This window comes from Ranitomeya imitator, chromosome 3, assembly GCF_032444005.1.
Source record: "Ranitomeya imitator isolate aRanImi1 chromosome 3, aRanImi1.pri, whole genome shotgun sequence".
Lineage (NCBI taxonomy): Eukaryota > Metazoa > Chordata > Amphibia > Anura > Dendrobatidae > Ranitomeya > Ranitomeya imitator.
Genome location: NC_091284.1, coordinates 248353904 through 248475661, shown reverse-complemented (window position 1 = coordinate 248475661; position 121758 = coordinate 248353904). Strand labels below are relative to the sequence as shown.

Below are 121758 nucleotides of genomic sequence, written 5' to 3'. Positions count from 1 at the left end.
TTTGCTTGATTTGGGTTCCAAAATCTACCAAAAAAAATAACTAAATCAATCGGTGGGAGATTAATATTGGCCTCTGGGCTTGTGTGCCACTCCTGACTCCTGTGTGCGTCCTCTCTCACTCAGTGGGCCCTACAAAGCCTTTAATTTTTTTTTTTTTTCCTAAATTCTCCCTGAAACAATCATTTCATTTTTTTGTTTTATAAATTCTTCTGTAAAAAATAATTTTTATTTTATTTTTTTTTTTTTCTGAAGTCTCCCTTTTAAAAAAAACAAACACAAATCAGTGGGAGATAAATATTTACATTTGCGCTTCAGTGACAGTCCTGCGTGTGTGCCATCTCATTTGTTGCCAACAACAACAGAGTGTGTAACATTGTGGCTGATTTTCGTTGTGGTCTCACCCACCTGTAAAGGGGTAGCTAAATCATACTGAAGTTATAGCTCACCGTGTAAGTTGTGTGACAGCAACAAATACCATTCGTTTGGTAACATTTTTAAAACAATGAGGAAGTCTGGTGGAAGAGGTCGTGGCCGGGGGCGTTCATTGTCAGCTGGTAATGAGGGTAGTGGTAGTGGTGGAGCATCAGGTGGTCGTGGGAAAAAAAATATTGCACCTAAGTCTGGAGCTGTGGAGCCAGGTTCGTCGTCTGGCTACACAAGGCCTCGAACCCTCCCTTTTCTGGGAGTAGGAAAACCGCTTTTAAAGCCGGAGCATCAAGAGCAAGTTTTGGCTTATCTTGCTGACTCAGCCTCTAGCTCTTTTGCCTCCTCTCGTGAAACTGGTAAAAGTAAAAGCAGCGCGTCGTTAGTGGATGTTCACGGTCAGGGACAAGTCGCTTCCTTGTCCTCTTCAGCAAAAACAACAACAGAGAAGAATGCAGCAGGCGACACAACGGGTTACTCCATGGAGCTCTTTACACATACCGTCCCTGGCTTAGAAAGTGAAGCAGTTAACAGTCCATGCCCATTACAAGTTGAATCTGACATGGAGTGCACTGATGCACAGCCACAGCCAGACTACTATGCTGGTCCTTTGACTCAGACCACAACATTGCCCTCGCAGGGTGCTGATCAAGAATCAGACCCTGATGAGACTATGTTGCCCCATCACGAACGCTATACCACCGACCGACACGGTGACACAGACGAAGTTGCACACGAGCTACAAGAAGAGGTAATAGATGACCCAGTTCTTGACCCCGATTGGCAGCCATTGGGGGAACAGGGTGCAGGCGGCAGCAGTTCTGAAGCGGAGGAGGAGGGGCCGCAGCAGGCATCAACATCGCAACAGGTTCCATCTGCCGGGCCCGTATCTTGGCCAAAACGCGTGGCAAAGTCAAAACCTGTTGGAGGACAGCGTGGCCATCCGGTTAAAGCTCAGTCTGCAATGCCTGAAAAGGTATCCGATGCTAGAAAGAGTGCAGTCTGGCATTTTTTTAAACAACATCCAATTGATCAGCACAAAGTAATCTGTCAAAAATGTTCAACTACCTTAAGCAGAGGGCAGAATCTGAAAAGTCTCAATACAAGTTGCATGCATAGACATTTAACCACCATGCATTTGCAAGCTTGGACTAACTACCAAACGTCCCTTAAGGTTGTAGCACCCTCGGCTATGAAGTGTTTGGGCGACAACAGACACACCGCGGAAGTTCTGTCCGAGTTCTTGCAGCAAGAAACGCAGTCGTGGCTGGGCACTGTAGATCTTGAGGCAGGCAAGGTAGTGAGTGATAACGGAAGGAATTTCATGGCTGCCATCTCCCTTTCCCAACTGAAACACATTCCTTGCCTGGCTCACACCTTAAACCTGGTGGTGCAGTGCTTCCTGAAAAGTTATCCGGGGTTATCCGACCTGCTCCTCAAAGTGCGTGGACTTTGCGCACATATCCGCCGTTCGCCTGTACACTCCAGCCGTATGCAGACCTATCAGCGTTCTTTGAACCTTCCCCAGCATCGCCTAATCATAGACGTTGTTACAAGGTGGAACTCAACACTGCACATGCTTCAGAGACTGTGCGAACAGAGGCGGGCTGTTATGTTTTTGTGGGAGGATACACATACACGGGCAGGCAGTAGGATGGCAGACATGGAGTTGTCAGGTGTGCAGTGGTCGAAGATTCAAGACATGTGTCAAGTCCTTCAGTGTTTTGAGGAATGCACACGGCTGGTTAGTGCAGACAACGCCATAATAAGCATGAGCATCCCCCTAATGTGTCTGCTGATGCAAAGTTTGACGCACATAAAGGATCAGGCGTCTGCACCAGAGGAAGAGGAAAGCCTTGATGACAGTCAGCCATTGTCTGGTCAGGGCAGTGTACAGGACGAGGTAGCGGGCGAAGAGGAGGTGGAGGATGAGGAGGATGATGGGGATGAGTATATTTTTAATGAGGAAGCTTTCCCGGGGTCATTGGAAATTGGTGGCGTGGCAAGGGCGGGTTCTGGTTTTTTGAGGGACACAAGTGATGTAGATTTGCCTGCAACTGCCCCTCAACCAAGCACAACCGCAGATTTGACAACTGGAACTTTGGCCCACATGGCGGATTATGCCTTGCGTATCCTCAAAAGGGACACACGCATTACAAAAATGATGAACGATGACGATTACTGGTTGGCCTGCCTCCTTGATCCTCGCTATAAAGGCAAATTGCAAAATATTATGCCACATGAGAACTTGGAACTAATATTAGCAACAAAACAATCAACTCTTGTTGACCGTTTGCTTCTGGCATTCCCTGCACACAGCGCCCGTGATCGTTCTCACACGAGCTCCAGGGACCAGCAGACCAGAGGTGTTAGAGGGGCAGAAATCAGAAGTGGCGTTGGCCAGAGGGGTTTTCTGACCAGGTTGTGGAGTGATTTTGCTATGACCGCAGACAGGACAGGTACTGCAGCATCAATTCAAAGTGACAGGAGACAACATTTGTCCAGTATGGTTACAAACTATTTTTCATCCCTTATCGATGTTCTCCCTCAACCGTCATTCCCATTTGATTACTGGGCATCAAAATTAGACACCTGGCCAGAATTGGCAGAATATGCATTGCAGGAGCTTGCTTGCCCGGCAGCTAGTGTCCTATCAGAAAGAGTATTCAGTGCTGCAGGTTCAATACTAACAGAAAAAAGGACTCGTCTGGCTACCCAAAATGTAGATGATCTAACCTTCATTAAAATGAACCACAACTGGATTTCGAAATCTTTTGCCCCACCTTGCCCGGCTGACACCTAACTTTCCTATGAAAAGGTCTTGCCTGTGGACTCTTCTGAATGACTTTTCCAATCTCGTAATTTTCTGCACCTGATTGTCCAGCATACGACATGTTTACTCCTAACAAAATGGCCAAACTCCCCACACGGGGCCGTGGTATTGCCACTTTGCGCCAGCACCCGTGAGAGTGCTGTTTGTCTGAAGAGGTGGGTGTGCCCGCTTTTGGTCGACGGCACTGCCACTGGGTCCCTCCTAGTACAATAAAGTGTCTCTGGCGGTGGTGGTGCGCACCCAACGTCAGACACACCATTGTAATATGAGGGGCCCTGGGCCTGTACCGCCGGCCACAAGACAGTTCCCCCCCCCAGCTCAAACAGTGCTCTACCACTAGCAAAATTATCTCTCACAGCTTCACCAATGTTTAGTCTATGCGCTGACATCCTTCAATGCCTGGCACTGACAATACCATTGTTTTGACATTTTTGTTATGTTAGGCCTTCGAAGCCTGTCTGCGGTCCGTTCTTTCTACAACTACTACACTGACCAGGCCACTGCTGGCCGTGTTCCCCTGGAACCAATTTAAACTTGCCTACAGCCAGCCCAATTTTGTTATGTTAGGCCTTCTTAGCCTGTCTGCCGTCACTCCTTCCACTAGACTTCCACTGACCAGACCACTGTTGCCCGTGTACCCCTGGAACCAATTTTAAATTGCCAACAGCCAAATGTTATTATGTTAGGCCTTTGATGCCTGTCTGCCGTCACTCCTTCCACTAGACTTCCACTGACCAGACCACTGTTGCCCGTGTACCCCTGGAACCAATTTTAAATTGCCAACAGCCCAATGTTATGATGTTAGGCCTTTGATGCCTGTCTGCCGTCACTCCTTCCACTAGGCCTCCACTGACCTGTCTACTGCTGCCCGTGTTCCCATGGAACCAATTTTAAATTGCCTACAGGCAGCCCAATTTATTATGTTAGGCCTTCGAAGCCTGTCTGCGGTCCCTCCTTCCACTAGGCCTCCACTTACCTGTCTACTGCTGCCCGTGTTCCCCTGGAACCAATTTTAAATTGCCTACAGCCAGCCCATTTTATTATGTTAGGCCTTCGAAGCCTGTCTGCGGTCCCTCCTTCCACTAGGCCTCCACTGACCTGTCTACTGCTGCCTGTGTTCCCCTGGAACCAATTTTAAATTGCCTACAGCCAGCCCATTTTATTATGTTAGGCCTTCGAAGCCTGTCTGCGGTCCCTCCTTCCACTAGGCCTCCACTTACCTGTCTACTGCTGCCCGTGTTCCCCTGGAACCAATTTTAAATTGCCTACAGGCAGCCCAATTTATTATGTTAGGGCTTCGAAGCCTGTCTGCGGTCCCTCCTTCCACTAGGCCTCCACTGACCTGTCTACTGCTGCCCGTGTTCCCCTGGAACCAATTTTAAACTGCCTACAGGCAGCCCAATTTATTATGTTAGGGCTTCGAAGCCTGTCTGCGGTCCCTCCTTCCACTAGGCCTCCACTGACCTGTCTACTGCTGCCCGTGTACCCCTTGAACCAACATCATAAAATAAAAAAAAAAGTATTTTGCTTATAAAAAAGAAAATACTGGTGAGATATCAAATGCAGACATTTTAACATTAAAAACAAACACACAACTAAAATCTGGTACAGTACTAAAAATGGCCACCAGCTACAATTACTTTATCCTGCAAGTATTTAACTGAAAGGTTTTTTAAATTGAAAACACAGATATGGCATCCACCGAGTGTTGTCCTGTCGCGTCTTCTTTATATTATTGCCGAGAAGATGCAAAACAATGAAAATAATAAAATCATTAATTACCAAAATAATAGAGAAAGTCAACACCACATTGCAAATAAACATTCATTCCAAATAAAGAAGCAGGGCGCGTCCGAGGGTGAGTATATACCTAATAAGAATATAATCACCCTCGGACGCGCAATGCTTATTTCCAACAGCCTTCCTTCCTAAGAATCAGCCCTTCCGTGGTGTAGAGAGACGTTGTGTTACACTCCAAGGTGTTCCCCAGGTTGCCTTTCCTGAGCTTCGATCTTCCGGCTCTCGTTTAGTAGTTGTTGGAAACTACGCTGCATTAGGCCTTCAAATTGGGTATGGGGTGTAGAGAGATGGTGTGTTCCACTCCAAGGTGTTCCCCAGGTTGCCTTTCCTGAGCTTCGATCTTCCGGCTCTCGTTTAGTAGTTCTTGGAAACTACACTGCATTAGGCCTTCAAATTGGGTATGGGGTGTAGAGAGAGGGTGTGTTACACTCCAAGGTGTTCCCCAGGTTGCCTTTCCTGAGCTTCGATCTTCATGCTCTCGTTTAGTAGTTGTCGGAAACTACGCTGCATTAGGCCTTCAAATTGGGTATGGGGTGTAGAGAGAGGGTGTGTTACACTCCAAGGTGTTCCCCAGGTTGCCTTTCCTGAGCTTCGATCTTCCGGCTCTCGTTTAGTAGTTCTTGGAAACTACACTGCATTAGGCCTTCAAATTGGGTATGGGGTGTAGAGAGAGGGTGTGTTACACTCCAAGGTGTTCCCCAGGTTGCCTTTCCTGAGCTTCGATCTTCCGGCTCTCGTTTAGTAGTTCTTGGAAACTACACTGCATTAGGCCTACAAATTGGGTATGGGGTGGAGAGAGATGGTGTGTTACACTCCAAGGTGTTCCCCAGGTTTCCTTGCCATTGCTTCGGTCTTCCGACTCTCGTTTAGTAGTTGTAGAAAAGTACACTGCATTAGGCCTACAAAATGGGTATGGGGTGGAGAGAGATGGTGTGTTACACTCCAAGGTGTTCCCCAGGTTGCCTTTCCTGAGCTTCTATCTTCAGGCTCTCATTAAATTGTGGTTAAATGGAACAACTGCATTTAGCGTACTAGTTGGTTTGGGGCCTACTATCGGTGTCTGCCACTCCTTGCTGTTCTCCTGGTTTCCTGTCCTGAAATTCCATTTTCAGGCTCTCGTTAAGTAGTTGTTAATGTTAGACTGCATTTGGCCTACTAGTTGGGTTGGGGCCTACTATCGGTGTCTGCCACTCCTTGCTGTTCTCCTCCACTGAACAAAGCTGTGCCGCCTGTTTACTACGGTTGCCAATTTTGAACTGCATTTCGACTACTTACTGATTTGGCCCTACTCTCTGTGTCAGCCTCTCATTCCAGTTGTCCTCCACTGCAATGCCCCCTGGTTATTCCTGTGTTACCAATTTTGAACTGCATTTAGTCCACTTTATTCTTTGGGCCTATATCTGTGTTTCCACTTCATCGTGCCCATTGCCCAGCCAGTGATAGATGAGTCTGCTGGTACATTGACCCATAACGCAACATTCCCCGTGCATGCTACACAACAACATTGTGACCCTGCTGAAAGTCAGGTTGCTCTTCCCGCATACCATACCACCTTACACAGGGACAAAGAGGAAGGTGCAGATGAAAGTGCAGGTTCCTTCATCAGGTGGGGGGAGGAATACTAGTTGGCGACGTCACTGGCACAGGGCCTCTCATAGTACGCAAAAGTGTTGCTGCCGGTGGGAGGCGCCCCCGCCGTGCAAACACCGCTGTACTTTGAGGGGCCCTGTGCCAGTGCCAATGCCAACAAGTGGGCCCCCCCTGCTTGCTCAGGATCACAGCACTTGCAAAGTTGAAATACTTACCTCTCCCTGCTCCACTGCCGTGACGTGGTCCAGATTTCCTGGGCCCACTAATTACTTGAACCAGCCCTACCCCACACAACTTTAGCCAAATGACCCCCAATTTCAAATGCCTTCCAATTATTATAAGGTAAATTACGCTTGACAAGCTTCATTAAGAAGAATGGATGGTTTTGACATTAAAATGGGCACTCTAGGTGTTTTCCTGGCCCCCACTCACTGCCGACTATGCTGCCCCATTGACTTGCATTGGGTTTCGTGTTTCGGTCGATCCCGACTTTTCGCCATAATCGGCCGATTTCACTCGACCCGACTTTTGAGATAGTCGGGTTTCGCGAAACCCGGCTCGACTCTAAAAAGGTCAAGGTCGCTCAACTCTACTTACAATTATTTTTGAAATTAAGAAACTTAGTTCTATCACCAAAAAACAAATCAGGAATAGGAATTCTTGGTTCTAACATAGATTTCTGATCAATAGTATCTTGAATCCTTTGTACATGTGTAACGAGATTATCCATTGAAGAGCACAGACCCTGAATATCCATGTCCACACCTGTGTCCTGAAACACCCAAATGTCTAGGGGAAAAAAAAGACTGAACACAGAGCTGAGAAAAAAAAATGATGTCAGAACTTCTTTTTTCCCTCTATTGAGAATCATTAGGTAGGCTCCTTGTACTGTTATGTAGGCAATCCAGTGACACAGTGTGCCAGCAATCAGAGCACATACAGTGATCTGACAATAACCCAAAAACAATAGAACGAGCTCTGAGACGTGGAATCTCTGTAGACCGCAATACCTGAACCTAACCTAAACACAACTAAAAGCAGCTGTGGATTGCGCCTGACACTACCTATGCAACTCGGCACAGCCTGAGGAGCTGACTAGCCTGAAGATAGAAAAACAAGCCTGACTTGCCTCAGAGAAATACCCCAAAGGAAAAGGCAGCCCCCCACATATAATGACTGTTAGCAAGATGAAAAGACAAAACGTAGGGATGAAATAGATTCAGCAAAGTGAGGCCCGATATTCTAGATAGAGCGAGGATAGCAAAGAGAACTTTGCAGTCTACAAAAAACCCTAAAGCAAAAAACCACGCAAAGGGGGCAAAAAGACCCACCGTGCCGAACTAACGGCACGGCGGTACACCCTTTGCGTCTCAGAGCTTCCAGCAAAACGAAATGACAAGCTGGACAAAAAAAGTAGCAACAAAAGCAAAGAAGCACTTATCTAAGCAGAGCAGCAGGCCACAGGAAAGATCCAGAAGCTCAGATCCAACACTGGAACATTGACAAGGAGCAAGGAAGACAGAATCAGGTGGAGTTAAATAACAAAGCAGCCAACGAGCTCACCAGAACACCTGAGGGAGGAAGCTCAGAAGCTGCAGTACCACTTGTGACCACAGGAGTGAATTCAGCCACAGAATTCACAACAGGGGGGTGAGTCGGCGCTGGCATTTGCCAGAAGTGCCCGATGGCCAGTCTGGCCCTTCAGTCATCATACGATAGAACAGTGTGCCTTACAGTTGCTCATTTTCTTTTCTTCACAGCTAATTCTTTACTTTAGATCTACGATATCATGTGATTTAAAACAGACAAGCAAAATCCTTCTAAGTCAGGCCCATATACATTTGTATCTCATGAACCTGTATGTCAGGACTCTGGATTCCCTGTTTCATCTGTGGTGCTTTTTGCCCTTTTCCAAGATGGTGTCTGCTGCCTCACTTCTGCTCATGTGATCCGCCTTCTCTGTCTTTATAACCCTGGATCCCCTCCTAGTCCTTGCTTGGGTATTCTGCTAAGAATTCCTGGCTCTGTTGTTCCTAAAGACTGATCCTCTCCAGTGAATCCGGCTCGGCCTTTCCAGCGTACCTTCACAGCTTGCAGTGGTGCTTCTGCTACGAACTGTGTGTCTGTGATTCTCTGCAACTGCTTCAGCCTACCTACTAGGACATGTAAGCTTGGCTCGCTTCTGCTAAACTTCGTTGGTATTCAGTGCCGGTATATTTGACTGTTCTGGACTCTCGACTCTGCACTGTTTCCAGACCCTGAGGGTATGTGCACACGCTGCGGATCTGCAGCGGATTGGCCGTTTATTCGCATTGCCTGCAACAGTGCAGCTCATGAGCTTCTTCTGACTTCACAGTTTGCGGTGTTTATTTGAACTGTGTTCACACGCTGCACCTACGTTTTTTGTGTGTTATAATACAGACTTGACACTGAACTCTGGTTCTGCTGCCTTATTTGTCTCAAGCCAAGGGGTTCCAGTGCGTACCGCTATAGTTATTACACTGCAACTCCCAGTATCTCCTTACCATTGTTATGAGTCATTATGAGACTGCGGACCATACAGGAACCACAGTACTGATGAGACGTAGTCAATGTCAACAAGTAAACATTTACATCCAGGTACCTTATGGGTGACCTCTTTTCTGAGTCTTTTCTTTCTTTCTGTCTCCATCTTATCCAGACACCATGATGACATTTCACAACTACATCTAGTATCTCCATATTCCCTCTTCTCCTCCGGTCTTCTGCAGTATATCCCAACACGTTGCCGTTTAAAAGTAACAGGGTTATTAACATGTCCTCTACTTGAAAATATCTGTCCATATTACGACATAAATAAGCCTCCTATGGTATATGGCCTCCATGCTGTCTGCTATTATCACCTATAACCGCCTCACTGGATGCCATTATCAGCTATAACCGCCACACCATCCGTCCTTATGAACCACACTTATACCATGACTGTCCCCTCTCTAGTTTTTTTTTTCCCTTACACTTTATATCTCCACAGTATCCCATGCCATGCTAACCTCTCTACATACTATGCCACCATTTCATGCTGACCCCTCTCCACATCCATTCTGTGCTCTCATACTGCCCACCATATTGTCCTCTCCAAACTGTATCCCCCTCACACTGTTCCCATAAACGGTATTATGGTAATCACAGGCGTCCATACCGTGTGATATCCACAACGTCCTCCCAATATACAGTATTTCCCCCACAGTCCCCAATACAATGATACCCCCCACATATCATTGTATGATGTCCCCACAGTCCAGGTAAAATATACCCCACAGTCTCTGATATTTGATGTCCCCAACAGCCTCTCCTTTGATAGGTCGCGCAACCAACTCAACTTAGGTCACTCACAGCCAGCCCGTCGGTTGAAGTGAAGGACAGCATCCAGTCAGGGTGAAAAGATTCTTCTTTATTAAGCCATAAATGCAACGTTTCAACCTCAAGGGTCTTTATCAAACATACACAACAATCAAACAGGCAGCCTTAAATAGGAAGTGGGTCATCACCCACCAATCCCCTCATCATAGACTGCCCACAACATATACATAATAAAGTTCAATTATCTAGAATGACAATACAAAAGATACATTCTCTAAAACCAAATATGGTTAAATTGTGACACCATATCATATACAACACACTTGACACATAACCTGGCTTGTAGTAAAGTTAACTAGCACATGTAACGAATCGGACATATGTAAACAGAGCTGCCTGTCATGTCAGAACCAATCATCAGGTCTATAACGACCAGCCTGTGTTGCTCAACCAGTGGTGCAGACTGTTTCTTACTACTACATCGCCAGCGAATCATTCACCATATAGAAAGCCCAATCCTAAAAAGCAAGATACGCCGACCTACCTGCCCAAAACGAATCCAGGTTTCTCGCACAGTGCTAAAGCGTACGCCCACATGTAACTCCACCTATCTGAGGTCATGTGATCTAAGGCTTGAAAATAGTATAATATGGCTACTTACTGTTAGGGGTTGAGTTCCTACCTCTGCACAGGGGGAATCTGGGGCCATCTCCGCTGCAGTCTCCCATTCTTCTCCTGCCGCAGTGGAGCCTGCTCAGCGGAGACGTCGGTCCCAGCATCTTGCTCAGTCCCACTCTGTACAAAGAGTTACTGCTGCTTCTCCGGCTTCTGCCATTGAAGTTAGTGCTGGGCAGCGGCGAGCAGACGCTTCTGGGACTAAGTCCTGCTTTTCTCATTCTGAGCATGCCCTGAGTAAGATCTCTCAGTGGAGATCGAGGGTCACATGGTCAGATACTGCAGCTAAGTCCATTGGTCCTTTCAGGAAGGTCCTTTAAGTGCTAGGACTGTTGTGAATTCCGCTATTGGGCTCCCTCCGGTGGTTGTAAGTGGCACTTTTGTGAGTTCTGCTCTTGGGCTCCCTCTTGTGGTTTCTAGTGGTATGGCTGCTCCTTGGAGTTAGCTGTCATCAGCTGCCTCCACTTATCGTCCGCTATTTAAGTCTGGCTTTTTCTTCAGCCTGTGCCACTTGTCAATGTTTCCTGGCTGGATTCACATCTCTGCTTGGATTCTCCTGGTTTCCTGACCAGTTCTGCAAAGTTAAGTTCTGGCTTTGCTCTTTTCAGTCCACATGTTGTGGACTTATTGTTCTGTGCATTCTATATTTGTCCAGCTTGTCATTATGGATTTTTTCTGTTTTCTGGAAGCTCTGGGAAGCAGATTTACCCTCCACACCTTTAGTCAGGTGTGGAGATTTTGTAAACTCTGTGTGGATTGTTTCGTAGTTTTTATACTGACCGCACAGTATCCTTTCCTGTCCTATCTATCAAGCTAGACTGGCCTCCTATGCTAAAATCTGATTTCATTTCTGCGTATGTTATTTTCCCCTCCTCTCACCGTCAATATTTGTGGGGGACTATCTTTCCTTTGGGGATTTTCTCTGAGGCAAGATAGGTTTCCTGTTTCCATCTTTAGGGGAAGTTAGATCTTAGGCTGTGCCGAGGGGTCTAGGGAGCGTCAGGTACCCCCACGGCTATTTTAAGTTGCGCTGCTAGGTTCAGAGTTTGCGGTCAGTACAGATACCACCTCCTTCAGAGCTTGTCTCATGTTGTTCCTAAACCACCAGATCATAACATAGGACTGAGTCCTGCTTTGCACACTGAGCATGCCCAGGGCAAGATCTCTCAGTGGAGATTTAGGGTCACATGCTCAGGTATGGCAGTCTCTCATTGGTCCTTCTAGGAAGGTCTTTTACTTGCTGCAGCTATATAAGGCTCGCATGGCCGTGCGGCCATGCGCTAGTGTCAATTCATATATGTGCTTTGTGCCAGTGTGGTTATGCATGAGTGTGTTCAGGGACCCGTCTGAAATAAGCTCCTAGAATACCGGCACATCCAGTGAGGAGATTGTATGAGTGTGTTCAGGGACCCGGCTGAAATAAGCCCCTAGAATACCGGCACCACCGGTGAGGAGATTGTATGAGTGTGTTCAGGGACCCGGCTGAAATAAGCCCCTAGAATACCGGCTTCTCCGGTGAGGTGATTGCATGTTGCATAACCACTGACTGCTATCAGCTTGGCAGTAAGCTTGTGCTCCTGTGAGGCTAAGAGAAAAAAACAAAAAAGAACTAATGAAGACCTAAAAAATATGTTTTAATGTAATAATTAAAACCAAGAACAAAAATACCAAATACCATAGACCAATAGTAGAGAAACCCTGCAGGATCACTGGTCTCCGATGTATGATACCGGACAAAAAATATATAGATGTCAGAAATGGCTAGGGAAGATAGATGTGCCTATCCCTAAAGGATGCCCTTCCTGACAGCGGAGGTTGGCACCCTGGGATACGATATGGCGCCCCCGCTCACATTAAAACATATTTTTTAGGTCTTCGTTAGTTCTTTTTTGTTTTTTTCTCTTTAATATTAGACCTCAGCTAATTGTACATTGGTTTTTCGCTCCTATGAGGCTAACAGGGCACAGTGCTTCCCTTTCACGGCTAATCTGTTGAGTAACAAAGCTAGTCTATACCGACAATCAGTGCCGCCATTCGCTAACAGCAGGTTCCTCCTGCACGGTGGACCCCGGGCTGCGAACGCACCATTTATAATAAACATCTCTATTTTCTCGGTGTGTTCCGCTAGCCCTAACACTTACTTCCCAGTGCGCATGTCCACGAGCTTCAGGGTCACCGCCGCAAAGCCAAGCTTGCGGCGCTGCCATGGTCACCACGAAACCACGCCCACCGGTCAAGGGAAGCCATCTCACACCGGGCTATCAAAGAGGGGGCCGCCTCCTCCAGCAAGAGAGAGCCTATGCTTACCATCCGGGGTTAGCATCTTCCGCGCACACTGCGCATGTCCACAACTGCCGCACGGCTCATATTATTCCCATATAAGCAGCGGCTCCCTCGCTGAGGGCGCGCATGTCCACAGGAACCATGGCAACGCGTCACACCACTGCTATCTTATAAGAGAGGACGTAATCTGAAAGATAGATTAGTTAAATCGTATGTGGGTCCCACTAACATGGACATACAGAGTACCTTTTGTCCCCCGAAAATGGGGAATTTTCCCTGTTTAGGATGCGCATGCTGCGGTAATTTGGTTAAAGGGGAATTTTTTTAATCACCCCCCATACGGGTAAGAAAATATACATTAAGGGGAGGTACACATCTACATCGAGTTTTGTGATATACTTGATTGTATGTCCTTGTGGACTGACGTATGTGGGTGAGACCACAATGCAAATTAAAGCACGCATCAGTAAACATAAAAGCACCATCAGGACTAAAATGATGGATTTACCAATCCCTAAGCATTTTATCGAAAGTGGGCATTCTATTAGTCAATTAAGATTTAGAGTTATTGATAGTGTACCCCCCCTACGTAGGGGTGGGGATAGGGTCAAGTTACTCAAACAGAAGGAACTCAAATGGATTTCTAAACTAGGCTCCCGGCATCCCGGGGGGTTAAATGTTGACTACAATTTGCAGTTATGTGTATCGTGAAAGATCATTATGATTCCACGAGGGGCTCTTCGTGTAGCTTGTTTTTAATAATTGTTTGGTGTTCTTTTTTCCCTATAATGGGTACATGGGACGTTGTGGTTTTTTTAATATTTGTACAATAGTGTCTGTGACACTTATGCTAATCAATCTTTCTATACATTCCACCTGGCAGTTTTTGTTGAGAGATTAATGATGGTAGCAACAAGTGGCCATTGATGTGGCATGTTGTGCATTATGGTCTCTCTGGTGTCTATATATGATATTGCCACGTTAAAGAATCAACTTTGGCATGGCAGCTGTATGTGCCCTTCAGCCCCCTTGGGGGCGCTGCATATATTTGTGGCGTCCCTGTGGAGGTGATGGGCATGTACATGTTAATTATGTAGTATAGTCTGTTTATATGCGCAGTGTGCCTGTTTGACAGGCTGCGGTCCTTTGTCTGTGGGCGTGCCTTCATGGACCATGTCTGCATCATGTGACGCCTTGCCATGGTTCCTGTGGACGTGCGCGCCCTCAGCGAGGGAGCCGCTGCTTATATGGGAATAATATGAGCCGTGCGGCAGTTGTGAACATGCGCATTGTGCGCGGAAGATGCTAACCCCGGATGGTAAGCATAGGCTCTCTCTTGCTGGAGGAGGCGGCCCCCTCTTTGATAGCCCGGTGTGAGATGGCTTCCCTTGACCGGTGGGCGTGGTTTCGCGGTGACCATGGCAGCGTCGCAAGCTTGGCTTTGCGGCGGTGACCCTGGAGCTCGTGGACATGTGCACTGGGAAGTAAGTAGCCATATTATACTATTTTCAAGCCTTAGATCGCATGACCTCAGATAGGTGGAGTTACATGTGGGCGTACGCTTTAGCACTGTGCGAGAAACCTGGATTGGTTTTTGGCAGGTAGGTCGGCCTATCTTGTTTTTTAGGATTGGGCTTTCTATATGGTGAATGATTCGCTGGCGATGGGGTAGTAAGAAACAGTCTGCACCATTGGTTGAGCAACACAGGCTGGTCGTTATAGATCTGATGATTGGTTCTGACATGACAGGCAGCTCTGTTTACATATGTCCGATTCGTTACATGTGCTAGTTAACTTTACTACAAGCCAGGTTATGTGTCAAGTGTGTTGTATATGATATGGTGTCACATTTTAACTATATTTGGTTTTATAGAATGTATCTTTTGTATTGTCATTGTAGATCATTGAACTTTATTATGTAAATGTTGTGGGCGGTCTATGATGAGGGGATTGGTGGGTGATGACCCACTTCCTATTTAAGGCTGCCTGTTTGATTGTTGTGTATGCTTGATAAAGACCCTTGAGGTTGAAACGTTGCTTTTATGGCTTAATAAAGAAGAATCTTTTCACCCTGACTGGATGCTGTCCTTCACTTCAACCGACGGTATGTACTCTTCCACCTGGCTCCAGTGGAAATAGGACGGTCATCCGCCTTTACCTGTTTTATGGTCAGATGTGCTGCCAGCCGCCAAAACCTTTATTTTGGACTCACAGCCACCCCGTCTTGCGTTCCCCCACAGCCAGCTACTTATATGTCCCCCACAGACAACCCCCCAAATGCTTGTATGTCTCCCATAGCCAGCCCCTATTATGTCCCTCATAGCTCCTCATCTCCCTATAGTCAGCCCAACATAGGTCCCTCACAGCCAACCCATCTTATGTCCCACATGTCCAGCACCTCTGTCCCCATAGCAAGCTCCTCTCTTCTCTCACATAGCCAGCCTCTCATTTGTCCCCCATATAACCATCCCCTCTTATCTCCCCCATAACTAGCCCCTTTTATCTCCCCCATTGCCAGCCCCTCAGATCTTCCACATAGGCAGCTCATCTCCTCTATAGCCATCTCCTCTTATCCCCGCCATAGCCAGCCCTTCTTATCGCCTCCATTAATTGACAGAATATCGGAAAAACAAATTATACTCACCTAATCCTGGTTCCTTGTGCACTGCAACTGCTGTCTTCTCTTGCTTCCTGTACTGCAGTGGACGCTGGAAGGCACGAGGTCGCAGTATCGCGCTATCCAATGGCCCCTGCGTGTGCTTTCTCCAGCAGAACGCAGGCCGAAAGTTGCCTGCATTCTGTTAGAGTTCTCAGAAGGGCAGGATGCTGATTACAGCTCCTCTGCTCCTGTCCCAGGTGGCACAGCTCTGACTTCAATTTTATTCACGAAACAAAAAAGGAACAGCATCCAGTCCAGGTGATAAAGAAAATAGAACAATCTTTATTCCGCCTTGATGCGACGTTTCGACCAATACTGGTATTTATCAAGCATACAGAATACATGAAATGGCAGCCTTATATAGTTTGGTGGCACATGAACACCAATCACCAACAAGGTACTGCCCACTCAGAATAAATACAAAAAACATGTAATTTTTACATAATATACAATGAAATTCATAATCATCACATGTAATATAGATATCCTATATAATCAATAGAAAATATCAAGAAAATAGAAATGCATTGATAGGACATCAACCCCCTACATAATGGCAGACCAATCATGGAAAAGCAACCTATTTAGTATAAAAACCACAATCCAATCAGGACTCCCGGGCCTCTCTGACCTTTCCCGGCGCAGACAACAGGGCAGACAAAGTACACCTGCGCGGAGCCGCCGTATGAAGACAAGAAGAGGACGTCATCGTAAGAAGATGGGAGGCCCCGGACAGCAGCGGGACCCCTCCTGGGTGAGTATAATATAACCACTTTTTCTCATCATTCAGTATACATCTGGGGCTTATCTACAGCATTACAGAATACTGTAGATAAGCCCCTGATGCCGGTGGGCTTAGCTCATCTTCGATTTTGGGGGTGACAGGTTCCCTTGAAATATATATTTCACAGCATATCAACTAAACAGAGACCCTATACCTTTAAAGATCCAAAATGCACAGGGAAATACAATCTCAAAGGGTATTCATCCCTTTACACCATATATATCATAGATCAGTATAGGCTGTTATTCATATGTTAGAGGTGGTATCATTATTGCAAACTTCTTATCAGATAACATACAGCCCGGGACCTGTTAATTAATTTGTCCCATTCTTAAATACCATATATTCACTCACTCCTAGAGGCCTTGAAACAAAAACATGCCAAGTCTTTCAATTAAAGCATACATTCAGTTTGTCCTCATAGTGAGTTCCATACATGTACAACTCTTAGTTATACTCATCTTAGTTATACTCATTCCTGCATTCGAGTTAAAGGGTCCAAACCTCAGCAGAGTATATGGCTCATTGCTTCGCTAAGTGGCTTCTATATTGAATAGTGTCTCCCAATGCGCTTCATTGTATATTGAATCATCAGGGGAACCGTGACATCTATCCTGCTGTATGCAAGTCGCATGCTAACTATCATATTGCTTGCCTTAAATCAACTAGCTCGCCTTTACTTACCATGTGTTTCTGGCCGCCGGGAGTATCATTTCCGGCTATTGGAATGCAAGCGTTATGCCATGGAATGCTCACGTCACCTCCTGTATCTGGCACGCAGTCGGTCTATCGTGGACCGCTCGTGTCACGTCCGGTGCTGTCGTTGCATATTAATCGGTGACGTGCATTAAAGCAGCTCTCCCTCCATAATCGGAGCAGACATAATTTAATTAGTTCCTCAGGAGATTGCTAGATAGATTCCTCAGTATAATCCATCCAACAAAAGCATAAACTCAAAAAGTTATGTCAAAACTTTAAAGTGCCCTTACAAGACATTTACTGAAACCCAAATTAATTTCTTTTTTACACTCAAAGGATTTAGACCTTACAATAATGAATTATCAGAGCATCCAAACCTACTAAATATGGTCGTCTATTACAGGGAACTGATTAGAATTAGTCATATTGGAGACATTCATTGAGAGGGACTTTCTGATGACCAAAAAAGGATTAATTTGCAAAAATATATAATAAAGGGGTGGTAAAAATCGGGACAAGAAATCTCCCAATTGGATCAGGTGTAGGAAAAGATAGAAAAGGGGTGTACTACCATCTATCATTACCCTACCCATCGCGGAGGTTGGCACCCTATAACCTGAGCAGTGGCGCCCCCACTCAACAGCGGCTATCCCTGTTGTACCAAACCCTTTTAAGTAGCTCAATCTACAAGAAGGAAGAGAAAGTCAATTGTTTAAGTCCCTTAAGGTTCATGGTTTGTAAACGGAATATCCATATAGTTTCTCTTTGAAATATACGTTTACCAGTCCCAAAGAGGAGGAGACTGGCACAAATTCTGTTAATCTTCATAAAATTAGTGGCTTTCTAATTTCTGTTATGCACCGTATTAAAGTGATTGGCCACTGGGGTATCCCTCTTGTTGATTGTATCTCTATGGTGTTCACCCACCCTGTTTCTAACTTCTCTGCTGGTCTTGCCTATGTATTCTGGGCTACATTCACATGTCATTTTATAAATAACCCCTCTAATCCTACATTTAATAAATTGATTTATGGGGTATGTTTTTCCTGTAACTATACTTTTGAATTCCTTTCCTTGAAGAATGGACCGGCGGTATTTACAGCTCCAGCATTTATAGCACCCTTTGGTCCAGTTATCCAACCATGTCAAATTCAAAGAGGTATGAGGGGTAAAATGGCTGCGGACAACTCTATCCTTGATTGAGCAGTCTTTTCTATATGTTATCTGAGGAGTGGTAGGGATGAGAACCTGATATCACTGAAAAGGTGCAGGTCATTTTGAGTAGAGTATTTTGATATAGAATAGAAGGCAGTATACTGCTTTGTTTGTTGATCTTATTTGCACCTGCCATTTCCGCACTTTTTATATGGGAGGTTTTGATGTTTACATGAAAAGTTAAGTTTTAAATATCCCAATTTGCTTTGAAATCTAATTTAATCTTGATTGGGTAATGAAAGCCCCTGCTGATAAATATTGTTAAATTGACATGTCAGGATTCTTATCCCCATTAAAGCTCATTTGCCATTTATCAGCTCAAGCTTCTAGTTTACATAAATCATCCTGTAATATAAAATTGTCCTCCTCTGTATTGATTACCCTGCAGAGTTTAGTGTCATCTGCAAATATTGAAATTCTACTCTGTATGCCCCCTACAAGGTCATTAATAAATGTTAAAAAGAAGAGGGCCCAATACTGACCCCTGTGGTACCCCACTGCTAACCGCGACCCAGTCTGAGTGTGCTCTATTAATAACCACCCTTTGTTTCCTATCCTTGAGCCAGCTCTTAACCCACTTACACATATTTTCATGTACTTATGCTGGCTAACAGATGTAAATCATTCAGCTGCGGCGATGAAAATTAAATTACCGAGCACTAAAAAATACTCGGAGGTCACCCGAGCATGCTCGGGAAATCTCGAGTAACGAGTATATTCGCTCATCACTAATAAAGAAGTAATATATAAATTGTCTCCACGACCAGTGGACAAATTTGGAATATTTTGAGGAAGCATTGGAGTTTACTCCATGAGGGTTTACCACATATATCTGAATTTGAATTGTATCCTATTTTATCATACAGACGTGGTCAAAATATAAGAAACAAACTTGTTAAATCTGATGTGGGATCTCTCGTGCCAAATCAAGTCCTGTCAGTGTAGTTAAACACAGCTGGACTCCAATGAAGGAGTAGAACCATCTCAAGGAGTATCACAATGAAATGGACAGCATGTAACTTAAATGAGTGTCTGAGCAAAGGGTCTGAATACTTTTCACCATGTGATATTTGAGTTTTTTTTTTTAAATAAATTTGCAAATATTACTACATTTGTTTTTTTAGTCAAGATGGGGTGAACTGCAGACTGTATATTAATGAGAAAAAAATGAACTTTTTTGAATTTACCAAATGGCTGCAATGAAACAGAGTGAAAAATTTAAAGGGGTCTGAATACTTTCCGTACCCACTGTAAGTTGGTATTTTTTCTTTATAACTTAATGGGAACCTGTCAGCAGGATTATGCACAGTAACCTACACACAGCGCCGTAGGTACTGTGTAAAATGATACCTTGACTGATGATATCCATCTTGTGATTGTTGTTTGATCTTTATTTTCTGTTTTTTTGTTAATGATATGCTCAGGCTTCGGCATGGGCCTGGAAGGGGAGTCTTTATGTGGTGCTATCTCCAACAGATGTTACTGCGCAGCGCAGGCAGCTCCAGCTTGGAGGAGGACATTTTTTATTTCTTCTCCAGCAAGACGACGCATGCGCAGTAGCAGTTATCGGATCATCTATATACACCAATAGCTGCTACTGCGTAGGCACGGCGAGTGCCATTTTAAAATTGATTTTTTTTTTTTATATCTGAACAACATCTTTTATATCTGAACAACATCAACCACATTTATTATTTGGACATTACACATGCATTTATGCTGCAGCGCAGGTGCCACGGCCAGAGGGAACAGTGACCTGTCAGCAGTCTGCATTATGAATAACTAATCATACCACCACATGAAGACCCCCCACAGGCTGCCCTGAAGCACGAGCGTATAATTAACTCAAAACTGAAAATAAAGATTAAACAACAACCACAAGAAGTATTTCATCAACCCAGGTATCATTTTAATCAGTATAACGGTGCCGACCTGACACTGTCTGTAGGTTACTGTGCACAATCTTGCTGACAGGTTCCCTTTAAATTGTACTTTGACTATAAAGCCAAGTCACTGTGACATAAATAGCCTATAAGCTTATATGTATTTTCTTATTTATGAGTTCTCTGAGTTGTTCTGCCCTTACATTCTGAATTTTGTTTATTATGCTTTGAATGTTTGCATATGTAAAAATCCTACTTTACTATTTGGTTTGATAACACATTGTCTCTTGACTTTTTAATTGCTTTCTTTTTCTACTTCAATAAAAATTATGTTTTAAATACTGGAAACTCTTTGTGACAGCTCCTATATTTACTGTAACGGATACAGGTTGTGAATTAATTGATAATTATAATTGACTAGCTGAAGAGCCCGGCGTTGCCTGGGCATAGTAAATATCTGTGGTTAGTTATAGCACGTCACTTCTCTTATTTTCCCATCACGCCTCTCATTTTCCCAATCACATCTTTAATTTTCCCCCTCACATCTCTCATTTTCTCCCTCACACCTCTCATTTTCTCCCTCACTCCTCTCATTTCCCCCTAACACGTCATTTCGACCTCACATCTGTCATTTTCCGATCACTACACTATTTTCCCTCACTCCTCTCATTTTGCACTCACACCTTTTCATTTTCACCTCACACCTCTCATTTTCACCTCAGTATATACATGTTTGTCATCTCCCTTATATATAGTATACACCTGTATGTCATCTCCTGTATATAGTATATACCTGTATGTCATCTCCCCTGTATAAAGTATATACCTGCTGTGTGTCATCTCCCCTGTATATAGTATATACCTGTATGTCATCTCCTCCTATTATAGTATATACCTGTATGTCATCTCCTCCTATATATAGTATATACCTGTATGTCATCTCCTTCTATATATAGTATATACCTGTATGTCATCTCCTCCTGTATATAGTATATACCTGTGTGTCATCTCCCCTGCATATAGTATATATCTGTGTGTCATCTCCTCCTGTATATAGTATATACCTGTATGTCATCTTCTATATATAGCATATACCTGTATGTCATCTCCTCCTGTATATAGTATATACCTGTAGGTAATCTGCTCCTGTATATAGTATATACCTGTGTGTCATCTCCTCCTGTATATAGTATATACCTGTATGTCATCTCCTCCTGTATATAGTATGTACCTGTATGTCATCTCCTCCTCTATATAGTATATATCTGTGTGTCATCTCCCCTGTATATAGTATATACCTGTGTGATCTCCTGTATTAGACCTCGTTAACACGTTATTTGCTCAGTATTTTTACCTCAGTATTTGTAAGATAAATTGGCAGCCTGATAAATCCCCAGCCAACAGGAAGCCCTCCCCCTGGCAGTATATATTAGCTCACACATACACATAATAGACAGGTCATGTGACTGACAGCTGCCGTATTTCCTATATGGTACATTTGTTGCTCTTGTAGTTTGTCTGCTTATTAATCAGATTTTTATTTTTGAAGGCTAATACCAGACTTGTGTGTGTTTTAGGGCGAGTTTCGTTTGTCAAGTTGTGTGTGTTGAGTTGTGTGTGGCGACATGCATGTAGCGACTTTTGTGAGCTGAGTTTTGTGTGGCAACATGCGTGTAGCAACTTTTTGTGTGTCGAGTTGCATGTGACAGGTTAGTGTAGCAAGTTGTGTGCAGCAAGTTTTGCGCATGGCGAGTTTTGCGCGTGGTGAGTTTTATATCTGGTGCCTTTTGAGTATGTGCAAGTTTTGTGTGAGGCAACTTTTGCATGTGTTGCAAATTTTGTGCATGTTGCAATTTTTCCGCGTGTGCAAGTTTTGCGTGTGGTGAGTTTCCCATGAGGTGAGTTTTGCACTTGTGGCGAGTTTTGCGTGAGCCTAGTTTTTGCATGTGGCGAGTTTTGCGCGTGGCGAGTTTTGAGCGGCGACTTTTGTGTTTCGACTTTTATGTGGCGAGGTTGGTGTATGTGTGGTGAAATGTGTGCTGAGGGTGGTCTATGTGTTCAAGCACGTGGTAGTGTGTGGCGCATTTTGTGTGTGTGTTCATATCCCCGTGTGTGCTGAGTATCCCATGTCGGGGCCCCACCTTAGCAACTGATCGGTATATACTCTTTTGCGCCATCGCTCTCATTCTTTAAGTCCCCCTTGTTCACATCTGGCAGCTGTCAATTTGCCTCCAACACTTTTCCTTTCACTTTTCCCCATTATGTAGATAGGGGAAAAATAGTTTGGTGGATTGGAAAGCGCGGGGTTAAAATTTCACCTCACAACATAGCCTATGACGCTCTCAGGGTCCAGACGTGTGACTGTGCAAAATTTTGTTTCTGTAGCTGCGACGCCTCCAACACTTTTCCTTTCACTTTTTTCCCCATTATGTAGATAGGGGAAAAATAGTTTGGTGAATTGGAAAGCGTGGGGTTAAAATTTCACCTCACAACGTAGCCTATGACGCTCTCAGGGTCCAGACGTGTGACTGTGCAAAATTTTATTTCTGTAGCTGCGACGCCTCCAACACTTTTCCTTTCACTTTTTTCCCCATTATGTAGATAGGGGCAAAATTGTTTGGTGAATTGGAACGCGCGGGGTTAAAATTTCGCATCACAACATAGCCTATGACGCTCTCGGGGTCCAGACGTGTGACTGTGCAAAATTTTGTGGCTGTAGCTGCGACGGTGCAGATGCCAATCCCGGACACACACACACACACACACACACACACACACACACACACACACACACACACACACACACACACACACACACACACACACACATTCAGCTTTATATAGTAGATAAAGTGTTTACTAAAGTGTTTAGCATTATTTATTTTGTTTAGGACATGTATGATTTATTAGGTTTAGAGTAGTTGCTTGCAGGATGCGTTTTTTCTCCATAGACTAACATTAGCGACGCATTGTGACGCTTTGCCACACGTCGCAACCGTCGTGTGACTGTTGCGTCGGACCGTCGAAACCAAAAAACGTTCAATTAAAGCAAAAATGGGGGCGCACCAATATCCTATATGAGCTAATAAGTTGCATGTAACGTTTTTTGGTGTGTCGTGTCTGCCATTTCCGACCGCACATGCGCGGCCGGAACTCCGCCCCCTCCTCCCCGCAGCTCAGAATGGGGCAGCAGATGCGTTGAAAAACTGCATCCGCTGCCCCCATTGTGCGGCGCATTCACAGTATGCGTCGGTACGTCGTACGACGCTAGTGTGAAAGTAGCCTTAGACCGTGCCAAAAGAGTCTACCTCGTCGGTGGGACTGTGGGAAGTTCGAGGTGTGGAGACATAGCTGTGGTGGTGTAAGGGACACAAGGAGCTGTCCGTAAATATTACTTGTAATGTCTTTTTAAGCTTGGGCAGCACGATGGCGCAGTGGTTAGCTGGAGTCATGGGTTCTAATCCCACCCAGGACAACATCTGAAAAGAGTTTGTATGTTCTCTCCGTGTTTGCGTGGGGGTACTCCGGTTTCCTCTCACATTCCAAAGACATACTGATAGGGAGTTTAGATTGTGAGCCCCATTGGGGACAGCGATGATGATGTGTGCAAACTGTAAAGCGCTGCGGAATATGTTAACGCTATATATAAATAAAGATTTTTTTATTTATTTATTTACATGTCCATGTTGTGCATTTCCCTGTAATATAAATGTACTGTTATGTAGATAGTTAAAGAGTAGTTCCCTAGTTTGTCCACTAGGTGGGGTTAGAGAGTTTCAGCAAGTAGATGGTTAATGTGGGAGGAGCTAGTATCAGTTAGGGTTCAGAACAGCTGAGAATTTGAATCAGTTGGGCGGGAGCGCCCTGTCAGGGCAGTCAGCTCTGCAGAAGTCCAAGGTCCAGTCAGGCAGCATTAGGGCCAGGAAGGCCACGAGAGAGAAGGCCATTCATAGTCACTGACAGTGCAGTATAAGTGGGACTGGCTGACAGGGAGAAAAGAACTAAGCAGTACGGACAGGTCACTCACAATGTGGGGGCTTGATAAGTGGATGGATGTACTCGGGACCAGGGCAAAATGATTTAGAGGAATCCCTGCTAAAGTAAGACTGGGCACAGAGGATGCTGGAGGACCAATAGGAACGGTCCGTTCCGGAAGTGAGCTTAGTAAAAATGAAGGAAAGGCAGAGAAAGAGAAGAAGCTGTGTAAAGCAAAGCCAGATATAAATGCTGTCAAGGTTAGAGAAGAGACAGGGACCGCAATGAAATTGTTTAGTGTAAATGCTAAAGAGAGCGGTTTTGTGCCCGTCTTCAGTAAAGTTTATTGTTCAAGCGTTCAATGGGACTGTGACTCTGTTTATTCTACTAAAGGAAGCCCCAGAAGTAAAGGAGCAGCAGGTATTCTGACTGAAAGTCGTGGAGTGTATGTGAGGGGAGGTCAGGGTGTGCAAGAGAATTTTACCTCTGCCACGGCTACCACCCTGTCTGACCCTTAGACTGGAGCCTGGGCGGAGTCTCAAGGGGGCCAGAAAATGTTGCCAGCATAAGGCCCTAAAATTCTTGGTGGAAGTCCTGGATGCGCTAATTGAAATGAGGATCCTTAATCCAATAATATAAAGAAGCCTTTTTTTAATATATATATATATATATATATATAGGGACAGCAAGGAAATTGTTTAATGTAAAGCCTGAGGTAAATGCTGAAGGGAACGGTTATGTGCCCGTCTTTAGTAAAGTTTATTGCTTAAGCGTTCAATGGGACTGTGATTCTGTTTATTCTACTTAGGCTGAGGAGAACGTGCAGTGCATTAAAGGAAGCCCCAGAAGTAAAGGAGCAGCAGGTATTCTGACTGAAAGGTATATACTCACCCTCGGACGCACCCTGCTTCTTTCCCGCAGCCTTCCTTCCTAAGAATCAGCGCTTGAAGGACGTTCGGTGACGTCGCGGCTTGTGATTGGTCGCGTGACTGCCGGTTAGTACCAGGGCGCGTCAGAGGGTGAGTATAGCAATATTTTTTATTTTAATTCTTTCTTTTACACTTACATATGGATCCCAGGTGTTGTGATAGGCAATTCAGTATCACAATGGACATAGCGGTCAGAGCACATACAGTGATCTGACAATAACCCAAAATAATAGAACGAGCTCTGAGACGTGGGAACTCTGCAGACCGCAATCCCTAATCCTCTCCAAACAACACTAGAGGCAGCCGTGGATTGCGCCTAACTCTGCCTATGCAACTCGGCACAGCCTGAGAAACTAACTAGCCTGAAGATAGAAAATAAGCCTACCTTGCCTCAGAGAAATACCCCAAAGGAAAAGGCAGCCCCCCACATATAATGACTGTGAGTTAAGATGAAAAGACAAACGTAGGGATGAAATAGATTCAGCAAAGTGAGGCCCGACTTTCTTAACAGAGCGAGGATAGGAAAGATAACTTTGCGGTCTACACAAAACCCTAAGGAAAACCACGCAAAGGGGGCAAAAAGACCCTCCGTACCGAACTAACGGCACGGAGGTACACCCTTTGCGTCCCAGAGCTTCCAGCAAAACAATTAGACAAGCTGGACAGAAAAAATAGCAAACAAATAGCAAAGAAGAACTTAGCTATGCAGAGCAGCAGGCCACAGGAATGATCCAGGGAAAAACAAGTCCAACACTGGAACATTGACAGGAAGCATGGATCAAAGCATTAGGTGGAGTTAAGTAGAGAAGCACCTAACGACCTCACCAGATCACCTGAGGGAGGAAACTCAGAAGCCGCAGTACCACTTTCCTCCACAAACGGAAGCTCCCAGATAGAATCAGCCGAAGTACCACTTGTGACCACAGGAGGGAGCTCTGCCACAGAATTCACAACACCCAGGGCCTGAAGGAGAGTTTCCTCTCCTTCAGACCCTGGGAACCATAGTAACCCATTGCAATGCATTGGGTTTCGGGTTTCGGCCGACCCCGACTTTTTTATAGGATCGGCCGATTTCACTCAACCCAACTTTTGAGAAAGTCGGGTTTCGTGAAACCCGACCCGATCCTATAAAAGTAAAGGTCGCTCAACCCTAAATGTGGAGATTCCCTAGCAACCAGGCAACCCCCACATGTACTTATGCTGGCTAACAGATGTAAATCATTCAGCTGCAGCAATAAAAACTAAATTTCTGAGCACTAAAAAATACTCGGAAGACACTTGAGCGTGCTCGGGAAATCTCGAGTAAAGAGTATATTTGCTCATCACTATTCATAACCCAGCCAGAGGGCAACAGCAACCGTTATTGAGCTTCCACAGGAGTTTTGCATACACAACTCACTTAGGTGACATTACTTGGATTTAATATATCTTTTATTTAAAGGTATCATCCTATGGTCTGGTGTGCTCTTTTTCCCTACAGCATTAGCCAGCATAAGTAAATGTGGAGATTCCCTAGCAACCAGGCAACCCCCACATGTACTTATGCTGGCTAACAGATGTAAATCATTCAGCTGCGGCAATAAAAACTAAATTTCTGAGCACTAAAAAATACTCGGAGGACACTCGAGCGTGCTTGGGAAATCCCGAGTAAGAGTATATTCGCTCATCACTAATCATAACCCAGCCACAGGGCAACAGCAACCATTATTGAGTTTCCACAGGAGTTTTGCATACACAACTCGCTTAGGTGACATTACCTGGATTTAATATATGTTTTATTTAAAGGTATCATCCTATGGTCTGGTCTGCTATTTTTCCCTACAGCATTTATCTATTCTATTCTCTTGTCCTTGGCTTTTACGCTGACTCTTTTCTAGGTTTTTATCCAGGAACTGCAATCTTCCTGGAGTACCAAGAAGTACAAGGTGTTCGGTACTCAGACACATGGTCAAGGTAAGGAAGGCTGAAACCTGGCCACATCTGAACAAAAGACAAGCTTAAAAGTTAAGACTGGGAAATAGCTATCTAAAGCTGGTTTTACATTTGGAGGGTTGCGTACGTCCTCCACCGCCACACCTCCTCCGATCAGCTCCGGCTACAACGGCATGCAGCGTGCGTACCCTATCTTTACCATTAGGTACACAGGCCATGCCGATGTATGTGGATGCCTCCACAAGCGTCATTTTGATGGTGCGGCGACCGCACCAAATTGCAACTCATTGCGTTTGGCACAGGTCGCCGCACCGTCAAAACAACGCATGCGGAGGCATCCGCATACATCGGCATGGCCTACGTAACTAATGGTAAAGATATGGTAGGGGGAGCTTCACGGAGGACGTACGCAGCCCTCCATCCGCAAATGTGAAACCAGCCTAAGAAGTGGACTACTTTGATGCATACAATGAGCATTGTCCTAAATAAAAATCTTAGTTTTCCTGTACCACTGCGTGAAAAAAAAAGAATCTTCTAAAAACTGGTCCTACTAGATCATTTTTAGGCTATGTGCACACGTTGCAGATTTAGATGTGGATCAGCAACATTTTTGGACATGCGGAATTGCATCAAATCCGCAGTGTAGTGCACAAGCAATGTTAGTCAATGGGAAATTGAGAATTTCTGTGCACATGCTGCGGAAAAAAAAAGCCCGGATTTGCAGCGTTTTAATTTCCGCAGTATGTCCACTCTTTTTGCGGATCTGCAGCGTTTCTGCACTCATTGACTTCCATTGTGTCAGGCCAATCCGCAGCAAAACCGCAGGTTTAAAAAAATCTGCGGTTTTGCTGTGGATGTGCCTGCGAGAAACGCTGCAGATCGGGAGGCTGAAAGTGTGTGGGCGGAGACGATGTGCGGGTGTTTGTGTGTCTGCGGGGCTATGTGTGTGTGTGTGTGTGGGGCTGTGTGCAGGAAGGCATCATCCGATGGGACTACTAGTCCCATCCAGCTATGCCTTCTACAGTGACAGCTAGCTGGATGATGGGACAGTAATAATCCCATCATCCAGCTACTGTGTTCAAGTGTAAAAAAAAACAAACAAAAAAACAACACATATACAGTACATACATATAGCCATACAGTACATACTCACCATACAGCTTATCCCCGAAGCCCTCGCTCACCTGTAAAAAAAAAAAAAAAAAAAATGATTAAAAATAATAAACCAACATTATACTCCTTGATCTGATGTCATCCATTTAATAACGAGTGTCCCGTGACGATCTCCCGTGGAGAGCTGTCACATCGGCAGATGTGACCGCTCTCCAGGGGCTCTGGTGATACAATGACGGAAGGTATACTTCCATACTGTATCCCTCCGCCGCTGTGAATGCAGAGTTCATACTGTCACTTGCGGCACTGCTGCGTGGGAAAATTCTCACGCAGTAGTCCCATAGATTGAGAGGCCATTGAACCCTCAGTGATAACACTGCAGGAAGCATTGTCTCCTGTCAGTGTGTCACTGGAGGCCTGTAGGCCTCTATAGGGAAAATCATCGTTGGACACTTATTAAATGGACTGTCGGACCAGGGAGTATTTGTGTTGGTTTATTTTTTTAAATTTTTTTGCAGGAGATCAAGGACGTCGCATAGATTGGCTGAACAATAAAGATGGCAAAACTGTGTTTTATTTCATTAAAATACTTTATTCTGGCTGTGTCTTTGTTTAACCCTTTCACAACTATAGATTTAGCAATGGTGAGGTATCTTATTGACGCCTCTCCATTACCAAGTCGGCTTGATGCCACCTTACAATTCAAAGTGGCATCAACCGCCAACTCTTACCTCATATGCCACCACTACAGCGCAGAGGGAAGAGAGAGACTAAGTGCCAGAATTGGTGCATCTTACAGATGCACCATTTCTGGGGCGGCTGGGTGCTGGTGTTTGTAGCGGGGGGGGGGGCAATATCCATAATCCCTTCCTAGGCTATGAATATCAGCCTGCAGCTATCTGGATAGCCTTTTCTGGCTATAAATTAAATTATAGGGGGACCCCACGTCGTTTTTTTTTTTGGGGGGGGGTCCCACTATTTTAATAGCGAGTAAAGTCTAAATATACAGCTGCGGGCTGAGATTTATAGCCTGGGAAGATCCATGGGTACTAACCCCTTCCCAGGCTATAAACATCGGCCTCCAGTCGCTGGCTTTCCCTCTCTAGAGCAGAAAATTGCGCAGGAGCCCACGCCATTTTTTTTGTTAAATTAAACAATTAAACAGATATTGTGTTTAAAGCTGGGGTCACACTTACGAGAAACTCGTATGAGTCTCTCGCATCAATACCTGGCACTGCAGCTGGCACTCAGGGGCCGGAGTGTGCTGCTGCATGTATTTCTATGCAGCTGAACGCTTCGGTCCCGAGTGCCTGCGGCAGTGCCAGATATTGAGGTGCGAGACTTGTGTGATTTTCTCGCAAGTATGACCCCGGCCTAACGCAAATTTTGTGTGTGTCTTTAAATCTTTATGTACCTTTTTTATGTTTATTACTAAACATTGGGCTTGGTATTATCTATCCATCTATCGATAGATCTATCTTTCTGTGTGTGTAAACATTATTCTTCAATGGAGTATGTAAATTAAGAGGTTGGACAAGAAATGACATTACAAGCCTTTTTTTTTTGTTAAATGATAGATCTTTATTTAGCTTAAAAATAACGCATCAAATCTGTGTGGAGTTTTACCTGCGTTTTCTGCCAAGAGATGCAGAATCTGCACAGAAAATTCCACAGGTAAATCTGCAACATGTGCACATACCCTTAATAATACCCGCTCATAGCCAAACTCTTTGTTTGCATTTGAGACAAACTGAGGGTCTGTGCCCATTATTGATTGAACCATGGGCCTGCCCATCTGGTTTGTCAAGAGTCACTCTCATCTCATAATTCCATTAAACCTTTTAAAAATCTGTCTTCAGATATTTCTTGGATCCAGTTGGATAAAACATGTCAGGTGGGCTGCGGTGCTGGAGTAAACCGATTCTTCAACAATGATGAAACTCATTGTGAATGGAAAACCTTATTAATATCATTGTTGAAGAATTGGTTTACTCCAGCAGTGCAACCCACCTAACATGTTTTATCCAACTGGATCCAAGAAATATCTGGAGAAGCTGTAAGTGTTGACACTGACGCCAGTACTGTTAAAACTCATAGTGAGTAGAAAACCTTATTATCAACACTATCGGAGTCATCAAGTGAAAAAAGCCAAATGTGAAATATTTGACATAATGTCAGATGTTTCTTGGCCTAGTCTTGGCATTTGGTAAGGATTTAATACTAGAGGTTAGGGCCATCCTGAATAGGGTCACCTTGACGATGTTGGATGGCTTTTGCGCTTTTTAAAAATCAAAATTATGTTAACTAAATACCCTATGTTATGTTCATGCACTATTGCTATTTATTTACTGCAGGGTATTCTCTCATTTTGCTTTTATTTTAGGTTTTGTCAGTCTTGACATCTCTAACTAGCGTGTCTTGTTCAGCGGTGTCCGGGTTTCATCGCCGTTAAATTCATGACGACAAGTAGCGTTCCCTATGCCAAAAACCTTACTTGAGTTGCTCAGTACAGAAAGATTAAAGAGGTTGTCCATTAATTTGACTTTGATGCCCTATCCCCAGGATAGTAGATAGTGATCAGCCACACTCCCAGAGACTTTGCGAAAGTAGTGTATTTTATTGTACACTGCTCAAAAAAAATAAAGGGAACACTAAAATCCCACATCTTAGATATCAGTGAATTAAATATTCCTGTTGTAAATCTTTATTCATTACATAGTGGAATGTGTTGAGACCAATAAAACATAAAAATGATCAATGTAAATCAAAATTAATATCTTATGGAGATCTGGATTTGGAATGATACTCAAAATCAAAGTGGAAAATCAACGCCTGGGCATGCTCCTGATGAGGCGGCGGATGGTCTACTGAGGGATCTCCTCCCAGACCTGGACTAAAGCATCCACCAACTACTGGACTGTCTGCGGTGCAACGTGACATTGGTGGATGAAGTGAGACATGATGTCCCAGATGTGTTCAGTCGGATTCAGGTCTGGGGAACGGGCAGGACAGTCCACAGCTTCAATGCCTTCATCTTGCAGGAACTGCTGACACATTCCAGCCACATAAGGTCTGGCATTGTCCTGCATTAGAAGGAACCCAGGGCCAACCGCACCAGTATATGGTCTCACAAGGGGTCTGAGGATCTCATCTCGGTACCTAATGGCAGTCAGGCTACCTCTGGTGAGCACATGGAGGGCTGTGCGACCCTCCAAAGAAATGCCACCCAACACCATTACTGACCCACTGCCAAACCGGTCATGCTGAATGATGTTGCAGGCAGCAGATCGCTCTCCATGGCATCTCCAGACTCTGTCACATGTGCTCAGTGTGAACCTGCTTTCATTTGTGAAGATCACAGGACGCCAGTGGCGAATTTGCCAATCCTGGTGTTCTGTGGCAAATGCCAAACGTCCTGCACAGTGTTGGGCTGTGAACACAACCCCCATCTGTGGACGTCGGGCACTCAGACCATCCACATGGAGTCTGTTTCTAAGGCTGGTTTCACATTTGCTGTTGTGTCCACAGCGTTTCTGACTCATACATCCGCATGCATCTTGATTTCCTATCTTTAACACTGTAGACGCAGGTGCATGCGTTTGCCCGCATTTGCTTATGTATGCGTCTTTTCGCGATGTTTGGCTGGGCGCGGCTAACGCACCATGTTGCATCTTTTGTGGTGGCAAATTACTGCCTCCACACGCATGCGGATGCTTGCGGAAGGACTGTGTCAAATAAATGCATTACAGTCTATGGGAATGCATGTGTACGAAAATACATGCGTACGATTGCATTTGCGTACGCATGCGTTCTAATGAGTAAACATGTCTAGGAACTTGTTTTAAGCCACCCCCAAACAAACCTTATAAAAGAAGGTGTGGGCAGTAGAAGTCCATTACTCTCAAGACTCTACTAGGATTGCAGCATCTTTTGTGGAAGCATAGGAAGACTCTGACTAATGTGAGTATACAAGTTATGTCTGCCTGTCTGTTTTCTCCCTGCAGTCTAATCATTTTTGTCTCTCTTGCAGCATTCCTCATCGTGTCCTCCACTGAAGACCAGACCTCACAGAGTGGACAGGAGACTGAAGTGAGTACATTTGCTACTGATTGGTAAGTATTCACTGTCACTATTACATATGTGGCAAAATATTTTTTATTTTAACAGAACCATTCCAGTGCAGATGAACAGGAGCAGCAGGATCAGGCCCAAGTTCCGGTGGCAAGAAGGCGTGTAAGTATTCTTGACTGTTTTTGGTACTCTTGCCTTTTTTTTTTTACTATTTTTGCCTTTTTTTGCTGTAAGTGTTTTATCTTTCCAACATTAATGTCTTTGTTTCATTTCTAGGTTCCACAACGGGAGGAGGAATTCATTGACCACGACCTCCTCATCACCCTGGTGCAGGAACAAGTTGCGTTGTGGGACACCCGGGAGCAGCAGCACTCGGAGACTGTGGTGATTCGGCGGCTGTGGAATGAGATGGCCCAAACACGGATGGATGACTGGGACAACGCTACGTCACGAGTCAGAAAGGCTTTTCGTAAGTATTGAAGTGTGGTCTGATGCGACAGTGAACCTGCGAGGTTCTCGCATCACACATGGTTGTATGATCCCTGCCTAAAGAGCATTGTTTAACTTCTTTTTTCCCTATTCACAGTGAACAAAGTCAAAACCCGTTGACGTTCGATGAAGGATTGCTTCAACAAGGACCTGAGACAGGAGATCCAAGTTTGCAGTGGTGCTGCAGCAAGGATCGGAAAATCCAAATGCCACCATGTGCTGCCTTTCCTGAGGCCTGTCCTTGCTCAGAGAACGTAAGTATTTTTGTGTTATATTTCATTGTGTTGTATTCACTAATCTGAATTTTTCTATTCCACAGGAGTTGGCGCTTTTATAATTGTTATTTCTTGGTAGTAATGTTTTACTTTTCTTTTCACAGAACCTGTAGCAGCACCCTCGAACCTGGATCGTCCTCTGGAGCGGCCCCTCATCGAACAGCCATGGAACAGTCCCAGCCATCCACCAGCGAAGCAGCAAGTGGGCTGGCGTCACAGTCTGGAGAACAAGCAGCTGGTCCTTCAGGTGTTCCCCTGTCCCAGTCCTCTGCCATTTTTTTTTTTTTTGGGGGGGAGGGGGGGAATCTTCCCACCAGCAGCAGCAGGCCTTGGACAGGTCACTCATGCCAGAATTTATTCACTTGAGCTCGGTCTTCCAGAATGGCTTGAAGGCGCTGGTAGATAGAGTGGAAAGTGGTCTGACCCATATTAATACACTTTTCCAGGATGTCAACCAACGCCTTAACCGTCTGGAAGCTGACCTCCAGAGACCAGCACACCATTCTTTTAATAAGATAGAGCAGGGCATGTCGGAACACCTTACGCCTGAACTCCAGCTTAACGTGATGCAGGCCTGCAATGCTGCTTACGTTCAGGCTATGCAGCAGACTCGATACTTCCAGCAGCCACAAATTACACACTTAACCTCAATACCGAGGTCTGCTGCTACCACTGAACTCCAACCTCTCCACCATTTCCAAGACAGCTAAGGACTCCAGGGACAAAATTGTAGATCAGCACAAGGCTTGGATGGGCTACAGTACAATAGGCAAGCAGCTTGTTGAGAAGATAAAAATTGTTGGCTCAATATGTTGGCTGTCAATATTCCTTGGTCTGGTGCTCCATGCAAGAGCTCGCCTCGTGAGTAAGGATTATTCAGAGGAAAGTCAGGAATCAGCCCAGAACTACACTGGAGGATATGGTCAATGACCTGAAGAGATGTGGGACCACAGTGTCTCAGATTACCATTAGTTACACACTATGCAGTCATGGCTTAAATTCCTGCAGGGTACGCAAGGTCCTCCTGCTCATGCCAGCACATGTCCAGGCCCGTGTGATGTTTAGCAATGGCAATCTGGAAGATCCAAAGGAGGCATGGGAGAAGGTCATGTGGTCAGATGAGACAAAAATAAACCATTTTGGTATCAACTCCACTCTTCATGTTTTGAGGAAGGAGGATGAACACATCTGTAAGAACACCATCTCCACCATGAAGCATGGTGGGGTAAACGTCATATTTTGGGGGTGCTTTTCTGCAAAGGGGACAGGACAAATGCTCCATGTTAAAGGGAGGATGGATGGGGTCATATGTCCCGCACTTTTGTCAAACAAGCTCCTTCCCTCAGCAAGATCATTGAAGGTGAGTCGTGGCTGGGTCTTCCAGCATGACAAAACACACCACCCTGGCAACTAAGGAGTGGCTCCGTAAGAACCATTTCAAGGTCCTGGAGTGGAATAGCCAGTCTCCATACCTGAACCCAATAGAAAATATTTTGAGAGAGCTGCAACTCAATGTTTCCCGGCAACAGATGTAACAGTGTGTGCCTCCCCCGCCCTGTGTTCCTGGACTGTAATGTAATCAGGCATAGGTCCATGTCCCTTGTACTGCATCTAGTGGGGGATTCTGTCTGTGTTCTTCTCAGCATGGGACTCATCCAATACATGAACCTGTAAGACAGAATGGAGACGATAGCTTCTGTAAATTTCTCAATGTAAGCACATGTTAAAAGTTGGTGTGAACCTCATCCATCGATGGGCTGATCCGAAGACACAGGACAATAGACTCATGTTTTGGACGAGTTAGTTGTGTGGTGACTTGCAAAGGGCTGGGATCTTATGCTGAGGCGAGATCCTAATGACTGTGCCTATTTTTAGAAGCTGCCATGTAGGACTGTGTTGTGTCCCTCATCTGCTGGATTCATTGAATTTATCCAAGCACTATTTGTATTTTCCTGGTGTCGGATTGCCAGATGGCGCCCCCGGATCTGCTCCCTTTGTGTGGAGTCATTGTGGGCGCATTGTAGACTCATTGTGGGCGCACTGTGGACTCTGGACGCTGGAGAATTACCTTCATTTGTGCTGCCCAGTTCCCTGTTCCAATAAATCTCATTAGATTGTTTATCGGCCTAGTGTCTTTTCCTGCTCTGTCGTATACCCCGTTGCACAGCCACGAAACCTCAAAGATCTGGAGAAGATCTGTATGGCGAATTGGCCCAAAATCACTGCTGCCTTGGGAGCAAACTTTGTCAAGAAGTACAGGAAACATCTGACATCTGTAATTGCAAAAAAAGGTTTCTACCAAATATTATTTTCTATTTTTCTATTGTATCAAATGCTTGTTTCATGCAATAAAATGCTAATTATTTACAAATCATACTGTACTATGGCATTTTCTGGATTTTTTGGGCACCAAATACTTAAAGAGAACCTTTAATTTCCTTTTAATCATCTAAACTGGCCCCAGTGCATTCTTAATTAGCATCACTAACAGGGTGCTTTCAATAAAAGCGGAGCAGTCTTCATTTTAAAGCATAAATTATATGTAGTTATATTCTACCAGCTCTTTTAGTCATATGGGTGGTCTTCAGTTGTATTCAGTCATGTTATTGTCATTTTGTCGATGCTCACATACTTATATTGATGTGCTTCACCAAAATCTTCTCATAAATCCCACACTGAATCTGCGCCTCATTAACAACACACTAAGGACATTTCAGAAAATAAAAAGATGTGTAACTTTTTCTTTAATGTATGTGCACTTTATACCATCAAGCGACAAAAAGTCACATGACAAGCACCCTGTGACATAATCAATCATTACTGTGTGACTTCTAAATGCTAAGATTGATATACACAGTTTTTATAAATAAACCAACAACCAAACGTGCCGAAAACATTTATTTTAACTAATTACTATTTCTTCATAGTTATCCATTGTATCATCATTTTGCCTCACAAAAATATGTCCGGGTTTAACTCCAGGTTTTAAAACCATTTTCAATAATTCTGGAGTCACATGTTTTACACCGTCACCTGGGCTTAAGTGTTCAGCCATTCCATCATAAAACTTCCACTCTCGATTAATATCCATGCGGTGGAAACACACAAAATGATCTCCTGTGTGTTAGGGGTCAAGTTCCCGCCTCTGCACAGGGGGAATCTCGAGCCATCTCCGCTGCGGTCTCCCATTCTTCTCCAGCTGCAGTGGAGCCTGCTCAGTGGAGACGTCGGTCCCAGTGTCTGGCTCAGCCTGATACGGTGTGGATCGTTACTGCTGCCTTTCCAGGCTCAGCCATTGTAGCCAGTACTGGTCAGCAGCAAGCAGACGTCTACAGACGATTACGAGGTGAACGCTATTTTGGGGTTGAAGGTGGTACGTGGCAAGAAGTTTTATTTGGTGGACTGGAAGGGTTATGGCCCAGAGGACAGGTCTTGGGAACCTGCTGAGCACATTCGAGCTCCGCAACTCATTGTGGCCTTCAAGCGTAGCGAGGTCCAAGGAGGAGGGGCCCTGGGGGGGGGGTAATGTTAGGGGGTAGAGTTCCCGCCTCTGCACAGGGGGAATCTCGAGCCATCTCTGCTGCAGTCTCCCATTCTTCTCCAGCCACAGTGGAGCCTGCTCAGCAGAGACGTCGGTCCCAGCGTCTGGCTCAGCCTTATACGGTGAGGATCGTTACTGCTGCCCTTCCAGGCTCAGCCATTGTAGCCAGTACTGGTCAGAGGCGAGCAGATGTCCCTAGGACTAAGTCGACGAACCCGATTAGGAGTAGACTGAAAATATTCAGAAAAGTTCCCAGGCTCGAGTTCATATGAGGACATCCAGCAGTGGGTGCATCACAACAACTTAAGGTAACTACAGGTCATTGACCTACATTCCATTAATTCCTCGGGGTTTTACAGGCAGGGGCGGCTGCATTAGCAGGCTTCTGCTTGTAAAATTAGTTAACCTTTTCAGATGGATTTACATCGTGGGATGTGACAGATCATCGGAAGGTATGGGATATTGTTGTTTTTTTATTTTACCTTTTTTACAGAACGAGGGTCTTCAGGTGGATTACCAGGATAATAAAATATTACAAAAACCTGTGTCTTTATTTCATTACAATACTTTGTAATAATGTGTGTGTTTTTTAACCTTTTCATATAATTGGATTAATAATGGATAGGTGTCATAACGCCTCTCCATTATTAATCTGGCTTAATGTCACCTTACAATAGCAAGGTGACATTAACCATAAACCTGAACGTGTGCACATACAATAACTTTCCCTGTTAATCAGCTGTTGCTGTGTAGACTACAATACTGTCACTACCAAACACATGTCACAATAAACATTACACATTTTAATATTACAGTTGTCTTCAAAGGGGAACGTGGGCAGTATGTCAATCTCCTTCCAGCACCATATTAAACTTTTTCTGGGCTCAGCTCTGTACAATTATTTGTTATCAAATAAAGTCCAGCTAACCATGGTCGACATCCTTGGAGTCTCGGAGCACGGAACCGCTGTGTCAGGGCGTGGAAGAATCAAGAAAATGATGAGGAATCGTTGAGCTGGATTCATCATTTTCACAATTATTTGTTGCTCTATAAGTTAATAAAAATCTGAGCAACCAAATATATAGCACTGTGCTTGGTAAACAATGAATGGGATGCTGTAGTTTGAACACAATCAGATATTAATTGATTATACTTTGGATACGCTACATGTTACTGTTACTCAGTTTAAATCTGTGAAAATGGGCTGTTTGCTTACTTTGATGCCAAAACTCATTTGGGCCTGGCTAGAGGGACCAGGGTTTGTTGCAGGGCATCACTATCTGTGTATTTTAAGTGTCAGATCAGTGGCCCAAAGGCATTTAACCCCTTAAAAACATCAGCTACTTATTCAAATGTGTGAAAATGGGCTGTTTGCCCACTTTAATGACAGTTCTGGTGCCCAGAACCCATTTGGGCAAGGCTGGAGGAACCTGGGATTGATGCAGGGCATCACTATCTGTGTATTTTAAGTGTCATATCAGTGGCCCAAATCAAATGTGTGAAAATGGGTTGTTTGCCCATTTTGATGCCAGTTCTGATGCCCAGAACCCATTTTGGCTAGGCTGGAGGGACCTGTTTTTGATGTGGGGCTCGCTCTTCTATATGTATGCACTGTGGTATCAGTGGCCCAAAGGCATTTAACCCCTTAAAAACATCACTTATTCAAATGTGTGAAAATGGGCTGTTTGCCCACTTTGATGCCAGTTCTGATGCACAGAACCCATTTGGGCCAGGCTAGATGGACCTGTTTTTGATGTGGGGCTCCCTGTTATATATGTATGCACTGTGGTATCAGTGGCCCAAAGGCATTTAACCCCTTAAAAACATCAGTTACTCATTCAAATCTGTGAAAATGGGCTGTTTGCCCACTTTGATGCCAGTTCTGGTGCCCAGAACCCATTTGGACCAGGCTGGAGAGACCTGGGTTTAATGCAGGGCATTACTATCTGTGTATGGCTACTTTCACACATCCGTCGGTACGGGGCCGACGGTTTGCGACGGCCCCGTACCGACAGACGTTGTGCTAAATTTAGGTGTGAAGTGTGAAAGTAGCCTATTTTAAGTGTCAGATCAGTGGCCCAAAGGCATTTAATCCCTTAAAAACATCAGTTACTTATTCAAATGTGTGAAGATGGGCTGTTTGCCCACTTTGATGCCAATTCTGGTGCCTAGAACCCATTTGGGCCAGGCTGGAGGGACCTGGGTTTGATGCAGGGCATCACTATCTGTGTATTTTAAGTGTTAGATCAGTGGCCCAAAGGCATTTAACCCCTTAAAAACATCAGTTACTTATTCAAATATGTGAAAATGGGCTGTTTGCCCACTTTAACCCCTTTCTGCCAGCTGACGGAATAGTACGTCAGCTGGCAGATCCCCTGCTTTGAGGTGGGCTCCGGCGGTGAGCCCACCTCAAAGCCGCGACATGTCAGCTGTTTTGTACAGCTGACATGTACGCGCAATGAGCGCGAGCGGAATCGCGATTTGCCCGCGCCAATTAACTAGTTAAATGCCGCCGTCAAGCGCTGACAGCGGCATTTAACTAGCGCTCCCGGCCGCAGGTGCTCGCACTGCTGACCCCCGTCACATGATCGGGGGTCAGCAGTGCATCGCCATAACAACCAGAGGTCTCCTTGAGACCTCTATGGTTGTTGATGGCCGATTGCTTTGAGCGCCACCCTGTGGTCGGCGTTCAAAGCAACCCTGCATTTCTGCTACATAGAGGTGATCTGTACTTCACCTCTATGTAGCAGAGCCGATCGAGTTATGCATGCTTCTAGCCTCCCATGGAGGCTATTGAAGCATGCCAAAATTAAAAAAAAAAGTGATTAAAAATATAAAAAAAATAAAAAATATATCACCCCCCTTTCGCCCCAATCAAAATAAAACAATTAAAAAAAAATCAAACATACACATATTTGGTATCGCCGCGTTCAGAATCGCCCGATCTATCAATAAAAACAAAGGATTAACCTGACCGCTAAATGACGTAGCGAGAAAAAAATCAAAACGCCAAAATTACGTTTTTTTGGTTGCCGCGACATTGCATTAAAATGCAATAACGGGCGATCAAAAGAACGTATCTACACCAAAATGGTATCATTAAAAACGCCAGCTCGGCATGCAAAAAATAAGCCCTCACCTGACCCCAGATCACGAAAATTGGAGACGCTACGGGTATCGGAAAATCGCGCATTTTTTTTTTTTTTTTTTATAGCAAAATTTGGAATTTTTTTTTCACCACTTAGATAAAAAATAACCTAGACATGTTTGGTGTCTATGAACTCGTAATAGAGAATCAAAAGACGTGGGCACAGCTACTTAGGTGCACGGGTAGGTTCCCAAGCCGTATACATATAGATAAATAGAACCCGGCACTCAACTTGAGTCAAACTGGTGGTATTTTATTTCGTAGTATGAAAAACGTTTCGGCCTGGTCTGGCCTTCGTCAGTTACTACAATATTATAAAGAAAAGGAATGATACATACATCCGTGACTACATCTGTAAATACATCCGTAAGTACATGCAGTGTGAAATAAATCAATTAACCAAACAGAAAAAAGAAAAAACAGAATAAACAACAAAAGTATATACAATGTGTCAATTGGTCATGATATGGCGATGTGAAAAACCAATATTGGTAAGAGCCATCTAGTATATCCCAGCCCTCCCAGATGGTGAGTAGAATGTGAAGAGCAAGATAACACCAACCGTACCGTACTAAGAAGAGTTTAGAAGAACCGCTGAGGAAATGCTACTGTAAGCGAGGTAAATCGCAGGGAATTCCCTGCAGGCAAAAGAAAAAGGGCCTATAATATGGGTTACCAGCGAAAATCTGCTGTAGTAAAACAGTGCCAAAGGTGTAAGGGGCCCCACTAAGTGTTAATACCTTAGGAGATGTCTGTCTCCGATCAATGCCGCGGCTGCGGGCTGTGGAGGAAGAGGGGGTGATGTCAGCGTACATGCAGAATGGCATACTGGCCAGGCAATGTGTGATGCTTAGCGACGACATCGCTCCTAAGAGCGGGGGCTGAGAGGAGGGTAAGGCGGTTACCTGTAGTAGAGGCGGGTCAGGACGCGGTGTCCACCGCTGTCAAGGAGGATGCCCGAGTGAAGGGACGCCAGTGCGGCGTTCCTTATGTGCGCGCCCGCCGAACCGGATGTGACGTACCCGGAAGTGACCGCTTGTTGTGGCCTGTGATGGACAGGAGAGAGCCGGCCAATCGTATGACTCCCCTGAGGGGGGGGCAGGACAAAACGAGGTGTGCACTGTGTTTACAAAACAGATGAGCGACCTCAGCTAGTATGGACACGGTGATGGTGGTGCTGAAAAGGTGGGGGTGATGGTAGTTCATATCCTAAGAGCTGTGACCCCGTGGATTGGCAGGAGAGTCCCGGTGGTTCAATATAGACGGCTCTAGGAAGACAGATAAATATATTAGAGACATAGACATGATTAGAATACAATGATGATTGTACAATTGACACATTGTATATACTTTTGTTGTTTATTCTGTTTTTTCTTTTTTCTGTTTGGTTAATTGATTTATTTCACACTGCATGTACTTACGGATGTATTTACAGATGTAGTCACGGATGTATGTATCATTCCTTTTCTTTATAATATTGTAGTAACTGACGAAGGCCAGACCAGGCCGAAACGTTTTTCATACTACGAAATAAAATACCACCAGTTTGACTCAAGTTGAGTGCCGGGTTCTATTTATCTATATGTATACGGCTTGGGAACCTACCCGTGCACCTAAGTAGCTGTGCCCACGTCTTTTGATTCTCTGTAACTATTCCCATACGTGTTGGCACGCACACCTGGTCATGTCCACCAATACCTTCTCCTACAATGTAGAGGAGACCACTAGTATCCTATCCCACTCTGTATATCCTTGTGACTTTCTCAAAACTGCACCCCGTGAGACGAGGGGACGAGATCTGGAACGAGAAGTAAGGCACCATATTAACATTGAACTCCACTGCGCCACGCTGTCCGAGTACCTACGGGTACAACGTATTCCGAGGGGCCTGAGGGTTCCACTACGCCCCACACTTTTCCGGGATTCTCCGGAATACTGCACTAAATTTGAACACATTTTAAATAAGTGCTCCCTAGATCTAATCACTCTCACCATAGAACACTTACAAAAAGAGATCGAGGCCAGCTCAGAACGGGTCAAGGCTATTGAGATCCAGCTTTCATCCACAGGTACCCCAGAGGAGCTGAACCAACTGAAATCGGAAATCAAGACGAAGACTGAACAACACCGTAGAGATATCGAGAACAGGAAGCGATTGAAATTCGCCCGAGACACCGAGGACTACGAGGCCAAAAGGGTGTACAGATGGCAGGACAACTATTCCTCCTCTCGCTCCAACGTAAGAACTGGACACCGCTCCTCCACGGACTACTCCACTTCAGGATCGGAGCAAGACAGGAGCTCTTCCATTCCCAGCACGTCCCGTTTTTTAGGTCCACGCACCCAACGAGGCAGAAAAAGAGGACGCGGAGGAGTCAGAGATTTCGGCAGAGACACAGACCTCACACGGATCACACGTTCTCAGGTACTGAGTCTCTAATTGTGAACATTTCCTCCAGAACCCTGGGCCCATCGGACTGCAGCGTCCTACAGAAAGGACTCTCCTTCTGTCCCACCTATCGCTATCGGACCTTCGACCTGGACATGGACCTACAAAGGTTCTTCAGGTCCTTACGGTTAAAAGTCTATTTTTCTGATCCACAGAACAACATGGCACACACTCTACGACCCCCCGTAGCGCCTCAACTTCTATCAGCAGAAAGTTTAGGTTTACGTAATAAGAGCCCATTCAGACCCCCACGGGGCTCTCACGCCCTAGAGATATTTATAATGTTCATCCAGAATTCTTTCCAGTCACTTCGGGGGGAGGTTGAAATGGGACACCTTTACTATCCCCCCAATTTAACGGTAAGTGAACGCCAGTCGCTACAATCACTTCAATCTGACTCCAGCATAATAATTAAACCAGCAGACAAGGGGGGCGCCATTGTGATCATGGATAAGAGTGATTACTTAAAAGAAATCAGGAGACAGCTGGACAATACCACCATATACCAGAAATTGGATTCCAACCCCATCCATACCATTAGAAGTAGAATCTCGGGCATATTACAGGAATACACGACGCTAGGGGTCCTAGACCTTAAAACTTGCAATTACCTCACCAATGAACATCCGGTTACCCCAGTTTTTTACACACTTCCTAAAATCCATAAGAACCTTGAACATCCCCCCGGACGACCAATAGTGGCAGCCACTAACTCTATATTGTCCCCAATAGCTATTTTCCTAGAAAAAATTCTAACCCCACATATCCAGTCCACCAGATCATTCTTGCTGGATACAGGGGCCTTCCTGGGCATAATACGGGACCTGGATAGAGTACCAGCTGACGCCATATTGGCATCACTGGACGTAAAAGATTTATACACTTCCATCCCACATGGGGAAGGTATCAATTCCATTACGAAATTCCTATCAACCACAGGGACACACAAGTTACAAATCGACTTGGTGGTGGAATTACTCACACTGGTTCTGGATTCAAATCACTTCTTGTTCCAGGACCAATATTACTTACAGATACGGGGGACCGCTATGGGCTCCAACGTGGCGCCCCCCTACGCCAATTGCTATATGGCGGATTTCGAAGAGAGTGCCATCTACCCTGACTTGCGTTTCAGAGAGAACGTTTTACTCTGGAAACGCTACATAGACGATATTTTCTGCATCTGGGGCGGCACGTTGGAGTCCTTCCGGTCCTTTGTGGATTTTCTTAACACTGCTTGGCCTGGTATCTCCTTTACCATGACTCATGACCTACACAGAATGAATTTTCTGGACACTATGGTCATTAAAGACCACACTGGCAGATTAAGCACCGATATCCACATAAAGAACACCGACCGGAACAGCCTATTGCATTTTGACAGTTTACACCCCCACGCCATCAAAAAAGCAATTCCTAAATCCCAAATACAACGGGTAACCCGCATAGTCTCGGATAATGAGTTACGATCACAGAGAGTATCAGAAATGGAAGCCAAGTTTCAGGCACGAGGTTACCCTAGCTCGTTCCTTCAAGAATCTCGGACATCCGGCCCAAACAACAGATCGAAGTCAAAGAATCGTATTCCATTCGTCCATTCCTTCCACCCTTTTGCATATATCCTCCATAAAAATATACGCCAACACTGGCATCTACTCAGTACTGCCCATCCAGACGTACCAGAGTTCAGGGAACCTTTTCTACCGTGCTTTAGGAGACCACGTAACTTAAGAGATACACTGGTAAGAGCTGATATAGGACCAGACAAAAGGGCACCCCTCCAACGGTTCCTTCAGAATCCCCGTCTCGGCACCTTCCCCTGTCTCCACTGCACCCAATGCAATAATGTTCTCAAGGGCAGCTCATTTCACCATCCACATTCTGGTAGGGCTTTTTCTATTAAGAACTACTTTAACTGCGACTCGGCCTATGTGGTTTACCTCATCAAATGCCCCTGCGGCATGCTCTATGTGGGAGAGACAACCCGATCCATTCGGGAACGGATCTCTAAGCATAAGTCCACGATTAGGTGTGGCAACACGCTCCTACCCATTCCACAACATTTTATATCTAAAGGCCACAACATTTCCCAGCTCATGTTTCAAGTAATTGAGCAGGTCTCAGCGCCCAGACGGGGGGGTGATAGATTAGCCTCCCTAAAACGTAGGGAGGCTTTCTGGATCCATACTTTGGATACCTTACACCCCAAAGGTCTAAATAGGGACTACGACCTTGTCTCCTTTACTTAAATCCCACGGGTCCGTTTCTATCTTATGGGCTCTCACCTCAGAATATTTCTAGTGGGTATTTATGCATTTATATGTACTCTCTATCTAGGGTGCTAATTGCAATAACTGTATACTTATCATGACTTCATTTAATCATCATTGTATTCTAATCATGTCTATGTCTCTAATATATTTATCTGTCTTCCTAGAGCCGTCTATATTGAACCACCGGGACTCTCCTGCCAATCCACGGGGTCACAGCTCTTAGGATATGAACTACCATCACCCCCACCTTTTCAGCACCACCATCACCGTGTCCATACTAGCTGAGGTCGCTCATCTGTTTTGTAAACACAGTGCACACCTCGTTTTGTCCCGCCCCCCCCTCAGGGGAGTCATACGATTGGCCGGCTCTCTCCTGTCCATCACAGGCCACAACAAGCGGTCACTTCCGGGTACGTCACATCCGGTTCGGCGGGCGCGCACATAAGGAACGCCGCACTGGCGTCCCTTCACTCGGGCATCCTCCTTGACAGCGGTGGACACCGCGTCCTGACCCGCCTCTACTACAGGTAACCGCCTTACCCTCCTCTCAGCCCCCGCTCTTAGGAGCGATGTCGTCGCTAAGCATCACACATTGCCTGGCCAGTATGCCATTCTGCATGTACGCTGACATCACCCCCTCTTCCTCCACAGCCCGCAGCCGCGGCATTGATCGGAGACAGACATCTCCTAAGGTATTAACACTTAGTGGGGCCCCTTACACCTTTGGCACTGTTTTACTACAGCAGATTTTCGCTGGTAACCCATATTATAGGCCCTTTTTCTTTTGCCTGCAGGGAATTCCCTGCGATTTACCTCGCTTACAGTAGCATTTCCTCAGCGGTTCTTCTAAACTCTTCTTAGTACGGTACGGTTGGTGTTATCTTGCTCTTCACATTCTACTCACCATCTGGGAGGGCTGGGATATACTAGATGGCTCTTACCAATATTGGTTTTTCACATCGCCATATCATGACCAATTGACACATTGTATATACTTTTGTTGTTTATTCTGTTTTTTCTTTTTTCTGTTTGGTTAATTGATTTATTTCACACTGCATGTACTTACGGATGTATTTACAGATGTAGTCACGGATGTATGTATCATTCCTTTTCTTTATAATATTGTAGTAACTGACGAAGGCCAGACCAGGCCGAAACGTTTTTCATACTACGAAATAAAATACCACCAGTTTGACTCAAGTTGAGTGCCGGGTTCTATTTATCTATATGAACTCGTAATGACCTGGAGAATCATAATGGCAGGTTAGTTTTAGCATTTAGTGAACCTAGCAAAAAAGCCAAACAAAAAACAAGTGTGAGATTGCACTTTTTTTGCAATTTCATCACACTTGGAATTTTTTTCCCGTTTTCTGTTACATGGCATGGTAAAATCAATGGTATCGTTCAAAAGTACATCTCGTCCCGCAAAAAATAAGCCCTCACATGGCCATATTGATGGAAAAACAAAAAAGGTATGGCTCTGGGAAGGAGGGGAGCAAAAAACGAAAATGAAAAAGCGGAAAAAGCTCCGGGGTTGAAGGGGTTAATGACAGTTCTGGTGCCCAGAACCCATTTGGGCCAGGCTGGAGGGACCTGAGATTGATGCAGGGCATCGCTATCTGTGTATTTTAACCCCTTCATGACCCAGCCTATTTTGACCTTAATGACCTGGCCGTTTTTTGCAATTCTGACCAGTGTCCCTTTATGAGGTGATAACTCAGGAACGCTTCAACGGATGCTAGCGATTCTGAGATCGTTTTTTCGTGACATATTGGGCTTCATGTTAGTGGTAAATTTAGGTCGATAATTTTTGCGTTTATTTGTGAAAAAAATGAAAATTTGGCTAAAATTCTGAAAATTTCGCAATTTTCAAAACCATTTTTTTTAGGGACAATCTCACATTTGAAGTCAGTTTGAGGGGTCTATATGGCTGAAAATACCCAAAAGTGACACCATTGTAAAAACTGCACCCCTCAAGGTACTCAAAACCACATTCAAGAAGTTTATTAACCCTTCAGGTGCTTCACAGCAGCAGAAGCAACATGGAAGGAAAAAATGAACATTTAACTTTTTAGTCACAAACAAGATTTTAGCAACAATGTTTTTTATTTTCCCAAGGGTAAAAAGAGACCCATATGTGGGGGGGGAAACACTGTTTGGGCACATGACAGGGCTCGGAAAAGAACGAGCGCCATTTGACTTTTTCAATGAAAAATTGGCTCCAATCTTTAGCGGACACCATGTCGCGTTTGGAGAGCCCCTGTGTGCCTAAACATTGGAGCGCCCCCACAAGTGACCCCATTTTGGAAACTAGACCCCCAAGGAGATTATCTAGATGCATAGTGAGCACTTTGAACCCCCAGGTGCTTCACAAATTGATCCGTAAAAATGAAAAAGTACTTTTTTTTTCCACAGAAAATTTCTTTTAGCCTCAATTTTTTCATTTCCACATGGGAAACAGGATAAAATGGATCCTAAAATGTATTGGGCAATTTCTCCTGAGTACACCGATACCTCATATGTGGTCACAAACCACTGTTTGTGCACACGGCAAGGCTCGGAAGGGAAGGAGCGCCATTTGACTTTGGAATGAAAAATTAGCTCTTATCGTTAGCGGACACCATGTCGCGTTTGGAGAGCCCCTGTGTACCTAAACGTTGGAGCTCCCCCACATGTGACCCCATTTTGGAAACTAGACCCCCCGAGGAACTTATCTAGATGCATAGTGAGCACTTTGAACCCCCAGGTGCTTTACAAATTGATCCGTAAATATGGAAAATTATTTTTTTTTTTCACAAAAAATTTCTTTTAGCCTCAATTTGTTCATTTCCACATGGGTAACAGGATAAAATGGATTCTAAAATGTATTGGACAATTTCTCCTGAGTACACTGATACCTCACATGTGGGGGTAAACCACTGTTTGGGCACACGGCAGGGCTCGGAAGGGAAGGAGCGCCATTTGACTTCTTGAATGAAAAATTAGCTCCAATCGTTAGCGGACACCATGTCGCGTTTGGAGAGCCCCTGTGTGCCTAAACATTGGAGATCCCCCACATGTGTCCCCATTTTGGAAATTAGACCGCCCATGGAACTAATCTAGATGTGCGGTGACCACTTTAAGCCGCCAAGTGCTTCACAGAAGTTTATAACGCAGAGCCGTGAAAATAAAAAATCATTTTTCTTTCCTCAAAAATTTTTTAGCCCGCAATTTTTTTTATTTTCACAAGTGTAACAGGAGAAATTGGACCCCAAAAGTTGTTTTCCAGTTTGTCCTGATGCCAGTTCTGGTGCCCAGAACCCATTTGGGCCAGGCTGGAGGGACCTGGGTTTGATGCAGGGCATCAATATCTGTGCATTTCAAGTGTCAGATCAGTGGCCCAAAAGGTATTTAACCCCTTAAAAACATCACTTATTCAAATCTGTGAAAATGGGCTGTTTGCCCACTTTGATGCCAGTTCTAGTGCCCAGAACCCATTTGGGCCTGGCTGGAGGGACCTGGATTTGATGCAGGGCATCAATATCTGTGTATTTTAAGTGTCAGATCAGTGGCTCAAAGGCATTTAACCCCTTAAAAACATCAGTTACTTATTCAAATGGCCAAAATTGACTGTCTACCCACTTCAATACCAGTTCTGATGCCCAGAACCCATTTGGGCCAGGCTGGAGATAATTGGTTTTGATGTGGGTCGCCCTGTTCAATATGTCTGCAGTTTGAGATCAGTGGCTTAAAGGCATTCAACCCTTTCTTCGGCGCTCTTTGGGGCCCATTTTTGTGCCAGTTTTATTGTTTTTGTAGCCATTTTTAAGTGTATTCACATCAGAGCACCTCGCTGCATTGTCTTTTATTATTGTGATGCTTACTTTTTGTTGTTAAACCTGTAAAAAAACAGAAAAGAAAAAATTGCCGAATAGCCTAGGGTTCACATTGCATTAGTGCAGTCCGTTCAACGCATATGTTGAACGGACTGCGCTAACGCAAGTGCCGACTTTTGCACAGCGCTAGCGCAGATGGAGCTTCTGCTAGCTCCATCTGCGCTAGCAGTGACGGACCCGGAAACGCTGCAGCCTGCGTCTCGGGTCCGTCACTCAAATGACGGCACATCGCTAGTGCACGCCCATTAAGGGCGTGCGCTAGCGATGCGTCCGACATTGCAGTCTATGGCGGCGTTAACGGACTACGTTACACCGCATTATGCTGTGGTGTAACGTAGTCTGTTAAATGTAGTGCCATAGCGCAATGTGAACCCTTAACTGACGAATAAGAAACCAACTTCAGCCTCGCAGATAAAAGTACATTTCCGACTTTTCACAAAATTCATTAATTACATGTACTTGGTGCAAAAAAACAAACTGGAAGTGAAAACAACTAGTCAAAAAAAAAAAAATTGACTTAAAAATCTCCACATATGACGGGGCCCTCGGGATGCACCTTACCTAATAATATATAGGGTCTCCCATCCTATCACTTTCCTTTCGCATGAATGAATTTTACATGAGGATTGAATAAAAGACACAACCGGTGCCATGTGTGGGGTCTTATAACCACCCTGAGCGCCCCTCCCGCACTATGCCGCTCTCTGTCATCTGAGGTAACGAACACTACAGCTCGTGACCAGCAGCGGTTACCGCCAAAACCTTCTGCTGAGAATCACAGGGCGGTGTGTATATCTGCAATGTGATTGGCTGGAATTCCAGCTACAGTCACGTGAACAGCTGAGCCTGATCGCTCCAAAGTCTGTGAACTGTGAAGCGCAGGGTCTACTCGGTCAGAGTTCAGTGAGCGGCTCAGGTGACGGTCTACTGGGAAGATGATGATTCTCGGCTACTGGGACATACGCGGGGTGAGAGGCCACTACAAGCAATGGCTGCTGCCCTGTGCTAGGACGCCGCTCACACTACTGACTTTTATCCACTTTTTCTTGTAGCTCTGCCATGCGATCCGCCTGCTGCTGGAATACACGGAGGCGCCTTATGAGGAGAAGGTCTATGTGACCGGGGATGGTGAGTTGGGCTCGGAGGGTGGAGGCATACCTCCCAACTTTTGAAGCTGGGGTACTACGGCTACGTTCACATTTGCGTTGCGTCGGGCGCAACCGCGGCGACGCATGCGTCATGCGCCCCTATATTTAACAAGGGGGGTGCATGGACATGCGTTGTGCTGCGTTTTGCGACGCATGCGTTTTTTTTGCCGCAAGCGTACGGCGCAGAGGACGCAGCAAGTTGCATTTTTTTTGCGTCCAAAATTCGGCAAAAAAGAACGCATGCATGCAAAACGCTGCGTTTTAGCGTGCGTTTTGCGTTTGTTTGCGTTGTGCGTTGCGTATCCGATGCAACATCGCACAACGCAAATGTGAACGTAGCCAAAGAGGGACAAAGTTTGCCGCGCGGCCATGCCTCTGGCCACACCCATTCACTAGCCACACCCATATTCACGTCCCAACCACACCCATTTAGCACTGCTGATCACACTGTTCATAAAGAATAATTATAAACAAATAATATGGCCACACAGTGCTCCATACTGTATAATGGCCACACATGATGCTCCATACTGTATAATGGCCACACATGATGCTCCATACTGTATAATGACCGCATATGATGCTCCATACTGTATAATAGCCACACATGATGCTCCATACTGTATAATGGCCACACATGATGCTCCATACTGTATAATGGCCACACATGATGCTCCATACTGTATAATGACCGCACATGATGCTCCATACTGTATAATGACCGCACATGATGCTCCATACTGTATAATAGCCGCACATGATGCCCCATACTGTATAATGGCCACACATGATGCCCCATACTGTATAATGGCCGCACATGATGCTCCATACTGTATAATGGCCGCACATGATGCTCCATACTGTATAATGACCGCACATGATGCTCCATACTGTATAATGGCCGCACATGATGCTCCATACTGTATAATGGCCGCACATGATGCTCCATACTGTATAATGGCCGCACATGATGCTCCATACTGTATAATGGCCGCACATGATGCTCCATACTGTATAATGGCCGCACATGATGCTCCATACTGTATAATGGCCACACATGATGCTCCATACTGTATAATGGCCACACATGATGCTCCATACTGTATAATGGCCACACATGATGCTCCATACTGTATAATGGCCACACATGATGCTCCATACTGTATAATGGCCACACATGATGCTCCATACTGTATAATGGCCACACATGATGCTCCATACTGTATAATGGCCACACATGATGCTCCATACTGTATAATGGCCGCACATGATGCTCCATACTGTATAATGGCCGCACATGATGCTCCATAATATATAATAGCCACACATGATGCTCCATACTGTATAATGACCGCACATGATGCTCCATATTGTATATTGGCAGCACATGATACTTCATACCGTATAATGGCCACACATAGCTACTCCTACACACGCTGCGCTCTGTAAACTTTGCACACACGGCTCCGCTCCGTACACACGGTTCCACTCCATACATCTCATACACACACGGCTCCGCTCTGTACACCTCGTACACATTCAGCTCCGCTCCATACACCTCATACACACACGGCTCCTCTCCATACATCTCGTACACACGGCACTACTCCGTACACCTCGTACACACACGGCTCCGCTCTATACACATTGCACACGCTGCTCCGCTCCGTATACCTTGTACACGCATGGCTCTGCTCCGCACACGTGGCTCTGCTCCGTACACCTCGTACCCACGCGGCTCTGCTCCGTACACCTCGTACACACGCGTCTCTGCTCCGTACACCTCGTACACACGTGGCTCCGCTCCGTACACCTGTCACATGCTGCTTCGCTCCGTCCGCCTCGTACACACGCGGCTGCTCTCCGTCCGCCTCGTACACACGCGGCTGCGCTCCGTCCGCCTCGTACACACGCGGCTGCGCTCCGTCCGCCTCGTACACACGCGGCTGCGCTCCGTCCGCCTCGTACACACGCGGCTGCGCTCCGTCCGCCTCGTACACACGCGGCTGCGCTCCGTCCGCCTCGTACACACGCGGCTGCGCTCCGTCCGCCTCGTACACACGCGGCTGCGCTCCGTCCGCCTCGTACACACGCGGCTGCGCTCCGTCCGCCTCGTACACACGCGGCTGACCTCACACCACACACACTTACCCTACTCCGGCGCCCATGGCAACTAGCAGAGTCCTGTACAAGGATGTCCTCCCGATCATGTGACCCCTGACTCCTCCCATCCTGTGACCTCATCACAGGTCCTGTGCGCACAGAGCAGCCATCATGTGGTTTGCTGCTGTGCGGGCCGGGTGCAGGGACTCGGAGCTCTCAGCTGACCGGATAATATCACATGCCTCCCAACCAGTGCGGGACAATTAATGTTCCGCCCGGGATCGCGGGGCTGACTGTCAAAATCAGGACAGTTCCACTGGATCCGGGACGGTTGGGAGGTATGGTGGAGGGCTCAGCCGGGGAGGCAGCCTGTTCATTGTCAGCACTGTTCACACAGGATTACTTGTGGCTCACACGGATTTCCGCTGTAGATCTGTACACGGATTATCTTCATTGTAATCTGAGGCGCAGCGTGGGATAACAGACCATAACAGACCATTGTTATGACCTGGTGGTCAGGACAATAATGGACCTGGTGGTTAAGAGCACACGGAATGACCTGATAGTTACTGATAATAAGGACGAGCTCTGGGACGTGGGAACTCTGCTGACCGCAATCCCTAAACCTATCAAACACACTAGAAATAGCCGTGGATTGCGCCTAACGCTCCCTATGCAACTCGGCACAGCCAGAGAAAATAGCTAGCCCTGAAGATAGAAAAATAAAGCCTACCTTGCCTCAGAGAAATTCCCCAAAGGAAAAGCAAGCCCCCCACATATAATGACTGTGAGTAAAGATGAAATAGATTTAGCAAAGTGAGGCCCGACTTACTGAACAGACCGAGGATAGGAAAGGTTACTTTGCGGTCAGCACAAAAACCTACAAAAAGACCACGCAGAGGGCGCAAAAAGACCCTCCGCACCGACTCACGGTGCGGAGGCGCTCCCTCTGCGTCCCAGAGCTTCCAGCAAGCAAGACAACAAATTAAATAGCAAGCTGGACAGAAAAATTGAAAACCAAAGAAATACAAGCTGGAACTTAGCTTCTGATGGGAAGACAGGTCACAAGAACGATCCAGGAGTGAACTAGACCAATACTGGAACATTGACAGGTGGCCTGGAGCAAAGATCTAAGTGGAGTTAAATAGAGCAGCAGCTAACGAATTAACCTCGTCACCTGTGGAAGGAAACTCAGAAACACCCACCAGAGGAAGTCCATGGACAGAACCAGCCGATATACCATTCATGACCACAGGAGGGAGCCCGACAACAGAATTCACAACAGTACCCCCCCCTTGAGGAGGGGTCACTGAACCCTTACCAGAGCCCCCAGGCCGACCAGGATGAGCCAAATGAAAGGCACGAACCAGATCGGCAGCATGAACATCAGAGGCAAAAACCCAGGAATTATCTTCCTGACCATAACCCTTCCACTTGACCAGGTACTGGAGTTTCCGTCTCGAAACACGAGAATCCAAAATCTTCTCCACCACATACTCCAACTCCCCCTCAACTAACATCGGGGCAGGAGGATCAACGGATGGAACCACAGGCGCCACGTATCTCCGCAATAACGACCTATGGAACACATTATGGATGGCAAAAGAAGCAGGAAGGGCCAAACGAAATGGCACAGGATTGATAACCTCAGAAATCTTATACGGACCAATGAAACGAGGCTTAAACTTAGGAGAGGAAACCTTCATAGGAACATAACGAGACGACAACCAAACCAAATCCCCAACACGAAGTCGTGGACCCACACAGCGCCGGCGGTTAGCGAAACATTGAGCCTTCTCCTGGGACAATGTCAAATTGTCCACCACATGAGTCCAAATCTGCTGCAACCTATCCACCACAGTATCTACACCAGGACAGTTTGAAGACTCAACCTGCCCTGAAGAGAAACGAGGATGGAAACCAGAATTGCAGAAAAACGGCGAAACCAAAGTAGCCGAGCTGGCCCGATTATTAAGGGCAAACTCAGCCAACGGCAAAAAGGACACCCAATCATCCTGATCAGCAGAAACAAAGCATCTCAGATATGTTTCCAAAGTTTGATTAGTTCGTTCGGTTTGGCCATTTGTCTGAGGATGGAAAGCCGAGGAAAACGACAAATCAATGCCCATCCTAGCACAAAAGGATCGCCAAAACCTTGAAACAAACTGGGAACCTCTGTCAGAAACGATGTTCTCCGGGATACCATGTAAACGAACCACATGCTGGAAAAATAATGGCACCAAATCAGAGGAGAAAGGCAATTTAGACAAAGGTACCAAATGGACCATCTTAGAAAAGCGATCACAAACCACCCAAATGACAGACATCTTTTGAGAGACGGGGAGATCCGAAATAAAATCCATAGAAATATGCGTCCAGGGCCTCTTCGGGACCGGCAAGGGCAAAAGCAACCCACTGGCACGAGAACAGCAGGGCTTAGCCCGAGCACAAGTCCCACAGGACTGCACAAAAGAACGCACATCCCGCGACAAAGACGGCCACCAGAAGGATCTAGCCACCAAATCTCTGGTACCAAAGATTCCAGGATGCCCAGCCAACACTGAACAATGAATCTCAGAGATAACTCTACTAGTCCATCAGGGACAAACAGTTTCTCCGCTGGGCAACGGTCAGGTCTATCAGCCCTCACATTCTTAGAGCCCGGAAGGTACGAAACCACAAAATCAAAACGGGAGAAAAATAACGACCATCGAGCCTGTCTCGGATTCAACCGTTTAGCAGACTCAAGATAAGTCAAATTCTTGTGATCTGTCAAGACCACCACGCGATGCTTGGCTCCTTCCAGCCAATGACGCCACTCCTCGAATGCCCACTTCATGGCCAACAATTCACGATTGCCAACATCATAGTTACGCTCAGCAGGCGAAAACTTTCTAGAAAAGAAAGCACATGGCTTCATCACCGAGCCATCAGAACTTCTTTGTGACAGAACAGCCCCTGCTCCAATCTCAGAAGCATCAACCTCAACCTGAAACGGGAGTGAAACATCTGGCTGGCACAACACAGGGGCAGAAGAAAAACGACGCTTCAACTCCTGAAAAGCCTCTACAGCCGCAGAAGACCAATTGACCACATCAGCACCCTTCTTGGTCAAATCAGTCAACGGTTTAGCAACAGTAGAAAAATTAGCAATGAAGCGCCGATAAAAATTAGCAAAGCCCAGGAACTTTTGCAGGCTCTTCACAGATGTCGGCTGAGTCCAATCGTAAATGGCCTGGACTTTAACAGGGTCCATCTCGATAGTAGAAGGGGAAAAAATGAACCCCAAAAATGAAACCTTCTGAACTCCAAAGAGACACTTTGACCCCTTCACAAACAAGGAATTCGCACGAAGGACCTGGAACACCATTCTGACCTGCTTCACATGAGACTCCTAATCATCCGAAAAGACCAAAATATCATCCAAATACACAATCAGGAATTTATCCAGGTACTCTCGGAAGATGTCATGCATAAAGGACTGAAATACTGATGGAGCATTGGAAAGCCCGAATGGCATAACCAGGTACTCAAAATGGCCCTCGGGCGTATTAAATGCTGTTTTCCATTCATCACCCTGTTTAATACGCACAAGATTATACACCCCTCGAAGATCTATCTTGGTGAACCAACTAGCCCCCTTAATCCGAGCAAACAAATCAGACAGCAGCGGCAAAGGATACTGAAATTTGACAGTAATTTTATTAAGAAGGCGGTAATCAATACAAGGTCTCAAAGAACCATCCTTCTTGGCCACAAAAAAAAAACCTGCTCCTAACGGTGATGACGACGGGCGAATATGGCCTTTCTCCAAGGATTCCTTTATATAACTCCACATAGCGGCGTGTTCTGGCACAGATAAGTTGAACAATCGGCCCTTAGGAAACTTACTACGAGGAATCAAATTAATTGCACAATCGCAATCCCTATGAGGAGGTAGGGCACTGGCTTTGGGCTCATCAAATACATCCCGATAATCCGACAAAAACTCTGGAACTTCAGAAGGAGTGGAAGACGAAATAGGCAAAAATGGAACATCACCATGTACCCCCTGGCAACCCCAGCTGGACACAGACATAGATTTCCAGTCCAATACTGGATTATGAACCTGTAGCCATGGCAACCCCAAAACGACCACATCATGCAGATTATGCAACACCAGAAAGCGGATATCCTCCTGATGTGCAGGAGCCATGCACATGGTCAATTGGGTCCAATACTGAGGCTTATTCTTGGCCAAAGGCGTAGCATCAATTCCTCTCAATGGAATAGGATACTGCAAGGGCTCCAAGAAAAAACCACAGCGCCTAGCATACTCCAAGTCCATCAAATTCAGGGCAGCGCCTGAATCCACAAATGCCATAACATAATAGGATGACAAAGAGCAAATCAGAGTAACAGACAATAGAAATTTAGACCGTACCGTACCAATGGTAGCAGACCTAGCGAACCGCTTAGTGCGCTTATGACAATCGGAGATAGCATGAGTGGAATCACCACAGTAAAAATAGCCCATTCCGACGTCTGTGTTCTTGCCGTTCAGCTCTGGTCAAAGTCCTATCACATTGCATAGGCTCAGGCCCATGCTCAGATAGTACCGCCAAATGGTGCACCGCTTTACGCTCACGCAAGCGTCGATCGATCTGAATGGCCAAGGACATAGACTCATTCAGACCAGAAGGCATGGGAAACCCCACCATGACATCCTTAAGGGCTTCAGAGAGACCCTTTCTGAAGATTGATAATGAACCTGCTCATTAACCCCTTCATGACCTTGGGATTTTTCGTTTTTCCGTGTTCGTTTTTCACTCCCCTCCTTCCCAGAGCCATAACTTTTTTATTTTTCCGTCAATTTGGCCATGTGAGGGCTTATTTTTTGCGGGACGAGTTGTACTTTTGAACGACATCATTGGTTTTAGCATGTCGTGTAATAGAAAACGGGAAAAAAATTCCAAGTGCGGTGAAATTGCAAAAAAAGTGCAATCCCACACTTGTTTTTTGTTTGGCTTTTTTGCTAGGTTCACTAAATGCTAAAACTGACCTGCCATTATGATTCTCCAGGTCAGTACGAGTTCATAGACACCTAACATGACTAGGTTATTTTTTACCTAAGTGGTGAAAAAAAATTCCAAACTTTGCTAAAAAAAAAATAAAAAAAATTGCGCCATTTTCCGATACTTGTAGCGTCTCCATTTTTCATGATCTGGGGTCGGTTGAGGGCTTATTTTATGCGTGCCGAGATGACGTTTTAATGATAGCATTTTGGTGCAGATACGTTCTTTTGATCGCCCGTTATTGCATTTTAATGCATTGTCGCGGCAACTAAAAAAACGTAATTCTGGCGTTTCGCATTTTTTTTCTCGCTACGCCGTTTAGTGATCAGGTTAATGCTTTTTTTTTAATTGATAGATCGGGCGATTCTGAGCGCGGCGATACCAAATGTGTAGATTTTGATTTTTTTTTTTTTTTTATTCATTTATTTTGATTGGGGCGAGAGGGGGGTGATTTAAACTTTTATATTTTTTTTTATTTTTTTCACTTTTTTTTTTTACTTTTACTTTTGCCATGCTTCAATAGCCTCCATGGGAGGCTAGAAGGAGGCACAACGTGATCGGCTCTGCTACATAGCAGCGATCATCAGATCGCTGCTATGTAGCAGAATTGCAGGTGTGCTGTGAGTGCCGACCACAGGGTGGCGCTCACAGCTGCCGGGGATCTCAAGGACCTCTATGGTTACTATTCTGAAGCATCGCCGACCCCCGATCATGTGACGGGGGTCGGCGATGCGATCATTTCCGGCCGCCCGGCCGGAAGCGGTAGTTAAATGCCGCTGTCTGCGTTTGACAGCGGCATTTAACTAGTTAATAGGTGCGGGCAGATCGCGATTCTGCCCGCGCCTATTACGGGCACATGTCAGCTGTTCAAAACAGCTGACATGTCCCGGCTTTGATGCGGGCTCACCGCGGAGCCCTGCATCAAAGCAGGGGATCTGACCTCGGACGTACTATCCCGTCCGAGGTCAGAAGGGGGTTAATTTTGCATTTTTTTTTTTCGCGGTTTTCCCACTGTCTAATGCATTGGGAAATGTCTGGAAAAAAACGCGCAAAAACCGCGTCAAAACCGCGCAAAAAAAACGCATGCGGAAATCTGGCAGAAATGTCCGGATTTTCACAGGAATTTTCTGCATGAATTCCTGAACGTGTGCACATAGCTTAACAGTGTATCTTAAACCAGTGTGAGGTATCCAAAGCAAGGCCGATTTCTTACCTAATTGGCGTTAGTAAGATGTACGGTCCATACGCTTACTTCCATAAGCACGGGTGGTGGGCGAATACTAATGCTTGGTGCTCCGGTCCAAGTATAACCGGTGTCTGCCGTGCAGAGCCAGAAGACGCCCCGGCCGGCGGCGTGACTGGATGCGGGAAAAAACTGGAGAATAAGGCGGCCACTAGTGGCAAAATATATAATATACAATACAAGTATAAGGGGTATACACATAATATACGGTAGTTATGAATGTTATTTTGTGTGTTCACACATCTGCGGAGTTCCTCTTGTGCTCTTGTGCTCTGAAAACAACTGATGTGGAGAGAGGAGCCGCCCTTTTTATCTTGAAGGTTTCCGGTCCTTGCAGGTCGGATCCCCTCTCTTGTGGTGCCGTCATGGTTACGAAAAAACACATTACCGATAAGTAATATCCGTGTTTCTTCCATATTCCTGTAAAGCACCTGAAGTGTTAATAAACTTAAATGTGGTTTTGAGGGGGTGCAGTTTTTAGAATGGTATCACTTTTTTGGTATTTTCTGTCATAGGACCTTCAAAGTCACTTCATATGTAATGTGGTCCCTTTCTTAAAAACAAAAAATCCGGTTTTGTAGATTTTGTTGGAAAAATGAGAAATTGCTGATTTTAAACTTTGAACCCTTATGACTTCATAACAAAAAATTGTTTAAAAAATGATGGAGATGTAGACATGTGGCAAATGTTTCTTATTTTGTGTGGTATAATTTTATTTAAGGGCGTAAAAATGTAAAGTTTGAAAATTGCAACATTTTCAAATAGTCATATTCATTGTTTTTTTTGTTGTTGTTGTTTTTTTCCATAAATAAATATACGCAAATGCTATCCACCAAAATTTACCACTAGCATGTAGTACAGTGTTACAAAAATACAATCTCAGAATCACTGGGATCTGTGGAAGCGTTCCAGAGTTAAGGTACCGTCACATTTAGCGACGCTGCAGCGATATAGACAACGATGCCGATCGCTGCAGCGTCGCTGTTTAGGTCGTTGTGTGGTCGCTGGAGAGCTGTCACACAGACAGCTCTCCAGCGACCAACGATGCCGAAGTCCCCGGGTAACCAGGGTAAACATCGGGTTACTAAGCGCAGGGCCGCGCTTAGTAACCCGATGTTTACCCTGGTTACCATTGTAAAAGTTAAAAAAAAAAATGACGTGACGTCATGACATCACCGCTGTGCTCTGCTTTACGGCCGGCCGGCCGGCCGTTGCTGACACAGTGCAGGGAAGCTGACGCCGGGGGACAGACACCGGAATGTACCGTAAGTATGTACTGTGTTTTTTTTTTTTTTAACTTTTACAATGGTAACCAGGGTAAACATTGTGTTACTAAGCGCAGCCCTGTGCTTAGTAACCCGATGTTTACCCTGGTTACCAGTGAACACATCGCTGGATCGGCGTCACACACGCCGATCCAGCGATGACAGCGGGTGATCAGCGACCAAAAAAAAGGTCCTGATCATTCCCAGCGACCAACGATCTCCCAGCAGGGGCCTGATCGTTGGTCGCTGTCACGCGTAACGATTTAGTTAACGAGATCGTTGCTACGTCACAAAAAGCAACGATATCGTTAACGAAATTATGTGTGAAGGTACCTTTAATCCCTCAAAGTGACACTGGTCAGATGTGGGGGGAAAAAAATTTGGCCTGGTCAAAATTAGCTCCGTCACTAAGGAGTTAAATGGAAAAAACAAAACACAAGTTGTACACATTGTGCAGTTCCATTTTTGTTGGAGACAGCAGTGATCCCCCAACATTTTCAGACAATCTGAAGGTGAGGAGTGACATCAGATACATGCGAGAAGATACAGCCCACTATTACTGCGTCACAATGTGAGCTTGCACTACACTAGGTTATCACGAAAAATGACAGCACCAGCTTCCTTAGTCACTCTAAATAACTTGCTTTACATTTCTTCAATTAATTATTTGTTTGACAGATTTACACATTCCCACTTATGGGGTTTTGTATAGTCAAAACATATGCCATGTCTCATTACACACCGTGCTAACATGTATGAGGACCGCATACATGTAAAAACGAGATACTGTCTCTCGCTCAACAATTTGAGCAAAGTTTCCCACGCAGGTCTGACGTAGTCCAGCAATTCCCACGACCCTCCTTAAATCCTGCCTTGGTAATTGTGGACAGCATAATCGGGGTTCTCACCCGCTTGCAACTTAAAATATTAAGGCGCTCCAGTTAAGAATATTGATTGCATTCTTGCCAATTTAATCCTGTGTTCGTTCAGTGGCATGTGTCCCCGTCCCCCCCCCCCCCCATAGAAAGCCATGAGTAAGTGCTAAAACACAGGTATCCTGTTTTGCTACGTTTAGTGGAAGAATGCAGGTACAGCAGTTTGTGAAACACATTTATTTTTATGATATCATTTTTATTTTAGTTTTATTTCTCCCTCCCTCACACACGTTTAAACCATAATGTCTTGGTGTCCTCACCTGAGAATGGCGATTTAGGATTAGTTCAGTTTAATTAAATTAGTGATGTGTGTAAAGTAAATGGTGTCCCACAAAGTCAGTTCTCTGGTTATTTATTTTTGAGCAATTCAACTCCCACCCTGTTAAATTTAGGCTATGTGCACACGTAGAAAATGTGGTGCAGAATTTTCTGCACTAAATCTGCATCTCCTGGCAGAATCCGCAGGTGCATTTTTTTTGTGCGTGTTTTTTGTGCAGTTTTCGTGCCGATTTTACCAATGGATTTCTATAATGGAGGGGTGCAGAAACTCTGCAGAACTGCACAAAAGAAGTGACATGCACTTCTTTGAAATCTGCAGCGTTTCTGCGCGGATTTTTCTGCGCCATGTGCACAGCTTTTTTTTTCACATTGATTTACATTGTATTGTAAATCACAGTGCAGTTCTGCAGCGTTTCTGCTGCAGAAAAATCTGCTGCAGTTCTGCACTAAATCTGCATCGTGTGCACATTCTTTTTTTTGTTTAGAATAGTCTCACTTTTTTATTTATTTTTTTTTTCCCCCCAGTAAATTATCAAATTGTTTTTTTTTTTTTTTCTTTCTAAAATTGTGTTATGGTTTCATGTATGTCATTGGTGACTTAAAACCTTGCATTGTTCATTCTTCTGTGCAGGGCTGTGGAGTCGTGCATAAAATTGCCCAACTCTGACTATATATATTTTAAAAAAAGAAAAAAATGTATGTGTGTATATTATTCATTCAATGCTGTGTGTGCTGAACTTATTTTTTTGAAAATTTGGGTACGTTGTGAAATGTTCTGTTCCTAATCTAAGGATCTAAGTGTTTAGTAGATGAATCTGTGCTGCACTTTATGTACATGCTCATTAGTGAGGGAGTGCTGTCGAGTCTGAGTCGTAAGTCAAGGAAATTGAGGAGCTGGAGTCGGTGGTTTGGCTTACTGACTCCACGGCCCTGCTTCTGCGGTGGAAGGAAAGCTGAACTTTGTGAGTCTGCAAAACGCAGCCAAAACCACAGCTTCTTTACTGCCAAGAGAGCAGGTTTTGCCTGCAGAGAAAAACGCCGCAAAATCCCAATATGCGACCATAGACTTTTAAGAGTGCTTTTTAATATGCAAAGGGCCTAATGGACACATGTACACATCATGTTTTTGGGGCCTCGGTCTGGCACTGAATCTCCATAGCTCCAAGTGATCTACTGAGATTCTACTGTGGAAGCAGATAGAACTACAGTACTTCTTTCTATGAAACCACTTAGACATCGCAGTTTCCTTTTGCTGTTGGCCTTTTATTTTGTGATTTTTGGTTTTACCGACAGGACTTGTCTGAAAAACTTAAGTTTGCACCATTGGGGTTTATTCACTTGCATTAGATTTTATATTAGATATTCCTGGTCGGCTGAATGCACTTTTTGCATAAACAGATTTGTTTTGTTTTTTTATGACCACATTATGGCTGTGATTCAAGCATAGTCTGGCCTTACATAGTTTATGCAATGTATCTACCACCTACTTTGGTCTCTGTCTTGAAGCTAATACTCTGTTTTCCCCATACAGACCCATACTATGACAGGAGTCAATGGCTTGATGAGAAGGAGAAGCTGGGCTTGGACTTTCCAAATGTATGTGAACTTATGGAAGGGATATCATTATTTCTAAGTGCAACTTGGTAATTGGGGATTTATTTCATGGGAATAGTAACAGAAATGTTGTATTTTACATCTTTGCTGGCTTTAATACCAATTTTGTATTACGCAGCTGCCTTACCTTTTTGATGGAGACATTAAGCTGACACAGAGTAACACTATTATGCGCTACATTGCTCGCAAACATGGATTATGTGAGTATAAGTACTTCTAGTTTATTAAACGTAGACTAAAACCTCTTGAAACAAAAAGCAAAAGTTCAGAGTTCCTAGTTTTGCTCAATATCTTTTGCTTGTGGGTTTTTCTTTTCTCCCTGTTTAGGGGAAGAACGTTATTAAACTTTATTATTTAAAAACTCACAACAGTGATAAAAACATTAGCTGAGCATTTTCTATTCAGGTGCATGGTATCAACTGTCACACTTGACACACTGGATCTCCAGCTTTTCTTCACTACCGTATAAGCCGACCCCCCCCCCCTTAATTTTGCCACAAAAAAAACGGGAAATCTTAATGACTCGAGTATAAGTCTAGGGTGGGAAATGCAGCAGCTACTGGAAAATTTCAAAAATAAAAATAGATACCAATAAAAGTAAAATTGAGACATCAGTAGGTTAAGTGTTTTTGAATATCCATATTGAATCAGGAGCCCCATATAATTCTCCATACAGTTTATGATGGGCTCCATAAGATGCTCCATATTAAAATATGCCCCGTATAATGCTGCACAAATGTTGATTATGACCCCTTAAGATGCTCCATACAGACATTTGTCCCATATAATGCTGCACATGGCCCCATGAGATGCTCCATACAGATATTTGCCCCATATAATGCTGCACATGGCCCCATAAGATGCTCCATACAGATATTTGCCCCGTACAATGCTCCACAAATGTTGACTATGACCCAATAGGATGCTCTATACAGATATTTGTCCCCATATAATGCTGCACATGGCCCTATACAGATGCCCCAGACAGATATTTGCCCCCCTATAATGCTGCACATGGCCCTATACAGATGCCCCATACAGATATTTGCTCCCATATGATGCTGCACATGGCCACATAAGATGCTCCACACAGATATTTGCCCCCATATCATGCTGCACATGGCCACATAAGATGCCCCATACAGATATTTGCCCCCATATCATGCTGCACATGGCCACATAAGATGCCCCATACAGATATTTGCCCCCATATAATGCTGCACATGGCCACATAAGATGCTCCATACAGATATTTGCCCCATATGCTGTTGCTGCGATTAAAAAAATTACATACTCACCTCTCACCTTTCCCGTTCCGCCGCTGTCTTCCCATCCTCTGCGCCGACGTTCAGGAAGAGGGCGGCGTGCACTAATCGCGTCACCCCGCCCTCTGACCTGAGCGTCACTGCGGAAGACACAGTGGCGCCGACGGTGGAACGAGGAGCAGGTGAGTATCGCGCACTGCCCCGTCTGTTATGGCTGGCAATCAGGCAACACAGCGTGCAGTAATCAGCGCACATACAGAGATCTGGCAATAACCAAAAACAATAGGACGAGCTCTGAGACGTGGAATCTCTGTAGACTGCAGTACCTGATCTATCCTCACACAACTGTAAGCAGCAGTGGATTGCGCCTATCAACTACCTATGCAACTCGGCACTGCCTGAGGAGCTGACTAGCCTGAAGATAGAAATACAAGCCTGACTTACCTCAGAGAAATACCCCAAAGGAATAGGCAGCCCCCCACATATAATGACTGTTAGCAAGATGAAAAGACAAACGTAGGAATGAAATAGATTCAGCAAAGTGAGGCCCGATATTCTAGACAGAGTGAGGATAGCAAAGAGAACTATGCAGTCTACAAAAAACCCTAAAACGAAAACCACGCAAAGGGGCAAAAAGACCCACCGTGCCGAACTAACAGCACGGCGGAGCACCCCTTTGCTTCTCAGAGCTTCCAGCAAAAGTTAATAGCAAGCTGGACAGAAAAAAACAGAAAACAAACTAGAAGCACTTATCTAGCAGAGCAGCAGGCCCAAGGAAAGATGCAGTAGCTCAGATCCAACACTGGAACATTGACAAGGAGCAAGGAAGACAGACTCAGGTGGAGCTAAATAGCAAGGCAGCCAACGAGCTCACCAAAACACCTGAGGGAGGAAGCCCAGAGACTGCAATACCACTTGTGACCACAGAAGTGAACTCAGCCACAGAATTCACAACAGTACCCCCCCCTTGAGGAGGGGTCACCGAACCCTCACCAGAACCCCCAGGCCGACCAGGATGAGCCACATGAAAGGCACGAACAAGATCTGGGGCATGGACATCAGAGGCAAAAACCCAGGAATTATCTTCCTGAGCATAACCCTTCCATTTGACCAGATACTGGAGTTTCCGTCTAGAGACACGAGAATCCAAAATCTTCTCCACAATATACTCCAATTCCCCCTCCACCAAAACAGGGGCAGGAGGCTCCACAGATGGAACCATAGGTGCCACGTATCTCCTCAACAACGACCTATGGAATACATTATGTATGGAAAAGGAGTCTGGGAGGGTCAGACGAAAAGACACCGGATTGAGAATCTCAGAAATCCTATACGGACCAATAAAACGAGGTTTAAATTTAGGAGAGGAAACCTTCATAGGTATATGACGAGAAGATAACCAAACCAGATCCCCAACACGAAGTCGGGGTCCCACACGGCGTCTGCGATTAGCGAAAAGCTGAGCCTTCTCCTGGGACAAGGTCAAATTGTCCACTACCTGAGTCCAGATCTGCTGCAACCTGTCCACCACATAATCCACACCAGGACAGTCCGAAGACTCAACCTGTCCTGAAGAGAAACGAGGATGGAACCCAGAATTGCAGAAAAATGGAGAGACCAAGGTAGCCGAGCTGGCCCGATTATTAAGGGCGAACTCAGCCAACGGCAAAAATGACACCCAATCATCCTGGTCAGCGGAAACAAAACATCTCAGATATGTTTCCAAGGTCTGATTGGTTCGTTCGGTCTGGCCATTAGTCTGAGGATGGAAGGCCGAGGAAAAAGATAGGTCAATGCCCATCCTACCACAAAAGGCTCGCCAGAACCTCGAGACAAACTGGGAACCTCTGTCAGAAACAATATTCTCAGGAATGCCATGTAAACGAACCACATGCTGGAAGAACAAAGGCACCAAATCAGAGGAGGAAGGCAATTTAACCAAGGGCACCAGATGGACCATTTTAGAAAAGCGATCACAGACCACCCAAATGACCGACATTTTTTGAGAAACGGGAAGGTCAGAAATGAAATCCATCGAAATATGTGTCCAAGGCCTCTTCGGGACCGGCAAGGGCAAAAGCAACCCACTGGCACGTGAACAGCAGGGCTTAGCCCTAGCACAAATTCCACAGGACTGCACAAAAGCACGCACATCCCGTGACAGAGATGGCCACCAGAAGGATCTAGCAACCAACTCCCTGGTACCAAAGATTCCTGGATGACCGGCCAGCACCGAACAATGAAGTTCAGAGATAACTTTACTAGTCCACCTATCAGGGACGAACAGTTTCTCGGCCGGACAACGATCAGGTTTATTAGCCTGAAATTTCTGCAACACTCTCCGCAAATCAGGGGAGATGGCAGACACAATGACTCCTTCCTTGAGGATACTCGCCGGCTCAGATAACCCCGGAGAGTCGGGCACAAAACTCCTAGACAGAGCATCCGCCTTCACATTTTTAGAGCCCGGAAGGTATGAAATCACAAAATCAAAACGAGCAAAAAATAACGACCAACGGGCCTGTCTAGGATTCAAGCGCTTGGCAGACTCAAGATAAGTAAGGTTCTCATGATCAGTCAAAACCACCACGCGATGCTTAGCACCCTCAAGCCAATGACGCCACTCCTCGAATGCCCACTTCATGGCCAGCAACTCTCGGTTGCCCACATCATAATTACGCTCAGCAGCAGAAAATTTCCTGGAAAAGAAAGCACATGGTTTGAACACTGAGCAACCAGAACCTCTCTGTGACAAAACCGCCCCTGCACCAATCTCAGAAGCATCAACCTCGACCTGGAACGGAAGAGAAACATCAGGTTGACACAACACAGGGGCACAGCAAAAACGACGCTTCAACTCCTGAAAAGCTTCCACGGCAGCAGAAGACCAATTAACCAAATCAGCACCCTTCTTGGTCAAATCGGTCAATGGTCTGGCAATGCTAGAAAAATTACAGATGAAGCGACGATAAAAATTAGCAAAGCCCAGGAATTTCTGCAGACTTTTTAGAGATGTCGGCTGAGTCCAATCCTGGATGGCCTGAACCTTAACCGGATCCATCTCGATAGTAGAAGGGGAAAAGATGAACCCCAAAAATGAAACTTTCTGCACACCGAAGAGACACTTTGATCCCTTCACGAACAAGGAATTAGCACGCAGTACCTGGAAAACCATTCTGACTTGCTTCACATGAGACTCCCAATCATCTGAGAAGATCAAAATGTCATCCAAGTAAACAATCAAGAATTTATCCAGATACTCACGGAAAATGTCATGCATAAAAGACTGAAAAACAGATGGAGCATTGGCAAGTCCGAACGGCATCACCAGATACTCAAAATGACCCTCGGGCGTATTAAATGCCGTTTTCCATTCATCTCCCTGCCTGATTCTCACCAGATTATACGCACCACGAAGATCAATCTTAGTAAACCAACTAGCCCCCTTAATCCGAGCAAACAAGTCAGAAATCAATGGCAAGGGATACTGAAACTTAACAGTGATCTTATTAAGAAGGCGGTAATCAATACACGGTCTTAGCGAACCATCCTTCTTGGCTACAAAAAAGAACCCTGCTCCCAATGGTGACGACGATGGGCGAATATGTCCCTTCTCCAGGGACTCCTTCACATAACTGCGCATAGCGGTGTGTTCAGGTACGGACAAATTAAATAAACGACCCTTAGGGAATTTACTACCAGGAATCAAATCGATAGCACAATCACAATTCCTATGCGGAGGTAGGGCATCAGACTTGGACTCTTCAAATACATCCTGAAAGTCCGACAAGAACTCTGGGATGTCAGAAGGAATGGATGACGAAATAGACAAAAATGGAACATCACCATGTACTCCCTGACAACCCCAGCTGGTTACCGACATAGAGTTCCAATCCAATACTGGATTATGGGTTTGTAGCCATGGCAACCCCAACACGACCACATCATGCAAATTATGCAGTACCAAAAAGCGAATAACTTCCTGATGTGCAGGAGCCATGCACATGGTCAGCTGGGCCCAGTACTGAGGCTTATTCTTGGCCAAAGGTGTAGCATCAATTCCTCTCAACGGAATAGGACACCGCAAAGGCTCCAAGAAAAATCCACAACGTTTAGCATAATCCAAATCCATCAGATTCAGGGCAGCGCCTGAATCCACAAACGCCATGACAGAATATGATGACAAAGAGCACATTAAGGTAATGGACAAAAGGAATTTGGACTGTACAGTACCAATAACGGCAGAGCTATCGAACCGCCTAGTGCGTTTAGGACAATTAGAAATAGCATGAGTAGAATCACCACAATAGAAACACAGTCTGTTCAGACGTCTGTGTTCGTGCCGTTCTACTTTAGTCATAGTCCTGTCGCACTGCATAGGCTCAGGCTTACTCTCAGACAATACCGCCAGATGGTGCACAGATTTACGCTCGCGCAAGCGACGACCGATCTGAATGGCCAAGGACATAGACTCATTCAAACCAGCAGGCATAGGAAATCCCACCATTACATCCTTAAGAGCTTCAGAGAGACCCTTTCTGAACAAAGCCGCTAGTGCAGATTCATTCCACAGAGTGAGTACTGACAATTTCCTAAATTTCTGACAATATACTTCTACATCATCCTGACCCTGGCATAAAGCCAGCAGATTTTTCTCAGCTTGATCCACTGAATTAGGCTCATCGTAAAGCAATCCCAGCGCCTGGAAAAATGCATCAACATTACTCAATGCAGAATCTCCTGGTGCAAGAGAAAACGCCCAGTCCTGTGGGTCGCCGCGCAAAAAAGAAATAATAATCAAAACCTGTTGAATAGGATTACCAGAAGAATGAGGTTTCAAGGCCAAAAATAGCTTACAATTATTTCTGAAGCTCAGGAACTTAGTTCTGTCACCAAAAAACAAATCAGGAATCGGAATTCTTGGTTCTAGCATCGATTTCTGATCAATAGTATCTTGAATCTTTTGTACATTTACAACGAGATTATCCATTGAGGAGCACAGAGCCTGAATATCCATGTCCACAGCTGTGTCCTGAAGCACTCTAATGTCTAGGGGAAAAAAAAGACTGAAGACAGAGCTAAGAAAAAAAAAATGATGTCAGGATTTCTTTTTTCCCTCTATTGGAAATCATTGAAGGGCTCCTTGTACTGTTATGGCTGGCAATCAGGCAACACAGCGTGCAGTAATCAGCGCACATACAGAGATCTGGCAATAACCAAAAACAATAGGACGAGCTCTGAGACGTGGAATCTCTGTAGACTGCAGTACCTGATCTATCCTCACACAACTGTAAGCAGCAGTGGATTGCGCCTATCAACTACCTATGCAACTCGGCACTGCCTGAGGAGCTGACTAGCCTGAAGATAGAAATACAAGCCTGACTTACCTCAGAGAAATACCCCAAAGGAATAGGCAGCCCCCCACATATAATGACTGTTAGCAAGATGAAAAGACAAACGTAGGAATGAAATAGATTCAGCAAAGTGAGGCCCGATATTCTAGACAGAGTGAGGATAGCAAAGAGAACTATGCAGTCTACAAAAAACCCTAAAACGAAAACCACGCAAAGGGGCAAAAAGACCCACCGTGCCGAACTAACAGCACGGCGGAGCACCCCTTTGCTTCTCAGAGCTTCCAGCAAAAGTTAATAGCAAGCTGGACAGAAAAAAACAGAAAACAAACTAGAAGCACTTATCTAGCAGAGCAGCAGGCCCAAGGAAAGATGCAGTAGCTCAGATCCAACACTGGAACATTGACAAGGAGCAAGGAAGACAGACTCAGGTGGAGCTAAATAGCAAGGCAGCCAACGAGCTCACCAAAACACCTGAGGGAGGAAGCCCAGAGACTGCAATACCACTTGTGACCACAGAAGTGAACTCAGCCACAGAATTCACAACACCCGTCATGCTTACCTGCTCCTGGCGCCGTCGCTGCACGACTGTTCCCCGGCGCCGCATTTTCTTCCTGTAGTGAGCGGTCACAGTTACCGCTCATTACAGTAATGAATATGCGGCTCCACCTCTATGGGAGGTGGCGCCGCATATTAATTACTGTAATGAGCGGTACCATGTGACCGCTCACTACAGGAAGAAGTTGCAGTGCTGGAAGAAGCAGGGACGTGCAGGGACTGCGCCAGGAGTAGGGGAGTATAATTAGACAGCCCTCGCTCCCCCTTCCCCCTCCCCTGCCGACCCCTGGGTATGACTCGCGTATAAGCCGAGAGGGGGACTTTCAGCCCAAAAAAGTGGGCTGAAAATCTCGGGTTATACTCGAGTACATACGGTATGTTCCCCTCTTATCGCTCTCAGACTCCGTTCTCCACTGTTGCTCTTCACTGTATCTTTTGCCGGCATTTCTTCCCCGACTCCCCCCTTTCCCCTCTTTCCCTTTTTGTTGGGGTTCCTCAGAATTCAGTCCTAGGCCTGCTCCTATTCTCTCTACACCGCACCTATTGGACAAGCCATTAACAGATTTGGTTTCCAGTATCCTCTCTATGCTGATAACTCCCAATTAAGTAACATTTAATGATGATATAATAAAATGGCTAATTGACCACCATCTTTCTCTGATCGCCCATGACGGCACCACGGAGAGAGGGGATCCGCCCACCAAGGACAGGAAACCTACGGATAAAAAGGCGGTACCACTCTCCTGCATCAGTTGGTTTCCTGTCCTTGATGGGAGACCTACGGACTTACCAGTCGTCGTTGGAATTCCGGGGCCAACCAGTCCGATTCAGGCAGCTGGGGTCCCTCTGCCTCGGCTAGGGTGGTGACCCGAAGCGCCTCCGCTGGGAGCCAGTGGGCCGACAGGGTGTGCGGGGGAGGTGACAAGGAGTTCGCGGTCACCTCCCCAGGTAAGATGCAGCAGCGGCAACATCCAGGGGGGTCCCTCTGTGGTTGCGGGAGGTGCGGCGTGGCCCTCCCCTAGCACGCGTCAGCCTGCACACTGCACGCCATCGGGTATGCAGAGCCACGCAGTAGGGTCTGCATAGGACCGGGGGTGCCGGTCAGCAGCGCCATATCTGCACTCCGGGCGGCCATCTTGTGAGTAGGGCGCATGCCCGGAGTTGCGCTGGTCTCGCGAGACGCTGGGCGCCGTCGGCTGAGCGCTACTGCGCAGGCGTCGCCGATAGGTCACTTGGGCGTTCCAAAGGCGCCGCAGAAGCGTCTGCGCAGGCGTCGCCAAAAGATAGGTCGCTTGGGCGTTCCAAAGGCAGAAGCGTCTGCGCAGGCGCCGGCGTTCGGCGCTCCTCGCCGTCGGCTAAGCGCTACTGCGCAGGCGCCGGAAGGAAAGCGGCGGGAGCTTTAAAATGGGGGATTTACTTCCTCTCAGCGGCTCTGCAGTTTATCAGCAAGAGCCTTAGGAGCTACTAATCGTCGCAGCATCAGGCGCAGCCAGCGTTATTGGCAGCAGACCAGCAGCAGTATGAGCGACCCGGCGTCTCCCCTGCCTGGATCACCTCCACCTACAGCATCGCCTCAGCAGCAGCAAAAAAGGCGACAGCAGAAAAGTTACCAGGACACCGGCAAAGAACGCCAAAGGTCTCAACACAGCAAGGAGTCCAACACGGCGTCGGGGGAAAAAGCCAGAGGCTGAGAATCCCCAACCGGTATTTATGGGTCCTGGAGGTGGTAAGTTGATCTTCGTGAAAGTTAGAGACAGTAAGATTATTATTTGTCTCTTTTAGGGGAGGAAAAGCGTAGGTAAAACAAAGCACAAAGCCTGTGCCATCTGTAAAGAGGATCTTCCACCCGCATGGGAGAAGCAGCTATGCAATTCCTGCATACAGCAAACAGTATCTGAAAGCCTGCCCGGGTTTGCAACAGATCTTAAAAACCTGATTAAAGAACAGGTGGAAGACACCTTTAGATCCCTAAAAAGAGGAAAAAAACGGAGAAGGACCAGACACAGGTCCCCGTCCCCAGTCTCTAAATCTGACAGCGATAGTGCGAGTTCAGCATCCTCCGACTCCTCCTCCTCATCCTCATCATCCACTTCTTCCTCAGGAGGTCACAATTGTTTCCCGCTAGAGGACACTGATGGCCTCATAAAGGCAGTGAGGAGTACTATGGGACTAGTAGACTCCCACCCCAAAAAGTCAGCACAAGACATCATGTTTGGGGGATTAGAACAAAAAAAGAGAAGAGCTTTTCCGCTTAACGAAGCAATTGCAGCGTTAATTAAAAAGGAATGGAAAAAACCCATGAAAAAGACTCTCCTAACCCCAAAAAGGAAATACCCCTTCGAGGATGAATCCTGTTCCTTTTGGGAAAAAGCCCCCAAATTAGATGTAGCAATAGCCAAAGCATCAAAGAAATTCGCTCTCCCGTTTGAGGACATGGGGGTCCTAAAAGACCCTATGGACAAGAAGGCTGACGCCTTCCTCAAGGGCTCTTGGGAGTCAGCGGGAGGAGGCCTGAAACCAGCAGTGGCAGCAGCTTGCACATCCCGCTCCCTAATGATCTGGTTAAATCAACTAGAGGGTCAATTAAAAGGGAAAACCTCCCGAGACTCGATGCTGAAAACATTACCTGTAATAAGGGGAGCGGCGGCTTTTCTGGCTGACGCCTCAGCAGACTCTATCAGGTTAGCCGCCAGGTCAGCAGTGTTCGCTAATGCGGCCAGGCGTGCCCTCTGGCTTAAAAATTGGCCTGGCGATCTGCAAACAAAAACAAAACTATGTACTATCCCCTGCGAAGGGGAGTTTTTGTTCGGTTCCACATTAGATGACATCCTGGAAAAAGCCGGGGACAAGAAAAAGTCCTTTCCCTCCCTTGGTCTCCCCTCTTACCGGAAGCCCTTTCGGAACAAGAGGTTTTTCCGCAAGAACCCTGGGAGAGGCCAGGGAAAGTGGGAGGATAAGAGGAACAAAAACAAGGGGTTCATCTTTAACAAAAACCCCAGTGATAACAAGAAACCCTCTCAATGAAGGTTCGCCCCAGGTGGGAGGGAGGTTATCTCTCTTTCTTCCAGCCTGGAAAAAGATTACCTCCAGTCAATGGATTCTGAACATTATAGAATCAGGCCTGAGGCTGACATTCAAAAGATGCCCCCGTCCCTCTTTTATGATGACATCCATAAGATCTTCGGCAGAAGAACAGCTGGCTCTGGAAAACGAGGTCATCGAGTTAGTAAAAAAGGGTGTACTCCTGGAGGTTCCCCCACAAGAAAGAGGGCAAGGGTACTATTCCCCTCTATTCCTGAGGAAGAAACCAGACGGTTCCTTCAGGACTATTATAAATCTAAAGAAATTAAACGATTTCCTGGAGGTTCAAGCATTCAAGATGGAAACGATAGTCATCTATCAAGATGTTGTTTCCCCAATGCTTCATGGTGGTCCTGGACTTAAAGGACGCATATTATCACGTCCCAATACACAAGGATCACCAGAGATTCCTCAGGATGGCAGTTCACATCAGGGGAGTCCTAAAACACTTCCAGTTTTCAGCTCTACCATTTGGTCTTGCCATAGCTCCGAGAGTTTTCACAAAGCTGATAGCGGAGGTAATGGCTCACCTCAGAGAAGAAAATACCCTAATCGTTCCATATCTGGACGATTTCTTGGTGATAGGCTCCTCCCCGCAACATTGCGAGGATCAACTGGCAATAGTGATGCATTCTCTGAAGGAATTGGGCTGGCTAATAAACATGGGAAAGTCCAGACTAATGCCTTCTCAGGTCCAGGAGTACCTGGGTCTCACTCTAGACTCCAAAAAGATGGAATGTCGTCTCCCGGAGTACAAGATACAAAAACTAAAAAGTTTAGTATCGAGAACCCAATCTCTCCCCTCCATAACACTCCGTCAGGCCATGTCCCTCTTAGGCTCTATGACCTCTTGCATCCCTGCAGTCCAGTGGGCCCAATTACATTCAAGAGAACTTCAATGGCAGATATTGTCGGAGCAAATCCATCTAGGAAAGAATTTAGGAGGGCAGTTATCTCTATCTCCTCGCACAAATCACTCTCTGACATGGTGGAGATCGCAGAAAAATCTTTCCCAGGGAGTCCCGTGGGTAATTCAGATCTCGAAAGTCCTGACTACGGATGCAAGCCCTTCAGGGTGGGGGGCTCATCTGGGCGACCTAGTAACCCAGGGCACTTGGTCTCCATCCACAGTCAACAAATCCTCCAACATGAAGGAGCTCCTTGCAGTAAAATTTGCCCTTCAGGAATTCTTGGGGGTCCTTCACTCTCACCATGTAAGAGTAATGTCGGACAATCGGGTGGTAGTATCTTACCTAAATCACCAGGGGGGTACCCGTTCCAAAAATCTAATGGAGGTGACCAATTCAATCCTGCAAATAGCCGAGAGCAACCTCTTATCCCTAACAAGCTTACACATAAGGGGAGTGGACAACTACAAAGCAGACTTCCTCAGTCGGTCCAGTCTAAAACAGGGAGAATGGGAACTAAATCAGGCGATATTCACCCAGATCACAGAAAGATGGGGCGTTCCCAAAATAGATCTCTTTGCGAGTCATCTAAACAAAAAAGTAACCTCCTTTTGCTCCCTATCTCCCCTGGGGAACCCTGTAGCTGTGGACGCCTTCCTGATATCTTGGGGTCACCATCTGGTCTATGCCTTTCCTCCTCTTATTCTGATTCCAGCAGTGCTGAGGAAGATTCGGGAGGACGGGGCGCTGGTCATCTTAATTGCCCCGTTCTGGCCGAAGAGGCCTTGGTTCTCATGGATGAGGAAGTTATCAATATCAGACCCTTGGGTATTACCAGACCTCCAAGATCTGTTGTCACAGGGCCCAGTCTGTCATCCGCAGGTCAAGAACTTGCACTTGACAGCTTGGCTCTTGAAAGGAAATTACTAGAAAGCAGGGGGTTCTCTCCGGGCTTGATCTCAACTCTGTTACAAAGTAGGAAGCCTGTTACAACAAGACAGTATGGCAAGATATGGAAAAAGTTTCTGTCATCATCAGGTGCAAAAATAGGGAAAGAAATTCCCCTTAATTCCATATTAGAGTTCCTACAAAACGGGTTGGAGATGGGTTTAGCCACTAACACCCTAAAAGTTCACGTGGCAGCTTTGGGAGCCCTATTCAATTTTGATTTAGCCTCAAATAGGTGGGTCGCTAGATTCATCAGGGCGGCAGGAAGATCAAGGCCTCTTCCAGTAAAAGTTGTTCCTCAGTGGGACTTAAACTTGGTCCTTAAAGCCCTGACTAATTCTCCATTTGAGCCATTACACGAATCTACAATAAAAAATCTATCCCTCAAAACAGCTCTATTAGTCGCCCTCACTTCGGCCCGCAGGGTTAGCGATTTACAGGCTCTCTCAGCTAACCCTCCCTACACACAATTCCTAGAGGATAGGGTCATTTTAAAAACAGACCCAGCATATCTCCCAAAAGTGGCTTCAAAATTTCACAGGTCTCAAGAGATATCTCTCCCCTCCTTCTGTCCCAATCCTAAAAATAAGGAGGAACAAACATTACATACACTAGATGTAAGAAAATGTCTCTTACACTACCTAGAAGTCACTAGAGAGAGTAGGGAGGATTCCTCTCTGTTTGTGTTTCCAGGGTCCCCGGAAGGGGAAAAAAGCATCTAAAGCCACCATAGCAAGATGGATCACAGACGCCATCAGTCTATCATACTCAGCAAGTGGGATGTCCGTTCCCCGGGAGGTTAAGGCTCACTCAACAAGAGCAGTAGCGACTTCCTGGGCGGAGAAGGCCGGAGCTTCCATAGACCAGATATGTAGAGCTGCTACCTGGTCCTCACCATCCACATTCTATAGGCACTATAGATTGGACCTAATCTCCTCTTCAGACCTTACTTTCGGTAAAAGGGTTCTGGAGGCGGTGGTCCCTCCCTGAATGCACTATCTATGCAATTCTCTCCGTGGTGCCGTCATGGGCGATCAGAGAAAAATATAGTTCTTACCGATAACGGTATTTCTCTGAGCCCATGACGGCACCCGTACATTCCCTCCCTTCACTTGTGGGTGCGCACATCAAAATAGTGCCATAGTCTACTCATAGTGTTAATAGTCACGCGGTATCTAGTTATGATAAACAGTTAAAATTTAACAAATGTGTAGTAGTCTCCCATCGTTCTCTATGTAAAACAACTGATGCAGGAGAGTGGTACCGCCTTTTTATCCGTAGGTTTCCTGTCCTTGGTGGGCGGATCCCCTCTCTCCGTGGTGCCGTCATGGGCTCAGAGAAATACCGTTATCGGTAAGGACTATATTTTTTGTGTACAGACGATCCACATTTCGTCCTGATAATAATCTGGCATAGATTTTATAGTGGATGCCAAAAATGTGAAAAGACACTGGTATATAGTAAAAAGGATGGATAGTGGATATTCAAAAGGAATTAACTGTGTGTTTAGAGCCCGTTATTAGTCTATTCTACTGACGCTGGGTTAGATAATTGGCACTAGGTGGCGGTACATGGTGCGCTACAGTACATATAGTTAACATATGCACAATGATTGTGTGTGTATGGATATGAGGGCAATGTGCAATACATTGAGCACTTTGGTATAGTGATAGACTTATTGAAAGAGACATTAAGGGTCTACTGAATTAAGGGTTTATTGCAATATAATTGATACCTATCCCTCGTTTTTGTGATTTAAGGACGATTCCCTTTAAGTGGGAATGTGATGCGGGAGACATTCTATACTGAAAATTCCTTTTGAATATCCACTATCCATCCTTTTTTTTTTTTTTTTTTTTTTTTTTTTTTTTACTATATACCAGTGTCTTTTCACATTTTTTTTTTTTTTTGTATCTACTATAAAATCTATGCCTGATTATTATCAGGACGAAACGTGGATAGACATTAAGTTATATTTTATACAGTATACTGTATATTGTTTTTGTCCACCAGTAAGAGATTTTTGTTTAATTGGTGGCATAATATTGGCATGTGGGGTGCCTCTCAGTGATAATGTCAACTCCCAATTATACACATTCTCCTGAAGATATTACGAAATACAGGGATTGTCTTTCCGCCATCTCTAACATCATGTCCTATTTTTAACTAAAACCAAACTTATAATACCCCTCCCTCTTCTACAAACCTACCTATATTCCCCCTCTAACCAAACTTTATCCTCTCCAATCTGTCCTGAATGTGGCAGCCAGAATCTTACGGTATTTCTATCCAGCTGCTACATCAATGCCTTTTAGACTGGATTCTAATTTGCTACAGAACACAATATAAACTTTGCACTCTTGCCCACAAAGCCCTCCACAGTTATGCACCACCTTATATCTTCTCCCTCAACTATCACCCTACCTGTGCTCTCAATTCTGCAACTGATCTAACATCCTCCATAAACCGAACCTCGCTCCTACGTCTCAAAGACTTTTTTTTGTGTTGCACCAATTTTCTGGAATGCAGTACTCCAGGTGATCAGACTACTTCCTAGCCCCCAGATTTTTTTAAGCATGCTTTAAAAAAGCATCTCTAGACACGCCTATCACCTCACGTCACTAATTTTAATGCTTTCCTTTTTCCTTCTTTCTAAATTTTCTACAGAATCTGGTCCAACCTACTCATCTGTCTCCACGTCTTCCATTTACCCAATATCACTTGATAACTGTACTTGGGCAGATACTGGCTGATGGCTCATGCAGCTTATTTCAAATATCCTATTTAAAACGATGACTGGACAGTACATGACAAGCCCTTTTTACCTGTGTTCCCCCTATTTCCTTATAGATTGTAATCTTGTGTAACTGTAAAAGCTGTGTGTTACTTTGTGATGTCTTTGTCTCTACATGTCCCCTCTAAATTGTAAAGTGCTGTGAAATTTGTTGGCGCCATAAAAATAAAATTACCGCATATACTCGAGTATAAGCCGACCCCCCCCCCCCCCCCCCTAAATTTGCCACAAAACACTGGGAAAACTTAATGACTCTTAGTATAAGCCTAGGGTGGAAAATGCAGCAGCTACCTGTAAATGTCAAAAGTAAAAATAGATACCAATAAAAGTAAAATTAATTGAGACATCAGTAGGTTGTGTTTTTGAATATCCATATTGAATCAGGAGCCCCCTATAATGCTCCATACAGTTCATGATGGCCCCATAAGATGCCCCATATTAAAATATGCCCCATATAATCCTGCATAAAAGTTAATAATGGCCCCATAAGATGCTCCATAAAGATATTTGTGCCATACAATGCTCCACAAACGTTGATTATGGCCCCATACAGACACTAGCCCCATATAATGCTACACAAACGTTATGGCCCCATATAGTGCTACACAAACGTTATGGCCCCATAAGATGTTCCATACAGACAGTTGCCCCATTTGCTGTTGCTGCGATAAAAAAATAAAAAATCACATACTCTCCTCTCATCGCTCAGGCCCCTTGCACTTTCAGTATTCACCTGCTCTTCGTTATGGCGCCGCTCCTTCACCGTCTTCTGCACTGACGTTCAGGCAGAGGGTGCGCATTAACCACGTCACCGTGCCCTCTGACCTGAGCGTTACTGCAGAAGACGCTGAAGACGGAGCGGCGCTCGGAACGAGGAGCAGGTGAATATCGCGCAGCGCTCCCCTCCCCGTTATACTCGCCTGCTTCTGACGCGGTGCAGTCCCTGCTTCCCCGCAGCTGCTTCCTGTACTGAGCGGTCACCGTTACCGCTCATTACAGTAATGAATATGTGGCTCCACCCCTATGGGAGGTGGAGCCACATATTCATTACTGTAATGAGCGGTACCATGTGACCGCTCAGTACAGGAAGAAGCTGGGGCGCCGGGAAGCCAAGGACATGCAGGGGCTGCGCCAGGAGCAGGTGAGTATAATTAGACAGCCCCCACTCCCCCTCCCTTGCCGACCCCTGGGTATGACTTGAGTGTAAGCTGAGAGGGGGACTTTCAGCCCAAAAAAATGGGCTGTAAAACTCGGCTTATACTCGAGTATATATGGTAACTTTAACTTGAGCACATGAGCCATCTGTGATTACTGTGTCTTGCAGGTGCAAATTCCGAGAGTGAAAACATTGAGTCAATGCTAGAAAATGAAGCCATGGATTTTCGGATGCGGCTTATTGCTATTTCGTACAACCCCAAGTTTGTAAGTAAAACCTCCAGAGGAATCTTGCGTTGGGTTTTTTGGATAGTGTAAAGGAATGGAGTCCTGGTCTGTGAAATCTTAGGCTGGGTTCACATTGCGTTATGGCAGTCCGTTAACGCTGCCATTAACCCCTATTGTCGGGCGCATCGCCAACACATGCCGTAATCGGCATGCGCTAGCGATGTGCCGTCGTTCAGTGATGGACCCTCGGACGTGGGCTGCAGCGTCTGAGGCTCCGTCACCGCTAGCACAGATGAATCATCTGCGCTAGAGGTATAGCATAACGCGATGGCGTGTATGCTATAGAGTTAACGCAGCCCGTCAACGCTATGCGTTAAACGGGCTGCTTTAACGCAATGTGAACCTGGCCTTAAACTGCTAGCATGTCAAAAGTATAACTTGGCTCCCCAGAGGCTCTGAGTCCAGCTCTTGCATATGGCTTCTTTTGCATAAAAGTGAGTGAACACACAGCATCTATAGTAAAATAAGGATAATCGGTGTATACTGAATAAGGAATTGCTGTGCATGCAGTTTCATTATGAAAAGGAAAATGTTTGATATTTAGTTAAGGATTTTTGTGAGTGTGGACTGGCTAGGTATTGATGATTTGTATGTTGCCTAGCCCAAATGTTAATTTAAAAAATGAAAATTTCAATATGTACACAATAGCTTGCGTATAATGGAATAATGTGATTGGAAGAGTAAGGGTACCGTCTCACAGTGGCATTTTGATCGCTACGACGGCACGATCCGTGACGCTCCAGCATCGTAACAATATCGCTCCAGCGTCGTAGACTGCTGTCACACTTTGCAATGTACGACGCTGGAGCGATAATTTCATGACGTATGTGCGATGTAGAAGCCGTTGGTTACTATGCGCACATCGTATACAATATCGTGCACACCTTTGTTACACCATGCGATCATGCCGCCACAGCGGGACACTAGACGACGAAAGAAAGTTTCAAACGATCTGCTACGACGTACGATTCTCAGCGGGGTCCCTGATCGAAGGAGCGTGTCAGACACAGCGAGATCGCTGGAACGTCACGGATATATCGCTGGAACGTCACAAATCGTTCCGTCGTAGCGATCTAAATGCCACTGTGTGACGGTACCCTAAGTCTATGTGCACACGATGTGGATTTGTTGCCTTTCCGCAGCGTTTTTCCACGCAGAAATGCTCCAAAAACGCAATGTTAATAAATGACATTCCTGAAGTGTTGTGCCCATGATCTGGAAATTTCCGTCCTTATTCGCAGCGTCTTATTTTTCGCAGCATGTCAACTTTTTTTATTGTTGTTGCTGATCTGCAGTTTTTCTGCACCCATTGAGTCAATCAAATCCGCAGCAAAAACACAGGTGTAAAAAGGTTTGCTGATTTAAAACGCTACGATTTGTGAAAGGGAGGTGTGTGTGTGTGTGTGTGTGTGTGTGTGGGCATCGTTTGATGGGACTACTACTGCCATCTGGCTCACATATAGCAGTGACAGCATGAGCCTATTTATGATCAGGGCCGTATTTGCCACTAGGCACTTGAGGGCACGTGCCTAAGGCGGCAGGATGCGGGGGGGGCGCACTTGAGCTAGGTTTTTCTTCATTTTTTTTTTTTTTTTTTTTTTTAATTTATAAAAGTCCGGGGTTGAGTGCCAGCCCCCCCTCCCTCCTTCCCGCCCCCTCCCTGAAGACATCATACTCGCCCTCCTCCAGTGGTGGCTGCAACTCCGTCTCAGCGCCAGCATCGCATCCTGTCTTCAGCGGCCACGTGGTATTGCTCATTGAGGTGATGAATATGCGCATATTCATCACTTTAATGATCAGTACCACGTGACCACTCATACAGGAAGGAAGATGCTGCGCAGATGCCGGGATGTTCTGCGCCGTGCGGTGAGAGGTGAGTATGACGGGAGGAGGATGGGGGAGCCGTGCACGCAGGGTTGGAGGAAAGAGGAGCCGTGCACGCAGGGGAGGAGGATGGGGGAGCCGTGCACGCAGGGGAGGAGGATGGGGGAGCCGTGCACGCAGGGGAGGAGGATGGGGGAGCCGTGCACGCAGGGGAGGAGGATGGGGGAGCCGTGCACGCAGGGTGGGAGGATGGGGAGAGCCATGCACGCAGGGTGGGAGGATGGGGGAACCATGCACGCAGGGTGGGAGGATGGGGGAACCATGCACGCAGGGTGGGAGGATGGGGGAACCATGCACGCAGGGTGGGAGGATGGGGGAACCATGCACGCAGGGTGGGAGGATGGGGGAACCATGCACGCAGGGTGGGAGGATGGAGTATAAATACTGGGCCCTATAGGGGGACACAGTGTGAGAGGACAATGTGAAGAGGGGGGTCAGTATGGAAAGGAGAGGTCATTGTGAAGAGTATGTGCCATAAGAGGGACAGTTTGGGGGTCATATTTTGTGCAGACAATATAGTGAGGGGCAATTTTTTATTCAGGAGCATTATAATGACAATTGTATCTTTAAGGGCGTCATGTGGAGATTTTCTGCAAAAGAACGGAGAAGATGGAGGTCTGCAGAGACAGCTGTGGATGAGAAATCTCATCATGGGATCTAGACAAGATGAAGAAAAGAAGAACGACTCGAGAGACGACGTCATCTATAAGGTACCTGGATGTAAATGTTATTGGTGATACTAACTCATGTTTTTATTTAGGTTAGGAGCATTAAAGGGATGTCCAGGTTTGTAATGAGTCTGCAGTCATTCTTTGTGATTGCAGACTTCTGAGTTCTCACAGTGCGCACTGCACGCTGTCAGAGTTCTCTCATGCTGAGTATTTACATACATGCCGTCACATGCTGATTAGACATGTGTGGCCCCCGTCAATGAAAATGAACTGAGCGAGGCTGGGCACGTCTCGTCGGAATGTGGTCAGAAGTATACAAATCACATGCTTGTGCTGACATGACTGTCCACCGGCCAGGGACAATCCTAAAAGTGTGCAGTGCATTAGTGGTGAGAATTCAGTAGCCTGCGGTGTCAGAATTCAGCTCTTAGGCCGGCGTCACACTTGGCGTAAGACAATACGGTCCATATTTTACGGCCGTAATACGCGCGTAATACGCTGAAATGTCCCTGAAATATTGTTCCGTAGGTAATCCGTTGCCTAGGTGTGGTCGCGTATTTTGCGCATGTACTGTTGCGTGTGTGATCCGTATGTGATCCGTAGGGAGTATTTTTCACGCAACATCACAAAATGGACATTTAACGGTTCTCTGGCCTGCAAATAATTCAAATCATCATTAACATCACTATTTAAGCCCTCAACAACAGGTGGAACCCTCCCATCTGCCCATTTCTTTGTTGAGCTTATTTTTGCTGTGTTGGTTTGACCAACAAAACATGTCTGACTATGTGTCTTTAAGCACAACTCAGCGGGTGTTGTTTCACTGGCTGTTGTCGCGTCGCTTTGGGCAGCCATATCCGGTGAATGTTGATCCGCGAAGGAGGAGTCGAAGATTGTGGGTGCATCCTCTATTGACCCAACGCCTCACCAAGGGACATTATCAGAGGCTATATACAACTTTGAGATCACATCCTGACAAGTTCTATATGTACTGTCGCATGACCATCAGTACCTTTGATATCTTGTTGGAGATCTTACATCCAAGTATCACCTATCAGGACACAAGGATGCGAAAAGCCATATCTGCTGAGGAGCGTCTTCTCCTAACATTACGGTATGTATTCAACATTCTCACATACTGTATGTTGATGATATTTTTTAGGGATGTTGTGTTTTAGCATGTTTTGGTAAGTATTTGTGGGCATTATGGCACAAGCACTTCACCAAAACTGTGGGGAATGTTGTAGTAAAGTAACCCAGGTTATTTTTGTTGTGAAAATGAAAATAATGTCTTTGTAAATATATTATGCAGTTGTGCTTTTTCATGTTTTATTTATACTCATGTAAACTAACAAATAATATATTTCTTTGTCTTTCAGCTTCCTGTCCACAGGCTTGTCGTATGCGGGACTACACCTTGAGTTTCTGATTGGGCGCTCTACAATTTCGGGCATTGTTCGTTCAACCTGTTATCAAATATGGGAGAAACTTCATGAACTTGTTATGCCTGAGCCCAAACAGGAGGATTGGCTTAAAATCGCCCGTGGATTCCAGAACACTTGTGACTTCCCTAACTGCATTGGAGCTGTGGATGGGAAACATATCAGGGTGCGTAAGCCGCCGAACTCTGGCACCCAATTCTACAATTATAAGCAGTTTTTCTCTGTAGTTCTGTTAGCTGTTGCTGACAGTAACTACAGGTTTATAATTGTAGACATTGGGGCTTATGGGCGAACTGGAGACTCTAAGGTCTTCAATGCGTCCATTATGGGTCGGCGGCTACGTGACAACCAGTTAAACCTCCCACCACCACAACAACTCCCAGGCTCCAATGCGGAAGCAGTGCCTTTTGTTTTGGTAGGAGATGAGGCTTTCCAACTGACAAGGCACATCATGAGGCCTTATCCCTGGCACAACCTGGACCACCGGCGGAGGGTCTTTAATGTGAGGCTTTCCAGGGCGCGTAGACTGGTGGAGTGCGCCTTTGGGATTCTTGTGGCAAAATGGCGTGTCCTCCAGTCTGCCATTAAGCTCAGTGAGGCTACAGTTAATGAAGTGATAAAAGCCTGTGTTATTTTGCACAATTTTACCCGCATACATGATTGTTCCTCAGCTGATATTGGTGAACACCTGTTGAGTAATGTGTTTAGGCCTACCCCATATGGCCGTCCTCCGCGGAGTCCCCTTTCTGGGCTTAAAGTTAGGGATGTATTCACATTTTTTTTTGTTTCTCCTCAAGGTGCCACTCCCTGGCAAGATAATGCAATTTTGGATGTTTGATTTGTTGTCTTTGTAAATATTTCGCATATTTAATTTAAAATTTAATTGTCAAACTAAAGCTACTGTGTGTTGTCTTTTCTTAATTCACATATGGTTCTGAGGCTAGCATGTGTGTGTGTGATGTAATAATGATTTGACGACAACACAAATTAGGCTTTTTAACTGTTCATTTTTACTTAAATGAAATGCCTCTTTTTTTTTTTTTTTTGTAAACCAAATACCGTAACTTTTTTTTAAAACCTCTTTTAAGGCATGAATTTTTTTAGCAAATATATGCCTAAAAAATATAAAGAACAACAAAGTGCTATGTTAGCACAAACATAATAAAGACATGAAAATGTCCGCCAAAAAAAAAAAAATTACAGATCTTGATACATCGGTGGTGGAGATGGGTTCAGATCTTGGGCATCAGCAGGTGGCCTTTGTGGGCCAAATTGTCCTTCACCCTGTGTGGATGTGGTGTGGGCTGGAGGCACATTCTGCCTGGACTCATGTGGGCCAGTTGTGGAATGGCCATAAGGATTTTGGGGAAATCCCTCATGCTCCTGAAAATATGGCCTGGAATCATACCCAAACCCAATATTGCCATGTCGTCCAAACCCAGGTTGGGACCAGCCTCCAGCACTGGGTCTGGACAAGTAGCCATATTGGGATGGTTGTTGATAGCCTGCCATATGGGCCTGAGGTTGCCATGGAGGGTTGGGTGTGGGTAGGGATTGAGGTGTAGGCTCACGTGGAGGGGGTGGTTCAGATCCCTGTTGAGCATGCACCTGTGGACATCTTTGCAGCCGCAGGAGATTTTGTGGTGACAGCTGCCAACTTTCAATACTCTCCATAAGCTGGTATGGGTTGTTTGGGGGGGTGCATGCATCAATAAGGATCTGAAAGCAACCCCTCACACGAAGCCTCACCTCACGCTCTAGGGGCTGTAAATACCGGGCCAGGCTCCTCGTAAAGCCCTCCTCCCCATCATCATCCTCACGAACCCTTGCCAGGTAGTTCAACACCCCAGCATCAACATTTCTCCTACTTTGGAGTAGCTCTCTTCTGTGGCGAGCATGCTGGGAGATGACTGCAGCCTGTGGTGAGCGCTCCAGGGCAACAGTAGGGCTGCTGCTGTTAGCAGGGTAATCCTGGCTAGCTTGTGCTGCTGCTGCTGGGGCTGATGCTGATGGTGGGGCATCTTCCTGGGCTGGTGCTGCTGGAGCTGGCTGGGCAGATGACGATGATCCTGGAGGGATGGAGCCTGACGGATCAGAAGATGGGCCAGCCACCTCTTCTCCTTCCCCAACTGGGTCTATGACCAACTCGGAATCCGACCCTGTCTCCCTGTCCGTGAGATTAGACTGTGTTCTGTAATGACATATTTGTGCAAATTTTAATATTCTTTCCCTTTTTTGAAAAATTTTGAAAACAAAGAGTCAAATGTGTTGTGAGGTTTGTACTTACGGTCTGAGATCCATGCTGGGATTCAAGAATGTTAAGCGATCAAAATATATATATATTTTCTTCTTAGGAGGTGCGTCTGCCCCACTCTTTTCACGCTGCTGCCTCTCCCTCCTATATTGATCGCGGATACTCCGCCATCTTGTTGTAACATCACCCACTGAAACAAAATACATAAAACAAATTGATTACCACATTATGCACAGTGGTCACACAAGGTGTAATTGACAACACAGATTTTAGTGTAGCATAGGAATATGCATTTGTGGAATACGTTTCTTAAGGTACCGTCACACTAAGCGACGCTGCAGCGATTCCGACAACGATCCGGATCGCTGCAGCGTCGCTGTTTGGTCGCTGGAGAGCTGTCACACAGACAGCTCTCCAGCGACCAACGATGCCGGTAACCAGGGTAAACATCGGGTTACTAAGCGCAGGGCCGCGCTTAGTAACCCGATGTTTACCCTGGTTACCATCGTTAAAGTAAAAAAACAACCACTACATACTTGCCTACCGCTGTCTGTCCTCGGCGCTCTACTTCTCTGCTCTGGCTGTGAGCACAGCGGCCGGAAAGCAGAGCGGTGACGTCACCGCTCTGCTTTCCGGCTGCCCGGCGCTCACAGCCAGAGCAGAGAAGCAGAGCGCCGAGGACAGACAGCGGTAGGTAAGTATGTAGTGTTTGTTTTTTTTTTTACTTTAACGATGGTAACCAGGGTAAACATCGGGTTACTAAGCGCGGCCCTGTGCTTAGTAACCCGATGTTTACCCTGGTTACCAGCGAAGACATCGCTGAATCGGTGTCACACACACCGATTCAGCGATGTCAGCGGGAGAGCCAGCGACAAAATAAAGTTCTGGCCTTTCTTCCCCGACCAGCGACATCACAGCAGGGGCCTGATCGCTGCTGCCTGTCACACTGGACGATATCGCTAGCCAGGACGCTGCAACGCCACGGATCGCGAGCGATATCGTCTAGTGTGACGGTACCTTTAGTAATTTAGATCAAATAATCAAATTTTTATGTAAGGCCACAAGGACAGTCCGCTACCCTCTATCCAGGAATGATATTTTTCTGGTTAACACTGTAAGGGACATCTGTTCAAACCATTATTTTAATCCGTTTATCATGTACAGCACCATGTAGCTACTGGTGTGCCTTAAATTAAGAACTGTAATAATTCCAAAAATCAGGAATACCAATTCTAAGGAGTTAGCTACTACTGTTTCACACGAAAAATAAATTACAAACATGAGTGTACATACTTATTTGTCTCTGTGCCTCACGTGGCTGCTGCTCATAATGTGGGAATAGGGACCCACACACACTCCTCCATGCTGCCTCTTTTTGGGCCCTGTTTGCATAGTTGGGATCTCTTTGGTCCCAAAGAACTGGCCTTTCTTGGACCAAAATGAGGAGCATATCCACATTTATAATCTGAAACATGGTGAATCTCACTCCGTGGAGGCGTGCAGCAGACTTCCGGGTTCTCTGTCTGGCTTTTTGAGCTAATTAGCATGTCTCAGCTTCCTGATTGAGCCCTTTGGACAATTCCTGACACCTGCCTGAGTGTAGCGTATTTCTCGCAAGTCACACGCATGGTCCGTATGCATTCTGTATTTTGCGCGTCCCCATAGACTTTCATTGGCGTATTTTTTGCGCAATACGCTGACAAACGCAGCATGCTGCGATTTTCAACGGCCGTAGAAAGCCGTATAATACGGATGCGTACTATACGGCTGATAGGACCTGACCCATTGAGAATCATTGGGCCGTGTGTAATGCGTGTTTTACGGACAAGTTTTATGCGCTCATACGTCCGTAAAACTCGCTAGTGTGACGCCGGCCTTAAGGTTCCAGTAGTCTTCAGATGGACACGTCACTCTTATGCGATTTTCATACTCATGGTCCTGTGACAACGAGCTTCTCTTCTGCTTCTCTGTTTTTCACTGAACATTGAGAACATTAGGGAGAGGAGCTCGTGGGCACATGACTGAGTGTGCAAATCGCATATGTCCTTGGTGGAGGGGGGGCACCAAAATGAATTCTTGCCCCTGGTGCCAGAAAGTCTAGATACACCTCTGCCGGTATGCTACTGCGAGCGGTGATTACCGGGTTCGGTGGAGGGAGGTCTGTGCACAGGCAGTGAGGCAGGGACTGAGGGTGTGCACAGAGAGAATGGAGGCCCGGAGACTGCCCGTCCCAGTCTACGCCGTAGCCTGGAGCCTCATTATCATAGGAATATGTCAGTTAATAAATAGTTTTTCTAAAGCTTTATAGTGTAGTTTTAGGTCAGAGAGGGCTGGTTAGGGATGAGCTAGGAAGGTGCAAGGACAGGTAGTGATTGGCTACTTGCGGACATGTGCGGCAATTGCGGTTTTGCACTTGCAGTGATACAAAAAACACTGCTAGTAGTGTTTTTTTCCATTGCTGCAAGTTCCGCACTTGCCAGCTCACGGCAAAATCGCAAGTGCCGCACATGTCCGCAAGTCCCATAGGGAATAAATGAGGCTGAATTCAGTGTTGCCGTAAGTGATCAGTTACGCGGCAGATGCGGAAAAACTGCCGGATCTGCTGCAAAAGGCTACTTTCACATCAGCGATTTATGGCAAAGTCACTGCCGATAGTGTCATACTCGCCAAAGGGGGAGGCAGCACTAAAAGTGCCTAGGGCAGCAGAAACTCTAAATATGGCCCTGATTATGGGAGCATAGTCTCATCATCCGGCGCTTGTGTTCGTGTGTTTTGTTTAAAAAAAAAAAACCAAAAAACACATTTACATAGTCACCGAACATCTAATCCCTGACGCTCACGTCTAATGCACGAAATCAAAAATAATAATTCAGCATATACTTACACTACCATTCAAAAGTTTAGGGTCACTTAGAAATTTCCTTATTTTTTAAAGAAAAGCACAGTTTTTCCCAATGAAGCTAACATTAAATGATTCAGAAATACTCTATACATTGTTAATGTGACTATTCTAGCTGCAAATGTCTGGTTTGTAATGCAATATCTTCATAGGTGTACAGAGGCCCATTTCCAACAACCATCACTCCTGTGTTCTTATGATACTATGTGTTTACTAAGGCTACTTTCACACTTGCGTTTTTCAGCTTCCGTCACAATCTGTCATTTTTGAGAATGCAGGATCCTGCATTTTCCCATAGACTTGTATTAGCGACGGATTGTGACGGATGGCCATCCGTCGCGTCCGTCGTGCACTGGATGCGTCGTGTTTTGGCGGACCGTCGGCACCAAAAACCTGCAAGGGAACGTTTTGTCGTACGTCGGGTCCGCCATTTCCTACTGCGCATGCGCGGCCGGAACTCCGCCCCCTCCTCCCCGGACTTTACAATGGGCAGCGGATGCGTTGAAAAACTGCATCCGCTGCCCACGTTGTGCCGAATTTGCACAAAGTCCGTCGGGCCGACGCTTTGCGACGGCCCCGTACCAACGCAAGTGTGAAAGAAGCCTAACTGTGTAAGAAGGCTACTGGATGGTTAGAATACCCCTGAAAACCCTTGTGCAAGTATGTTAGCACAGATGAAAATAGTTTGGCTGATTAGAAAACCTATAAGGGTATGTGCACATGTTCTCGGTTTTCTCTATCGCCTCTCATTGGGGGACACAGGAACCATGGGGTGTATGCTGCCGCCACTAGGAGGCTGACACTATGCACAAAAAAAAGTTAGCTCCTCCTCTGCAGTGTACACCCCCACCGACTGGCATTATGCACTTCAGTTTAGCTTAGTGTCAGTAGGAGGTGGACACGGGTCTTTCATTAGACCCTTATCTACCTCAATGTGCGTCGTTTTCTTTCAGGTTTTCCGGAGGGATACAGGGTGAACAGTCACACTTGTAATCCCACAATACGGACTATGAGTACGGCGTATACTGCCACCCCGTATCCCCATAGATCCCTCAGCAGGACCAAGATCCTAGCACACAAGCGTGCTCAGAAGTCCGATCCTAGCTCCGTCCCCCACCCACTCGCCCACCAGAGCCTGTCGGTTGGAGGATATGAGGATGTCCATCACCAGCTCCATGGACGTCTGACACCTTTCTCGGTCCAAGGTTAGTAACGAATGGCGTGGGAGTTTTGAGGTGAGTATTTCCCCCACCCATCTCACTTAGTAAAATAAAAAAGGCCCAGAGGGATCCCTCTCCTTTGATTTCCTAAGGACTGCAGTTATAGGCTACCTTGACCCGTTTGTTCGACGGATCCCACGGGGCAGGGACCGTCGCTGCACTGCAGCCTCGCTTCCCCTCCTTGTTCCGAGGGGCTGCTCAACCTTCTTCTGGCGCGGCGACTTTTTCAGCCGCGCTGCCTTTTATTCTGGCGGCCGCTCTGTCTTTTATTCTGGCGGCTGCTCTGTCTCCTGCTCCAGTGCGGTGGCCTCTACAGGCAGCCCCGCTGCCTACTTCCTCCGGCGGGGCACGTTCCTCCGTTGTCCGGCGATGCGGCCTGGCAGGCAGCCGCGCAGTTTCCCTTCCCACCGGCCGCACCGCTCGTTCTTGAGCGCAGCGGCCCTCTCCGGCCGGCCCGGGCCTACTTCCGGCGCCGCCACTCCGTCCACTTCCGGTTTCATCGGGCGAGCCTTTCTCCCGCCCAACAATCTTTCCCTGCACTCTCCGCCCACAGGCGCCATCTTAGTGTCCCTGGGTGCATGACCAACTCCGCCACTACTCCGCTGCTTGGCGCCACCATCACCGCTCCGCATCTTCCTGAGCACGCATGCTGGCGTCCTCAGCGGTCGCCATCTGCGGTTTCTTAGATTGCGGCAGGAGCTCACATTAAAGGGCTACTTCTCCCCGGAGGTCCACCCGCAAGCCGGACAGCTTCCTCCACCTGGGATCCGTTTTCAGCCATGAGTAGCTCTGCAGTGCAGACTGACACTCCCCTCTGCCCCCCCTGTCCTCTAACCCTCCTAACCTTTCAAAATGTCTACCTCTAAGGGAGGCCGCTCTCGTCCTCCTACTTCCTCTAATTCTTCTTAGGGCCCCTTTCCACTTGAGAGAAAAAAAGGTCCGATTTACGGACCGAAAAAACGGATGTAACTCATGCGAGTGTAATGCGATTGATTTTTTTTTTTTTTTTATCGCAACATCCGTATGACATCCGTATTGCTGTCCAATTTTAACGCACCGCTGTCCTTTGAAAATCTGTCAAGTCAGCGCAGTGTACAGTAAAATCACACTGACAGCTTAGATTAGAGTAGATATATACACATAGAATAGAGAGAGAATTCTGAAAAGCTCCCAGGCTCGAGTTCATATGAGGACATCCAGCAGAGGACGCATCACCGCAACTCCAGGTAACTACAGGTCATTGACCTACATTCCATTCATTCCCTGGGGTTTTACAGCCAGGAGCACAGCTGCATTAGCAGAGCTCCTGGGTGTAAAATTAGTTAACCCCTTCAGATGGATTTACAGCGTGTGACGAGACTGATCATCGGAAGGTATGGTATATTGTTGATTTTTTTATTTTTCCTTTTTTACAGAACGAGGGTCTTCAGGTGGATTAAGAGTCTAATAAAATATTACAACCTGTGTATTTCATTATAAGACTTTGTAATAATGTGTGTGTGTTTTATTAACCATTTCCTACTATTGGATTAATAATGGATAGGTGTCATAATTGACGCCTCTCCATTATTAATCTGTCTTAATGTCACCTTACAATAGCAAGGTGACATTAACCCTTCATTACCCCATATCCCACCGCTACACGGGAATGGGAAGAGAGTGGCTAAGTGCCAGAATAGGTGCATCTTCCAGATGTGCCTTTTCTGGGGTGGCTGGGGGCAGATGTTTTTAGCCAGGGGGGGGGGCAATAACCATGGACCCTCTCCAGGCTATTAATATCTGCGAGAAAAAGAGTTTGTAGCCAGCTCACCGGTAAATCACCGCAGGTGCACGGAACTCCGCTGCAGGAAGACGATCCAATCATCAGAGAAAAGAAAAAAAAAAGTTGAATTCCAGCTCCTTAAAACATGACGTTTATTGTATCCAAATAAAAAATCCAAATGTCCATGGTGTGCAACCTCCCACCGGTAAGTGCCTGGGATGACAGAGATAAACGGCTACGCGTTTCGATCGGAGTGATCTTTATCAAAGCCATACCTGGATCAGGCAGCTTCTCCTACTTATAAGGAGGCTCACCCAACCAGATCATTCATTTGAGTCACATGGCAATTTGACAGGTCCTTTCATCTAAAATCATTGTTCTATATGTAACAACATAACAAAAATAAAGGATTAAAATCACATTCAGCAATAATGTAACATAACTTCATGTCTTTTATTCAATCCTGTTGGGACACAGGTGTTCAATTGGAAAATCCAATATGCTTCTCGTGTGAGAAGCCGGCGTCTAATGTCACCACCCCGACTAGGGGTATTAACCCGTTCTATGCCCTGAACCTGAAGAGTGACAGTGCTGCGTGCATGGTGCCTAACAAAATGTTTGGATGCTGCTGATATATTCCTGTCATTATTCTGAGTGTTACCTATGTCATATAAGTGTTCCCTAATGCGTGTTTTCAATTTTCTGGATGTACAGCCCACATACGACAGGTTACACTCTATACATTTGATTTTGTATACCACATTGCAAGAATTACAATTGATGTACTGCTTTATATCAAATTTGATAGTTTCATCCGCATTATAAAATGTCTTTTCAATACTGGCGAATTTACATGTGCTACAATTTCGTGTGCCACACCTGAAAAATCCTGGATAATTTAACCAGGTTCTGATGGATTTATTTTTGGAGCAGAACAAGCTAGGGGCTATTTTATTACCAATGGTCGGGGCTCTTCTCGACACCACATTAATGCCAGAATTTAGTATGTTATACAGCTGCGGATCTTCATATAAAATAGGTAAATATCTGTTGACAATATCTCTAATTCTAGCGAACTGCGGGCTATATTGAAAGCATATGTATGGCTTTTGTTCCATTTGTAAATTTCTATGCTTTTGTGCTGTAACTAGTTCTTTACGATCTTTTCCTGCTACTATTTTTTTGGCCCGATTAATTGTCCATTGAGGGTATTGTCGATGTGTTAATTTATTTGCTATTTGCTCGATTTCACCCTTGAGATCTTTTTCTGAACTGCAATTCCTTTTAATCCTGGTGAACTCACCCACCGGAATTGATTTAATTGTATGCCTGCTATGGCTGCTTTTGGCATGCAGTATTGTGTTACCCCTCACTGGCTTGTGATGTGTTCTGGTGACGATATTTGAATCTATTTGCCCCGTGAGCTCCAGATCTAGAAATGATATACTTTTGCTATCTGCCCTATGCGTGAATCTAATATTGTACTCATTCTGATTCAGGTACTCCATGAAGCGCGGTATGGCAGACACATCACCCTCCCATATCATGAGCGTATCATCCATGTATCTGCCATACCACGCCACATATTCCAAATACGGATTGTTCACGGAAAAAACGCACTCCATCTCCCAGACGGACATAACCAAATTAGCAAGGGAGGGAGAGTATTTCGCACCCATGGCCACTCCAGCTTGCTGCATATAAAATTGATTATCAAATGCAAAAAAATTACTAGTGAGCAAAAAATGTATTACCATCAGCAGATATTCAATCAAATCCTCAGAATACTGACTGAATTTGACAAGGTGATATTGGATCGCTCTGATTGCTACAATTAAAATGTCAGATAAGGGAGGGGTGGTAGTGGTATTGGACACAGTGGACTATCAGAAAAAAATGCTGGAACTATTATCTGATCAAATCACGTATAAAAAACTAACAAATAATCCCTCACAAGAAATTATCAAAAAGAGAGATGTCATTATCAAGGAGGGATTCGATCTGGGGGTATTAACTAAAATACAAATGGAATATCTAATAGTTGAATGTCCAGTCACTCCTATAATATATGGGGTCCCTAAAATACATAAAAAAGAGGGGATTCCCCCAATGCGACCCATAGTATCTGGAATCGGGTCCTGCAATGAAAGACTCTGTCAATGGGTAGACTCTCTCCTCCAGCCACTTGTAAAACGTTCCCCTGGATATATAAAAGACTCTAAGGAGGTATTACGTATTTTTGATGGTAAGATATGGCAAAAAAATTATTCCTGGCTCTGCTGCGACGTTATATCTTTATATACATGCATCCCGCACGATCTAGCAATCAGAGCGATCCAATATCACCTTGTCAAATTCAGTCAGTATTCTGAGGATTTGATTGAATATCTGCTGATGGTAATACATTTTTTGCTCACTAGTAATTTTTTTGCATTTGATAATCAATTTTATATGCAGCAAGCTGGAGTGGCCATGGGTGCGAAATACTCTCCCTCCCTTGCTAATTTGGTTATGTCCGTCTGGGAGATGGAGTGCGTTTTTTCCGTGAACAATCCGTATTTGGAATATGTGGCGTGGTATGGCAGATACATTGATGATACGCTCATGATATGGGAGGGTGATGTGTCTGCCATACCGCGCTTCATGGAGTACCTGAATCAGAATGAGTACAATATTAGATTCACGCATAGGGCAGATAGCAAAAGTATATCATTTCTAGATCTGGAGCTCACGGGGCAAATAGATTCAAATATCGTCACCAGAACACATCACAAGCCAGTGAGGGGTAACACAATACTGCATGCCAAAAGCAGCCATAGCAGGCATACAATTAAATCAATTCCGGTGGGTGAGTTCACCAGGATTAAAAGGAATTGCAGTTCAGAAAAAGATCTCAAGGGTGAAATCGAGCAAATAGCAAATAAATTAACACATCGACAATACCCTCAATGGACAATTAATCGGGCCAAAAAAATAGTAGCAGGAAAAGATCGTAAAGAACTAGTTACAGCACAAAAGCATAGAAATTTACAAATGGAACAAAAGCCATACATATGCTTTCAATATAGCCCGCAGTTCGCTAGAATTAGAGATATTGTCAACAGATATTTACCTATTTTATATGAAGATCCGCAGCTGTATAACATACTAAATTCTGGCATTAATGTGGTGTCGAGAAGAGCCCCGACCATTGGTAATAAAATAGCCCCTAGCTTGTTCTGCTCCAAAAATAAATCCATCAGAACCTGGTTAAATTATCCAGGATTTTTCAGGTGTGGCACACGAAATTGTAGCACATGTAAATTCGCCAGTATTGAAAAGACATTTTATAATGCGGATGAAACTATCAAATTTGATATAAAGCAGTACATCAATTGTAATTCTTGCAATGTGGTATACAAAATCAAATGTATAGAGTGTAACCTGTCGTATGTGGGCTGTACATCCAGAAAATTGAAAACACGCATTAGGGAACACTTATATGACATAGGTAACACTCAGAATAATGACAGGAATATATCAGCAGCATCCAAACATTTTGTTAGGCACCATGCACGCAGCACTGTCACTCTTCAGGTTCAGGGCATAGAACGGGTTAATACCCCTAGTCGGGGTGGTGACATTAGACGCCGGCTTCTCACACGAGAAGCATATTGGATTTTCCAATTGAACACCTGTGTCCCAACAGGATTGAATAAAAGACATGAAGTTATGTTACATTATTGCTGAATGTGATTTTAATCCTTTATTTTTGTTATGTTGTTACATATAGAACAATGATTTTAGATGAAAGGACCTGTCAAATTGCCATGTGACTCAAATGAATGATCTGGTTGGGTGAGCCTCCTTATAAGTAGGAGAAGCTGCCTGATCCAGGTATGGCTTTGATAAAGATCACTCCGATCGAAACGCGTAGCCGTTTATCTCTGTCATCCCAGGCACTTACCGGTGGGAGGTTGCACACCATGGACATTTGGATTTTTTATTTGGATACAATAAACGTCATGTTTTAAGGAGCTGGAATTCAACTTTTTTTTTTCTTTTCTCTATTAATATCTGCCCTCAGCCACTGGCTTTACCACTCTGGCGGTGAAAATTGCGCGGGAGCCCACGCCAATTTTTTCCACGATTTTAACCCTTAAATTTAATAGAGCGCCCAAATTTTGCACATACACACTACTAACTTTAGTAGTGTGGAATATGCAAAAAAAAGGGGATATGAGATGGTTTACTGTATGTAAACCATGTCTCATATCATGTCGGGTTTGTGAAGGAGATAGGAAAAGCCGGCAATTGAATTACCGATTTTTAAGCTATCTAGCGCTGCATTAAATATGTATATATGTGTATATGTCTCCCTGATTTGTATACACATAGAATAGGTATTGTGATGTAGCGATGTCCTTGCTGTGCAGTGAATAGGCAGTGACCCATATAAAGTTCAAACAAAGTCTTGTTTATTACACAGCATACTCACAAACCGGAAAAGAAAAGCAAACAAGTCCTTCAGTATGCAGCCGGCGAAAAAAATAACAATAGTCCATAGTCCGCTGCCGTGAGCGTATTACACCCCCCGTGTACGCTGGGGTGTCTGGCTTTTCAGGCTCTGCCTGGCCCGTGTTTCTCCACACGGAAGGAGCTTTGCACAAGCCTCCTGCAAGGTCTGACTCCCAGATCAGACTGACACACCCAAACTCTCTTGCTGGGGTTTTTTTTTCTATCCTCCAGATTCTATGGCCATGGGCCACTATAAGATCTGGGCTGGAGGAAACGGACCGGCCCCACTACCATCCTGCAGTCCGTTTCAAAATAAAAGCCCATACCAGGTTTTCCTGAATAAATTCTGGGACAAATAACTTGACCCAGTTCACACTTACTTTTATTCTTCCCTGTGTCTCACAGGCAATCTGCTGTGAGCACAGGGCACTCCAGCGGATCTAATATGCTTCTAAGCACATCCTGGGGGACACATAGCGACCCTCGCATATGACACCGGTCACTGCCTCACAGTATATATATCTACTCTAATCTAACCTGTCAGTGTGATTTTACTGTACACCGCGCTTAATTGCCGACTTTTCAAAGGACACCAGTGCGTAAAAATCTGACAGCACTCGCATGGTGCGAGTGCTGCGCGTCTTTTTTCTTGCAGCCATTGACTTGCATTGGCGAGTCTCGTCCGAGAATCGCAGCAATACGCAGCATGCTGTGATTTTTTTTTTTTTTCTCAGTCCGATTTTTGGCTGAGAAAAAAATCGCAAATGGAATGTCACCTATTGAATAACATTGGTCCCAGTGCAATCAGGTGTTTTTTTTTTTATTATCGGATTGCACTCGTCCGTTTTCCTCGCAAGTGGAAAGGGGGCCCTTAGTCAAATTCTTTGCATGTTCGTCGTGTAACTTCAAACTTCCCTTAGGTCAGTCCTCTCCACTCTGTCAGGCCTGCAGCATCCCGATTGTTCCCACCGCTCAGGATCCCCCGGCCGCTCCGCTTCAGTGATACCCCCCCCCCAGGCTGGGCTTCCTCTGTCACAATCGGTAGCGGATCTAACACGAGTGTCTCAAACTCTAGTGTCAGTGCTGGATCGATTTTACCCCTGCAGACTCCCGCTGTAGCCAGCGGGCCGCAGGAGCCTCCGTCCGAGCCCTCCACTGCAAGCCGCAAAAGTTACAGACAGGAACGCTGGTCTGAGTCCTCTTCTCGCTCCATCTCGCCATACGGTCCTTCTCTGCAGTCGGCTTCCCCCCCCGGTCCTCCGGCGAGGCGTTCTCTGATGCGCCTTCGGAGGATATTTCGGAGCTGGATTCTAACCAAATCGCTACCATGAGGGATATGGTTCAGAATCTCATTGGAGCGATAAATCAGACCTGTGGCATCAAGGATACCTCTACGGAACCCGCAGATCAGGCGGTTTCGTTTAGACGGTCTAAACCACCTTCCAAGTTCTTTGCTCCTCATCGTGAATTAGAGGAGATCATGACCAGAGAGAGAGAATCCCTCTAGACGTTTTCAGAGGGGAAAGCGCCTTGGCGTTTTATATCCTTTTTCTCCAGAACTTACCGCCAATTGGACTATTTCTCCCTCAGTAGTCTCTCCAGGCTGTCTACCAGCACGGTCCTTCCACTGTCCGGCGGAGCATCTCTAAAGGATTCTAACGATAGTCATAGAATCCTTTGCCCAGCCTTTGCTTCCACTTTTGTTTCAAAATCAATATCCAAATAGACCAAACTCCGTCGTGGCATTCTAGACGGAGCTCCACCCGGACAGCTGGCGGAGCTTGCCAACCAGATTTCTCATGCGGGTGAATACCTGGTCTCCGCCTCCCTGGACGCCACGTCTTGTGCGGCTCAGGCGTCCAGCAATGCTGTTGCCAGACCGTTTGGCTCAAGGCCTGGCAGGCGGATTTGTCTTCTAGAAAGTCCTTTTACCAGCCTGCCTTCTCAAGGTGCACGTCTCTTTGGTTCTAAGCTGGACCAAATCATTAAAGATGCTACCGGGGGCGCAAGTTCTCTTCTTCCCCAGTCTAAACCTCGTTGCCTCCCTCCCAGATGGCAATTTCGGTCCTTTCAGCCCTTTCATCGTTTCGCGGCGTCAAACTCCTTTTCCTAGCAGCAGAAGCAACAGGCACGTCATGAGAATAAGACTGTATTCTTTAGACCCACTCCTTCCTGGCGTTCCCGCTACTCCCTGGTCTAGGACTGGAAGATCCACCTCGGCATGACTCATGGCAAGACCCCAGCCCACTTCCCAGGCTTGGGCGGCTGTCTCCTCTTCTTCAGGGACGTCTGGATCTCCTCAGTAGAGGACGCATGGGTCAGGGAAGTTGTATCCTCGGGATACAAAATAGAGTTTCTTTTCACGCCCCCGGGATCGTTCCTTTGAATCCCGACCTCCAAAAGACCCCGCTCTAGTTCCAGGTTTCTTTGCAGCCATCGCTTCTCTCCTCAAAGCTGAAGCAATCGTTCCCGTCCCAGAAGAATAACGGTTCACAGGTTTCTATTCAAATCTTTTTGTGGTGCCGAAAAAAGATGGCAAGGTTCGTCCCATTCTGGATCTCAAATTGCTAAATAAGAGAGTTCGTCTGCGACACTTCAGGATGGAATCCGTTAGTTCAGTAATTGCTTCCATGGAGGCCCTGGAATTTCTCGGTTCCATAGATACTCGGGACGCCTACCTCCACGTCCCGATATTCCTGGGACATCACCAATTCCTGCGCGTAGCGGTGCTCCAGGACCATTTTCAGTCTGTCGCTCTGCCGTTCGGTCTCTCAACCGCTCCCAGGGTTTTCACGATGATCATGGTGGCACTGATAGCCATCTTGAGGGTCAGGGGACTGGTACTTTTTCCGTACCTCGATGACATCCTCATCAAGGCTCTGTCCTTTTCTCAGGCTCAGGAGAACCTGTCCATCGTCCTCGACACTCTAGCCCGTCTCGGGTGGCTTGTCAACAGGAAGAAATCCTGTCTTGTTCCTTCCCAGCACCTCGTCTTCCTGGGCCTGCTCTTCGACACTCGTCAGACCAAAGTCTTCCTTTCCGAGGACAAGAGATCCATCCTTCGTCGGGACGTACGCTCACTCCAGGGTCCTCGTTTTCCCTCCTTCCGATCGGCCATGAAGTTTCTGGGGAAGATGGTAGCAACATTGGAAGCGATTCCCTGCACCCAATTTCACTCTAGACCTCTTCAGCAGGCCATCCTGTCACAGTGGGACAGGTCTGTATTCTCCCTGGATCGTCCGATCCGACTCTCTCCCCGGGTCAAACGGTCCCACAAGTGGTGGCTAACGTCACCTCTCATCTCCCAGGGCAGGTCCTTCCTTCCAGTTCACTGGCAGGTGGTGACGACGGATGCCAGCCTACTCGGCTGGGGTGCAGTGTTTCGCCACCTGACTGTTCAGGGTCGTTGGTCGGCGCAGGAGTCTGCTCTTCTGTCATCTTTCTCTCCCTTCGTCACTGGGAAAGGATTCTCAGGGGTCTACCTATCCGAATCCAGACAGACAATGCCACGGCGGTGGCATATGTCAACCATCAGGGGGGCTTCCAAGGCAACTATTGCTCGCTGGATCAGAACGGCAATTTTGGAGGCTTACCGGGTCAAGAACAGAGTGCCCCCACCTGGGATAAAGGCTCACTCTACCCGGGCAGTCGGCGCCTCCTGGGCGGTACACCACAGGGATTCTGCCCTACAGCTTTGCAAAGCGGCAACCTGGTCTTCCATCCACACGTTCGCCAAATTTTACAAGGTCCATACCTACGCTTCGGCGGATGCCAGCCTAGGCAGAAGGGTCTTGCAGGCAGCAGTGGTGAGTCCTCTGACCTGATGGAAGTCTGTTTTTTTTCTCCCTCCCCAGGAACAGCTTTGGGATGTCCCATGGTTCCTGTGTCCCCCAATGAGGCGATAGAGAAAACATGATTTATTGGTTGCTTACCGTAAAATCTGTTTCTCAGAGCCTTCATTTGGGGACACAGCGCCCTCCCATTTTGTTTAGTTTCTGTTGTTCTGTGTTCTATGACTGTTTCTCATGCTTACAGTTTTTATAGTTGTGGTTGTGTTCTTTCAACCTTATCGTTTTTCTCCTACTGCTTTCTCACTAACTGAGCTTAAGATTGCCAGTTGGTGGGGTGTACACTGCAGAGGAGGAGCTAACTTTTTTTTTTATGCATAGTGTCAGCCTCCTAGTGGCAGCAGCATACACCCCATGGTTCCTGTGTCCCCCAATAAGGCTCCGAGAAACAGATTTTACGGTAAGCAACCAAAAATCCTGTTTTTCCGCACTGATTTTGGTAAATCCGCCGGAAATCCGCACTGCGGATTTACTACAGAATTTCCCCGGTTTTGTGCGGATTCCACCTGCGGTTTTACACCTGTGGATTCCTATTTTGGAGCAGGTGTAAACCGCTACGGAATCTGCACAAAGAATTGACATGCTGTGGAATAAACAAAGCTGCGTTTCTGCACTGTTTTTTCCGCAGCATGTGCACTGCAGATTTTGTTTTCCATAGGTTTACATGGTAGTGTAAACTCATGGGAAAACTGCTGTGTATCCGCAGCAAAATCCACAGCGTCTGCACATATACTTAGCCTGACCTACCTTTGAGCTAGTTGAGAATCTGGAGCATTACTTTTGTTGGTTCCATTAAACTCAAAATGGCCAGGAAAAAAAGAACATTAATGTGAAATTCGACAGTCTATTCTTGTTCTTAGAAATGAAGGCTATGCTATGCAATAAATTGCCAATAAACTGAAGATTTTTTACAACGGTGTGCACTACTTTGTTCAGAAGAGAGCACAAACAGGCTCTAACCAGAGTAGAAAGAGAAGTGGGAGGCCCCGCTGCACAACCGAGCAACGAGACAAGTACATTAGTCTTTAGTTTGTTGAGAAATCGAAACCTCTCACGTCCTCAACTGGCAGCTTCATTAAATAGTACACGCAAAATGTCAGTCTACAGTGAAGAGGTGACTCTGGGATGCTGGCCCTCAGGGCAAAGTGGCAAAGAAAAAGCCATGTCTGAGACTGGCTAATAAAAGGAAAAGATTTAATGTGGGTAAAAACGGATATTGGACAGCGGAAGATTGGAAAAAAGTGTTATGGACAGACGAATCCAAGTTTTAGGTGTTTGGATCACACAGAAGAACATTTGTGAGATGCAGAACTGAAACGATGCTGGAAGAGTATCTGACGCCATCTGTCAAGCATGGTGGAGGTAATGTGATGCTCTGGGGTTGCTTTGGTGCTGGTAAAGTGGGAGATTTGTACAAGGTAAAAGGGATATTGAATAAGGAAGGCCATCACTCCATTTTGCAACACCATGCCATACCCTGTGGACAGTGCTTGATTGGAGACAATTTCATTCTACAACAGGACAATGACCCAAAGCACACCTCCAGATTATGCAAGAACTATCTAGGGAAGAAGCAGGCAGCTGGTATTCTGTCTGTAATGGAGTGGCCAGTGCAGTCACCAGATCTCAACTCCATTGAGCTGTTGTGGGAGCAGCCATACCGTATGGTACGCAAAAATTGCCCATCAAGCCAAACCAACTTGTGGGAGGGGCTTCTGGAAGCATGGGGTGAAATTTCTCCAGATTACCTCAGCAAATTAACTGCTAGAATGCCAAAGGTCTGCAATGCTGTAATTGCTGCATAGAGAGCATTCTTTGACAAAGGCAAAGTTTGAAGGAGAAAATTATTTCAAATAAAAATCTTTTTTTCGAACCTTGTCAATGTCTGGACTCTATTTTCAATTCATTTGGCAACTAATTTGATAAAATTGAGGTTTCATGTAAAACACAATTGTGTGGGTGACTCTAAACTTTTGACGGGATGTACCTGTCTGCTGTAGTTCATTAATACCGAGTGTCCCACGTCGTTCTCACCCATGCGCCGGTGATACACTGACAGTGTATCACTGAGCCGCAATGAGAGTTCACCAGAGTTCATCAGCTGATCAGCTCTGATGCTCGCACTTACGGCACCACTGCATGGGAAAGTTCTCACGCAATGATGCTGTAAGTGAGAGCATAGGAGCTGATTAACTCCGGTGAACTCACTGCGGCTCAGTGATACTGACAGGAGGTAATTGCTCCTGCAGTGTATCGCCATCAGCCAGGTAGAGCAGTCACATCTCCCAAAGCGTTTATCCTGCTTACCCATTGTAAATGGTGGCGTCCACACGTCCCCGTGATGTGTGTTTCGTGTGACCGCTTTTTCAAAAAGGGTGTACATTATGCTGTGTCTCAGTGGTTTAAATAGAAGTGCGGCCAAGAATCCCGCTGGGATACTTGGCCGCACTTCTATTAACCTCTTAACGACCGCCGGTACACCTTTTCACGGCAGCAATTAAGGGTACTTAAACCACAGCGCCCCTTTTTTCAATGGCGCTGTGGAAAAGTGTATAGCATCACCCAGAATCGGAACATGATTTGGGTCAGTTTTTACCGACTCTGGTGTTGCGATCGCTGTTAACGGTATAACGGCAACTGCAAAAAAAGAGTAATTTCTCCATTTAATTTCTCTATCCTCTGTGATCACACATCAGAGGAGAGAGAAATGTAGTCCCCCGATCGCCCCTTCCCCCTTGTACCTCGAGTCCAGGAATTCACTCTGTGATGTCACCTGGGCTGCCGGCATCTTCTTCCAGGAGGAAATGGCGGGCACATCCCGCCGAGATCTGCCACCCGGCAACAATAGGACAATTTTTCCTATTGGTTCATTTTGATCACTGTGATACACTCTCACTGTGATCAAAATAAAAGTAAATTAACCCCCTATTATCACCCCCTTAGGGGAAAAATAATGATATAAAAAACAATTTCCATTAGGGTTAGAGTTGGGCTAATGTGGGGTGGGTTGGGGTTAGAATTGGGGGGGTTTCCACTGTCTAGGTACATCAGGGAGCCTCCAAACACGACATGGCGCCACCATTGATTCCAGCCAATTTTGCGTTCAAAAAGTCAAATTGTGCTCCCTCCCTTCTGAGCCCTGCCGTGCACCCAAACAGTGGCTTTCCCCCACATATGGGGTATCTGCGTACTCAGGAGAAATTGCACAACAAATTTTGTGGTCCTTTTTCTCCTGATACCCTTTTGAAAAAAGTTCCAAATGAATTTTTTTGTGAAGGGAAAAAAAGTAAAATGTTCATTTTTTATTTTTTATTTTTATTTTTTTCCCTTCCACATTGCTTTAGTTCTTGTGAAGCACCTGAAGGGTTAAGTTTTTAGAATGGCGTCACTTTTGGGTATTTTCTGTTATATTGAGCCCCCCTCTCCCAAAAAAAAGTCACTTCAAATGTGAGGTGCTCCCTTAAAAAAAAAAAAAAGGTTTTGTAAATTTTGTTGAAAAAATGAGGAATCGCTGTTCAACTTTTAACCCTTAGGCTAGGTTCACATTGCGTTAATGGGCTGCTGTTAACGCGAGTGCCAACATTCCATTGCGCTAGCGCAGATAGAGCTAGCAGATGCTCTATCTGCGCTAGCAGTGACGGACCCGGAAACGCTGCAGCCCGCGTCCCAGGGCCCGTCACTCAATGACTGCACATCGCTAGCGCACACCCATTGTGGGCGTGCGCTAGCAATGCGTCCAACATAGGAAGTAATTGCGGCGTTAACGGACTGCGTTACACCGCGTCATGCCACGGTGCAACGTAGTCCGTCTAACGGACGCCTGCAGTGCTATGTGAACCCAGCCTTATAAAGTCCTAACAAAAAGAAAAGGGTTCCAAAATTGTGCTGATGTAAAGTAGACATGTGGAAAATGTTGTTTAAGTATTTTGTGTGAGACCACTCTCTGATATAAGGGCATAAAAAATAAATTTTGAAAATTTTCGCCATATCTCCGGTTTTTCATAAATAAACGCAAGTCATATCGAAGAAATTTTACCACTAACATGAAGTACAATATGTCACGAAAAACAATCTCCGAATTAGTGGTATCCATTGAAGCGTTCTAGAGTTTTAGGCCGGCTTCACACTAGCGAGTTTTACGGACGTATGAGCGCATAAAATACGTCCGTAAAACACACATTACACACGGCCCAATGCTTCTCTATGCCCCAGCTCCTATCTGCCGTGTTTTACTGATCCATATTATATGGTCTTCTACGGCCGTAGAAAATCGCAGCATGCTGCGTTTGTCACCGTATTGCGCAAAAAATACGCCAATGAAAGTCTATGGGGGCCAGAAAAATACGGATTACACACGGACTAGCAGTGTGACTTGCGAGAAATACGCAGCGGTGTTAGAGAGAAAAGCCGGCAATTCAGTGCGGTGTACAGTAAAATCACACTGACAGCTTACAATAGAATAGGCAGAAAAAATGTGTACACATAGAATAGGTACAGTGTGTGTGTGTATATATATATATATGTGTATATATATATATGTGTATATATATATATATATATATATATATATATATATATATATATAGTATATGTGTATGTATATATATGTGTGTGTGTGTGTATATATATGTATATATATATATATATATATATATATATATATATATATATATATATATATATGTATATATATATAGTCATTGAGACACATATATGCACAGTATATATATTAATATTTCATACAGCGCTAGATGATAATAATAATAATAATAATAATTTTTATTTAGATAGCTTTAAAGCCGGTAATTCAATTGCCAGCTTTTGTGATCTCCTTCCTAAACCCGACATATGAGACATGGTTTACATACAGTAAACCATCTCATATCCCCATTTTTTTGCATATTCCACACTACTAATGTTAGTAGTGTGTATGTTCAAAATTTGGGCGCTCTAGCTATTAAATTAAAGGGTTAAATGGCGGAAAAAATTGGCGTGGGCTCCCGCACAATTTTCTCCGCCAGAGTAGTAAAGCCAGTGACTGAGGGCAGATATTAATAGCCTGGATATTAATAACCCCCCCCCCCGGTTAAAAACATCTGCCCCCAGCCACCCCAGAAAAGGCACATCTGGAAGATGCGCCTATTCTGGCACTTGGCCACTCTCTTCCCATTCCCGTGTAGCGGTGGGATATGGGGTAATGAAGGGTTAATGTCACCTTGCTATTGTAAGGTGACATTAAGCCAGATTAATAATGGAGAGGCGTCAATTATGACACCTATCCATTTTAACCCCTTCATGTCCCAGCCTATTTTGACCTTAAAGACCTGGCCGTTTTTTGCAATTCTGACCAGTGTCCCTTCATGAGGTAATAACTCAGGAACGCTTCAATGGATCATAGCGGTTCTGAGATTGTTTTTTCGTGACATATTGGGCTTCATGTTAGTGGTAAATTTAGGTCAATAAATTCTGTGTTTATTTGTGATAAAAACTGAAATTTGGTGAAAATCTTGAAAATTTCGCAATTTTCACATTTAGAATTTTTATTCTGTTAAACCAGAGAGTTATGTGACACAAAATAGTTAATAAATAACATTTCCCACACGTCTACTTTACATCAGCACAATTTTGGAAACAAAATTTTTTTTTGTTATAAGGGTTAAAATCTGACCAGCGATTTCTCATTTTTTACAACGAAATTTACAAAACCATTTTTTTTAGGGACCACCTCACATTTGAAGTCAGTTTGAGGGGTCTATATGGCTGAAAATACCCAAAAGTGACACCATTCTAAAAACTGCACCCCTCAAGGTGCACAAAACCACATTCAAGAAGTTTATTAACCCTTCAGGTGCTTCACAGCAGCAGAAGCAACATGGATGGAAAAAATGAACATTTAACTTTTTAGTCACAAAAATGATCTTTGAGCAACAATTGTTTTATTTTCCCAATGGTAAAAGGAGAAACTGAACCACGAAAGTTGTTGTCCAATTTGTCCTAAGTACGCTGATACCTCATATGTGGGGGTAAACTACTGTTTGGGCGCACGGCAGGGCTTGGAAGGGAAGGAGCGCCATTTGACTTTTTGAATGAAAAATTGGCTCCACTCTTTAGCGGACACCATGTCACATTTGGAGAAACCCCGTGTGCCTAAAAATTGGAGCTCCCCCACAAGTGACCCCATTTTGGAAACTAGACGCCCCAAGGAACTTATCTAGATGCATACTGAGCACTTTAAACCCTCAGGTGCTTCACAAATTGATCCGTAAAAATGAAAAAGTACTTTTTTTTTTTTTTTTTTACAAAATATTTCTTTTCGCCTCAATTTTTTCATTTTAACATGGGCAATAGGATAAAATGGATCCTAAAATTTGTTGGGCAATTTCTCCTGAGTACACCGATACCTCACATGTGGGGGTAAACCACTGTTTGAGCACACGGCAGGGCTCGGAAGGGAAGGCGCGCCTTTTGACTTTTTGAATGGAAAATTAGCTCCAATTGTTAGCGGACACCATGTCGCGTTTGGAGAGCCCCTGTGTGCCTAAGCATTGGAGCTCCCCCACAAGTGACCCCATTTTGGAAACTAGACCCCCCAAGGAACTTATCTAGATGCATATTGAGCACTTTAAACCCCCAGGTGCTTCACAGAAGTTTATAACGCAGAGCCATGAAAATTAAAAAATAATTTTTCTTTCCTCAAAAATGATTTTTTTAGCCTGGAATTTCCTATTTTGCCAACGGTAATAGGAGAAATTGGACCACAAGTGTTGTTGTCCAGTTTGTCCTGAGTACGCAGATACCCCATATGTGGGGGTAAACCACTGTTTGGGCGCACAGCAGGGCTCGGAAGGGAAGGCACGCCATTTGGCTTTTTAAATGGAAAATTAGCTCCAATCATTAGCGGACACCATGTCGCGTTTGGAGAACCCCTGTGTGCCTAAACATTGGAGATCTCCCACAAATGACCCCATTTTGGAAACTAGACCCCCAAAGGAACTAATCTAGATGTGTGGTGAGCACTTTGAACCCTCAAGTGCTTCACAGAAGTTTATAACGCAGAGCAGTGAAAATAATAACTACTTTTTGTTTCCTCAAAAATATTTTTTTAGCCCAGAATTTTTTAATTTTCCCAAGGGTAACAGGAGAAATTTGACCCCAATATTTGTTGTCCAGTTTCTCTGAGTATGCTGATACCCCATGTGTGGGGGTAAACCACTGTTTGGGCACACGTCGGGGCTCAGAAGGGAAGTAGTGACTTTTGAAATGCAGACTTTGATGGAATGGTCTGCAGACGTCACGTTGCGTTTGCAGAGCCCCTGGTGTGCCTAAACAGTAGAAACCCCCCACAAGTGACCCCATTTTGTAAACTAGACCCCCCAAGGAACTTATCTAGATATGTGGTGAGCACTTTGAACCCCCAAGTGCTTCAGACGTTTACAACGCAGAGCCGTGAAAATAAAAAATCATTTTTCTTTCCTCAAAAATGATGTTTTAGCAAGCAATTTTTTATTTTCTCAAGGGTAACAGGAGAAATTGGACCCCAGTAATTGTTGCGCAGTTTGTCCTATGCTGGTACCCCATATGTGGGGGTAAACCACTGTTTGGGCACACGTCGGGGCTCGGAAGTGAGGGAGCACCATTTGACTTTTTGAATACAAGATTGGCTGGAATCAATGGTGGCGCCATGTTGCGTTTGGAGACCCCCTGATGTGCCTAAACAGTGGAAACCCCTCAATTCTAACTCCAACACACCCCTAAACCTTATCCCAACTGTAGCTGTAACCCTAATCACAGCCCTAACCCCAACACACCCCTAACCACATCCCTAACCCCAACACACCCCTTACCCTAACCACAACCCTAATTCCAACCCAACCCTAACCCTAAGGCTATGTGCCCACGTTGCGGATTCGTGTGAGATTTTTCCGCACGATTTTTGAAAAATCCGCAGGTAAAAGGCACTGCGTTTTACCTGCGGATTTACCGTGGATTGCCAGTATTTTTTGTGCGGATTTCACCTGCGGATTCCTATTGAGGAACAGGTGTAAAACGCGGAATCCGCACAAAGAATTGACATGCTGCGGAAAATACAACGCAGCGTTTCCGCGTGGTATTTTCCGCACCATGGGCACAGCGGATTTGGTTTTCCATATGTTTACATGGTACTGTAAACCTGATGGAACACTGCTGCGGATCCGCAGCCAAATCCGCACCGTGTGCCTAATTCTAAAGATATGTGCACACGCTGGGGAAAACGCTGCGGATCCGCAGCAGTTTCCCATGAGTTTACAGTTCAATGTAAAACTATGGGAAACAAAAATCGCTGTACATATGCTGCGGAAAAACGGCATGGAAACGCAGCGGTTTACATTCCGCAGCATGTCACTTCTTTCTGCGGATTCCACAGTGGTTTTACAACTGCTCCAATAGAAAATCGCAGTTGTAAAACCGCAGTGAAATGCTCAGAAAAACCGCGGTAAATCCGCGATAAATCCACAGCAGTTTAGCACTGCGGATTTATCAAATCTGCTGCGGAAAAATCCGCAGAGGACCAGAATACGTGTGCACATACCGTACCCTAACCCTAACCCTAGTTCCAACTCCAACCTTAGTGGAAAAAAAAAATAAAAAATTCTTTATTATTGTCCCTACCTATGGGGGTGACAAACGGGGGGGTCATTTACTGTTTTTTTTTTTTTTAATTTTGATCACTGTGATAGGTTTTATCACAGTGATCAAAATTCACATTGGAACGGATCTGCTGGCCGGCAGATTCGGCTGGCGCACTGCGCATGCGCCCGCCATTTTGGAAGATGGCGGCGCCCTGGAAAGAAGATGGACGGACCCCGGGAGGCTAGGTAAGTATAAGGGGGGGGAGATCGGAGCACGGGGTGGATCGGAGAACGGGGGGTGGATCAGAGAGCGGGGGGGGGGGGGGGTGGATCAGAGAGCGGGGGGTGGGTCGGAGTGCGGGGGGGTGGGATTGGAGCACGGGGGGAGCGGACCACAGATCGGAGGGCTGGGGGGGCAATGGGTGGGGTGGGGGCACATCAGTGTTTCCAGCCATGACCGATGATATTGCAGCATCGGCCATGGCTGGATTGTAATATTTCACCAGTTTTTTAGGTGAAATATTACAAATCGCTCTGATTGGCAGTTTCACTTTCAACAGCCAATCGGAGCGATCGTAGCCACGGGGGGTGAAGCCACCCCCCCCCTGGGCTAAAGTACAACTCCTCCTGTCCCTGCAGGCCGGGTGAAATTACAGTTAACCCTTTCACCCGGCCTGCAGGAGCCCAATCCTGCCATGACGCATATGCTGCGTCACAGGTCGGATCGGCACAGGATTTCATGACGCATACGGTGCGTCAAAGGTCGGGAAGGGGTTAATCCAATTGTATGAAAGGGTTAAAAAAAACACACGTTATTACAAAGTATTTTAATGAAATAAAGACACAGGTTGTTGTAATATTTTATTAGACTCTTAATCCACCTGAAGACTCTCTGTAACAAAGGAAAAATAAAAAAACAACAATATCTCCTACCTTCCTATCTGTCACGTCCCACGATGTAAATCCATCTGAAGGGGTTAAATTATTTTACAGGCAGGAGCTCTGCTATAATGCAGCTTTGCTCCTGCCTGTAAAACCCCAGCGAATGAATAGAAAGTAGGTCAATGACCTGTAGTTACCTTCATTCGCGGTGAGTCGCCCTCTGCTGGTTGTCCTCATATGACCTTGAGCGTGGGAACTTTTCAGAATTTTTTCCCAGCCTTGAGGTCATATGAGGCAACCAGCAGGAGCGCGATGCCGGGGATCGATGAAGCAACAGGAGGGCGGCATCGCAAGAAGATGGGAGACGCCAGACCTGGACCTGCAACACCCATCGGACTGCAATGCCCCCCCGGGTGAGTATAGTAAAGCTTAATTTTCTTATCTTTTAGGTTGCTGTAGATGAGCCCTGAAAGGCAGTGGCCGAATCTTAGGCCAAAACTGATGACAGGTTCGCTTTAAAGGCTGATTTAACATTTGCACTTATATGAAACTCCTAAATTCTGATTTTCTAAACTGAGAGCCAATGCTGTTCTTTAAAAAAATAAATAAATAAAATCATGTTTCTAAATAAAATGCCCAATCGCTGGAATCAGACGAGTGTATGGCACCCGATGTGAGAGCGTTGGATGTGATTTTCTAATGACACTCGGCTCCTGCTCCGAGAGCGTGAACTGAGTGTCATGCTACTGTGCTCTGATTAGCATGAGCGAATGAATCACAGCACAGGTGCTGAGGAGATGGAGAAAGTTAATTTCTCAATCCTCCATGGTCTGACTCTGCATATATCGGACAGCACGGTGATGACATCAGATTGCAGTCGGATGATTCGCATGTTTCCATAGACTTGTATGGGTGTGAGTGAGCAGAGCCTCGCTGCCAATTGCAGCATGGTGTGCTTGTTCTCTCATGTGGAATCAGTATGATAATCACAGATTTGAGCTGCCCCATAGTATAACACTGGGCAGAGTGCTATAGGATGTTTTATCACATAGCACTTTGCCGTGTCATACAGTCGTCTGACCCCGGCCTAAATCCTGAGTTTTATAGTATGAATGGTGTAAATATGAACCAGTAATGCATCTTAGTACACATCACTTTGCCTAGACTATGGGCTTGGCTGCTGATTTTAAAATGTATAAATAATCCTTTGACTTTCAATATTTCAGGAAGAGCTGAAGGGACCATACCTTGAAAAGCTCCCGACTGTATTGGCAAGATATTCTAAGTTTTTGGGGGAAAGGCACTGGTTTCTTGGGGACAAGGTAAATCTATTAGATCATTTCTTGGGTAGTAAAGATGATTGCATGCCCATATAGTGTATACTTCTGTCTTGCTGATTAATTTATACATCACGATTTATGTTTACTGCATTTGCATCTATCCCAAAGATTACTTTTGTTGACTTTCTGATGTATGATGTCCTGGATCAGCACCATGTATTGGATCCTACCTGCCTGCAAAAGTTCAAGAACCTGCAGGACTTCCATGCAAGATTTGAGGTACATTTTATATTTATGCCTCTAAGGGCCCCTTTCCACTTGTGTGAGAAAAAAGCGGTCCGATTTACGGACCGAAAAAACTGATGTAACGTCTGCGAGTGCCATGCGAGTGTGATGCGATTTTTTTTTTTTTTTTTTTTTTTTTTTTTTTATCGCAACATCCGTATGACATCCGTGTTGCTGTCCGATTTTTACGCACGGGTCTCCTTAGAAAAGCCGGCAATTCAGCTCAGAGTACAGTAAAATCACACTGACAGGTTAGATTAGAGTAGATATATACACATAGAATAGGTATATATACATATATAATCTCCCTGACATATATATATATATATATATATATATATATAATATAATATTTCTTCCAGCGCGAGATAGGAAAAGCCGGTAATTGAATTACCAGCTTTAAAGCTATCTCCTTCACAAACCCGACATGATATGAGACATGGTTTACATACAGTAAACCATCTCATATCACCATTTTTTTTGCATATTCCACACTACTAATGTTAGTAGTGTATATATGCAAAATTTGGCTGTTCTAGCTAGTAAAATAAGGGGTTAAATGGCGGAAAAAATTGGCGTGGGCTCCCGCACAATTTTCTCTGCCAGAGTAGTAAAGCCAGTGACTGAGGGCAGATATTAATAGCCTGGAGAGGGTCCACGGTTATTGGCCCCCCCCTGGCTAAAAACATCTGCCCCCAGCCACCCCAGAACAGGCACATCTGGAAGATGCGCCTATTCTGGCACTTGGCCACTCTCTTCCCATTCCCGTGTAGCGGTGGGATATGGGGTAATGAAGGGTTAATGCCACCTTGCTATTGTAAGGTGACATTAAGCCTAATTAATAATGGAGAGGCGTCAATTATGACACCTATCCATTATTAATCCAATACTAGTAAAGGGTTAAAAAAAAAACACACACACATTATTAAAAATTAATTTATTGAAAAAATCACAAAGGTTGTTGTATTAATTTATTCTACTCTCAATCCACTCACTGAAGACCCTCGATCTGTAACAAAAAAAATAAAATAAACCAACAATATACATACCTTCCAGGGATCTGGCACGTCCAACGATGTAAATCCATCTGAAGGGGTTAAAATATTTTGCAGACACGAGCTCCGCTAATGCAGGATGCTCATTTCTGCAAAACCCCGGCGAATGAAGCTAAATATAGGTCAATGATCTATATTTAGCTTCATTTGCAGTGAGGCGCCCTCTGCTGGCTGTTCCTAGATCGTGGGAACTTTACTAGAAAGCTCCCTGGCTCGAGTTCATATGAGGACAACCAGCAGAGGGCGCCCTCCTATGATCTCGAGCCAGGGAGCTTTCTAGGAAAGTTCCCACGATCTAGGAACAGCCAGCAGAGGGCGCCTCACTGCAAATGAAGCTAAATATAGATCATTGACCTATATTTAGCTTCATTCGCCGGGGTTTTGCAGAAATGAGCATCCTGCATTAGCGGAGCTCGTGTCTGCAAAATATTTTAACCCCTTCAGATGGATTTACATCGTTGGACGTGCCAGATCCTCGGAAGGTATGTATATTGTTGGTTTATTTTTATTTTTTTGTTACAGATCGAGGGTCTTCAGTGAGTGGATTGAGAGTAGAATAAATTAATACAACAACCTTTGTGATTTTTTCAATAAATTAATTTTTAATAATGTGTGTGTGTTTTTTTTTTTTTAACCCTTTACTAGTATTGGATTAATAATGGATAGGTGTCATAATTGACGCCTCTCCATTATTAATTAGGCTTAATGTCACCTTACAATAGCAAGGTGGCATTAACCCTTCATTACCCCATATCCCACCGCTACACGGGAATGGGAAGAGAGTGGCCAAGTGCCAGAATAGGCGCATCTTCCAGATGTGCCTGTTCTGGGGTGGCTGGGGGCAGATGTTTTTAGCCAGGGGGGGGCCAATAACCGTGGACCCTCTCCAGGCTATTAATATCTGCCCTCAGTCACTGGCTTTACTACTCTGGCGGAGAAAATTGTGCGGGAGCCCACGCCAATTTTTTCCGCCATTTAACCCCTTATTTTACTAGCTAGAACGGCCAAATTTTGCATATACACACTACTAACATTAGTAGTGTGGAATATGCAAAAAAAATGGTGATATGAGATGGTTTACTGTATGTAAACCAGGTCTCATATCATGTCGGGTTTAGGAAGGAGAAAGCAAAAGCCGGTAATTGAATTACCAGCTTTAAAGCTATCTCACGCTGTATGAAGTAATAATATATATACATATGTGTCTCCCTGACATAGAATAGGTATATATATATATATATATATATATATATATATATATATATATATATATATATATATATATATATATATATATATATATATATGTGTATATATATATATATATATATATATGTGTATATATCTACTCTAATCTAACCTGTCAGTGTGATTTTACTGTACTCTACGCTGAATTGCCGGCTTTTCTAAGGACACGGGTGCGTAAAAATCGGACAGCACTCGCATGGTGCGAGTGCTGTGCGTTTTTTTTCTCGCACCCATTGACTTGCATTGGCGAGTCTCGTCCGAGAATCGCAGCAATACGCAGCATGCTGCGATTTTTTTTCTCAGCCAACACAGATTTTTCTCAGTCCGATTTCGGCTGAGAAAAAAATCGCAAATGGAATGTCACCTATTGATTAACATTGGTCCGAGTGCAATCCGATTTTTTTATCGGATTGCACTCGTCCGTTTTCCTCACAAGTGGAAAGGGGCCCTTAATTAAAGAATCGGCGGGCAGTCAAACATTGATCCTTTTTTCTGCTAGGGACAATTCTCACACTTTTGTCAAGTACAAAATCTTATTTGCTTCATGGAGTTTACAAATGTCTGTCTTTTTAGTGCAAGGAACATTTATTTTTTCTTCCTATGAAAGTATGTGACAGTCAGATCATAGAACAATTTCAGTTTCTGGCTGTATCTACTGCGATTGTACTGTAGTTTTGTGGGTACACTGAATAAAAATATAATTTCTGACCTGTCATCTCAAACCTCCTGTTTCTGCACACAGTCATTCAGTTGGATTCAGCGTAAAACAAATCAGAAAAACACTAATAAACACTACAGGGGATGAACATGATTCATAGCAATGTGAAAATGACTTGCTGTCGATATTCAGTCTTTTTTTGTCACTTTTAACCCCTTCACGACATGCCGTACATGTACTGCGCATGTCGTGTTCCTCCCTTTTGATGTGGGCTCCAGCACTGAGCCCATGTTTTTCCTGGCACATGCCAGCTGTTTTGAACAGCTGACATGTGTCACTATCAGCCGCGGGTGGAATCGCTCTCCTCATTTCTGCATGCATTCTGCTTACCTATCTTTAACATTTGGTACGCAGTATATGCGGATGCGTCGTTTTGACGCGCCCACCGTCCGCATAAAACGCAACTTGTTGCATTCCCTTGCGATCAGCGGGCGCGTCAAAACGACGCATCCGCATGTCTCAGGTCCGCTTCGGCGCCTCCCATCTTCATTCCATGACGTCCTCTTCTTGTCTTCACGCCGCGGCTCCGGCGCAGGCGTACTTTGCCCTGTTGAGGGCAGAGGAAAGTACTGCAGTGCGCAGGCGCCGGGCCTCTCTGACCTTTTCGGCGCCTGCGCACTGCATTACTTTCCTCTGCCCTCAACAGGGCAGACAAAGTACGCCTGCGGCGGAGCCGCGGCATGAAGACCAGAAGAGGACGTCATGCAATGAAGATGGGAGGCGCCGGAGCGGACCTGAGACACCCATCGGAGCAGGACCGTCCCTGGGTGAGTATAATCTAACGTCTTTTTCTCCTCTTTCAGGTAACATCGGCGGCTTATCTACAGCATTACAGAATGCTGTAGATAAGCCCCTGATGACGGTGAGCTTACCTGACCATCGATTTTGGGGGTGACAGGTTCCCTTTAAAATTAACCTACCCTTAAAATTATACAGTTCGTCTTTCAGTGGGCAAACTTACAAAATCATCAAGGGATCAAATAATAATTTCCTTCACTGTAAGGGAATGGGAAATGGAAAGTCAGCTCACCACATCACGATGTACCTCGTCTTGTAGAGTGGAATCGCACGGAACCATCCCAGTCTCGGACGTCAACAGCAAAATCAGAAAGAAATGGCCATGTTTTACTATATTTATTTAATTTTTAATATGTTTGGTAATATAAAGAAAATATTTTTCTCTATTGCTTCATTGGGGGACACAGAAAACCATGGGGTGTATTCTGCTGCCACTAAGAGGCTGACACTGTGCAAATAAAAAAGTTAGCTCCTCCTCTGCAGTGTACACCCCACCGATAGGAAGTAGGATATTCAGTTTAGCTTAGTGTCAGTAGGAGGTGGACACGGGTCTTTCATTAGACCCATATCTACCTCAGTGTGCGTTGTTTCTTTTCAGGTTTCTGGAGGGATACAGTGTGAACGGTCACAACTGTACTCCCACGCAGAGTCCGAGTACGTCGTGTACTGCCACCCCGTATCCTCGTCTGACCGGCAGGACCCCAGCCCCTAACACAGAAGCGTGTTTAGGTGATCCGGACCTGGTCCTGCCTCCGTCTCCTACACACTCGCCCACCAGAGCCTGTCGGTTTGAGGAGACACGGACGTCACACAGTACTGGATTTTTGGACGTCCGATCTTTCCAGGATGTGGAGGTACATTCCTCCCTTCAGGAAGGAAGATAGATCATGGAAAAAGATTTAGAAATCTTTATTTTGATAGAGGGTTTTCACCCTTAATTCCAATGGGTTTGGGGCACCAGGCATTCCTTTGCGGCGTTTTAGGGCCCTCCAGAGGATAAGCATCTTGCGGACTATAAGCCACGCACAGTAAAACGTGGCGCTTATTCCAGGTTTCAAGCTGGGTATGAAGTATAAGTCAGGCACAGTAAAATAAAGGGCCACACTATCTGCAGGTTCTGTGATGGGTGTAAGAATCCATCATTTCTATTATGATGCAAGCCGGTCACTGGTGTAATTATATTCTATAACCGTGCTATCACTGGTGTAATAGTACTCTAGAGCTGTACAGTCACTGGCGTAATATGTAATAGAACTCTAGACCCGTGCAGTCACTGGCGTAATACGTAATAGTACTCTGGAGCCGTGCAGTCACTGGCGCAGTAGTACTCCAGAGCAGTGCAGTCACTGGCATATTAGTACTCTAGAGCCGTTCAGTGCCCTAGGGCCGTGTAGTCACAGGTGTAATAGTACTCTTGAGCTGTGCAGTCACTGGTGTAATAAGTGCCCTAGAGCCGTGCCGTTACCAGCAGGGGTATGGCAGTATGCCCCACGCTGCCGTCATCTGTGCCACTGTCCGCCCCTCACCCTCCACAGGGAGATGGACCATTATAAAACCTGCCATATGGCGTTCACTTCGTAGAAGGTTTCAGTTGCAATCTGTGCCTTGATTTTCAGCAGAGTGAGGCTCGGCTATTCCTCTACACACAGTGATGCTAGTGCCCTGGCATATCAAACGTTGGCCTATCAAACGTTTCCATATCTCCTGCTCACAGGCACTCGCCCGCCATCTCCCTGCAGCTCCCTCCGGATGCAACCATTACACTGCTCTACGCAGAGAGGGAAGCTGCTCCTACCCACTTCACGACTGCAGTTTTCGGACCTGACTTCCAGCTGGTTAATAGTCCATATTTCTCAGCAATGTCTGCTGTGGCTCAGTGGATAAAGAACCTGACCACTATCGCAGGCGCAAAGGTTTGAACTCAGGTGCACAACAGAGTAGAGTTTAGTCTCCCTGTTTGCAAGCCTACTGTTCTACCTTCTGGATAATGGGCACGGCAGGACATACTTCAAGACAGACTCCGTGGTGCGGAAGCTGTTATTCTGTCTAATGCCGTCAGGTATCACGACCTAGACTGCAACACAGAATCAGCTCTCTCCTATACCCTTCTCCAGGGTTCTCTCCATGCTGATTTAGTCACAGGATACCGAGAGCCGATTGCAGCAGGACTCTATCCGCCATCCAGGTTTCACACGCACCACCTTCCAGGTACAGTACGGTATTTGAAACTGTCGGATCTTCAGCGGATCAGACGAGTCTTGGATTGACCACTGCAGTGGTACTGGTGTTCTGTACTGTATTCAGGTAGGTCAGATGCACTCTCCTTCACATTCCTCCCGTTCAATAGCAGCAGTACTCTGTCCGCTATCCAGGTTTTAGATGTCCTCTTCCAGACACCTTTTGTCAATAACTGCCGTCTTTCCAGTGGTTTAGACGTGCCCGAGATCGATTGCTGCATTGGTCCTGCTCTTTTGCCCCTGAGTCAGGTGAGTCAGAAACGCCCTCTATCACTCTTAAGGGTCTTTTGCAGCATGTGTCTAGGCTCCCCTCTAGTCACCACTCAAGAGAGAGGTGCCTGGTATTCATCACTTGGTTACAATCCGCTTTCAGGTGAGTCAGAGGCGCAACTTTTACCGTGTGTTTCATGGTCAATAACGTCTGTGGTTTATTAACAGCTAAACAGAAGATCTACCACGTACCACAAGGTGGATCTCAGTGCCACAGGATGGATCTCAGTGGCAGCATAAGTGGCCATTCCTCTTTCAGGTAGGTTGGACACGCTGGTGTCAGGTACCGACTGGTTGCAGTTTTTCTTCAGCCACGCACTGGGCCTTAATTGCGTGTTGCTCCCCAGGGGCCTTTCCTCTCCATCTGGCTATTCGGGCCTACCACTAACTATCCAGTAGGTCAGTTTACAGTGCTGTCCTAGGTCTATCTGCACCATCCAGTGCGTTACTCCTATCATATATGATTTACAGTATTATACGTTCTGGCTGTCTCTTGCGGAGTCAGAGCCCATATAATACCTTGACTCATGATTGTTCATGGCACTATTCTAGGGGCCTTTGAACTACCTCAATACAGAGCTTCCTATTTGTCAGTACTTACCTCTTCTTTCTTACAGACACTGGATTAAACCTCGAGCAGCTCCGGGATTTTATTTCCGACCGTGCCAGGAACAGGTTCTCCCACCTCGGATAGGAATTGGATCTTACTCTGTGCAAGGATCGTCCAGTGTAGAAGGCTGTTCCACACCTGGATCAAATGATGGGTTTTTGTGATAATACGTTCTTTCCTTCAGCAAGATTCGTATCCTTTTCACTGTTATCCTCGTTTGTGTGGTGTCTTATACTTGGGTAAGTGGATCCACAGACTACAATCCTCTCCCCATTCCAGTGGGTCCGGGACGGATAGGGTCACTCAGGTCGTCATAGGTAAGGATGTTCCTTGTGGCAGTCAAGTTTTTTTCTGGGGTCTATGTACTCTATCCTAGGGCCAACTTCCCATGGAATTGACATACTCCAGGTTTTCCATGGACTCTCCTCCTTTGACTGCTCATATCCTATTGTGCCTATCAATGCCCATCTTGTCAACATTTTCCATAGTCCCTGTTAACCATCTTCATCCCTGTACGCATAAATTTGGCTTCCTGATGGATCTGAGTCTGAGGAGTCGTCCGGTAGTCTACGTTCTATCTACTTAGACGGGCAAGAGGTTGTCTCTTCAAACGCTTCCCCCTTTCTGAGCTGTTTATTTGATGTAGCAGGGCCTACTTTGCTGGGTTGAGATCCAGGGTTTCACCCGAGGTCCCCTACAGTACGTCCTCAGCGTTTTGCTCTCTAGCAGGTTCTCAGTACCCTACTCTCAAGCCTTTTCTTGTCCTTTCAATTTAATGGTCTTTCCTGGGTTTTCTCTTGGACTCCTTAGTCCAGCCGTTCCAAAGAGGGAAGCGTCTCGGTTTCCTATATTTCCTCTCTCCTGAGCTTACTACGAACTGGACCTCTTCTCCGTCTCTGGACCCTCCGGTTTCCAGATTTTCCACCGATAGTCCTCCTCTCCCAGAGAGAGCATCCCTCAAGGATACCAACGGCTGACTAATAGTCCATGGCAAAGTCTACCATTGAAGTGTCCGCCAGAACATTGTGCCCTGCCTTTGTCTCCACCTGGGCAGCAGAGTTTATAGACGCATGGGCTAAGCTGCTCCATCAGGGCATCCTTCATGGAGTCCGATCGGAGGAAATCGCTGTCCTTGCGGACTAATTTACTCTTGCAAGGAAGTACATGGTATCCGCCTCCGCGGATGCCGCTGCAGGTGCTGCTTGGACATCCAGCAATATCGTGCCCATCCGAAGGACCAATTTGCTTAAGGCGTGGCAAGCGAACTTATCCTCTAGGACAGCGGTCCCCAACCTTTTTGACCTTGAGAGCCACATTCAGCACTGAGAGAGGGTCGCGAGCCACATTCAGCTCTGAGAGGTAGTCACGAGCAGCATTCTGCTTCTGTTCCCCTCAAAGTCGTGTCGACCAAAGCTTTTCCACAGAAATCCCTCCAAAGCAGTACACTGAGATCCAGGGGTTCCCACAATGCCCCAATTCAGTATTCTCCCAATAAAGGACTCCTAACACACTGTTGCATCCAGCTTCAAGAACCTCCTCTAATAGGTAGTATCATCCTCCAGTGTACCATACCTAAAACATCTCTAAACCTCTTAAGACCAGTATATGTGCATCCAGATCTGATCTTCTGTGCTGGGCTACTCAAAAATTCACAATTTTGAAATGTACTCTTCATACCTGTTTGCTAGACCTGGAGCTAATGCACCAAGCTGGCAGACAGTCGTGAGCCACAATTCCTGGGACCGCGAGCCACATGTGGCTCCCGAGCTACAGGTTGGGGACCCCTGCTCTAGGAAGTCCCTCACCAGCTTGCCTTCCGAGGGTTTCCATCAGTGTGACTCTAACTTGAACCAATTATTAAGGAGGTCATCAGAGGGACAAGTTCTCTTCTTCCTCGGGCTAAACCTCGTAGTTCTCTTGGGACCGCATGTGCTTTCCTTTATTTTATGAAAGCTTTTATTCAGGTACTCCTTTTCTTCATCGGACATTCCTGCAATTTTGTGAGGGGCGAGTCCATTTTCATTTTATACCTTCCCTTCAGGCTCTCAACCACTTCCAGAGTCTGTGGCAGTAGTTTTGTACATTCTGTGGATCACAGGTTCAGTGCTCTGCCCTTACCTTGCCGAGGTTCTCCATAGCTCTGTCAATCATGCTTGATTCTCTTCCCTTCTTCCTGCTCAGACTCATCCTTCGTAGCGTTCTCTCATCACGCTACTGGGTCAGGGCGACGTGCATCTATCCAGCTAAGACCGCCCCTCCCCCTTTTCCGTATATGGGTTCGGCATAGAGAGGCCCTCCGACCTCCAAGTCAATGTATACCCGCTAAATCCAGTCAGCAATGTTTAGAATTACCAGGTCAGAGCAGAGCTCCTCCTTCCAGGTTTAAGGCGCACTCTACCCGGGCAGTGGGTGCCTCCCGGTGGTGCACATATAGGGCCTCTGCCTTCCACCCCTACAGACCGATGATCGGTCCTCCACATGTTCGCGAAACTTCCATTCCTAGCTTCGGCATATGCCGGCTTAGGTAGGAAGACCTTGCAGGCGACGATGGTGAGTTCCTCCGACCTAGATTGGAGTTGACTGCTGTTCCTGCCCCAGGGACTGCTTTGGGACGTCCCATGGATTCGTGTGTCCCCCAATGAAGCTATAGAGAAAACAGGATTTTTGGTTGCTTACCGTAAAATCTGTTTCTCGGAGCTTTCATTGGGGGACACAGCACCCTCCCAAGTTGAACAGCTCTGTTTATTGTGTTATACTATTAACGTTTGAGTTTCGTTCTCTTTTACACGTTGCTTCTCCTACTGCTTTCCCACTAACTGAATATCCTACTTCCTGTTGGTGGGGTGTACACTGCAGAGGAGGAGCTAACTTTTTTTATTTGCATAATGTCAGCCTCCTAGTGGCAGCAGCATACACCCCATGGTTTCCTGTGTCCCCCAATGAAGGCTCCGAGAAGCAGATTTTACGGTAAGCAACCAAAAATCCTGTTTTTTGCTTACAACAACTTCATTGGTTTGTCACTGGAGGTGGATATTTTTTTTTTTATTTTATTTTGCATGTAAGCACGTGCTGTTCCAAATTGAATGCAAACGATGGGCATTTCTCATGAACCAAGGGTGTATACATTTTAAAATTTCAGTATGATTGTGTTTTCAAAGTTACAGCAATTTTTCTGGGTAAAGTAGCAAGTGAATCGCCCTATATAAAGTGAGTAAAATAACTTATTTTTTTTATTCTCCCTTTTCTTTCAGGCTCTGCCGGCGATCGCTGCATACATGAAAACACCTCGGTTTAATAGAAACCGTATTAACGCCAAAACGGCTTCATGGGCCAACAAATAAGCCCCAATTCATCAAAGCAGTTTCGCCAGAAAAGATGCAAATTCGTTGGTGTTTTTTACAGCCTGCTGGTTTCATTATGCACATTAAAAGTCTAAAATGTTTGATTTTTCATATTTACCCGTTGTGCAAACCTCATGAGCAATAAATACATGTTGTTGGCAATATTATTTTATTATTATACATTTTTATAGCGCCATTTATTCCATGGCGCTTTACATGTGAATACGGGGCAAATATAGACAAGTACATTAAACATGAGCAAATAAGGCACACGGGTACATAAGGAGGGAGGACCCTGCCCGCGAGGGCTCACAGTCTGCAGGGGATGGGTGATGAAACACTAGGAGAGGGTAGGGCAGGTTGTGTGGCGGTTCAGTATCTTCAGGATCACTGCAGGCTGTAGGCTTGTCGGAAGAGGTGAGTCTTCAGGTTCTTTTTGAAGGTTTCTATGGTAGGCGAGAGTCTGATGTGTTGGGGTAGAGAGTTCCAGAGTATGGGGGAAGCACGGGAGAAATCTTGGATGCGGTTGTGGGAAGAAGAGATGAGAGGGGAGTAGAGAAGGTGGTCTTGAGAGGATCGGAGGTTGCGTGTAGGTAGGTACCGGGAGACCATGTCACAGATGTATGGAGGAGACAGGTTGTGGATGGCTTTGTATGTCATTGTGAGGGTTTTGAACTGGAGTCTCTGGGCGATAGGAAGCCAGTGAAGGGCTTGACAGAGGGGAGAGGCTGGGGAATAGCGGGGAGATTAGTCGGGCAGCAGAGTGTAGGATGGATTGGAGTGGTACCAGAGTGCTAGAGGGGAGTCCAGAGAGTAGGAGGTTGCAGTAGTCGAGGAGGGAGATAAGGGCATGCACTAGCGTTTTAGCGGTGTCGCGGTCAAGGAAAGCACGGATCCGGGAAATATTTTTGAGTTTGAGATGGCAGGAGGAGGCACGGGCTTGGATATGTGGCTTGAAAGAGTGGGCAGAGTCGAGGATCACCCCGAGGCACCGGGCGTGTGGGACTGGGGAAAGTGAGCAGCCATTGACATTGATGGATAGGTCTGGTGGAGGGGTAGAGTGAGATGGGGGAAAGATGATGAATTCTGTTTTGTCCATGTTCAGTTGTAGAAAGTGAGCAGAAAAGAAGGCTGAAATAGCAGACAGACAGTGCGGGATTTTGTTAAGTAAGAAGGTTAGGTCAGGTCCGGATAGGTAAATCTGCGTGTCGTCAGCGTAGAGATGGTACTGCATACCGTGGGATTCTATGAGCTGTCCTAGGCCGAAAGTGTAGATGGAGAAGAGTAGGGGTCTCACAGAGAATCAAATGAAGTGTCCTATTTTTAGCAGTTCACCGACATATGACACCATTTTTAAGGTACAGTAAATGACACCAATAAAACTTAACATTTACTAATTCAAATATTAAAACAATACAACATACACGACCTATAAAAACACATATGGCTGCTAATAAAGATACAGAGTGCACAAAAACCCTATAGGGCCAACTATCTGTACCCTACCTTGCAGTGGAGGTTGGCACCCTATAGAACCTGCGCATTGGCGCCCCCGCTCAACGTAGACTAGCCCAATCTGACCCTAATAAGCCCTATCGTGTGGAAAATAGGGTACCACTCAGCAGACCATACAGACAGACAAGACATACAAAATAACACTAGGACTAAGAGAAAAAAAGATAATATTGCACGTATATTAAAGATAC

The 121758-nt window shown here is 45.6% G+C and overlaps 1 protein-coding gene across 1 annotated transcript; it reads left to right on the top strand.

Moving 5' to 3' along the window:
* Positions 1–49076: 49076 nt before the first annotated feature.
* Positions 49077–120219, top strand: LOC138669669 (glutathione S-transferase Mu 4-like). Its single transcript, XM_069756333.1, has 8 exons — positions 49077–49221; positions 49306–49381; positions 61812–61876; positions 62013–62094; positions 78124–78221; positions 109437–109532; positions 109659–109769; positions 119963–120219. The coding sequence occupies exons 1-8, from the start codon at positions 49189–49191 to the stop codon at positions 120050–120052; spliced, it is 651 nt and encodes a 216-aa protein (XP_069612434.1). The 5' UTR covers positions 49077–49188; the 3' UTR covers positions 120053–120219.
* The last annotated feature ends 1539 nt before the right edge of the window (positions 120220–121758 follow it).

What these genes read in the sequence shown, in the direction of transcription:
- LOC138669669 (XM_069756333.1), top strand. Translation starts at nt 49,189, where the DNA reads ATGATGATTCTCGGCTACTGGGACATACGCGGG. An exon ending in TTTCGTACAACCCCAAGTTT is followed by an intron (nt 78,222 to 109,436) that starts GTAAGTAAAACC and finishes TCAATATTTCAG; the next exon opens with GAAGAGCTGAAGGGACCATA. An exon ending in ACTTCCATGCAAGATTTGAG is followed by an intron (nt 109,770 to 119,962) that starts GTACATTTTATA and finishes CTTTTCTTTCAG; the next exon opens with GCTCTGCCGGCGATCGCTGC.